At 36.1% G+C, this 144,179-nt stretch overlaps 1 protein-coding gene across 9 annotated transcripts; it reads right to left on the minus strand.

Moving 5' to 3' along the window:
* Positions 1-4,363: 4,363 nt before the first annotated feature.
* TFEC (transcription factor EC) lies at positions 4,364-99,920 on the minus strand. Of its 9 annotated transcripts, XM_086396719.1 has the most exons (9): positions 99,740-99,848; positions 94,598-94,746; positions 69,068-69,319; positions 49,724-49,810; positions 28,129-28,243; positions 25,410-25,466; positions 13,475-13,550; positions 6,266-6,413; positions 4,364-5,381 (listed from the first exon to the last, which is right to left on the minus strand). In XM_086396719.1, the coding sequence occupies exons 3-9, from the start codon at positions 69,245-69,247 to the stop codon at positions 5,004-5,006; spliced, it is 1,041 nt and encodes a 346-aa protein (XP_086252845.1). In that variant the 5' UTR covers positions 69,248-69,319; positions 94,598-94,746; positions 99,740-99,848; the 3' UTR covers positions 4,364-5,003. The 9 variants fall into 9 exon arrangements, with proteins under 9 accessions (XP_086252845.1, XP_086252844.1, XP_086252843.1 ...); XM_086396718.1 differs by lacking the exon at positions 94,598-94,746 and having other exon boundaries at positions 99,772-99,920; XM_086396717.1 differs by lacking the exon at positions 94,598-94,746 and having other exon boundaries at positions 99,740-99,870.
* Positions 99,921-144,179: the final 44,259 nt, after the last annotated feature.

Raw genomic sequence — 144,179 nt, forward strand, 5'->3', positions numbered from 1 at the left:
TCAGGTTTTAAATACTTCATATACAAATTAGAAATCATACAAATGATAAAATATTGATGTATACAATGAATAATTATTACAGGAAGGTTGTAAGATGCATTAGATATGCAACACTCTAAATTTTGTGTTAAGTATTTATTAAGTAAATGTAATGAAATCACTGTGTATGTAATTTACACTAAATCAAATTGACATCTTGGACTTATCAATAAGCAGGGCATCAGAAAGGCGAATGATGTAATTCCATGTAATAGATATAGGATATTCCATAATCAATACTGTAGCAAAATTCAGTTCTTCAGGTATTTTCAAGAGACCAAGATGGCTGATCTAGTGTTGATAACATAGCAAAATGATTAACTAATTCCAGTTTTCATCTACATCTTAGACCTTATAAGGTAGGTAAATATCAGCCTAGAGACATTATAAAATATCAAAATTTCATAATATCATAAGAGTAAAAAATATTTTCATGATAGTGAAGTATAAGAAAATTCCAGTATGACTCAATCTATCAAAACAAAGAAAAAATAAATTATATTTTACCTTGTGAAATCTAACTCCTCCCTTGACATGAAGGTAAATGAGCATACCAAATTAAAAAACTCATTGTGTTTATTTTTTAAAGAAAGAGCTACTAAATATTTTATTTACAGTGATGTGAGTGGCAAAGAATGAGTTTAAAAAGTAGAGGAAGGCTGCTTCTCAATGTTCCCAGTCCATCTGGCTGATTATTACTTAGAACTTTTGCACTCACACATAGAAAGCCATATTCACTGACTTCACATCTGTAAACTGAGGAAATATTATCTGTATATATATTCTCCAGTTCTGGGGAAAATTCAAGAAGAAAGAACACTAAAAAGAAAAAACATACAAAAAGCTACATCTACTTGTAAGTGGTCCTTGTTATTTTAAGATAATTAGGAGTTGGAAGGGTTGTTTAATGTGAATCCAGGGAAAGGAAGCCAATACTTCAGAGAAAAAAGATTGCATGGGACCTTATCTTGAAAAATAAATAAAAGTAATTTTTAAATTGCTTTATTTCATTTTAGCAAAGCTTTTTTATTATGATAGCAATTATATAATTATTTGCATGAACAAGACTTGGTTAAATTGTGTATTAATAGTCCAGTGATAGCTGATGTTTATTGTGATAAAATTATTTTAGACAATATATCTATTTTACTGTTGTACGTGGGCTTCCCTGGTTGGCTCAGAGGGTAAAGGGTCTGCCTGCAGTGCGGGAGACCTGGGTTCAATCCCCAGGTAGGGAAGTTGCCCTGGAGAAAGAAATGGCAAACCACTCCAGTAATCTTGCCTAGAAAATTCCATGGATGGAGAAGCCTGGTAGACTACAGTCCATGGGATTGCAAAGAGGTGGCACACAACGGAGAAACTTCACTTCTCCTAAATCACATGTACTGTTGTACATCTCATTTCTGCAAAAATATTATAGGCATCGATTTTCCCAAGGATAATTCTTGATTCTTAGATAGCCAAATAATTTGCCATGAATTTATCTTATCTCTACTTTGATAAATATATACATATATATGTTTAAAATATCATTGTCAGATACTTGCAACATCTAATTATTACAGAGAAACTGAGCCATAAATCTGTAAATATATGACAGAGCCATATATATAACAGGGGTTGTTGGAAAGGGTCTATTTTATAAGTGAATTCACAACTTTTTTAGTGAAAGCAGCTAGTGTTTGGTACACTTTCACTTACCAATGCAACTTTATCATTTCTGGAGCTTGAATAATGATATTCAGATAACTAGGGCTCCGTCTTCCCTCATTACATATGACATTAACTGTATGCTTTGCTTTTGATGCGAGAATTTTTCATCTGGGATCCAAGAAGATATACAGGAAGTCCTACAAAACCCTTAGTGCATATAAATTTAGGGCTGCATATAGGAGCCTGGTAGGCTGCAGTCCATGGGGTTGCTAAGAGTTGGACACAACTGAGCGACTTCACTTTCACTTTTCACTTTCCTGCATTGGAGAAGGAAATGGCAGCCCACTCCAGTGTTCTTGTCTGGAGAATCCCAGGGACGGGGGAGCCTGGTGGGCTGCCGTCTATGGGGTTGCACAGAGTCGGACACGACTGAAGTGACTTAGCAGCAGCAGCAGCATATAAACTCTGCATTTTTCTGGAGAGAAGGTCTATAACTTTCCATAAATTCTCAAGGCCTTCAAAAGTAAGAACTAAAATTAATTTTTTTAATCTACTTCAGTTGACTGTTATAAAACACTATCTTTTACTCTGTCTTTAAAATTCCATTACCTATTTCACAATCCCCTAATAGCTATTATAATCTGCAAGTAGCAGCAAATATTACCTTTTCCAGCAAATATTTCCTCTACCAGAACTCTCTCATCCAGACTCTACCATCTTGTGTCAAGCCATTCACCAGCTGAGATTATGAGAAATGGCTTTCAGGGCTGAGTAGTAGTATTTTAGCAGAATGGAAAATGATGACAAATTAATGACATCAATAGTGTGATTTTTCTAGAATATGAAGAAATTAGAATAATGTGCAAAATTATACAGAAATTAGCCTCTGTCTAGAATGATGTGTTTTTCATTGACTCTAAGATATATTCCTTCTCTATGATTTGCAATGTTAAATTATCAATTCAGATAATAAAGTAGAATTTTGCAATAAAGTATATAATGGCATCACCAATTTAATGGACATAAGTTTGAACAAACTCCGGGAGATAGTGAAGGACAGGGGAGCCTGGCTTGCTGCAGTCCATGAGGTGACAAAAAGTTGGACATGACTTAGCAATTGAACAATATAATGTTCTCAAATTCTTGAGGAAATGTATCTTATTCTTTCTTTCACATGACCTATTTCAGATGAATTTATCTATCTGGCTTTGATGACTATTCCTATAATTAAGAGTTTTTTCATGTCAAAAAGTGAAAATTATTTCAAATCTCCAAACTCTGAATTGGTGCTATAAACCAAGCCTGAGATAATTAATACACCATAAGGATTTAGTATTTGTCCACTTTAATTAGCAATAAGTCTCAAATTTTGTGATGACGTATTTTTCATGTGAGTAAAACCTGAAGCACCCTTTCAAAAGTGTATCCCAAAGTTAATATTCATGAATGACTACATCTCAATCATAGTAATACACAGCAGGATTTTAATTTTTAGACTTATCCCTCCTGGTTAAATATATATGTATATTTCTACTACATTATTTCATCTTGGTTTTCAAAGAGACTTTCATAAGTTGTTGTCAATAGTTTTCAGGATTCCCAACAGATGTCTTCTAGATCTCTCTAATGAATGTCTCATGAAGATGCTTTCCCAACTTATTCTCATTTTATCATTTAGTTGATATTATTCTCCTGTATAGCCCCCCCTCCACCAAACGTATGCTTTTTAAAAGAAGTTTTAAATTCTGCTCTTCCCACACACTTTTGGGATTCTCCAGCCTTCAATTTTATTTTTTCTGAACTTCAGTATTTGCAGTTTATACCGCACCGTGTAGACTTTAATTTTAAAAGTCTTCCATCTTTTGTTGTGTTTCTTATGTAGTCTCGTTAACTCCCTGAGGAGTAAGACCATATCTTGCTCTTCTGTTCTATATTTTCATAAAACTTATTGCAGTTTTCAATATCTCTCCCTAAATGCTCATTGATCAGATGATTGTTCATGCAGGTCTAATAACAGAGCAATATTCCTGGTAAGTCAATTCCCAAAGCTTTGAAGAAGCTGAAGAGAAAAAAATTGAGTAAATCACCATAGGTATAAATGTTCTTAAATGCTAACAAAGATCATAAGGTACTTTAAGTACTTATAGGAATAGCAGATATCTTCTACTCAGAGCTGAATGTAATAAGAAAGCTTTCCTGTTTTACTAATTATTTCGTCAGTTGGCAATCCAATTTTCAATATTTCATGAATTCAAAGGAACACTGTATCAACTAATTAATTTAAATCCAGTTTTTGAAACAGTGATAAGTGTTATTTAACAAATTAACAAACTGTCCTTTAGGTGGACTTTCAATATTTTATTTGCTGAGACTTATTATCCAATATCTCTTCTTGATGAAGCAAAAACAATCTAATATGTAATTTCAGATGCTGATTAGAAAATCAGAAGAATGAAGGGGAATAAAGAACATATATTTTCTCCATTTTGTACCTGTTTGGGGGAGTATATTTGTGTGAAGTGATTGATACAATTCCAGACAATATTCTTGAGGAAAAGATTCAATGTGTTCCTTTTCTGGACCATGTGTGTCTTCTCTATAAATATGCAAAGAAGCTTTTAGAATTTGTGTAATTGAACTGACAAAGGGAATTTGAGTCTTTAGAATCCAGTTTTTTATACATTTTCTGTGTTTTATTGTGGAAAATTCTAGAGTTTATTATAGATTTACTCTTCAATTATAAGTGGTAGATAATCTATCTTTTATTTAGTTCCTTTACAAGACTTGAACTTTAGACAACATATCCACCAGACAATGGAGAAAGGCAATGAACCACCAGATTGTTGATCTTGATTCTTGAAAACTAATGTAGTCAGAGCTTGAATAGGAAAGAGACGGAAGTAAGTAAGAAAACGTTTGCATGTTTCAAAAGGAAAAAAACGTTTGTATGTTTCAGAAGGTTTATTCTTGCAGTCTGTTAGTTCCAATAGCATATCATTAAGTGACTACTTTTAAAACATTAGTAGAGAGCTATTTCTTATGTTGTACCTCTTTCCAGAAAAACAAAATTTAAGTAGATCTGGACTTAGTGGTCAAAGAGAAAAAAAAAACAACTTTTTTTCTGTCCATAATTCTTCAACACCGTGTTTGTCCTTCCTGTAAATTCTGCTGTTTCTAACCAATCAGTGTTTCATGACCAATATATTCCCTTCAGAAAAATTAAGCCAGAGAAATATATGAAACAAGAATGTAATTGCATAGCACCAGCACAAAATTTCTTCCTAGTTGATCAATTGAGCCTGTTTATTTTTTTATAACTCATCACCATCTTCTGAGCTAAAGCTACTTCTTCTACTGCTCTCTTTAGAAACTGCAGGAGAAATGGCAGATAGCAGAGGATCTGTTCCAAACGGAGATACTGTGTCATCCAGTAGCATGTTATCCAATCTTTGTTCCTCTTTCAAAGCTGCACTAAATGATAAATCTGTGAAGTGTGACAAAGGATCGGAGAAGGCCATAGCTTGATCACAGAGTTCAGGGCTTGTCCCCTGAGACAGAACCAATTGTTGGCAATAGTCTCCTGAATTCTGCTCTAGATGGGTCTGTTTGGTGATGTGAGCACCTAAATCAACTGTGACAAGTGAAGCCAGGGTTGGCAGACCATGAGCACGAGCCTGTATTTCTAGTTCCTGCAATATCAAACAAGAATAGTTAAATAATGACTTTGATAGTAAACTCAACTCTAGACAGTAAGTCAGAAATAGATCTAACAAGCACTCAACATGAAGAGTAGTATAAATTAGAAATACTCTTTGCAAATAACAGAGTGTGGTATGTTTCTAATGCCTGAAAAATAATCCTGAGGAAAATACTCAGATTTCTTAAAAAATTCCCCCCCCATTTGTTCCTTAAAAGAATACATGACATATAATGGTCTCACAGTGGCTCAGACTACAAGACAACTATTTGGAGATAGTAGAAATCTTTCAGTTATTCTTCCTGATTAATTTCTCAATATAAGACCATTTTATGGAAACAAGTGTTTTACCTGGCAATAAGCTTGTTCACATATATAAAGAAAAAATTATTGAGAGTTATGAAAACCTATATTTTGAGATTTTGTGTCACATAAGAAGATGAGGAGTGACTTAATATAAATTAGCACAATATGCCTTAAGGCTACAAAATCCATAGCAGTGTTACTAAACAAATAAAAGAGGGAGAGGAAAATTTAATGTCCAATATTATCGAAAGAAACAAAGATCCTATTTACTATTATTTTTTGACTGGGATAATATTTGTGTGTTTATAAAATTGGTTCTATTTTATGCATTTTGCAATTAGTTATTGTCATTCCTTATATATTTTTAAAGCCAGCTTGATCCTAGATTTCTAATCAAAACCTAATTGAATCAGTCTAATTTGTGAACTTCTAAAAGGCAATAAAAATTATCCTTGAGAAGGCAAAAAACAATTGTTAGTAAGAAAAAAAGAAACAAGACCAATGAATAGAACTGATGATGGATAAGTCATATGTAAGGTACGTGGTTCATGGCAACATTCTTATGAAAACCTGAATGCGGAGTAGAAGGCGCCTGTTAGCCTGCTCTAATTTCTTCTGTCTGTGTTCTAATTCTTGAGCTCTCTGTTGTTCTTTTTGTAGCCACTTGATGTACTCCACTGATGCTTTTAGAATGGTTCCTTTGTTCCAGCGCATATCACTGTAGAACGGAGAGATAACCTTTTCACAATTGTGCATGTCAGCAGAATTCATAAGAACTTACAAAATCTTTTACATTAATATGAAATAATGATTTACATGACTATTATTCACTCTTAGATATTATTGCTTCTGAATAGAAATTTTAATAGAATAGTTAAGAAGCCCTTATATAGTAAAATTAATCCCAGAATGAAAATAAGTGTCAAAAGAAAGTAATAAAGTGACTTTTTGTGGGAGAGCTAAATGCAATATCATGATTCTACCATTACAGTTTTTATATTTTTAGTGAAAATTGCTTTTATTATTAACTCCGAGATTAAAATCTATGTGCAGTATTTCTGCATTAATGAACTAGGAAATGTACATTACTGAAGACTTAAGCCTAAATTTTTTAAGATCATTTGATATGTACCAATCTTTTAACATACTTTCTATAAGGTTGCTTTTATGCTTCTAGGGAAAAAAAATAAGGTCCCATGTCTGTCCTGAATGGTGATCCTGAGTAATTGTGAAACAAATCATTTTGGCAACTTTATGCAATAGAGCAAAACTTTCTAGATTCATAAGGCAAATTTTCCCACACAAAAGCATCAACACATTTTTTATAAAAAGCTATATATCTATTTTTAAATAAGTTTATGATAAGTAAATACAATTAAATATTGCTGATAATCTTCAGGCTATAGCATAGAAAAATATTTTATTAAAACTTATTTTTAAATGAGAAAAATGATAAATCCAGAATTATAGAACTGGCTACTTATTTTAATGTCTAAAAACATATATCAATCAATTTAATACTATCTGACAATTGGTAATATATATGGAGAATAAGGCCAAGCTAATTGCTAAAAGTTAATCAGAACAGCTGAAAAATCTGGGTGAATTTTCAACTTAGAATAATGAGATTTGTTTTGATATAACAGAAAGTAAGCTTGTAGGGAAATTTTTAAAAGACATTTCACGGCATGTGATTTTAGTTTATGTGATCTACTTGAAATATATGCAACTTAATATGTATTTACTAAGTACTCAGAAGTAGAAAAATATAGTTTGAAAAATCTGACTGGTATATGCCTCATAATTTTGTTTCATTTCTTCTCATGGAAAGAAAAAATTAGAAGGACAGAAGGAATATGATGAAAACAATATCCTAGTCAGCTTTGAAATTTAAGGTACTGTTTATTTAGGTCTAAAATAAATATTCGAAGTTTTGGTAGAAAACACACAATGGGGACTTCTTGGTAGTGCAGTGGACAAGCAGTCACCTTCCAATGATACGGGTTCAATCTCTGGTCAAGAAACTAAGATCCCACATTCTGTGGGGCAACTAAGTTCCACACACCACAACTGAGACCTGATGCAGCCAAATCAATAAATGCGATCAGTTGCTTCAGTCGTGTTTGAATCTTTGCAACCCCATGAACTGTAGCCCGCCAGGCTCCTCTGTCCCTGGGATTCTCCAGGCAAGAATACTGGAGTGGGTTGCCATGCACTCCTCCAGGGGACTTTTCCAACCCAGATATCAAACCCACATCTTTTGTGTCTCCTTCTTTGCAGGTGGATTCTTTACCACTGAGCCATTTTGGAAGCCCAAATCAATCAATCAATATTTTTTAAAAAAGGGCAATACACAAAGGTTTTCCTACAATATCTATTTGTTGTCATTTCACTAAATTTTTAAAAGTTTACTCTATTTTAAAGCCATTTTAATGTATGAGATTTCATCCTAAAATATTTTGTTTTCCAAATATATTGAGTTCAGTTCAGTTCAGTTGCTCAGTCGTGTCTGACTCTGTGACCCCATGAATTGCAGCACGCCAGGCCTCCCTGTCCATCACTATCTCCCGGAGTTCATTCACACTCACATCCATCGACTCAGTGATGCCATCCAGCCATCTCATCCTCTGTTGTCCCCTCTTCCTCCTGCCCCCAGTCCCTCCCAGTATCAGTCTTTTCCAGTGAGTCAACTCTTCACATGAGGTGGCCAAAGTACTGGAGTTTCAGCTTTAGCATCAGTCCTTCCAAAGAACATCCAGGACTGATCTCCTTTAGAATGAACTGGTTGGATCTCCTTGCAGTCCATGGGACTCTCAAGAGTCTTCTCCAACACCACAGTTCAAAAGCATCAATTCTTCGGTGCTCAGCCTTCTTCACAGTCCAACTCTCACATCCATACATGACTATTGGAAAAACCATAGCCTTGACTAGATGGACCTTTGTTGGCAAAGTAATGTCTCTGCTTTTGAATATGCTATCTAGGTTGGTCATAACTTTCCTCCAAGGAGTAAGCGTCTTTTAATTTCATGGCTGCAGTCACCATCTGCAGTGATTTTGGAGCCCAGAAAAATAAAGTCTGACACTGTTTTCACTGTTTCCCCATCTATTTCCCATGAAGTGATGGGACCAGATGCCATGATCTTCGTTTTCTGAATGTTGAGCTTTAAGCCAACTTTTTCACTCTCCACTTTCACTTTCATCAAGAGGCTTTTGAGTTCCTCTTCACTTTCTGCCATAAGGGTGGTGTCATCTGCATATCTGAGGTGATTGATATTTCTCCCGGCAATCTTGATTCCAGCTTGTGGTTCTTCCAGTCCAGCGTTTCTCATGATGTACTCTGCATATAAGTTAAATAAGCAGGCTGACAGTGTACAGCCTTGACGTACTCCTTTTCCTATTTGGAACCAGTCTGTTGTTAAGGAGATATATTAATTATATCTCCCAAGATAATTTCAAGCAGTTAGGCCTTAAAAACATTATATATGACAGTATACTGTAAACATTGCCTAAGGAGTGAATATTCATAGTGGCTTATCATTTTCTACAAAATAATTTATTTTGAAGAACTTAAATCTTTGGGGAAGTTAAAACCTTGAATGTCTGTAGGGCTAAGGCAGGTATTAGAAATATGTAAGTTAGAGTAGGAATGCTGCCAGGCAAAACTATGCAAATGTATGATCTGTTGTCATTTTAGGAGTACACATCCACTTAAAAGTATTACAAAAAAGAAAAGAAAGCAAACATCATGAGAGGTCTGATTCTTCTTCCTTTGATCAGTATTTTATAACTTCTGATTTAGAAAGTCTTGTTAGGTCTCATTTACTAGTTCAACTGCCATTCTTACACAAAAGCAGAAGAAAGTTTTGACTGTAGAAGATAAAAAAATCAGTTTAGTAGAAAAAAAAAAAAAACCCTTAGGTTTATATCTAAAAAAGTAGAAAAAGTCATAAAAAAAGTAGACAAACTAGTTTAAAAAAAAAAGTAGAAAAAATAATAATTTGATAGCACAATGCATGCTCTGCTAGCATGTTTATATTTATAAATATGATTTTTATAAATATGATGAATAAAAAGCACATATGAAGTGATACTATCACACATCTGTAGAAATGTTTCACCTTCTTATTTGTTAGTTCTGTTTGGTTTGATTTTTCACTAATGGTTAAGATATTATCATTCCCTGGTAGTGTGTTTTTCATTTCATTTTTTCAACATATTTATCTCAACTATAACTGTTTACTATTTGTTTTCCTTCTGACCATACTATTTTGATCCAGCAAAGACGAAAGAAGTAAAAATTTCTGAAAGTTTTTGATACACAAAAATGGCAACTTCATAGAATTCAAAACGCCTTCAGGTGTTAGCTTTCATTTCCTAAAACAAGTGAAAGTGAAAGTCACTCAGTCATGTCCAACTCTTTGTGACTCCATGGACTACAGAGTCCATGGAATTCTCCAGGCCAGAATACTGGAGTGGGTAGCCTTTCCCTTCTCCAGGAGATCTTCCCAACCCAGGGATCGAACCGAGGTCTCCCCCATTGCAGGCAGATTCTTTACCAGCTGAGCCACAAGGGAAGCCCTTCCTAGACCAAATCCTAAGTTTATTCCAGTCATGAGCTGGAAAGGCATTCAGAGCCTTTTTAGAACTGCTGGCTAGTTAGAAGAGGGAAACAGGGCCCAAAACGGCAGTCCGAAATAGTGGTCAAAAACAGTTATGGGAGAACATACTGACACTCCTTTCCCTGATTCAGCACTGAGGTCATGCTTCACTTGCATAATGTCCTCTTCTTACCCCCTTCCCTGACTGGTGTCTGGTTCATGCCTCATTGGCATGAAGCACAACCAATCAAGCCCCCAGAACTACCAAAGAGGAAGTAACAAAAGATATAAAGAGGGAAACTGAGCAGGTCTAGACCACTCCTACAGGGGGTGGTCCACTCTCACGTCTGGAGAGTGTACAAGACAAGAACTGAAGAAGAACTGATCCAATAGAACCAAAGCTTCAGAGTTCTTTCTGCTTGCCCAAACGCATGTGTTTAGAAGTTGGGATCTAGGTCTCCTGCCTCTATTTAGCACTGTTTTTGCAAATTGTGGTTTTCCCACTCTTTCAAATGCATCTGCCATAAGAAATGTGTTTTCTATTGTGACCTAGTGCATACATTGTACATAAAACTGCATCAAAGTTTTCTTGAGGTATTACTATCCTCCTAATATGTATAATATATAATACTTTTATATTTCCAGTGTCTACATATGATACGATAGAATTAAAACAATTACTAATTCTCCTTTCTGAAATATACAAAGATGAGAAAACCACTTAAGAAAGCTTACAATGAAGCTTCCCCAACTATGGTCCCTTTCACATGTGATTATGGATAAACTGATTTTCCTTATTCTAGATCAGTCCACAGCCTGCTTTTGTCAATAAAGTTTCATCAGATGCAGTCATCCTCTTTCATATACATATTGTCTATGTCTGAAGGCAACGGCAACCCACTCCAGTACTCTTGCCTGGAAAATTCCATGGATGGAGGAGCCTGGTAGGCTGCAGTCTATGCGGTCGCGAAAAGCCGGACACGAATGAGCGACTTCACTTTCACTTTTCGCTTTCATGCATTGGGGAAGGAAATGGCAACCCACTCCAGTGTTCTTGCCTGGAGAATCCTAGGGACGGCAGAGCCTGGTGGGCTGCCGTCTATGGGGTCGCACAGAGTCGGACATGACTGAAGCTACTTAGCAGCAGCAGCAGCTTTCATGCTACAATGGCAGAGTTGAGTAATTGTCAGACTTTATGCTCACAAAGCTTGAAATAATTACTATCTGACCCTTTAAAGAAAAAATTTGCCATCCTTTGGTCTTAACAATGAAAATTTTGCCATCCCTTTTTCTTGACAATGAATTAGAACCAGAGAGGAGCCATTTTATAGCCATAGCTACTCTATAAAAGTATAGAGTAATAATTACCCCTCACATAAGCTTTATCATTTTTGAGGTTATACATATTATTTTATTTTATTTTTATAAAACTCCATCCATAAGTGGTGCTTTATAGGCATGGTGATATCGAAAGATGTTCAGTCAGGGTTCATAGTCTTAATCTTACAGTCTTATCGTTTGTTTTCTTCATATAACCTGGCCCTGGCACTGTAAGTTAGCTCTATCAGTTACAAGAGAAGCTCTCTTAACTGACTTTTATCTGATCACTTTCAGGATTAATTAATGTTCTCCATTCCCTTTGTGATGCTCACTGACTGTTGTCAGACAAAGTAGATAATAGAGGCCACTAGGCTACCTTCTGAGACACCCAGGTACTTCTGTTATCCTTCTGGTGACAGTGCTTACTGACAGGGTGTTAAATGAATGCCCGTTTTACTTGTTATTGTGATAGTATAATTAAATGATATATGTTAACTAATGAGATATGAATACAAAATAAGAAAAAAGCATTTATAAAAACAGCTCTTGTTTTTTAGGAAAAATATATTAAAAGCCTCAGAAAAAATAAAGTAAAATGTCAGTAAGATAGTTTGCTAAAAATATGCTGTTACAAATTAGGATGCATCATTTAAAAAATCCATCTACACTTAGGTGTTGGCACTTAGGTTTTTGTTTTATCTACAAGAAATTAAAATAGACTATACATTTTTGTGCAGTTTATGTAAGTCAGAAAATTGAAACATATATTTGAACAACAAAGTCTTGACCTTATATCAAATGTTTGGCAAATAAATGTGCATTTATGTTTTAAGTGTTAAAATTTTATCTGGAAAATGGGTGTTCTGTTCTGCTAATAGAGTTGCATGCTGAGAGACTTCAAAAGATTTGAAAAGTTAGTGGTGGATCCTAGCCAAGATTAAGCTCTTCAGACTCCCCATCCAGTGTTCTTTCTGCCATTCTACTCAAGAAGCCTTCATTATCTACTATGCCCATAAGAATAAATATATGGCATTTCCTCCATTATAAATGATTGAATCATCTGAGTGAATAGCACATTTGCATTTAGGGAAAGAGGACTTTCACTTTTCACAAAAACCACTATATTCACAAAAACCTCATCATTTCTGAGTAACGGATAATGCCAGTGTTTGGAGAGTCCAATTCTGTCCGAACAAAACATTTTTTTTTCAAGTCCTTATTAATGCTACAATGTTTTCATGGTTTTAGAGAAACATGGTAAGTTGACATTTTGATTAATCAACTATTTCTTGAAATTTACAACCTCAAACATCTAGTTCAACTGACTTTGTAACTATATGGCATCAAAACCTAGCTGAAAATTTAATTACAACAACAAATTATTGACTAATATCAATAAGCATGTTTTTACAATTCTTATTTTTTGCTTGTATATTTTTTGCTTGAATTTTGGAACCTCTGAGAATTCAACATCCAATTTTCATGTACATATAAATCTTAAATTGGAAGAACTGCTATAACTATAAATTGAAGATTCCAGTTGATATCATGAGAGTATGTTACTATCACTACATTTGAAAATATTGGTGCCATACAGAAAGATTTGTTATGTACTAAGAAGAAATAATTTACTTATTTCCTAAAGCTCAATAGGATAAGTGTTAGTAACAATTTTGATGTCTGATGTTTAATAATTATCAGCCTTGAGTAGATATTTTAAAATGACACCAGTAGTAGCCTTGTCTTTACCATAAGCTGCTTACTTTACTCAGCATTGGTTCACCCCTCCACCTCTTCCCTCCCACCTGTTTTGTGTAGTATTGAAACCATAACATAATTAAGAAATGATTATTGAACTCACGGATCATTAGACTTTGGAATAAGAGTGCCAAGCTCCTTGATTCGGTAGTTAATATTATATCTTCTTCTTCTTTCAACTATTAAAAAAGAAATATTGATTATTCTCATTAAAGCACAATTAATTTTTGGTCAACTATAAACCTCCTTAATAACCTTTGAAAAACAATGAGCAAAAAATTTCCATTTAGTTACAAGTGTACTTCTCAACAATAACATAAAAATTCAAATACATTTTATTCTAAAAGTAAAAAATAACAATATTAGAATTGTGATTCTATTATTCACAATGATTTTAAATCATTTTGAAACATTTCTCTCAAAAATAACATTTTTATCATTCTTTGAAATGCTATATTTACTCATACTGATATACATACATACATACATATATATATATATATATATATATATATATATCAGGGTGGGTGTGTATATATATATGTGTGTGTATATATATATATATATATATTTACACACATACATATATGTGTGTACATATACACTTTTTCTTCTCATATACTCCACTGAAAAGCTAACACAAAGCTTGGCTCATGGTAGATATGTGTGCCCAAATAGACTATGACCTCTTTGAGGGCAGGGACCATTTCTTACTTCATTCTGTATACCCAGAGGGCTTGGCATGCAAGAGATGTTAAATAAATGTATGTTTATTAGACCATAAATATACTTTTATAATTTAACAACTTTCAATAATACACAGAACAGTGATTCTTAAGCTTTGGCATGCATCAGATACATCTGGAAGGACTGTCAAATAAATAAAAATAAATTTGTACTCTGCACCTAGAAATTCTGATTTTATTAGGACTAAGTTGGGACCCAAGAATCTGCACTTCAAACAAATTCCCAGGTGTTGCTGATGCTGCTTGTTGAGGGCCCACACTTTGAGAATGACTGATAAAGGTTTTTATTCAGAAATTATTATTCAGAAATAATTCAGAAATTATTATTTCTCTGTTTATATTCCCATGCATCCATTGCCTATGACAATGGATATGCATCTAATAAATATTCAATAAACATCAAATATACAAAAAAGCAGAGCTTCCTATATTGACCCTTACCTAAAACCAGTCTTACAGAGCACAGAATAGTTGTATAATCTACTCTATACTTGCAGGATCAGGAACCACGACTTACATATAATCCTTTTTCAGTAGGTAACATTTTTAAAGCTTTTTAGGGAAATGAATGAAGTAAAAAGTCATGAAGAAGAAAAAACTGTATGTTGAAACATTAAACAATACATGTTTGAAAAATACAAACTGCTACTGGAAACAAAGAAAGTCCTAAAAAATATCAATTGTCTTGGTGAATCTACTCTATGAAGCAGTTTACCATGAATGAACTTGACCTTCTGGAATAATACATTGGGATTCCTCTGAAATTAGGATATAATTGATTCTTGGGAGAGATTATTTTCCTTCTTTGCCAGTTTTGTTTTCTCTGTGCAAGTAATTGAAAAAACTGACACCATATAAAAAACTGAAAAGAAAATAAACAAAGGCAAAGCTGATAGAAATACATTTATATTTTATACTGAGAATTTATTAATAATTCTATGTTCACACATACTCTCATATTATAAAACAGACTCAAATATAAGATGAAGATCAGCTATGAAGGATGTTCACATTTCTATCTCAAAATAGGAGACTCGTGTAGTCCTATAATGTTTTTTCAAAGTCTATTATTTAAATGTACCTTATGTAAAATATCAGAAATTCCTAGTCTAACCTTATGAGATTGTGCTCATAAAATTTTAATGGTTAATTATAATGAGAAGTTTGTTTTCCCACTGTTTTCATATCCAGTACTAGTTATTTGTAAAGGAGTCAAGCTTTAAGAAATTAATTACTAAATCACTTCATGTTATATGTGATTTCACTTTTTACAAAGTTTTTGATATGTTCATTCATTCCTGTCCTTAGAAACAGGCAACAGGTGCCTCTTTCCCAGACTCCATACTTGAGGACCCCCTTTGCCTTCTCTTACCACATCCATCCTCACTGAGCAAGGCAGCCACAAGGCAAAGGGATCTCCCTTCTAAACTACACTCCAGGTAATTTACACCAGGAATATTCTCCCAAATGCCCTGATCCTGTGCCGGCTGTGTCTGAGGTTCATCCTCCTGAAGGAAGATCATGACACCAAGGTGCTCTCCCCAGGCCCAAGATGCAGACAAGGGTCAACTGTTTGCAGATATGTATGGAACTTGAATATACAAGATGAGGGGTTCACACTCCTGTTTGAGGTCATGTGCACCATAGAATGTAATAGGGTATAGAAAGAGAAGTGAAAGGGGCCATTGAGTCAGGGCTGACATTGCCCCACCATGACTTCCCACTCAAAATTCCATCAAGTGGAGATCCATTAGTTGTCCAATCTGTTAGTGGCACAGTACTTTTACAAAATTCTGAGGATCTGAGAACTCATATTTCAAACCTGGCCTTCCTATCTTTAGGAAGGATAGAACATAATTTAGTATTTCTAGCTTGAGTTATAGCTTTTAAGTATTTAGACATCTGTTAAGTGGCCATGATCCTCTCAAATGTTAGAGGATATTTAGATTCATACTTAAAATGTGATATTAGTTTTTGGTAACATTGATAGCTTCAAAAAGTAAGATCACCAAGTAATCCAGATTATTAGTAGAAAATACTTTTATACTTGTATAATGTGCATGTGTGCACTCAGTCACTCTGTGTCTGACTCTTTGCAACCCTATAGACTGCAGTCTACCAGACTCCTCTGCCCATGATATTTTCCAGGCAAGAATACTGGAGTGGGGTGCCATCTCCTCTTCCAGGGGAAATTCCCAACCCAGGGATTGAACCCATGTCTTCTGTGCCTCCTGTAATGAGGGTGGATTCTTTACCACTGAGCCATCTATAATGATCATACCAAGCACCTATCATACTTAACATTAAACGACCTGTTATTTAAAGTGCAAACATAGGGGAGAGAAGAAAGGAGAAAGGAAGGTAATAGCGGCCTTAAAACTAAGAGAGAAGGCTTTAGTTCCTTGATGTGTAACTTCTTTCTGTTAATAATTAGTCCTGTCTTTCAGGTTCTTATCTCACAAAATGCACCAATGCTAGTCTGCTCTACCACTATGTGATCAAAAGCAAATCATTTCCCTTTCCACAACTACTCTAAGGACTGTTATAACCAGGGGTTAGCCTTCTCCTCCTTCATATAGTCAGCCTACCCTCTGAATAAGACGGGTGCTTTATGAAAAGATAGATGCAGGTTTCACAGGTACAGTTCAGTTCAGTTCAGTGGCTCAGTCATGTCCAACTGTTTGCGACCCCATGGACTGCAGCATGCCAGGCATCCCTGTCCATCGCCAAATCCCTGAGTTTACTCAAACTCATGTCCACTGAGTCTGTGATGCCATCCAACCATCTCATTCTGTCGTCCCCTTCTTCTCCTGCCTTCAATCTTTCCCAGTATCAAGGTCTTTTCTAATGAGTCAGTTCTTCACATCAGGTGGCCAAAGTATTGGAGTTTCAACTTCAGCACCAGTCCTGGACTGGCTGGATCTCCTTGCAATCCAAAAGACTCTCAAGAGTTCAAAAGCATCAATTCTTTGGCGCTCAGCTTTCTTTATAGTCCAACTCTCACATCCATGCATGACTACTGGAAAACCATAGCTTTGACTAGACGAACCTTTGTTGGTAAAGTAATGTCTCTGCTTTTTAATATGCTGTCTAGGTTGGTCAAAACTTTTACTACAAGCAGTAAGCATCTTTTAATTTGATGGCTGCAGTCACCATCTGCAGTGATTTTGGAGCCCCCCAAACTAAAGTCTGCCACTATTTCCATTGTTTCCTCATCTATTTGCCATGAAGTGATGGGACCAGATGCCATGATCTTAGTTTTCTGAATGTTGAGCTTTAAGCCAACTTTTTCACTCTTCTCTTTCACTTTCTTCAAGAGGCTCTTTAGTTCTTCTTCGCTTTCGGCTCTAAGGGTGGTGTCATCTGCATATCTGAGGTTATTGATATGTCTCCCGGAAATCTTGATTCCAGTTTATGCTTCATTTAGCCCAGAGTTTCTCATATTGTACTCTACATATAAGTTAAATAAGCTGGGTGACAATATACAACCTTGATGTACTCTTTTCCCTATTTGGAACCAGTCTGTTTAATGTCCAGTTCTAACTGTTGCTTCCTGACCTGCATACAGATGTCTCAGGAGACAGGTCAGGTGGTCTGGTATTCCCATCTCTTTAAGAATTTTCCACAGTTTGTTGTGGTCCACACAGTCAAAGGCTTCGGCATAGTCAATAAAGCAGAAGTAGATGTTTTCTGGAACTCTCTTGCTTTTTCGATGATCCAACGGATATTGGCAATTTGATCTCTGGTTCCTCTGCCTTTTCTAAATCCAGCTTGAACATCTGGAAGTTCATGGTTCACGTACTGTTGAAGCCTGGCTCAGAGAATTTTGAGCATTACTTTGCTAGCGTGTGAGATGAGGGCTATTGTGTGATAGTTTGAGAATTCTTTGGCATTGCGTTTCTTTGGGATTGAAATGAAAACTGATCTTTTCCAGTGCTGTGAGTTTTCCAAATTTGCTGGTACATCTAGCATCAGTTTAAGCTAACCACATGTAAGGAAATTCCTGGTTTTAGAGCTTTAAAGATTTTATTTATTTTCATTGCATTCTTTTCTCATTTTTTATTTGGTTCTCAGAACAAAAATGCTTCATACTCAACTAGTCAAGCTGACTTAAAATAGTTAAGCACTATCTTAAGAGACATGAAAAAGCACTTTAAAGCTCACCTTGCCCCTAAACAACTTCCCTTGAATGCATTTACTCACCTCATGTAATCATTATTGAAGGCAAATGGACCCCCAGGAAGGCATCAGAGCGCCTCCCCCCAAACTTTTTTTGCGACAGTCATAGAATTCAGCAGTACAACATAAGCAGTATTTTAAAATAACTTATCATTAGGAAAGGAAGAGTAGATTGACACAGAAAGATAAGAACCTGGTGTTACATTTCTAGCTATTTAAATAGTGTACATTTTCTTTTTTTTAATTAATTAATTTATTTTAATCGGAGGCTAATTACTTTAAAATATTGTAGTGGTTTTTGCCGTACATTGACATGAATCAGCCATGGGTGTACATGTGTTCCTCATCCTGAACTCCCCTCCCACCTCCCTCCCCATCCCATCCCTCAGGGTCATCCCAGTGCACCAGCCCTGAGCACCCTGTCTCACGCATTGAACCTGGACTGGCGATCTATTTCACATATAGTAATATACATGTTTCATTGCTATTCTCTCAAATCATCCCACCCTTGCCTTCTCCCACAGAGTACAAAACTCTGTTCTTTACATCTGTGTCTCTTTTGCTGTCTCACATATAGGGTCATCGTTACCATCTTTATAAATTCCATATATGTGCATTAATAAACTGTCTTGGTGGTTTTTTCTGACTTACTTCACTCTGTATAATAGGCTCCAGTTTCATCCACCTAATTAGAATTGATTCAAATGCAATAGCTGAGTAATATTCCATTGTCTATATGTGCCACTGCTTTCTTATCCATTACTCTGCCAATGGGCCTCTAAGTTACTTCCATGTACTAGCTATTGTAAATAGTGCTGCAATGAATATTGGGGTACACGTGTCTCTTTCAATTCTGGTTTCCTCGGTGTATATGCCCTGCAGTTGGATTGCTGGGTCATATGGCAGTTCTATTTCCAGTTTTTTAAGGAATCTCCACACTGTTCTCCATAGTGGCTGTACTAGTTTGCATTCCCACCTACGGTGTAAAAATGTTTCCTTTATCTGCACCGTCTTCAGCATTTATTGTTTGTATATTTTTTGATAGCAGCCATTCTGACTGACATGAGATGGTACCTCACTGTGGTTTTGATTTGCATTTCTCTGATAATGAGTGATGTTGAGCATCTTTTCATGTGTTTGTTAGCCATCTGTATGTCTTCTTTGGAGAAATGTCTGTTTAGTTCTTTGGCTCATTTTTTTTGATTGTGTCATTTATTTTTCTGGAATTGAGCTGCATGAGCTGCTTGTATATTTTTGAGATTAATTCTTTATCAGTTGCTTCACTTGCTATTACTTTCTCCCATTCTGAAGGGTGTCTTTTTTCATCTTGCTTTTCACCTTGTGCAAAAGCTTTTAAGTTTAATTAGGTCTCAATTGTTTATTTTTGCTTTTATTTCCATTACTCTGGGAGGTGGGTCATAGAGGATCCTGCTGTGATTTATGTCAGAGAGTGTTTTGCCTATGTTTTCCTCTAGGATTTTTATAGTTTCTGGTGTTACATTTAGATCTTTAATCCATTTTGAGTTTATGTTTGTGTATGGTGTTAGAAAGTGTTCTAGTTTCATTCTTTTACAAGTGGTTGACCAGTTTACCCAGCACCACTTGTTAAGGAGATTATCTTTTCTCCACTGTATTTTCTTGACTACTTTGTCAAAAATAAGGTGTCCAAAGGTGTGTGGATTTATCTCTGGGCTTTCTATTTTGTTCCATTGCTCTGTATTTCTGTCTTTGTGCCAGTACCATACTGTCTTGATGACTGTAGCTTTGTAGGATAGCCTGAAGTCAAGAAGGTTGATTCCTCCAGTTCCATTCTTCTTTCTCAAGATTGCTTTGGCTATTCGAGGTTTTTTGTATTTCCATACAAATTGTGAAATTATTTGTTCTGATTCTCTGAAAAATACTGTTGGTAGCTTGATAGGAATTGCATTGGATCTATAGATTGCTTTGGGTAATATACTCATTTTCACTATACTGATTCTTCTGATCCATGAACATGGTATATTTATCCATCTATTTGATTTCTTTCATCAGTGTTTTATAATTTTCTATATAGAGGTCTTTTGTTTCTTTACTGCTACTGCTATTGCTAAGTCACTTCAGTCGTGTCCGACTCTGTGTGACTCCATAGACCACAACCTACCACGCTCCCGTCCCTGGGATTCTCCAGGTAAGAACACTGGAGTGGGTTGCTATTTCCTTCTCCAATGCATGAAAGTGAAAAGTGAAAGTGAAGTCACTCAGTTGTATCTGACTCTTAGCAACCCCATGGACTGCAGCCCACCAGGCTCCTCCGTCCATGGGATTTTCCAGGCAAGAGTACTGGAGTAGGGTGCCATTGCCTAGGTAGATTTATTCCTAAGTATTTTATTATTTTCACTGCAATGGTGAATGGAATTGTTTCCTTAATTTCCTTTTCTGTTTTCTGATTGTTGGTATATAGGAATGCAAGGGATTCCTGTGTGTTAATTTTATATCCTGCAGCTTTACTATATTCATTGATTAGCTCTAGTAATTTTCTGGTGGTGTCTTTAGGGTTTTCTATGTAGAGGATCATGTCATCTGCAAACAGTGAGAGTTTTACTTCTTTTTTTCCAGTCTGGATTAATTTTATTTCTTTTTCTTCTCTGATTTCTGTGGCTAAAACTTCCAAAACTATGTTGAATAGTAGAGGTGAGAGTGGGCACCCTTGTCTTGTTCCTGATTTTAGGGGAAATGCTTTCAATTTTTCACCATTGAGAATAACGTTTGCTATGGTTTATCATATATGGCTTTATTATGTTGAGGTATGTTCCTTCTATGCCTACTTTCTGGAGGGTTTTTATCATAAATGGATGTTGAATTTTGTCAAAGGCTTTCTTTGCATCTATTGAGATAATCATATGGTTTGTATTTTTTAATTTATTAATGTGGTGTATCACATTGATTGATTTGTGAATATTGAAGAATCCTTGCATCCCTGGGATAAAACCCACTTGGTCATGATGTATGATCTTTTTAATATGTTGTTGGATTCTGTTTGCTAGGATTTTGTTAAGGATTTTTGGATCTATATTCATCAGTGATATTGGCCTGTAGTTTTCTTTCTTTGTGGCATCTTTGTCTGGTTTTGGTATTAGGGTGATGGTAGTGTCATAGAATGAGTTTGGAAGTTTATCTTCCTCTGCAATTTTCTGGAAGAGTTTGAGTAGGATAGATGTTAGCTCTTCTCTAAATTTTTGGTAGAATTCAGCTGTGAAGCTATCTGGTCCTGGGCTTCTGTTTGTTGGAAGAATTTTCACTACATTTTCAATTTCCATGCTTGTGATGGGTCTGTTAAGATTTTCTATTTCTTTCTGGTGCAGTTTTGGAAGGTTATATTTTTCTAAGAATTTGTACATTTCTTCCAGGTTGTCCATTTTATTAGCATATAGTTACTGGTAGTAGTTTCTTATGATCCTTTGTATTTCTGTGTTGTCTGTTGTGATTTCTCCATTTTCATTTCTAATTTTGTTAATTTGATTCTTCTCCTTTTTTTGTTTTCTTGATAAGTCTGGCTAATGGTTTGTCTATTTTATTTATCTTCTCGAAGAATCAGCTTTTAGTTTTGTTGATTTTTGCTATAGTCTCCTTTGTTTCTTTTTCACTTATTTCTGCCCTAATTTTTATGATTTCTTTCCTTCTATTAACCCTGGGGTTCTTCATTTCTTCTTTTTCTAGTTGCTTTAGGTGTAAAGTTAGGTTATTTGATTTTTCTCTCGTTTCTTGACATAAGTTTGTATTGCTATGAACCTTTCCCTTAGCACTGATTTTACTGAATCTCCTAGGTTTTGGGTTGTTGTGTTTTCATTTTCTTTCATTTCTATGCCTATTTTGATTTCTTTTTTGATTTCTTCTGTGATTTGTCGGTTCAGAAGCGTGTTGTTTAGCCTCCATATGTTTGTGTTTTTAATAGTTTTTTCCCCATTAGTTCAGTTCAGTTCAGTCGCTCAGTCGTGTCCAACTCTGCGACCCCGTAAATTGCAGCATGCCAGGCCTCCCTGTCCATCACCAACTCCCGGAGTTCACTCAAACTCACGTCCATCGAGTCAGTGATGCCATCCAGCCATCTCATCTTCTGTCATCCCCTTCTCTTCCTGCTCCCAATCCCTCCCAGCATCAGAGTCTTTTCCAATGAGTCAACTCTTCGCATGAGGTGGCCAAAGTACTGGAGTTTCAGCTTTAGCATCATTCCTTCCAGAGAAATCCCAGGGCTGATCTCCTTCAGAATGGACTGGTTGGGTCTCCTTGCAGTCCAAGGGACTCTCAAGAGTCTTCTCCAACACTACAGTCCAAAAGCATCAATTCTTTGGCGCTCAGCCTTCTTCACAGTCCAACTCTCACATCCATACATGACCACAGGAAAAACCATAGCCTTGACTAGACGGACCTTTGTTGGCAAAGTAATGTCCCTGCTTTTGAATATGTTATCTAGGTTGGTCATAACTTTCCTTCCAAGGAGTAAGCATCTTTTAATTTCACGGCTGCAGTCACCATCTGCAGTGATTTTGGAGCCCCCAAAAATAAAGTCTGACACTCTTTCCACTGTTTCCCCATCTATTTCCCATGAAGTGATGGGACCGGATGCCATGATCTTCGTTTTCTGAATGTTGAGCTTTAAGCCAACTTTTTCATTCTCCACTTTTACTTTCAGATCAGATCAGATCAGTTGCTCAGTCGTGTCCGACTCTTTGTGACCCCATGAATCGCAGCACGCCAGGCCTCCCTGTCCATCACCAACTCCTGGAGTTCACTGAGACTCATGTCCATCGAGTCAGTGATGCCATCCAGCCATCTCATCCTCTGTCGTCCCCTTCTCCTTCTGCCCCCAATCCCTCCCAGCATCTAATCTTACTGCATTGAAATTATTTCAATTTTTTTGAATTTACCAAACCTAGATTTATGGCCCAGGATGTGATCTATCCTGGAGAAAGTTCTGTGTGCACTTGAGAAAAAGGTGAAATTCATTGTTTTGGGGTGAAATGTCCTATAGATATCAATTAGGTCTAATTGGTCCATTGTATCATTTAGAGCTTGTCCTTCCTTGCTAATTTTCTGTGTAGTTGATCTATCCATAGGTGTGAATGGAGTATTAAAGTCTCCCACTATTATTGTGTTACTGTTAATTTCCCCTTTCATACTTGCTAGCTTTTGCCTTACATACTGTGGTGCTCTATGTTGGGTACATATATATTTATAATTGTTATATCTTCTTCTTGGAGTGATCCTTTGATCATTAGGTAGTGTCCTTCTTTGTCTCTTTTCATGGCCTTTATTTAAAAGTCTATTTTATCTGATATGAGTATTGCTAGTCCTGCTTTCTTTTGGTCTCCATTTGCGTGAAATATCTTTTTCTAGCCCTTCACTTTCAGTCTGTATGTGTACCTTGTTTTGAGGCGGGTCTCTTGTAGACAGCATATATAGGGGTATTGTTTTTGTATCCATTCAGCCAGTCTTTGTCTTTTGGTTGGGAATTCAACCCATTTACACTTAAGGTAATTATTGATAAGTATGATCCCATTGCCATTTACTTTGTTGTTTTGGGTTCAAGTTTATAAAACTTTTCTGTGTTTCTTGTCTAAAGAAGATCCTTTAGCATTTGTTGAAGAGCTGGTTTGGTCATGCTGAATTCTCTCAGCTTTTGCTTTTCTGTAAAACTTTTGATTTCTCCTTCATATTTGAATGAGATGCCTGCTGGGTATAGTAATCTGGGTTGTAGGTTTTTCTCTTTCATCACTTCAAGTATATCTTGCCATTCCCTTCTGGCCTGAAGAGTTTCTGTTGAAAGATCAGTTATTATCCTTATGGGAATCCCCTTGTGTGTTATTTGTTGCTTTTCCCTTGCTGCTTTTAATATTTGCTTTTTGTGTTTGATCTTCATTAATTTGATTAATATGTGTCTTGGGGTGTTTTGCCTTGGGTTTATCATGTTTGGGACTCTCTGGGTTTCTTGGACTTGGGTGGCTATTTCCTCCCCCATTTTAGAGAAGTTTTCAACTATTTTCTCCTCAAGTATTTTCTCATGGCCTTTCTTTTTGTCTTATTCTTCTGGGACTCCTATGATTCAAATGTTGGGGCACTTTATATTGTCCCAGAGGTCTCTGAGGTTATCCTCATTTCTTTTAATTCTTTTTTCTTTTATCCTCTCTGCTTCATTTGTTTCCACCATTCTATCTTCCACCTCACTTATCAGCTACCTCAATTATTCTACTGTTGGTTCTCTCCAAAGTGCTTTTGATCTCAATTATTGCATTATTCACTATTGACTGACTTTTATTTTCTTGTTAAAAGGAAAGGTCCTTGTTAAACCTTTCTTGAATCTTCTTAATCCTTATCTCCAGTCTATTTATCTGTAACTCCGTTTTGTTTTCAAGATTTTGAATCATCTTTACTATCACTATTCTGAATTCTTTTTCAGGTAGACTCCATATCTCCTCCTCTTTTGTTTGGTTTGGTGGGCATTTATCATGCTTCTTTACCTGCTGAATATTTCTCTGCCTTTTCATTTTGTTTAGATTGCTGTGTTTGGGGTGGCCTTATTTTATGCTGGAAGTTTGTGGTTCCTCTTTGTTGTGGAGGTTGCTCCCTGTGGGTGGGGTTGGACTAGTGACTTGTCAAGGTTTCCCAATTAGGGAAGCATGTGTCGCTGTTCTTGGGGGGTGGAGCTGGATCTCTTCTCTCTGGAGTGCAATGAAGTGTCCAGTAGTGAGTTTTGAGGTGTCTATGGGTTTGGTGTGACTTTTGGCTGAATGGCGTCCTTTTTCTAAAGTCACTTTTATCTCTTTAAATTTTGGAGTCAATTGAGTTCAAATGTAACTCAGTGCACTCATCTCCCTTATTAGTATTCTTCTTCAGAGAGAGAAAATGATCAAGGAGAGAACTTGAGATGTTTCACTTCATAAAAATGTCTAGCTTTTCTGAGAGTTTGCATTGTCTAAATTGCCCCAAAATAGCTCTACTAGTGAGCGTGTACACTTAATTTTGGTCATCTGACTTCAAAATATATACAGGTGACAATAAAACACCACATATTTTAACCTCCTTCCATTTCCTCTTGCATTGATTCATTTTGCTTAGAAAAAAGGAAAATATACTCACTGAGGTTGTGGTTGTCCTTTTTTTGTCTCTCCTTGGCCAAAGCTCGAGTATCTGTTTCTGATCAAAAGGAAAATAATTGAAACAGTACTTATTTCTACCTTACAATCTTTCCAGTCAACAAAATTCAGAAATACAAGTGAAAATATAATATTACTTACTCCAAGTGGTGTAACAAAAATTTTTACAAATATTTAGAAATTTGAAACAACATATTAGTAAGAAGGCAGTGGCAAAACCTATGGGATTTAAATAGTAAAATCTGAATTTGTATTCTGACCCTCCATTTAGTAGCCTTGGGGTCTCAGGTTACCTAAGTTCTCATCTGTGAAGTTGGTATGATACCTACTAAATACCATTATTGTGATTAAAAGAATTAGAGCATACAGTAAATATTAACCTGCTTAATCATTTTTATTAGAATTTTCTCAGAACTTTAAGATTATTCAAAATTATTTCAATCTAAATTTTCACAACCTACATTTTTTTATAAATATTATGATTTCTAAATTCAAAGAATTGGAACTAACGACATTTCTCATATACCTATCAAACAAATCCATACTTTAAGTAACAGACACTTTATGTGCTATGTGGTTGTTAGCACTTGTGATAGTCAGACTCCAAAATGGCCCACCATGATTCTCATTCATGACAGTCATACTTTTGATGGTTCCCTTCCATACTGAATAGGATCAATCTGTGAAACTGATATAATATTGTGGAAATGATTAGTGTGGCTTTCAAGACTAGGTCATAAAAGACATTTTCAGCTTCCCCTTTGGGTGTTCCTTGAATCACTACTTGTCAGATCATGAGGACACTTGAGCAGCCCTGTGGAGAGTTCTACATGGTAAAGAACCAAGCAGCACTGACTAGGAAGATGTGTGAGTGAACCATCCTGGGAGTGCATCCTCCAGGCAAATATCTGTATCTCTGGCCAACATCTTGACTGCAACCTTACGCAAGGCTCTGAGCTAGAAGCAATTTTATAAATCACTCCTGGATTTCTGAAATATAGGGATTGTGTGAGATAATTAACATTTATTATTTCAATCTGTTAAGTTTGGGGTACTTTGTTATATAGCAATGGATAATTAATACAATGTTCTTTGAATTATTCTAGTTTTAAAATAGAAATATATAAATATATTTATTAAATTTTGATTATTTAAGATTAAATTAATTAATTTTACTCTAAATAATTTGAATGCATAGATATTTTTGAGTCATTTGTTAGATTCCAAGAATAGAAATATTGTATTTATTAAAAATGCTGATATTAACTAAAGAAAAATACTAAAAGATCAATGTTTGAATGCCGAACTAAAAACATGTTACAGAAATTTCTATTAAATTTTATTTTATTTTATGGAGAAACTAACACTAGACTTGTAAGTCAGGAGATCCTTATTTTGATCAACTTCTGCTTCTAATCAGAATACCATTGGGAAATAACTCCTCTGACTACTTCCTCATCTACCTATTGAAGGAACTTGAAAGTGCCTCTGTAATTCCTTCAAGTTGTAACAATTTTGAAATTTATTATTGAAAACAGAGGGGTTTTTACACACTTGAGAAAGTTAAATGTGAATCATGGTATCTGTGAAACAAGTTGAAAAGAGGAAAATCTATTTTTTCCTAATCTATTAATCTGTTATTTTGCAAACATGTTAATAAATTGAATATTTGCAATATCAAAATTAACCTATATTAAGTGAAAGTTAGCTAAGTTAAGTCGTTCAGTCATATCCAACTCTTTGCAATCCCATGGACTGTAGTCGCCAGGCTCATCCATCCGTGGGATTTTCCAGGCAAGAATACTGAAGTGGGTTGCCATTTCATTCTCCAGGGGATCTTCCTGACCCAGCAATCGAACCTGAGTTTCCCACACTGCAGGTAGACTCTTTACCATCTGATTCACCAGGGAAGCCCAAAGTGAAAGCGGAACTTAGTCAAACTGTCGTATACATATGACTAGAGGTTATGTGTGTATATTCGTATTTGTCCAATTCCTAAAATCACTGAGTTGAACTGTAAGTTATACTAACTTGTTGCTTGGTTGTTATAAAGGAAAAGAAGGTGGATTTACTCTTGAAATGTTTCCCATTTTAACTACAGTAAGTCTCCTACCTATGAATGAGTTCCTTTCCAAGTAAAAGTCCAATTTGTTTTTTTAGCCTAGGTACCCAACTAACACAATCAGCCCATAGAGTACTGTACTGTAATAGTTTAATAATACTTTTCACACAAATAATACACAAAAAACACAAAAATAAAGAAAACATTTTTAATCTCATAGTACAGCACCTTGGAAAATAAAGTAGTACAGTACAATAACTGGCAATTCTTAGCAGTACCAGCTAAATCACATTGCTTCTACACTTGCTTTCAGACATCCTGGACTTGAAATAAAGATACTGTACTACTGTCCTCTATACAGTACTGTACAGTAAAGTACACAAAAGCACAGCCACTTGAAGAGGATGTACACTGTGACAATGTATGCCAGACAAGTGAACTAACTTACATGATTGAACATGCAAACACAAGTTCACATCTTTGATAGTTTGCAATTTGAAGGTTCATATGTAGAAGACTTACTATAACTATTTTGATAATGTTTCAAAAATTGTCTTTAGATTGGAATTATATGTCACTCATGTCTTACAAAAGTGTTGTTTTTTTTTTTTTTTAAAGAAAACTATAAAAGCAGCATTACCTGTAATTTCTCTTTTCATTGGTAGACTACTTGGACAAGAAGCACTTGTAAGGCCCATATTAACTGGCGAAATTTCTTGCTCACCACTATACACATCCAAAATACTTCCAGATACCTTTAAAGGAAAAAATGTAGAAAAGAGCAATTAAGTCTTTGGTGAATATTGATATATTTAGTTGTATTACCTTAAATTGACCAATTGTTAATAGAAACTTGCAATATATAGCATTTTTAATTTTAAACAAAAATGAATATGCATTAACTTTGTAAAATCTTTGGGGAATGCTTGTGGATAAGATATGTTGAAAAAAGCTATTTGTACTTAAGAAAAAGGAAAATTTAGTTCACTCATGAAGAAAAATTTTTATTAATATTTACAAAGTTATGGGCATTTGATCCAGCACAGTACCTGGTTATAAATGAATAAGATTAAAAATATCACTTTAGACAAAAATCAATATACATATTAGTAAAGCTTGAAAATTTATTACATATCATGAATTAGGCATAATAGTTGAATATTTTGGAAACCTTAATACTATCAGTGCTACCAGCAATTCACAGTCAAGAGGTGTTTTATACTGTTAATTAAGTGAGAAACTTTCCTTCCTGGAAGGCATACTTTTTCTCATTGTACACTTAATGTTCTAGATTATTATAAATATCCAGCTGGTAACCAAAAGTAGTCTAAAACTGCTTTGCCTCAAGTGGATATAGGGTATATCTAATTACAGCAACACTGCAATTCTTAAAGTGCTCCTTGGGAGCAATTTTTCAGAAAGCTAAGATGCTTTATACACAATTCAAAATTTTATTGAAAATGTGCTTATTGATTGATCTCCTAAGAAAATTAAATTTAAATAATATTCACAACTCAAGTTAATATTTATTATTCCAGAACAACCTATATTTAAAATACAAGATTTGAACATTTAAAATATTTCCATTCTAGTTATCTTTATTTCATTTCTGGGAAGTCAATCAAGAGCCGAATAAGCAGTACCTGTTTTCTTTCCTTTAAGAAATTATCAAACAAAGCTATATTCAGATTATTATGGAAACTTGAACTCTTTATTCCCATTTTTTGTAGAACTCCAAGCCGAAGGAAATTTTTTTAATACTTATAAAATCAGACTGAAAATAATCGAAGAAAGGACACATGAAGACAAAAATTAGTTTCTGAAATAATAATCTATTAAATTATGTGATTAATATTGTATATTTCCGAGGGAAAAATACTTGGAAAATACAGTGGAAATCAGGCTAATATACAAGTGTATATGCATATCAACAAGAACATTATAGATTGCATATGGTATTATGATGCATGTTTTCATATATTGGTTCTCTTCATTATTTACTCTGTGAGGACTCCTCATCTTTATTTTATATAAATTCATTGATTATATAACAATGAAGGACAGGGAAGTCTGGTATGCTGCATTCCATAGAGTCGCAAACAGTTGGATATGACTAAGTGACTGAACAACAACAACATTGTTTTAAAATGTGTTTTTGCATCTTGGATATTAGAAGTGAGCTACTGAGATATTTATTCCCTCTCAATTTTCTTATCTGAAAAGTAGGGACAAGAAAACCTATCAAATTGGATAAATGATGAGTGTAAGTATCAAAATAATACAATTAGAAAGAAATTCTAGAAGCACACATTTCCCTAACATGCGAGTCATTTAGCTATATATGTAGAATTTTAAAGCTTCCAGGTCTTTTTTGAAAACCCTGTTGGTTATAAGTGGAGGCATCACCAACCTGAATTGTACATTTGCACTGTGCCTTTGAGAAACACAATGACATGCTGAACAAAAAGACAAGGAGGGAGACAGAAGGGGGAAAGAACTAGGAAAAGGGCATTTTTCTCTAAAGAGCTTGAAATCAGATAGATTCAATGCAGCGGTAGCAAACAGTAGAAATGTTTAAGAGGAGCCATATTACATTTGCACTGCAACAATAAAGTGATAGGTTCCTAGCTAAAACATTACACTGGGTTATTATTACTTGGTCAGAGCGTACCCAATGTATTTTTCTGTAGAAATGGGGCTGGAGTTCTGATAATGAATTCAATCCTGCTTAACTGTGGGTCTATTACATCTTCTCCTGATCTTCGGTTGTTCTTCAGTTGCTCCAGTAGTGTCTGACTCTGAAACCCTGTAGACTGCAGCATGCCAGGCTTCTCTGCCCTTCACCATGTCTCAAAGTTGATCAGACTCATGTCCATTGAGTCAGTGATGCCATCCAAACATCTCATCCTCTGTCATCCTCTTCTCCTCATGCCTTCTATCTTTCCCAGCATCAGGATATTTTTCAGTGAGTCACCTCTTTGAATCAGGTGACCAAAGCATTGGAGCTTCAGGTTCACCATCAGTCCTTCTGATAAACATTCAGGATTGATTTCCTTTAGGAGTGACTGGTTTAGTTTCTTGCAGTCCAAGGAACTCTCAAGAGTCTTCTCCAACACCACAGTTCAAAAGCATAATTCTTTGGTGCTCAGCCTTCTTCACGGTCCGACTCTCACATCAACACACGACTACTGGAAAAACCATAGCTTTGACTAGATGGACCTTAGTCAGCAAAGTAATGTCTCTGCTTTTTAATACACTGTCCAGGTTGGTCATAACTTTCCTTCCAAGAAGCAAGTGTCTTCTAATTTCATGGCTTCAGTCACCATCTGCAGTGATTTTACAACCCAAGAAAATAAAGTCTCTCACTGTTTCCATTTATTCTCCATTTGCCATGAAAAGATGAGACTGGATGCCATGATCTTAGTTTTTTGAATGTTGAGTTTTAAGCCAACTTTTTCATTCTCCTCTTTCACTTTCATCAAGAGGCACTTAGTTCCTCTTCACTTCCTGCCATAAAGGTGGTGTCATCTGGATATATGAGGTTATTGATATTTCTCCCTGCAATCTTGATTCCAGCTTGTGTTTCATCCAGCCTGGCATTTTGCATGATGTATTCTGCATATAAGTTCAATAAGCCAAGTGACAGTATACAGCCATGATATATTCCTTTCCCAATTTTGAGCCAGTCCATTGTTCCGTGTCCAGTTCTAACTGCTACTTCTGAACCTGCATACAGGTTTCTTAGGAGGCAGATAAGGTGGTCTGGTATTCCCATCTCCTTAATTTTCCACAATTTGTTGTGATCCACACGGTCAAAGGCTTTAGCGTAGTCAATGAAGCAGAAGTAGATGTTTTCTGGAATTCTCTTGCTTTTTCTATGATCCAATGTTGGCAATTTGATCGCTGGTTCCTCTACCTTTTTGAAATTCAGCTTGAACATCTGTAAGTTCTCAGTTCACTTAGTGTTGAAAGCCTAGCTTGGAGAAGTTTGAGCATTACTTTGCTAGTGTATGAAATAAGTACAATTGTGCAGTAGTTTGAGCATTCTTTGACATTGTCCTTCTTTGGGATTGAAATGAAAACTGACCTTTTCCAGTCCTATGGCCACTGCTGAGTTTTCCCAATTTGTTGGCATATTGAGTGTAGCACTTTCATAGCATCATCTTTCAGGATTTGAAATAGCTCAGCTGGAATTCCATCACCTCACTAGCTTTGTTCATAGTGATGCTTCCTAAGGCCCACTTGACTTCCCACTCCAGGATGTCTGGCTCTAGGTGAGTGATCACACCATCATGGTTATCTAGATCATTAATATCTCTTTTGTATAGTTCTGTGTATTCTTGCTACGTCTTCTTAATATCTTCTGCTTATGTTAGGTCCATATCATTTCTTTATTCTTTATTTCTTTATTACCATATCTTTATTATACCTTTATTGTGCCCATCTTGGCATGAAATGTTCCCTTGATATCTCTAATTTTCTTGAAGAGATCTCTAGTCTTTCCCATTCTATGTTTTCCTCTATTTCTTTTCATTGATCCCTGAGGAAGGCTTTCTTGTCTCTCCTTGCTGTTCTTTGAAACTCTGCATTCAGATGGGTATATCTTTCTTTTTCTCCTTTGCCTTTCACTTGTCTTCTTTTCCCAGCTATTTGTAAGGCCTTATCAGACAACCATTTTGCCATTTTGCATTTCTTTATCTTGGGGATGGTTTTAATCACTGTCTCCTATACAATGTTACAAACCTCTGTCCATAGTCCTTCAGGCACTCTGTTCTATCAGATGTAATCCCTTGAAATTATTGGTCACTTCCACTGTATAATTGTAAGGGATTTGATTTAGGTCATACCTGAATGGCTTAGTGGTTTTCCCTACTTTCTTCAATTTCAGGCTGAATTTTGCAATATTCATGATTTGAGCCACAGTCAGCTCCCAGTTTGTTTTTACTAACTGTATAGAGCTTCTCTATCTTCCACTGCAAAGAATATAATCAATCTAATTTCGGTACTGACCATCTGGTGATGTCCACGTTAGAGTCATCTCATGTGTTGTTGAAAAAGAGTGTTTGCTATAACCTTGGTTGTTGTCTAATTTATGCCCTGAAGCATAATGATTAATATCCTATTTAATTTTATGTTGTAGGTACTACTCTATTTCATGTGAATGGCTAATTACTTTTTAAATATCATTAGACAATTGGTTTCAATTTCAAAATATGTAATATATTTCACATAATCTAAAGAGCCTTTTCTCCATTCAAAGATATGAGTAAAATGTTAGTGAAAATTTAAAGATTACATGCATATCAGAAAAGGCTTACAAACCAAAGTTATAATCTACTTAGGTATTAAAGTCTAAGTCTTGGCTTTATCTTACAGACTAGTAGGCAACTGGATAGATATTTTATAAAGAAATATTTATTATTCTGGTTAAAAATTATTACTTTTTTCAGTAAAGCAAAATCATTGACATAGCAATAGGGAAATATAAGTATTAGAAACAAACTCACAAATTTTAAAAACACCTAGTAAATAATTTATTATAAAATATTTTCAGCAAGGTAGAACATATCTTGTCTTTTCTTAAGACAATTCTTTCTTGTAGACAAAAGTGAATGCTTGATCTAAGAAATTGTTTTGAAGTGAGAAGTGACCAAAAGTGATTCCTGGTGTCGAAAATTCTCTACCCTAGATTTTTCACATCTCCCTACTAAGTTCATAGAGACTGAAATGGACTGAGAACTGGTCTTCCTGTACAAACACTACCTTTCACAGTAGCCAAAATTCCCTAAAGAAAATGAGCTTACAGGTCAAAATATCAAAGCATTCAAGAAAAATGATTATTTTAAAAGTTAAGCAACATGTAATGTTAGAAATAACATCAAAAGCAAAAATTTTAGAAATAAAAAAAAATTACATGAAACCAAGTTTTAAAAATTGATCTAATACATACTTTAATGAAATAAAGGATGATGTTTGCAATAATTTATAATCTAAATTGGAGCTTCCCTGGTGGCTTTGTGGTAAAGCATCTGCCTCCTAATTCAAGAGATGTGGGTTTGATCCCCGAATTGGGAAGATTCCCTGGAGAAGGAAATGGCAACCCACTCCAGTACTCTTGCCTAGGAAATCCCATGGACATCTAAACCTGGTGGGCCACAGTCCATGGGGTCACAAAAGTGTCAAACACTGCTGAGTGACTAAATAACAACAGTAATAATCAAAAATAAGAACAAATAAATATAAAAATGGCCAAAGTGATCATGAAGAAACAGGAGACATGAAAACATAATACCTGAAAAAAGAAGAAAACCATAAAATGGAAAAATAGCATAATACATAAGCTGAGAAAGAAATAAAGGAATTAGTAAATTATAAAAACCAAATTAATCTCTCAGAAGGATGAAGGACCAAGAAACCAAACATATAAAATAAAATCTAATTAGTATGAAGGACAGAATTATTAGAACTAAAATATAGATAGGTATTAAGAGAGTCAGGGAGAAAAAAATAAAAATTGGAAGGAAGAAAATACTTTAAGAAAGAATAGATATGCATTCCAGAATTAACACTAAGTCAAAGATGAAACTATTGTCTTTAATCTCATCTTATTTTGTTGTTTCATTTTGACTTAAAAATCAAAGGGCCTATAGAATATCAAAGAAGAAAAACCTACATCCTGTAGGTTTAAACTTAGGAATGTACAATGACAGAAAATGTATGAGCATAATAGTAAGAAGAGATTATGTTCAAAGGAATAAGAATCTTATTAACATAAACATTTTAAATAGCAAAATGAATGAAACAAGAAAGTAAATGAAAAGATCTTAAAGCACAGTTTTATATCCAGCCCAATATCATCTACATCTGAGGTCATGATTAAAAATATGCTGAGAAATATAAAATGCTTAAGAATGCTTACCCACAAATACAAACACTGAAGACAGTTTGGGAAGAAGTAAATATGATATAAATAAATAAAACATGTTATAAATAGAATATTAAACATCTTGGTAAAGTGGCTGCAGTCTAAAAGAAAATAGGAGAATCAAGATAATAAAATAAACTATATAACCACCTGAACTGCCTCTTGAGAAATCTATATGTAGGTCAGGAAGCAATAGTTAGAACTGGACATGGAACAACAGACGGGTTCCAAATAGGGAAAGGAGTACTTCAAGGCTGTATATTGTCACCCTGCTTATTTAACTTATATGCAGAGTACATCATGAGAAACGCTGGGCTAGATGAAGCACAAGCTGGAATCAAGATTGCCGGGAGACATATCAATAACCTCAGATATGCAGCTGACACCACCCTTATGGCAGAAAGCAAAGAAGAACTAAAGAGCTTCTTGATGAAAGTGAAAGAGGAGAGTAAAAAAGTTGGCTTAAAGCTCAACATTCAGAAAAGTAAGATCATGGCATCTAGTCCTATCACTTCATGACAAATAGATGAGGAAACAATGGAAAAAGTGACAGACGTTACTTTTGGGGGCTCCAAAATCACTGCAGATGGTGACTGCAGCCATCAAATTAAAAGACCTTTGCTCCTTGGAAGAAAAGTTAGGACCAATCTAGACAGCATATTAAAAAGCAGAGACATTACCAACAAAGGTCCATCTAGTCAAAGCTATGGTTTTTCCAGTAGTTATGTATGGATGTGAGAGTTGGACTATAAAGAGAGCAGAGCACCAAAGAATTGATGCTTTTGAACTATGTTGTTTGTAGAACTCTTGAGAGTCCCTTGGACTGGAAGGAGATCCAACCAGTCCATCCTAAAGGAAATCAGTCCTGAATATTCATTGGAAGGACTGACGCTGGAGCTGAAACTCCAATACTTTGGCCACCTGATGCAAAGAACTGACTCATTAGAAAAGACCCTGATGCTGGGAAAGATTGAAGGCAGGAGGAGAAGGGGATAATAGAGAACGAGATGGTTGGATGGCATCACGGACTCAATGCACATGAGTTTGAGTAAACTCAGGGATCTGGCGATGGACAGTGAGGCCTGGCGTTGTGCATTCCATGATGTCGCAAAAAGTCGGACATGACTGAGCACCTGAACTGAACTGATATAACCATATAACTCCATATTAAATCTAGATAGTATCAGTATGATAGGGTTGGAGTAGTAAGGAAGTGAATGAATGTAAAAGTGGTAAAAAGGAAAAAAGTACTAAAAAAAAATATTAAAATATGTGTCACACATAATAAAAAAAATGAGAAATACAGGTGAAAAATATCAATAGTGATAATAAATGTAAATAGATCAAATTCTTCAGCTAAAAGTTTGATGGTTCAGTTAAAAAGATAGTGTTTAGATCTATGTAGCTTACAAGAGACACAGCTGCATTACAAAAGGACACACAAGATTGAAAATTAAAAGATGGGAAAATATATGCCCAGCAAATTATAAACATAGGAAGCTGATGCAGCTATATTAATATCAGAAAAAATAGACTAAAATTAGAAAAATTATTAGGGCTAGAGATAGTCACTATCTAAAAATAAAGAATTCAATTCTCCAAAAAGGCACAGCAATTATAAGCAGATGTGTACCTAATAAAATAGAGAAGACTATAACATTTTCAGGAAACACACCATCTGCATTTTGTACAAATATTTCCAGACAGTAGAGACAATAGGGAAACATAGTATTGGAAGCAAATATGAAGCAGAATGTTTAAATTACAAGGAAAAATGAATAAAGCCATTAAAGTAGTGAGAGATTTCAAGATATTTCTTCCTGTTTTTGAAAGGTCAAGTAGACAAAAATAATCAGTAATGTTCTAGTTGTGAACAATAAAAGTGAAATCTTGTCCTAGTAGACATGTATATAGTTCTGTATCTAAAAAGTAGAGAAAACACATATTTTCCAAGTACATACAGAACATATATAAATATTGATCACCAAAAACATCACCAAAAACAAAAACAAAAAAAAATGAAAAACTTCAAAAATTTCATTGAGTCCTTGATTACCTAATTAGAAAAATTTTAATGATTCAAGAGTAAAGACAAATCACACTGGAATTCAAAAATAAATGAAAGATACAGAAAACACATGTAAGGAAACTTTTGGAATTTGGCAAACTAATATTTTGAAGGAAATTTATACCCTTAAATATGAGAAAAAATAGATAAAATTTTGATATTTAATAGACTTAGTGTATTTCTCAAGAAGTCAGAAAAATCACCAAAAAAACCCAAAGCAAGTAAAACAGATAGTAATATAAGATCATAAATCAGTGAAAAACAAAACAATGCAAAAGACAAAATTTTGTTTTGTTTTTTCAGTTAGCAAACTTGACAGGCCTCTTGTAAGACTAAAGGAATAAAGACTAAACAAATGATATTTTAAATCAAAGAGGGATATAACCATAGTACAACTTAGATTTATGTTTTTTCCTCAAGGATCAGGAACAAACAAGACCAGGATACCTGCTTTCACCACTTCTTTTTAACACAGTATTGGAAGTCCTAGCCACAACAATTAGTCAAGGAAAAGAAAGTCATCCAAACTGAAAAGGCATAAGTAAAAATATCTTTGTTCACAGATGACATGATCTTACATTTAGAAAATCATGAGATTCATACATACACATACACACACACAACAGTATGAAAGCTAATACATGAATTCAGCAAAGTGGCAGAATAAAAAATCAACATGCAAAAATATGTTGCATCTTTATACACTAACAATGAACAATCTGGAAAGGATATTAAGAAATCAATTTCATGTACAATAACATCAAAAAGAATAAAATACTTGGGAATAAATTTAACCAAGGAGGAAAAGACTTAGATACCAAAAACTAAAAAATACATTGCTTAAAGAAATTAAAGAAGACATAAATAAATGGAAAGCTATCCCATGTTTTTTGATGAGAAGACTTAGTATCAGTAAGAGGGCAGTACTATCCAGAACAATCAACAAATGCCTCCAATCCATATTAAAATCCTAACAGTGGTTTTTGCAAAAATATAAAAACCCACACTAAAATTCATATGAAGTCTCATGGGACCCTGAATAGTAAAAATTACCTTGAAAAGAACTAAGTTGGAGGGCTTAAATTTCCATATTTCAAAACAAAATGTTTGTTTATTACAAACATTTTGTTATAAACCAAAAAACATTTTGTTATAAACAAAATGTTTATTACAAAACAATTGTAATCAAGAGTGTGGCACTGACATAAAGACAGACATGTAGAGAGTGGGGTAGAGAGTCCATAAATTATTACTCAAATATATGGTCAAATGATTTTTGGTAAGGTACCAAGGCTATTCAATAAGGAAAGGACAAATTCTTCAACAAATAATCTTGAAAAAACTAGAGAGCCATATGCAGAAGGAAGTTGGACTCTTAGACCATAAACAAAATTTACTCAAAATGGATCAACAACTTTATATGAGTTAAGGGTATAACTTTCCTAGAAAAGATAAGGGAGAATCTTCATAAAAAATTTGGTTTGGTGATGATTTTATAGGTATAATATCAAAATCACAGGCAACAGCAACAACCAAAACAGATAAACTGGATTTCATAAAATTTAAAACTTTTGTACATTAAAGGACACTATCAAGTCAAATTTATACAGATAGAAAGGAGAATAAAGGCTATTAAAGTCTGGAGATAAGGAAAATAGGGAGTTATTATTTAATTGGTGACACTGTTTTCTGTTTGGAAGAATGAAAAATCTCTGTGAGTGTATAGTGATAATGGTTGTACAACATTGTGAATCTATGTTATGGCACTGAACTGTACACTTTAAAATGTTTAGGATGGCAAATTTTATGCTAAACATATTTTACCATAATAAAAAAGAGAAGAGAGATTACCTATAATAATTTTCTAATAACTGAATGCTTAGGTGAAATACATAAATTTCTAGAAAAACATTATTTAGTAGAACTGACTACAAATAATTAATAGCTTGAATAGTCTTATGATTACTGAAGAAATAAAAAATACTTTAAACGTATTACACAAGAAAATATCTGGATTAGACAGTTTTATGGGCAAGACTGCCACATTTTCAGGAAACATGCCACCTCAATTTTGTACAAACATTTCCAGACAATAGAGACAAGACAGAATATGTTCCAATTCATTGAGACTGAAACCATATAAAAACATTATAAGAAAAAATATTACACACCCATTTTAATCATGACTATAAATCTTAAGCAAAATATTATTACGTATTTAAATTCAAGAGAATATAAACAAGGTAACTTGTCATAATCAAATTGGGTTTCCCATAAATATATTTTATGATGTTAAGAAAGAAAAAGAAACCATATGATCATCTCAGTAGATTTAAAAAACTATCTGATAAAATTCAACCCCATTTATTAAAAAATATTAGTTTGTGAGAAGGCAACAATTTTCAATAATAGAAAAATATTTCTTTGCCTGTTTAAAATCAGTACTTCCCTATGAGAATTAATTGTTCATATATCCATTTACTCTCATCAGGCCAAATACAATAAAGGACATCATAAATGATCTGACCTAAATTCCACACGTGTTTTTTTTCTGTTTGGCTTCTTCCCTCTCCATATATTAGATCCAATCTATTACCCAGTTATGATATTTTTTTCTTTTAAGTTATTTTGTTCATTGTTGTTCAGTCACTAAGTTGTGTCTGACTCTTTGCGACCCCATGGACTGCAGCACACCAGGCTTCTCTGTCCTACACTAACTCCTGAAAAGTGAAAGTGAAAGTCGCTCAGTTGTGTCCCAATCTGCAACCCCATGGACTACAGTCCATGGAATTCTCCAGGCCAGAATACTGGAGTGGGTAGCCTTTCCCTTCTCCAAGGGATCTTCCCAACCCAGGGATCAAACCCAGGTCTCCTGCATTGCAGGCGGATTCTTTACCAGATGAGCCACAAGGGAAGCCCAAGAACACTGGAGTGGGTAGCTCCCTTCTTCTGTGGATCTTCCTGACCCAGGAATTGAACCAGGGTCTTCTGCATTCTAGGTGGATTCTTTACCAACCGAGCTTTGAGAGACACTAACTCCTGGAGTTTGCTCAAATTTATTGAGTGGGTGATGCTACCTAATCATCTCATCCTCTGCCACCCCCTGCTCCTTTTGCCTTCAATCTTTCCCGTCATCAGGGTCTTTTCCAATGAGTTGGCTCTTCATATCAGGCCTGTCAAAGTATTGGAGATTCAGCATCAGTCCTTCCAACAAATATTCAAAGTTGATTTTCTTTAGTACTGACTGATTAAAACATTGGTCAGTTTAAATTTTCTTCCATACTCTCACATCTCAAGATCCTCAAGGCCTTCAGCCTAAATTATGTCCTTCCTTCCAGCATCCCTCCATCCCTCTCAATTAGTTCCCAAATGCTCCTCTCACACAAACATGTTTTGAAATACAACTTTCTTCTGATCTCTCCTAGCTCAAAAACATGAAATCTAAGTCTTTCCCCTCATATAGCTCATATATTACGCTCATACATTAAGCTCAAACGCTCATGTCTAGTTTTCAAAAGCTTCATTCAATGGTCCCACATTATCTAGCCAATATTATTTACTACTACTAACAAGTTCTGAAAGATTTCTCATCACCACATACAAATATGTAGACTATGTCCAAAAATAGATTTTCCACTCCAGTGGGAGGGAGGAAGAAAGAGGATAGAATGTTGTCAAATGGAACCTATGAATCCACATATGAAGAATTTTTTAAACATAATAAAATACAAGCATTATCATAACATATATATGCAAAGTCATAGACAGTTGAGTTTTTATTATATGCCCGATATTCAGCTAAGCATGTCTCATAGTAATAACAAATAGCAGAATTTCAAGTAATCTTTATAACAACTTTATGAGTGAAGTTTCATAGTTCCCATGTTAAATATAAATAATTAAAAGTCTGAAAAAATAAGTAATTATCTCAAGATCATACACTTGTAATAAATAGAAGACTTAGGGTTAAAATTTAGGTCTAACACAGAGGCTAGATTCTTTACTACCTATCTTATCGTGGAAGGGATCCTGCCTTAACATTTTTAATTGTAAAAAGTATTTTGAAAACTCAAAATGTTGGAAGCCATTGGAGAATATTTATCTCAGTGTTATTCTTTGCCACTGCTATTTTCTGCACCTCAAATGTCCTCATACCTTCTTTAAATATCAAAATACAATCTATAGGCTCAACTTAAGATTCAAACCATCTCCAACACTCTCCCTAATGGCATCCTGGTTTAATATTTTTCTTCACCAAAACACTATAGTACTGGAAAACCGACCACAAATTTAATAATTTAATTTGTTTTTATTGTTGCACCCCTCTTCATTTATAATCACTCATCAAGGGAGAGGGTACCATAGTATATACTCATCATGTTTCTGAAAATTGATTATCTAAAACCGATAATTTTCTGGAGATATATCTGTGCTCATTTGTATGTGTATAGATACATATATATACACACATACACAATATGCATATATATTACATATGTGTGTGCATGTCGTGTGTATGATGTATCTGTCTCCCAGATAATCTCATTATAAATACGGAAAAAGAAATAAAATCATCTATATACTTACATATTATATTTCCAGATAATTTTTCAGAATAAATACAAAAAGAAAAAAACTTATAAATCCATACATAGATGTGCATATGTGATATCTATATTTCTATATCTATACCAGATATTTAGTGGGAGTCTCATGGGAAAATGAGGGGAAATTTTAAGTTGTTTGGATTCCCTATTTTGCTTTTCTCTGAAGACATTTATTGTGAATGCAAAATGGCAAAACTGAACATTAAACTATTCGATAGAATAACTGGCGGCATAGAAAGAAGATAAACTTCAGGAATAAAGAGTGAGCACTGTAGGACTGCATATATCACACAATGTAAGCACACACAAAAACTGGCACTTAAAAGATTATTTTATTTCCTTTTGTGTGTTTATTCATTTAAACATGGTAAACTAGATTTTTCCAGTTTTAGGACACTCACAATTGATCTTTCTCTGACTTTATTTTCTTTGTTGAAGCAGGGCTATGAGGTTTGAATGATAAACATTGAAAAGAGAAGTCCCACTGAGTTATTATTTTTTTGTTCTATTATAAGTGAATAAAAATAATCTGTTGGGCGGGAGTGGGAGATTCCTTTCCTTGACCAGCTGGCTCAAAACACAAATAGAAAAGATAAAATACAAAACAGAGAATAGTAACATAGAAACTGCTTTTGCATCATATATTTCTTATGTATAAGAAATCTATTTTTTGTATATATACATAATCTACTTAGTACTAAATTAATGAGAATAGTAATTTAACGTAAACACTACAACAAATAATTAATGGAACCCTCACTTTTTGAAAACAAGTTCAAATAAAAGAGCATTTTAAACAATTTTTAACTAGACTACAAAAATATTTTTACTATAGCCAGAGCATTAAAAAACTATCTTGTAAGAAAACAAGCTTGTCAATACAGCAGATTATAAATTACACTTTCAAAGCTCAACTTCTACATACCTTATTTTATTGACTATTAGTTTATAAACTTTAAATTCAGTATTTAAGGTGGTTTCATCTCCAAACATTGAAAGAATTCCAAAATGCACTTGCTCACCAGTTTTAACTTTGAAGTGTCTATAACCTTCACAATAGCAATGTTTTTCTCTTTCTCCTTCATCATTTTCTTTTCCTTACACTTGCAAACAATAACTGGGAGAGCTGTGCAGAAACTTCTAAGGTGAACTTTGGTTCTTCCTTGGACTTTAAGTCTAATCTGGTCTAGACTGTGATTGACAAAAGCTTGCTTGCTGGTGTTACGCAGTCCTTTCAAGTTCCAACCAAGCACAGGGGGTTGTTAATATTTACTCAATCTCTGTCTCTGAAATAGTCTTGAACTATAATAGTTTACTGAGCTTTCCAAGTGCCACCAGCATTTACAAAGCTATGATTGAAAAATACCCATCTATGATAAAATAAATAAGTTACTATGCACAACCATCTTTGAAAGGAAGAGGTGAAATGAAGACCAAAGGGTAGAAGTTATAGAGAGACAGGTTTAAACTCAGAAGCTAACAATTCTTTGGCTGGAATGTGGCAGAGGGTCAGATCAGGCTAAGGTCCCTTCAGATCCTAAGATTTTTACAGTTCTATGAAATGACTTCCTTCTGAAGCTGCTAGTGCCGCAGAGTGGGTAAGATTATTGCATCTGGTATCATACAGGATTGGATTCAAACCCCTACCCTGACATTCACTAACTGTATGAGCTTGAGTGAGTTACTGAACTTCTCTAAGCCTCTTTTCTTATTTGTAAAATGCTAATAGGTAATAGTTTCTATCTCACATGATTGTTGTAGTAATTAAATTTTCATGAAAAGTGTTTTACACAATTCTTGTCCCACAGCAAGTACCCAAGACATAGTAGCTATCACTACTGTTATCCTTATTGCTGCTTATGGCCATTTAAAAAATTTCTAAATTGTAATGCATAATGGAAACAACTTTTAAAAATATTATGTGTGAATTTTAAAATATTTATTTCATGTGTATTTGCTGAGCACCTATCATTTGTTAGGCATTGTACTGGGTGCTGAGAATAAACTGATGAACAGGTCACTCGCTCAGCTTTAGGGACACAGCAATGAAAAGGCAGACAAAATCACCAACTTCAAGGAGTTCACATTCTAGGGGTGGGAACAGACAATAAATGGGTAAATAATACAATAAACCAAATAATTTTTGCAACTCTAATCCTAACCATCAGAGGGAATTAAATAAGATACAGATGTAGGATGTGTGGGATGGGGTCTTTCTGCTAGGGTTATTGCGGAAGGCCTCTCTGACAAGTTGATATTGACTAAAGATCTGAAGCGTAAAAAGACAGTCATGCAAAGATCTGGGACAAAACTATTCCAAGCCTAAAAAAGGAAGTTAAGTAGTCTTAAAATGATAACATGCATGTCACATTCAGTGAGCAGGAAGAAGGCTATCAAGACCAGAGCCTAAAGTTAAAGGGAAGTGCTGACTATGAAGTGTCTTGGTTATACTCTGAGGATTTCAGGAAGTTAGCAGAATGTTAGGCAAGGAGAAATAGGATCTGATTTTTGCTGTGTGAAGATCATTCTGGCTGCTGTGTGATCCACAGCTGTACAGGGGACAGAAGTAGCAGAGAAATTAGGCTGGAGTCAGTTTCTGACATTCAAGTAAGAGACGATGATGGCCTGGAAAAGGGTTTCAGTAGAGCAGCTGCTAAGTTGTGGAAATCAGGAAATCTTGGATCCTGATTAGAACAGCATACTGATAAATGTGGGGATGTTGGAGTAAGAGAATGAAGAAGAATGACTTTTTTGAGGGAGGTTAGTTCTAGATAGGTAGGGAGGGGAACAAAAACTTCTTTTCAGTAATATTAAGTCTGAGATCTCTGTTGGAAAAACAAAAGATGTTAGAGTAGTAGTAAGACATGTGAATCTAGCATTAGGGGAGAGAGCTAGGCCAGAGAAATGTTGAGATTACTGACGGAACATACAGGTACATGAGAAAAGAAAATTAAATTCTGAGCCTAAGAGCACTTTAGCATCTAGAAGTCTATTAGAAGAGAAAGAACCAGAAAGGTGGATGAAAAGGCAAAAAATACGGTGCCACAGAATCCCAATTAATACTTCAAGAAGGAGAGAGTGGTCGACCATGGCAAAGGCCACAAAGAAATCAAGTGTGGTGAGGGTGGAGAATTTACTATTGGCTTCAGTATTGGTTGGTTTTAAGAGCTCTTTTGGAATCATAAGGGACATAGCTGTACTGGACAGTAGAGAAGGGGAGGTGAGGAAATGGAACCAGGGTGAAAATGGAAGCAGAGACATTTGGGAGGGAGGTAGCAGAGTCATGAAATGGTATGGTAGCCAGAGAGGAACTGTATCCAAAGGCAATCCTTTGATTTGGTTTGTTTTTGAGGAATCTTAATAAAGGCAAGTGTAATGCTGGTATTTGTAATCCAATACATCATAATAGACTAATGATATAGGAGGAGCTGCTATTCAAAGAGGGAAGTATTTGCGAAGGTAAGAATTAGTGGGATCTTAGGACACAAGTAGTTGGACTAGTTTTAGATTATGAGCTGGGCCAATTCGATTCAAATAGAAGTGATGGCAGAGAAAATCAAAACAGATACTGGTGGTTTTGTAGAATTTGTGATACAAAGCTAACAAGTGAGTCCTGATCTGATTGCATATATTTTCTCTCTGAAATATGTTGTGATAGAGAAATCAGCTAGAACATGGAGAATGGTGGAGATTTGAGAAGAGAAAGTAGATTAATGTTGTCTCATTTAATGAGAATTTTAACCAAGGAATAGCTGTAGTATTGTCTGGTAGTAATGAAAGCCCCTGTGAAATTTTGGTGATGTATTGGAGGTGAGTACTATGAGCAATGTAGTGAAATTTTATCCATTCAGCTGCTCAGGTAAAGATGTGGAATAAGATGAAAAATAAGTTTAGTCAGGGTTGGGCTTTTGTCAGGAAAAGAAAATGAAGAAAAATGGGGATATGTTAAGAGTGTTTGCAAAAGAAATGGTTATAGTGCTTAACCAAGAATAGGTTAAGGAAGAAATTTTCAAAATGTCATGAGTGGGAAATAATAGCTATTGAAAAGAGTGATAGAGTCAATTAACTTGGAGTCTCCACAAGCTTGAGCAATTGTTGAAGTAAGAAATTAGACTAGGTGCACTGAAAAAAAAAAAGGAACATAATGGTTAAAAAATATGAAAGAAAAATGCTATAGAATAGAAATATACATAATGAGATCTGGAACATCATCATGTGAAGGATGGCTGGATAGTGAGGAGAGAAATACCATTGACCCCAAGAAGACTGAGAAACTGAGAGGTTTGTTGTTGATGAAAGCACAGCTGATTTGGCTGAATGTTTCTTGCACTTTGGGTCTTTTCAGTCCAATTTACACAATTGTTGTAGTAAGAACTAATTGGCAAGTAGCTAGATCTCTTGTTTAAATAGAAATTAAGAGGTAACTTCTCCTTAACTATTCTGAGTCTAGTCACTAATCGCACACTATTCATTTCTGTGTCAGAAATACTTGCACTAAGTTGAACTATGAAAACCCTGAACTATTCCCTTCAATCTGGGGGAATCTGAAGGACCCCACAAGTGGCCCAAGCTAGCCCAGAGCAGCTTCCAAGCTTTCCACCAACAGAAATTAGAATATGAGTTAACTCATGTTAACTCATTTTAGTTACTCTTACTCTATGCGGTGGTCCTGGGATAAATCTTGGCTAAGTGACACTCAAGATTTTCTGTTTAAGTCACAGAAAAGAACTCCAAAGTGACTAATAGCACAGTCATTAGAGTGCCCCAGTTGTTGTTTAGTCACTAAGACTAAACCATGGGGTTTCGAGACCCCGTGGACTGCAGCCCACCAGGTTCCTCTGTCCTTGGAATTTCTCATGCAAGAATACTGGAGGGAGTTGCCATTTCCTTCTCTAGGGGATCTGACTGATCCAGGGATTGAACCCCAGTCTCCTGCCTTGCAAGCGGATTCTTTACCATCTGAGCTACCAGGGAATCCTTGATTGGCCCTTGGACTTTGCAGTCTGTATGACAACTAGAGATTATATGTAAAATAATTGGCAATGTGCCTGTGGTATAGTAGGTGAGACATTAAGAATAATTATTTTAAAATAATAATAATTATTATTGAATTGTGGTAACAATTCCTATACTCCTAGTTTTCAGTATTAATCTAGATAATCTATTTTGGCTGCTGCTGCTGCTGCTAAGTCACTCTAGGGTGGGCCCAAGACCCAGAAAAATTGTCTGAGAGATAGAACTGTGACAAAAATTGCTCCAAAAAGAATTATCTCAGAGATTTAACTAGAACTAAAGAAAAAAGGAGCTCTCCTCTTAAGTTTTTAAGTCTGACTGAATGTATCTATCAGTGTACATTTGGTTATGACAATCATAAAATCCTGATACAATTAGCTTACAAAATAAAGGAAAAAAATCTTACATGATGTGTGCAATCCATAGGTAAAGAATTCTCCAGGGGCATATAAGCAGGATTTATTTGCATTCCTCTTGGATTTTCCTCTCTGTACCTTTTGTTTTTCCTCAGTTTATTTATCTTCTGGGCAATCAAATGACCACATAAGTCGCATTGTCTTACAACATCATAGAGAAACAAAACCTTCTCTTTGGTGGGTCTCCTTTAAAGACTGAGTAAATTCCTAGAAGACTCCAGTAACCTGCTAAACCTCCAGAACTGCAACACAAGCTCGTTCTTAAAACAATCTCTGGCTAAGGAAACGGGGCCACCAGGGTTGGCTTAAATTAATCAGAAACTTCCTCTTCCTTGTCAAAGAGTGGATGTCTAAAAAAAACCGCTGGGTTAGCAAGGACAAGCTGTGTGCATGGCTGGGAATAAGCTGTGAGACTGTCTGTTCAATAGCTGAGAATAAAGCCAGCAGAGAACAAAGGCAAACTTATGGAGGGATGTTCACATGCAATATTACTTAGGAATTTATGGATGAGATGAGCCAACAAATTCCTTTCATACTTACACCCCATTATAAGCTAGGCTCTATCATCTAAAACCAAAAGTTCACTGGCTAAAATGCTTACTCAAAGCATTCCTCTGAATCTAACAGGTCTTTATTTTTACCCACATGAACTATAAAAATCCTTCAGCATTTCCTATCTCTGTTCTACCAGCTATTCTTATACATTCTCTTTTTTCTCACTTCTTGCCTTTTCTTATGCTGTCCTCTTCTTGCTACTTTGCTGCCTTCATGTCTACCTCTTAAAATCTTAACTTTCCTTCATAACTGTATTTCAAATGTCATCTTTTCCTAAAGTATTTCAGAAATGTCTCAATTTAGCAAGGTTTCTGCTTTACTCAAACTCCAGGGAGACTCTCTGACTAGCATTAAATATACATATATATGTGTGTGTGTGTGTGTGTGTGTATCTACTAAGATTTACTATAAAAACAGTATTGGCAATAAATATTTTTAATTATTCTCATAACACAGAAGAAAGTAAACAAAAGTTAAGTGACTTATACAATATCTAGATGACAACTTGGGTTAATATTGAGATCCATATCCTTTCCCTCACTGTCTCTCGGATGTGCCTCACCTCACTGACTCACCATCATGTGGTCTCTTAAATAGTGTCTCACTTGACTTTTAGTTTCCTATGGCACATGTATGATTCTTTGCATACAACAAGTATCGAATAATTTTTTGGTTAATTGAACTGCTTGGTTTTATATCTTGTTTCTTGATTTATCAATAATTGTTGGTTGGCCAACAGAAGATACTTCTTTATATGAATACACATGGGCCAGTAGTGTCTACCTTTTTAGAAGTACATTCTGTACGCTGTGCTGTGCTGTGCTAAGTCACCTCAGTCATGTCCAACTCTTTGCAACGTTATGGACTATAGCCCACCAGGCTCCTTCTGCCCATGGAATTCTCCAGGCCAGAGTACTGGAGTGGGTTGTTGTGCCCTCCCCCAGGGGGTCTTTCCAACCCAGGGATCAAACACGTGTCTCCTGAATTAGTAGGTGGATTCTTTACCACTATGCCACCTGGGAAACCCACATTCTGTTTACAAAAAACAAATTCCCAATCATCATTGTCACCAGTTTGCACTGAATAAGCAATCTATGCAACCACTACAAAACAAGTAAGCTAATTTGATAAAGAGAATGTTTCAGCATACAATTTCAATGAAATAAGTACCACATACAAGGGAGAGAAGATTGAAAGAAATTAGTATCAAGGGAGGAGGGAGGAGGGTTTAGGATGGGGAACACATGTATACCTGTGGCGGATTCATTTTGATATTTGGCAAAACTAATACAATTATGTAAAGTTTAAAAATAAAATAAAATTAAAAAAATAATAAAATGACAAAACAGAAATGTGAAAAAAAGAAAAAAAAAAAGAAATTAGTATCATTTCCTCAAACCCAAAAGTTGAATAATGATTAACAAAATAGTAACCTTATGCTGTGGGATTAGACAGAGAAAATTAGTATAAATAACATATTTATGTAGAGAATTAGTCAAATTTGTTGTAAATATACTTCTTGAAATCTGAAAACAGACGAGGTAAAAAGAATTGTCACATCATTCAAACAACAAACAAAAAACTCACAAAAAAATAAACTTTCAATTAAAAAGCTAGATTTTTAACCTCATGTGATCTTTGTCTGATAATACTGGTGTTAGTGACTTGTTATAAAGTGGAAGTCCTTTGTACCAGAGAAAAGGAGGAAAGATATAATTCTCCTTTTTTGTAGTCTATTTGGGAATTAATAAATAGAAAAGGGATGCTTTCTCCAAACTTTTCTTAAAGTTTTAGGTTTAAAATGTCCGTTATTAACATTAACACAACTCAGCCCACTGATTTACTGATGAACAGTATCTACACTACAGAATAGTCAGAATTCACTTTCTTTAGATGAAATGTTTAAAGTAACAATCAAAATCTTTCATAATTTTTCTCATTTCCTAAAAGCTCTAAAACCATAAACAAACCAACAACAGCCCCTTCAAAATGTGTAGAAAGGGCTTGTACACGCTTTACAGATTCTAGAGATTAATAAATGAACAATGAGAAGGCAATAGCAATCAAAGAGATATTATCTTATCTCTTCCCTGCTTATTATTCCAGGAATTTGTGATTTCAACACAGAAGTCTGTCTAAATGCCTTAGAGTAGTGTGAGGCCTCTTCTATCCTTCTTCACTTCATCTTTAACCTTTGATTTTTGGCTCAAAAGTAAAGTTATATTGTGTTATAATTTTTTCCTTTTTCTATAAGGTATAGAGCCTCTGAATCTGGTAGCTGTTAGTAATGCTAAAATAGTTAAAATTTAGCCATGAACTCATGAGAGTATTATGATATGTTGTGCTTCAAATGGGAAATCTGAAGATTTCACAGAAAATGCTATAGCAGATAAGATATGTAATTAGATGGATGTTTATAGAGATTAGGTAGATAAGTAGGTACGTAGATAGATAGAATAGTATAAGCCCTATAAAATTATGCATTTTTTCCTGCACCAATAAATAGTTTTTAAATGTTTATCTATTCTGTACCAGCTTCAAAAGGGCAGAAGAAAACACCATTTACTAGTCAAATAAAATTTCTTTTTTTGTCATCAGGTGCTATTATTGATTTTAATCTCACTGACCTCCTCAGATCTGGAAACACTTACTGTTCTTTGCATTAGCAGAGGAGAATCTGTTCCTTCCTCTTTAAAACTTGGGTCCATACCGATTATATCCTCAATAATGTCCTCCATCTAGCAAAATATAATGCATTTAGAATATTGTGCATAATGATAAAAGTTGCTCTTCAGTCTGAATTCAGAGAGAAAGATTTTAGCAATCTTTAAAAGTAAATTTTAGAATATTTCAATTAAGGTTATATGTGTATCAAAACGCAGAATATTTTAGAATTTGAAGTAATCCTAACACTGTGATCTGTGTTGCTTTTCCTTACATTCGCTTCTGCCTACCGGCTGCTGATGGCTAAACAAATCACCCTTGGCTACTCCAGTGTCTGCATAAACAGAGTAGTTATCATGAATACCTTGAGCCAGAGCTTATATACTTCATTTGCAGACAGATGACTGCCTACAAATTTTATTTTTCTTTTAAAATATTTTGATAGCATCTTATAGGTGGATATTCAAACTTCATCCAATTAGTCCACATGAATAGAAACTACATGGAAATGTATTATCCAACTTTCTCTAATGATCACTAATAATAATAACTATAATACTATCAACAACAATACTAATTGTAGACACCATAAATAGTAACTAACACATATGATGCAGCAGGAGCTGTTCTAAATGCTTTGCACACATCAGCTCATTTATCTTCACAATGACAACATCATTGTCTTCACTGTATACATGAAGAAAGAAATTCAGTAACCTGTTTCAGATTATATAGCTAAAGAGTGACAAAGGCAGAATTGAAATCTAGAAATCTGATTCTACAGTCCTAACTTAAATCAGTTTTTCACTTCCTTTCTCAATTCCTTTCTAAAACAACCTTCCTTTTCTTCTGTACTTCAGCTGGAGGGAATATTAAAGCTTATATTTTTAAAAATACCATCACTTTCTCTCTCACTGTCTCTATCCCCCTACAGCTCTAGTTCTCCTCTTGGCCATTATATTTATTATCTTTAGTGAAATTTTAAAATATAATGTAGGTGCAGAGATAGTAAGAATGTGGAATTTATGTAACTGTAATACTCTAAATTTCCCATGACATGTGCAGAAACAACTAGGAATAAACAACTCTGGGAGATATAAAAAATATTTTATGATTTTGTTAATGTTATCCTCTAAGCAAGATTTCTGAGGACCTTAGAGAATCAAATGTTCACAAACATCTACTAAGATACTCCCAAAGGTGATATGCCAAAAAATTGGACTATTATTTATATATTTATTTAATAAATATTTATTAAACAATATTTACTTCAAGACCTTGGTTTAGTACATGCTATAAAAGCAAAGAGCACAAAGTATCTGCCTTCATAGAACTCAAACTACTGAAGAAACAGACAAGAAACAGCTTAATAACAAACAGTGGTATGAAGATATTAAAGCAGGTTAGGAATAGAGCTTGATAAGAGTGAATGTTATTATATGAATGAGCCAAGGATTTACTGATATTTGAACAAAGACAAGAATAACATGAGGAAATGGTTGTGCTTTGAAAGAAAGCATAAAAGAAGACCTAAAGGTAGAAACAAGCTCATGTCTTTGAGGAAGAGTGAGGGGCCAAGGGGAATAGAAAAGAGTGAGCAAGAGGAAGAAAGAGTTGAGATAAAGATGAAACGTAGGTAAGGAATTTACATTGTAGAATCCTATGGACCAGTAGAGTCCAGCATAAATTTCCGCAACAGTGGGAATGTCCTATATCTGCACTGTCCGATACAATAGCAAATACATATGGCTATGAGCACTCAAAATGTGGCCAATGTTACTAAGGAACTGAAGTTTTAATTTTATTCAATTTTTAAAGATTACATTGAATTTGGATTAACTTTAAAAACAAACAAACAAACAAAAACACGTGTCATTGGGTACCATACCAGAGTGCAGCTCTAGGCCCTATTTGGAACTTTAGATGTTCGTGTGCACTGAGTGATCTTTAAAGCATCTAGGAAAATAAATATGCATACTTTGTTTCCTTTGGTCTGTCTACTCTCTGAAAGTTTTCAAGTATATTATTGATTGTTACCTACCTCAAGTTTCAGTTTTATGATATTTTTCTTATTAATATTCCACCATTGAATGGACAACAAATTTGTATTGAATAGATGTGGAAAAGACCTGAGGAAAGAAGGATGCTAAACACAATTCATGGTATATGGTTTAACTTTGGAGTACTTATAGTTTCCCTAAAAATTTCTCAAATAATTTATCCCTTTCTTTCTGTAAGATTACAATATAAATGATCCAGTCTCTTACATTAGTGGGGGTTTCCCAGGTGGCTCTCGTGGTTAAAAAAAAAAAGAAAACCCTGCTATCAATGCAGGAGACATAAGAGATGTGGGTTCAATCCCTGGATCAGGAAGGTCCCCTGGAGGAGGGCATGGCAACCTTGCCTCCATGGCAATTCCTGCCTGGAGAATCCCATGGACAGAGGAGCCTGGTGGGCTACAGTCCATAGGGTCACAAAGAGTTGGATACAACTGAAGTGACTTAGCACACATGCATGCTTACATCTATAATTTTTCCCTCTTGTCTATAAACATGATCATTTATTCTATTCTAGATAGAAACCCTGCTTTTGTACATGTCAAATTTCATCTTTCTTGGAGACTCTGCTTTTGCCTTTAATAACACCTCTATTCCTCATTTCTGTCATCCACCAACATGACTATTATTTCACCTAATGATGCTGGCTTATTGGAGATGCTGGCTCTTCTATTATCCTAAATTGACTTTAAAGTCTAATCCAAAGCATTGTTTCACAGCTTCCAGGAATCTTCACAACTAATCACCTTGGAATCCAATTGTTATTTTAAGAAAGGCAACATACATAACATTTTTTTTTTTTTACCAGATGAAACAGAGTTAACCGATTAGATATAAGAAATCAGCAAAATAAGCATCATAAAAGTAATAAATGAAGATGATAAAATACAAAGGAACCACAAAATATTTTGACTAAAGTAAAAATGGTGATAATAGGCATGGAAAAATGAGACTCAAGGACAAAGGAAGAGATTTGTAAGATTTGAAAGATTAAAAGTAAAGGTCTACTTTTAAAAGACCAAGAATTAAGCTTTTCAACAATTCTGGGAGCAAGAAGACAGCAGGATAACATTTGAAGTGTTAAAGATAAAGACTTTTGAACCTAGACATTTATAACCAATAAAATATTCTTTAAATATGTGCATAAGATAAAATTTTTCTTAGACATGAAAACTCAGAACTTTTAGAGCAAAAAAAACCTTTGGAAAACACTTTTAGAAAATACACTAATCATATAATAAACTATGAAATGACTATAAAATATAAGAATGAGTGCTCATCATGTCCAACTCTTTGTTACCCCATGGACTGTAGTCCACCCGGCTCCTGTCCATGGGATTATCCAGACAAGAATATTGGAGTGGGTGGCCATTTCCTCCTCCAGGGATTTTCCCAAGCCAGGATCCCACATCTCTTGTGTCTCCTGCATTGGCAGACAGATCCTTTATGACTGAGCCACCTGGGAAGCCCAAGTGACAGTAAAACATTTTTGATCTAAATAAGAAAAATGTGTGTATGTGTATACATATTAATATTTGAATATATAAATTTATTCTAAAAATATCAATTCAGAAAGATAGGTGAGAAGAAGGAGATAAGATCAAACTCAGGGAGCTGTTTACCTATAGATATAACACAGATATTGCTAAACAGTGATACAGATAAAGAAAAAAATATAACTATGTGTCTTAAGTTAGGAGTAACAAAAAAAGAAAACCTTAGCCAATGGAGGATAGAAAAAAAGATTGCAAATAAGGAAACAGAAAGCATAGTAAATAAAAATGTGAAAAAGATAACAATTAAATACTAATGGTAAAGTAACTATAAGAATGTAAATGACAGCATGAAAAGGCAAAAAGATATGACACCAGAAGATGAGTCCCCCAGGTAGGAATGTGTCCAGTAAAGTACTGGGGAAGAGCAGAGGACAATAACACCTCTATTAAGCAGAAACAATGCTCAGTTGTGTCTGTTGATGAAAGTAAAGTCTGATGCAGTAAAGAACAATATTGCACAAGAACTTGGCATGCTAGGTCCATGAATCAAGGTAAATTGGACATAGTTAAGTAGAAGATGGCAAGAGTGAACATCAACATCCAGGAACTGGTGAACTAAAATGGATGGGAATGGGCAAATTTGATTCAGATGACCGTTACATCTACTATCACAGGCAAGAATCCCTTAGAAAAAATGGAGTAGTCCTCATAGACAACAAAAAAGCCCAAAATGTCGTACTTTGGGCAACCTCAAAAACAACAGAGTGATCTTGGTTTCTTTCCAAGGCAAACCATTCAGTATCACAGTAATCCAAGTCTATGCCTCAATCATTGATGCCAAAGAAGCTGAAGTTGACCAGTTCTATAAAGCCCGACAACATCTTCTAGAACTAAGACCAAAAAAAAAGATGTCATTTTCATCATAGGGGATTGGAATGCAACAGGAGGAAGTTGAGAGATACCAGGAATACCAGGCAAATTTGGACTTGGAGTACAAAATGCAGCAGGGCAAAAGATAACAGAGTTTTGTCAAGAGAACATGCTTGTCATAGCAAACACCCTTTTCCAACATCACAGATAGTCAATACCAAAATTAGATTGATTATGAAATTTGCAGCCAAACATGCAGAAGCTCTATAAGAAAGTCAGCTAAAGCAAGACATAGAGCTGACTGTGGTTCAGATAATGAACTTTTTAATACAAACGTCAGTCTTAAATTGAAGAAAGTAGGGAAAACCACTAGGCCATTCAGGTATGACCTAAATCATTTCCTTTATTATTATACAATGGAGGTGACAAATAGATTCAAGGGATTAGATATGGTAGAAAGAGTGCCTGAAGAACTATGGACGGAAGTTTGTAACATTATACAAAAGCAGTGACCAAAAGTAACCAAAAGAAAAAGAAATGCAAGAAGGAAAAATGGTTGTCTTAGGAGGATTACAAATAACTGAGGAAAGAAAAGAATTGAAAAGCAAGGGAGAAAGGGAAAGATATGCTCAAGTGAATTAATTCCAGAAAATAACAAGGAGAGATAAGAAGGCTTTCTTAATGAACAATGCAAAGAAATAGAGGAAAACAATAGAAGGGGAAAGACTAGAAATTCTTCAAGAAACTTGGAGATATCAAGGAAACATTTCTTTCAAGGATATTTCAAGGATAAACATTTCATTCAATAAAGAACACAAATGGTAAAGACCTAACAGAAGCTGAAGATATTAAGAAGAGGTGGCAAGAATACACACAAGAACTATACAAAAAAAGGCCTTAATTACCCAGATAACCATGATGCTGTCGTCATTCACCTAAGCCACACATCCTGGAGTGTAAGTAAAGTGGGCCTTAGGAAGCATTATTATGAACAAAGCTAGTGGAGGTGACAGAATGCTAGTTGAACTATTTCAAATCTTAAAAGATGATGCTGTTAAAGTGCTGCACTCAATGTGTCAGCAAATTTGGAAAACTCAGCAATGGTCATAAGACTGGAAAATGTCAGTTTTCATTACAGTTACAAAGAAGGCCAATGTTAAAAAATGCTCAAACTACCATACAATTGCACTCATTTCACATGCTAGCAAAGTTATGCTCAAAATTCTTCAAGCTAGGCTTCAGCAGTACATGAACCAATAACTTCCAGATGTACAAGTTGGGTTTTGAAGAGGCAGAGGAGCCAGAGATCAAATGGCCACCATTCATTGGATCACGGAGAAAGCAAGGGAATTTCTGAGAAACATCTGCTTTTCCTTTATTGACTACACTAAAGCTTTTGACTGTGTGGATCATAACAAATTGTGGGAAATTCTTAAAGAGATGGAAGTACCAGACCACCTTACCTGTCTCCTGAGAAACTGAGACATCTATAAACGGGTCAAGAAGCAGCAGTTAGAACCAGACATGGAAGACTGGTTCAAAATTGAAAAAGGAGTACAACAAGGCTTTATATTGTCACTCTGCTTATTTAACTTATATGAAAAATGCCAGACTGGATGAATCATAAGCTGGAATCAAGATTGCTGGGAGAATTATCAACAATCTCAGATATGTAGATTATACCACTTAATGGCAAGAAGTGAAGAGGAACTAAAGAGCCTCTTGATGAGGGTGAAAGAGAAGACTGAAAAAGCTGGCTTACAACTCAACATTCAAAAAAGCTAAGATCATTGCATCAGGACTCATCACTTCATGGCAAATTGATGGGGGAAAAGTGGAAACAGTGACAGATTCTATTTTTGGGGGCAGGGTTCCAAAACCACTGCGGATGGTGACTGCAACTATGAAATTAAAAGACACTTGTTCCTTGGAAGGAAAGCTATGACAAACCTAGACAGCATATTAAAAAGCAAAGACATCACATTGCTGATAAAGTGATAGTCAAAGCTATGGTTTTTCTAGTAGTCATGTACAAATGTAAGAGTTAGACGATAAAGAAGGCAAAACACTGAAGAATTGATGCTTTCAAATTGTAAGTGCTGGAGAAGACTCAAGAGTCCCTTGGACTGCAAAGAGATCAAACCAGTCAAAATTAAAGGTAATCAACCCTGAACATTCATTGGAAGGACTGATGCTGAGCTGAAGATCCAATACTTTGGTCATCTGATGTGAAGAGCCAGTCATTGGGAAAGACCCTGATGATGAGAAAGACTGAAGGCAAAAGGAAAAGGGAGCAGCAGAGGATGAGACAGTTAGATAGCATCACTGATTCAATGGACATGGATTTGAGTGAACTCCGGGAGATGGTGGAGGACAGAGGAGCCTGGCATGCTGCAGTTCATGGGGTCAAAAAGAGTTGGAGACCACTTAAGGACTGAACAACAAAAACAACAAAGTAGTTAACATACTGCTGGAGAAATTATTATTCAAACTGGATTTTTTCAAAGGTATTTTAATGTTTTGTCTATAAGGGACACATTTAAAATAAAACAATGGGGAAAGCTGAAATTAAAGTGCAAAGGTGTACTACAACGATGACCAAAGGGAAGTAACAGTAGGAATGTTAATATTAGACTATATGAAATTCAAGATACATTGAAGGAAAAATAATACCAAGTGACCATGAATACATATGTACCTAAAATAAAAAATCTATAGCAACATCTGTCAGAAATCTATGAAAAAAATCAGTAATTGTAGTTGAATACTTTAGTTCACCCCTCTTCAAATCATAAACCTGAATTAAACTTTCTCTTCACCTATTCTATAGGCCATATCTGGTTCCTGTCATGCTCTATATCACATCACTTCTGAAATCTTAAATTCCATTATCTTACTCATCAAATGCAGTATTCCAGTTAGTCCAGTCTAGACTCTCTATGACTGATCAGCTGAAATTTTTTATTTTATGACTCTCTATGCCTTTACCCTATTAACTTTTTGCCCAATCATCATCAATATCCCAGGAGTTCAATCTTTCCACTTCGGTTAACTCTGAATTCAAAGTAGAATGGCTCTTGCCCACCATCTTACTGAAATGTCTTTTGTTGCTATTTTCTTTGACTACTTGGCTGATCAATTCAGTAGACATTTATCAGTCCTATTTTTTCCACCACATTTGAGTGTGGGGGTCATTTCCTCCTTCTTTAAATCAGCTCCTTCAGTGGCACCGCACTAGCTATCCTTTTAGTTTATCTTTACAGACCTTTTCCTCTCACCACTCCTTAAATGTTGGCGATTCCCTCATTCCCAACCTTGGTTTACCACTCTTATTGTATTCATGTTCTCCAGGAGCTTTCTTTCTCATCCAAATTTTCAAGTACTAGCTAGAGGCTGAAGACTCTTAAATCTCTTTCTCCCTCTTGATTATTCCTCCTCAAGGCAAACTTGTATATCTAGCACTCACTATCATTTCTGCTTGATGGTCTCACAGATACACAGTTCTAACATGTTCTAATATAAGGCCTCCTGAGAAATCTGTATGCAGGTCAAAAAGCAACAGTTAGAACCATATGTGGAACAACAAACAGACTGGTTCCAAATCAGGAAAGGAGTACGTCAAGGCTATATATTGTTACCCTGCTTATTTTACTTATATGCAGAGTACATCATGAGAAATGCTGGGCTGGATGAAGCACGAGCTGGAATCAAGACTGCTGGGAGAAATATCAATAACCTCAGATATGGAGATATACCATACTTATGGCAGAAAGTGAAGAAGAACTAAAGAGCCTCTTGATGAAAGTGAAAGAGGAGAGTGAAAAAGTTAGCTTAAAACTCCACATTCAGAAAACTAAGATTATGGCATCTAGTCCCATAGTTTATGATAAATAGATGGGGAAACAGTGGAAACAGTGGCAGACTTTACTTTGCCAGACTCCAAATTGGCAGACTCCAAAATCACTGCAGATGGTGACTGCAGCCATCAAATTAAAAGACACTTACTCCTTGGAAGAAAAGTTATGACCAACCACGACAGCATATTAAAAAGCAGAGACATCACTTTGCCAACAAAGGTCCATCTAGTCAAAGCTACAGTTTTTCCAATAGTCATGTATCGAAGTGAGAGTTGGACTATAAAGAAAGCTAAGCACCAAAGAATTGATGCTTTTGAACTGTGTTGTTGTAGAAGACTCTTGAGAGTCCATTGGACTGCAAGGAGATCCAACCAGTCCATCCTAAAGGAAATCAGTTCTGACTATTTATTGGAATGACTGATGTTGAAGCTGAAACTCCAATACTTTGGCCACCTGATGCGAAGAATTGACTCATTTGAAAAGACCTTGATGCTGGGAAAGATTGAGGGCAGAAAGAGAAGGGGACGACAGAGGATGAGATAGTTAGATGATATCACCGACTTGATGGACAAGAGTTTGAGAAAACTCCCAGAGTTGGTGATGATAGGGAAGCTTGGTGTGCTGCAGTCCATGGGGTCACAAAGAGTCAGACAAGACTGAGTGACTGAAATGAACTGAACTGAATATAAGGCCTCATTTCTCACTGTGCTATGGAAATAACCTCCCCACTGATCCCTCTCTCACTCCAGGCTTCTTCTCCTACTAGCTGATAGAGTGATATTAAAGTCAAATCCAATTATGTCACCATAGTCCCCACATTTGAGCATTTCAAGTATTTGGAATTACTTAACATGGAGTACCAGCCTTTCTGTGATTTGTCTATTGCCCAGTTCTCTGGTGTCACCTTCTGTCAATTTTGCCTCTCATTTTCTCCTCACTTCATGTTTCTTTGCTCATGCAATCTTACTTAGATAAATTGCCCCACTAGTCATCTTTGTCTAAGTCTACTTGACAGACCCCCAAATCAGCATGGTACTTCTACACTCCTACGTATACCATTGTCCTTTCTACATAATAGTATATTTGTTTCATTTTTTTTTCTCTTCCCTTCAACTTAGAACTCTTAGAAAGTATAGAGGATAAGAAAAACAAGACAAGGAATAATAAATGGCAACCCACTCCAATACTCTTGCTTAGAAAATTCCATGGATGGAGGAGCCTGGTGGGCTACAGTCCATGGGGTCACAAAGAGTAGGACAGGACTGAGTGACTTCACTTTCACTTTTCACTTTCAGCATAAAGATGCTATAAAGATGCTATGATAAAAGCAATTTTTATTCATATGACATAGCTGTTACTATAAAGATGCTATGATAAGAGCAATTTTTATTCATATGACATAGCTGTTACTATGAAAACTCAGAGAATTAGGCACCTAATCCACATAGAGTATCCCCAGGGAAAGAAGAAACCTGAAATGAATTCCAAAGAGTCAGTTGGAATTATAAGTGGAGACTGAATGAGTAGTTGGTAAAGAAAGGTTATAAGGAAGAAGAACCTGTCCACTGTGAAAGTCACACATGGACCATATAGTTGAAGAACAGAGCTCCATGCAAATGTGAAATGATAAGTTTGGGTCAGGTGGCAAGGATTAAGTGGGAAAGAGTCCTGTGTACCCATGAGTTCAAATTTGAATTTTATCCTGGAAAGACCCAGGCTATAAAATGCTTATTTGACTTTATACTTGATTGTCTTACCTTTAATCACCAAGTTACTCTTAATTCCAACTCCTAAATCCTGAATCTATGGAGGCTGTTACAGATTTATTCTGTGGTAGCTTTGATTTCTGGGGTCTTATTTGAATTAATGATGTGTTGGCGTGCTGCGATTCATGGGGTCGCAAAGAGTCGGACACGACTGAGCAACTGATCTGATCTGATCTGATCTGATCTCTGATGTCACAGGAGGATAAGCATAGAAGAAAGAAATACCCAAAAATTGGCAACCACCATCTCCTGAGCATTCACACTGCCCTTGTGTTAGAAACTTTTAAAATGTAAGTGACATCACTAAGTGACATCACTAAGATGGAAACACAGGTAGTTCCTGAATTCAATCCACCTCCTGAGAAGAACAATTAATGTCTATTCAAAAACAAAACACCACTAAGAGAATCCTAGAGCATGGGGGTGAGGCTGAAATACCCCCTGAAACTCAGAGATCAAGGCAGACTGCATCAGAAGGTGAGAGAAGCAGCTGCACGTTGATCTCATTGACCCTCCCCTAGTGATAGGGACAGAACGAAGGGACAAAATAGGTGATTAAATACTTAATCCCACTAGGGGAATATAGGTAGAAAAAGATGGAAAGCTCCTGTAAATTAAGCATTACTAAAGAAAGCAGGTTTGCTAAACCAAAAACCAAGCAGGTTTGCTTAGCAACAAAACCATACAACAGAAACACGAGACATGCCCCCAAACAATAAAGCAATGGTGGCATGAGACCCGCATCCTCCCCAATAAGCTCAATAAGTTAGTGACCCTCCCAAACAGGCTCTGTGAACACAACAAACAATTATTTATGGGAAGGTGACTTTTCAAAATGAAAGACCCTCATTGTACTGAGACTTGAAAATATTTTTCCAAAGTGCTATGACAGTCCCGCCCTAACCATACAGGAAGGGACAAGTAAAGTCCACTGCCCTGTGTGAGGGAAGAACTAATGATGGAAACAAGGTGTCTACTCAAGAAAGACAGAGAAGGTCTTCTCCCACTCCCCACTTTTCCTTTGGTTATAACTATAGCCCACTAAGTTCTCAGGGTGCAGCATTTCTTGCTCACCAACTTGTAAGTCTCAAAAGCATCCTATTCTAGTAAATCTCTTCTCACCTACCACTTTGCTTTTGCTGGACTCTTTGCATTGAGACATGAAGTACTGTGGTTCCAGAACTCTTTGGAGCCCTGGAAACGACACCTATTGGTTTCACTAAGACAGTACAACGCTATGCAGAGAGGTCTCTGACCCCTGGTTGCTCCAGTGGGAAAAGAGAACCCAGCAGGGACAATCAGTCACCTTCAACATTGTGAAGTTGCTTTGTGGGAGCCCCTACTTTGATTTCTTACCATGGGAATTGAGAGGAATCTATGGGATCCAGTTGTTGAGAATCTATGATAGAGAAGCAGGGAGGGCTTGTAACACCAACACACAGATCTTGGCAGATAGTCCTTTAATGCCTGAGGAGCAAGCCCAACCAGCAGCTTCACTTGTCAGCAGAACCAAATCAGGGGTACACTCTGACCAGATAATTGGTTGGGGGGGGTTCAGATTTGACTGATTCAGATCCTCAAAGGAGTTTTATCAGTTGTAGAGCCCATTTGCCCATACTCAGGCAAGATGATGAGTCAGAGGCCCCTGGCAGCCTCATCTGACCAGAAGAGCTAGGGACAACTCCTGAAAGCTGTGTGGTACGGTGGTGCTCAAGCCAAGAGGCAGGTGGATAAGCCGAGCAGATCACCCCCAGAGCAAAGCCAATACCAGTCATGGATCTTCCCATGCAGGCACAGACAAAAAGATTAATTCATAGCCAAGGCTGAGGGTAGCTCCTGGCCTCTCTCTAACCTGAAAACATCTTTGGAAAATTGAAAATAGCCTGGAGAGGCCCAATCCCTTCCCTCCCAGGCATAGGGGCTGAAAATAGCTTCACCCACTGTGAATAGTGTCCTCTGACTCCAACTGATCAGAAAGGTTAGCAAAATTACCTGAAAGCTGTACAGCACAGCCACACTCAAGCTGAGCAAAAAGCAAACAGAACTGGAGAGCAAAGCCAGTGGCGCTGTTCAGCCAAGGAACTTGGGTGTGGATCAGATTGAGTTAAGATCACAAAGAGCTTTACTGGTTTTAGAGCAGCTTCTCTTACTATCTGGGCAGGGAATCTAATTAATAGTCTTGCTCATCATTGAATACAGCCTTCAATCTATCCTTCCAGGGAGCTTAACCAGAGCACAAGGAAAGATACATGGCCCATTCAATAGCCCCACATACAGTGGCACTTGAACAGAAAACACAACCCATGATTTCCTCTCTAGGGTAAAATCAGTGGCCTCACCCTACCAAGGGATTCAGTGCATATTCAGGCCTTAGTCAGGCCCCCAGACAATGAACTGCATAGGCCCAGGGCCCTGGCCTGCTTCTCTGCCAGGAGAGGGAAGCTAATTCATAGCTCCATCTGCTATATCTGCTACATTCAATCCCAACTATCTACTTCAGTTCAGTTCAGTTCAGTTGCTCAGTCATTTCCGACTCTTTGTGACCCCATGAACCCCAGCACGCCAGGCCTCTCTGTCCATCACCAACTCCTGGAGTCCACCCAAACCCATGTCCATTGAGTCGGTGATGCCACCCAACCTTCTCATCCTCTGTCGTCCCCTTCTCCTCCTGCCCTCAATCTTTCCCAGCATCAGGGTCTTTTCAAATGAGTCAGTTCTTCACATCAGGTCACCAAAGTATTGGAGTTTCAGCTTCAACATCAGTCCTTCCAATGAACACCCAGGACTGATCTCCTTTAGAATGGACTGGTTGGATCTCCTTGCAGTCCAAGGGACTCTCAAGAGTCTTCTCCAACACCACAGTTCAAAAGCATCAATTCTTTGGTGCTCAGCTTTCTTTATAGTCCAACTCTCACATCCATACATGACCACTGAAAAACCATAGCCTTGACTAGACAGACTTTTGTTGTAAGCCTTATCAGAGAATTCAAGCAACTACGAAGTCCATTCAACAGCCTCACTTGTGTAAGGAACAAAGTCAGCAGTCCTATCCAGCTGCTCTCAGCTGGTGGCACAACCCCCAATCCATGTCTGGCACAAATAGATCATAATAACAGGAATTACCTGCACAAAGACTTTAGTGGCAGACTCACCCAGAAACCAAAACTGAGCAGCCTTGTGAAGAACTGTCATTGACAAAGCAAGCCTGTAAAGTCTGCAAGGGCAGCCCTATTAATCAGATGCACAGAAACCAACACAAGGCATTAAGGATCACAAAAAGTCAGATAAATATGGTACCACCAAAGTAAACTAATAAAACTCAGATAACTAACTCTAAATAAATGGAGATCTTTGAACTGTCTGATAAATCAATAAAGAATTCAAAATAATCCTTTTAAGGAAGTTTAGTAACCTACATGAAAAAAAAATGATGTCCTTTTTATTATAGAGCACTGGGATCCAAAAGTAGGAAGTCGAGATACCTGGAGTAACAGGCAAATTTGGCCTTGGAGTACAAAACAAGCAGGTCAAAGGCTAACAGAGTTTTGCCAAGAAAATGCACTGATCACAGCAAACACCCTCTTCCAACAACACCAGAGAAGACTCTACACATGGACATCACCAGATGGTCAATACTGAAACAAAATTAAGAAATATAATAATCTATTATTAATAATTCAATACAAAAACATATAAATTTTAACAGCAATAATCGAGGAGAAGTACAAAGAATACAAATTCTACTGAAGTTACTTGCTATCAATTTAAAATAAGGTGTTACTAGCTGGATTTAGAAAAGACAGAGGACCCAGAGATCAAAATGCCAACATCTGTTGGATAATAGAAAAAGAAAGAGAATTGCAGAAGAACATCTACTTCTGATTCACTGACTACGCTAAAGCCTTTGACTGTGTGGATCAAACAAACTGGAAAATTCTTAAACAGATGGGAATACCAGACCACCTTAACCTGCTTCCTGAGAAACCTGTATGCAGGTCAAGAAGCAACCATTAAAATCTGACATGGAACGATGGACTGGTTCAAAATTTGAAAAGGAATATGTCAAGGCTTTATGTTGTCACCCTGCTTATTTAACTTCTATGCAGAGTACATCACACAAAATGCCCAGCTGGATGAAGCACAAACAGGAATCAAGATTGCAGGGAGAAATATCAATAACTTCAGATATGCAGATGACACAACCATTATGGCAGAAAGTGAAGAGGAACTAAAAAGCCTCTTGATGGAAATAAAACAGGAGAGTGGAAAAGTTGGCTTAAAACTCAACATTCAGAAAATGAAGATCGTGGCCAGTTCCATCACTTCATGGCAAATAGATGGGGAAACAATGGAAACTGACAGACTTTATTTTCTTGGGGTCCAAAATCACTGCAGGTGGTGATTTCAGCCATGAAATCAAAAGACCCTTGCTCCTTGGAAGAAAAGTTATGACACAGCTAGATAGATACCTCTAGTGGTGCTAGAGGTAAAGAACCCATCTGCCAACACAGAAGACATAAGAGACAGGGGTTCAGTCTGTGAATTGGGAAGATCCCCTGGAGAAGGGCATAGCATCCTCACTCCAGCATCCTGCCTGAAGAATCCCGTACCTGGATCACTACAGTTGATTGTTGCAAGAGACTGAAGCAACTGAGCACGTGGAAAACACAGGGAAAATCTTATACTAATTACACAAAAGAACTTGATAAAGAAGTCAAAGTATGTTGATTCCAAAAGACAAAACAAAACAAAACAAAACAAAAAGATAGCAGGATAAGAAACAGAGACTGTTGAAGCTACCAAACAACCAGAACGCAACTAATAACATTTTGTTGTAGTAAGCCCTTACAGCTTCCTAGGTGGTGCCTGCCAAGGCAGTAGATGCAAGAGACACAGGTTTGATCCCTGGGTCAGAAAGATCCCTTAGAGTAGAAAATGGCAATTCACTCCAGTATTCTTGCCTGGAAAATTCCACGAACAGAGGAACCTGGTGGGCTACAGTCCAGGAGGTTGTCAGACATGACTGAGCGCAAGCACACACAAGCCCTTACCTATTAGTAATTGTTTTAAATATAAACAGATTAAATTATCCAATTCAAAGACATAGTGTGAATGAGTGGATTAAAAAAAAAAAGATTCAACAACCACTGTCTCTAGGAGACTCACTTTCACTGTAAGGACAAACAGGGATTGAGAGTGAAGGGATGGAAAAAGACATTTCAAACAATGGCAACTAAAAGAAAGTAGGAATCGTTTACATTGATTACATCAGACAAAACAGACAAAACTAAAAATGGCAAAAAAAAAAAAAAAAAAAAGAGAGAGAGAAACAAGGGAAGTCATTATATAAAGGTAAAGCGGTCAATACAACAAACTGATATAACAATTTATGAGCCCAACATCAGAGCATATAAATATATAAAGCAACAACTAAGAGAGCTAATGAGAAAAATAAACAGTATAATAATTATAAACAATAATATCTGAAGACTTTTTACCACTCTCAACAATGGACAGATTATCCACACAGAGAATCAATAAAGAAACAGTAGATTTGAACAAATTCAAAGGATCATAAAGGGCAACACAGAACAACTATATTTTTCAAAAAATTGTGAAACCTAGAAGAAATGGAAAAGTTCTTAGAAGCATAAAACTTATTAAGACTGAATCAAGAAGAAGTAGAAAATCTGAATATACCAATTACTAGTGGAGATTGAATTAAATTAGTAATAAAAAATCCCCCAATGAGAAAAACCCAGGACCAGATGGCTTCACTGGTGAATTTTACCAAACATTTCAAGAAGAATAAACACCAATCCTTCTCAAAGTCTTCCCAAAAAATCAAAGAGGAAGGAACACTCTCTAACTGATTTTATGAGGCCAGCATTATCCTGATACTAAAATCAGAAAATGAGATTACTAAAAAAGAAAGCTACAGGCCAATATCCCTGATGAATATAGATGCAAAAGTTTTCAATAAGATACTAGCAAACTAAACTCAGTGCATATTAAAAGCATAATTCACCAGTGATCAACCTATGGAAAGGGGAAAAAAATGTTTGCAAACCATACATCTGATAAGGAATTAATAACCAAGACCTATAGAAAAGCTCCTAAAACAACAGTAAAAATGCAATTTAAAAAATGAGAGAAGGAGCTGAATACATATTTCTCCAAAGAAAAATAAACAAAAGGGCAACAGGTACATGAAAAGATGCTTAACGTCATTAGTTATTAGGGGAATGCAAATTCAGACCACAATGAGATATCACCTTATACCTGTGAGAATACCAATCACAAAAAGATAAGATAATAATGCTGGCAAGAATGTGGGGAAAAGGTTACCCTTTTATGATATTGGTGAGATTGTAAATTGATACAGCTACTATAGAAAACAGTATTCAGGATCCTCAAAAAAATTAAAACTAGAACTACCATATGATAACGAAATTCCACTCCTGGGAATATACCCAAAGCTAATAAAAACAATACCTTGAAAAGATATCTGCAGCCCCATGTTCATAGTATTTACAAAACCAAGATATGAAAGCAACCTGTGTCCTTCCATCAGTGAATGGCTAAAGAAACTGTGAAATAAACAAGAATGCCATTTAGGCATGAAAAAAACAAGGAAATCCTATCATTGGCAACAACATGAATAGGCCTTGAGGGCATTATGCCAAGTGAAATAAGTCAGACAGAGAAAGACAAATAGTGTGTGATCTCACTTATATATGGATTATGAAACAAAAACAAAAAAACCTCATAGAAAAAGAGATCAGACTTGTAGCTACCAGAAGTGGGGTGGCGGAATGTGGTATGGAATTGGAGAAAGGTGGTCACAAGATCCAAACTAAAATTATAAGATAAATAACTACTAGGGGTATAATGCACACAATGCGACAACTGTATTTAACAATGTTATATGATATACAGGAAAGTTTTCAAGAGGACTTTTTTTTTCTTCTTTTCTCTTCTTTTTCTTTTATTGTGTCTACATGACAAGATGGATGTTAACTGAATTTATTGTGGTTAATCACTTCACAATATATGCATATTAAATCATCATGCTATATGCCTCAAACGTATACAGTTATTATGTCAAATATTCCTCAATAAAAAATAATTTAATCATAAAAGTAAAAGATCACAGAAGTTCCCTACAACCCACCCAGAAAATGTAAGTATCAAAAGAACTCTTCAAGCTGTAGAAATGTTAGTAAGAGAGGTTAAGGATTGAGACCCCACAACTAGTAAGTGGTGGTTTTAACCTCATGCTGTCTGACTCTAAAGACTGCACACTTTCTGCTTTGTGACAAGGACTCCTAGAACTAATCAAAGAATATCAGGAAATGGCAAAAAAGTAGGATGTATCTTAGCTACTAAAGGCAGCAAAACTGGAATTGATGGCAGTATGTGAAAATGTGTCTATGATAAATTCAAAAACACATTAAAACTATAACAGATGAAATAAAACTATGATTAACTGGACATTAATGACAGAAGAGCCTTTTAATACACAGTTTAAAGAAAAATGGTTAAAAATTTTAAAAATGTTTATCTGCAGCCAGCGTGCATGTTGTCCCTAGACCACGGCACATATTGGAGCTTTCTACCCTTCCCAGCCACACAACTCCTTTTGACTGACACCACCTAAAGGACCCCTAAGATCAGGTAAATTTCTCATATAATGTACAACCTTATTATAAAATAAAAGGAAAGCTGTGTTCCTAAGAAATAAAACTGCTTACTAAGAAAATTAACATATGTTACTCATCCTTTCTCATTTTTTAGAAAACATATTTCACAACACAGAGTACTAACCACTGTACGATCACAGCATCATATTTCATAAGATACATACTCTGATCATTTTCTGGGTTTTGCCTAGAATTGACAGGCATATGCATATCTTTTGGAATTTGTTTTTTCCTTTGTAAATCAACCTTCCACACAAGGGAAAAACTTTGAAAACTTTGAAAGAAGAAAATTATAAGACAATTGTATTGGGTGAGTTCTAATATTTACTATACAGATGAACAGATGATTCTCATCTTACATATATTTTTATGACCTTCATAGAGTGAACAGAGAATCTAGTTCTACATTTTTTTTGGAAAAATTTTTATATACTTGTTACTAAAAAGTTTAAGTAAATATACATGTAGAGATTTATATTCAGTTTTGGATTTTAACTAGTCATGTTTTGTGATTGCTTTATATTTTATTAAACAATCTACTAGATCTTTCCTCTTTTCTCTTTTCTAGATTAACATAAAATTTGCAAAAGAAAAATTTCCTCTATCATTTGGAATTTAAATACTTAGATATTGAGTATTATTCTTTTGCACCTGGAGACTATAGATTTCCCTTGGCCTGAAGAAGCTATGTTGTAAACGCTTTGATTCCTTTGATTGTGTACTTTAAATTTCCCCCCCCCCCCGTTTCTTAATAAATTCCTTTGAAAAATGTGAAAAAAAAAAAAAAGCAGTGACCTGAATTCAGTAAAAATCACCAGGAATGTAGATTGGTAGATTAAATCTAGGAGCAAATAGGACCACGGCTTCATCTAACTAATCAAATGGAAAAAAAGAAAAGAATAGAAAACTCAGTTATTGATATAGGTTTTCTACATTGAAATATTATTTCTTTCCCACTTCTACTGATTTTTCAGGATTTTTTTAAGGTCCATTTACAAGCAAGTCACAGTAATTCTGAACGCCACAAAGCTAAACATTCATTCATTTTATATCTTCAGCACCTCAAATTTTCTCTTACTTAGTAAATGGAAAGCAAGTATTTGTTGAAAATAGAAAGGAATGAATAATCAGTAATTAAAAACTCAGATACAATACTATAAAATATTAAGTGCAAGAAGACTATTAGTCTCATTCTGATAAACATTTCTAGAGTAAATTTTTACTACTATTTAAATTCCACTTATTTTGTCTTAATGGGTACTTCAGAAAATGTAACTGTTGATAAATGTTTTAACTAAAGCTATCAGAAAACCAGTACAATTCAAGCTAAATTTTCTTAACCAATTTTGACTCACATTGATACAAACTGAAATAAAAATTTTAAAGTGAATTGTTATATTTTATGCATAACAATTCTTATGGGAATAACTAATTATTAAAAATTAATAAGATATCCTTTTGTTAAAGGAATTTGCATATAGAATGTTTACTATAAAAATATTGACTTCAATTTCTTGAAGTGTTTTTTTTTTTTTTTTTTTCAAAAAACTATATATTTTCTTAAGTTAGTCATTAGACATACATGCCATTCTGTATTGTCATCTTCTTTGCCAAGAGTTAGCAACTTGGTGAGTGGATTTCCAGTGAGACCAGTGTCACTCTCGGGAGACGGGTGTCCATGCTGCACCAGAAGTTCACTGCTTGGAGTGGGAGGATGTGACCTTTTAAAACTTCGGTTGAGAATCTGGTGGTCAAGGGTCATGAAGGGTTTTACTTGCTGTCGCTGAACCTTCTGTAGCTGAGTCCTTGCAGGACTTTCAAAGTGTGCTGGGACCTACCAAATAGAAAACAAACATATGCAATGTGTAGCATCATCTGGTAAAGGAGTTCCACTTTTGACAACTGAATCATGACAGCAAACACTATAATGTCCAGTTTCTTTCTTATTTATTATCTATACATCTGTCATAATTTACATATTAATGGATTATAGTTTTAAGGAATAATTTACAGTTTACTAAAATATTTTAGTAAATATTTAAGGGATTAGATCTGATAGACAGGGATTAGATTCAAGGGATTAGATCTGATAGACGAGTGCCTGATGAACTATGGATGGAGGTTTGTGACACTGTACAGGAGGCAGGGATCAAGACCATCCCCAAGGAAAAGAAATGCAAAAAGGCAAAATGGTTGTCTGAAGAGGCCTTACAAATAGCTATGAAGTGAAGAGAAGTGAAAAGATAGAAGAGAAGAGAAATAGAAGAGAAGTGAAAAGCAAAGGAGAAAAGGAAAGATATACTCATTTGAATGTAGAGTTCCAAAGAATAGCAAGGAGAGATAAGAAAGACTTTCTCAGCAATCAATGCAAAGAAACATAGGAAAACAATAGAATGGAAAAGTCTAAAGATCTCTTCAAGAAAATTAGAGATACCAAGGGAACATTTCATGCAAAGATGGGCTCAATAAAGGACAGAAATGGTATGGACCTAACAGAAACAGAAGATATTAAGAAGATGTGGCAATAATACACAGAAGATCATTTTTGATCTTCACAACCCAGAAAATCATGATGGTGTGATCAGACATCCTTGAATTCGAAGTCAAGTGGGCCTTAGGAAGCATCACTACAAATAAAGCTAGGGAGGTGATGGAATTCCAGTTATTTCAAATCCTAAAAGATGATGCTGTGAAAGTGCTGCACTCAATATGCCAGCAAATCTGGAAAGCTCAGCAGTGGCCACAGGACTGGAAAAGGTCAGTTTTCATTCCAATCCCAAAGAAAGGCAATGCCAAAGAATGTTCAAACTACCACACAGTTGCACTCATCTCACACACTAGCAAAGTAATGCTCAAAATTCTCCAAGCCAGGCTTCAGCAGTACGTGAACCATGAACTTCCAGATGTTCAAGCTGGATTTAGAAAAGCCAGAGGAACCAGAGATCAAATTGGCAACATCTGTTGGATCATTGAAAAAGTGAGAGAGTTCCAAAAAAAAACATCTACTTCTGCTTCATTGACTATGCAGAAGCCTTTGACTGTGTGGATCACCACAAAATGTGGAATTTTCTTCAAGAGATGGGAATACCAGACCACCTGACCTGCCTCCTGAGAAATCTGCATGCAAGTCAAGAAGCAACAGTTAGAACCAGACATGGAACAACATCCTAGTTTCAAATTGGGAAAGGAGTATGTCAAGGCTACATATTGTCACCCTGCTTATTTAACTTATATGCAAAGTACATCATGAGAAATGCTGGACTGCATGAAGCACAAGCTGGAATTGAGATTTCCAGGAGAAATATCAACAACCTCAGATATGCAGATGACACCACCTTATGGCAGAAAGCAAAGAAGAACTAAAGAGCCTCTTGATGAAGGTGAAAGAGGAGAGTGAAAAAGTTGGCTTAAAATTCAACATTCAAAAACAAAGGTCATGGTATCCGGTCCCATCACTTCATGGCAAACAGATGGGGAAACAATGGAAACAGTGAGAGACTATTTGGGGGGCTCCAAAATCACTGCAGATGGTGACTGCAGCCATGAATTTCAAAGACACTTGCTCCTTGGAAGAAAAACTGTGACCAACCTAGACAGCATATTAAAAAGCAGAGACATCACTTTGCCAACAAATGTTCGCCTAGTCAAAGCTTTGGTTTTTCCAGTAGTTATGTATGGATGTGAGAGTTGGACTATAAATAAAGCTGTACACTGAAGAATTGATGCTTTTGAACTGTCGTGTTGGAAAAGACTCTTGAGAGTCCCTTGGACCTCAAGATCAAGCCAGTCAATCCTAAAAGAAATCAGTCCTGACTATTCATAGGAAGGACTGATGCTGACACTGAAACTCCAATACTTTGGCCACCTGATGCGAAGAACTGACTCACTGGAAAAGACCCTGATGATGGGAAAGATTGAAGGTGGGAGAAGAGGACAACAGAGGATGAGATCATTGGATGGCATCACCAACTTGATGGACATGAGTTTGAGTAAACTCTGGGAGTTGATGGACAGGGAGGCCTGGCATGATGCAGTCCATGGGGTCACAAAGAGTCGGACATGACTAAGCGACTGAGCTGAACTGAAAATATTTTAAATGTTAACTAACTGTTTAAGAACAGCCATTAAAATAACATGCAACTGGTACCAAACCTGGAATAAATATATAGGCATCAAAACTTTTTGAGGATCTGATAAGAATGACTAAAATAATATAAGGAATATACAGCTAATTCACTATTATTAAGGATTTTTATATATCTCCTAGATTCCTTTGTATTACATATAAATATTATATTGAATATAATTATAATTATTTTTAATTAAAAGTTTAAAAAATTATCCATGAAGGAACAGAGACTAGAAATAAATATACTAAACGTTGTCTGATACTTTACAGGTGATGAAAACCTAGGTGATTTTTTTTCAATTTTCTATATTTTCAATGTTTGATACTGAGTTCATTTTCAGCTTTAAAAAATCTTAATTTTAAACCCTTCTGTATTCTCACTTTATAATAACAATACTTTACTAAAGTCATTATGAATTGACAGAAAGAAAAGCATTCAGAGAAAAATCTAACTAGTGTCATGTGCCAACTAAGCAACTATCCAGTATTTTGAAATTCCTCTTTCAAAACATAGACTTAAAATTCTGGGCATCTTCAGTCTAATTATCATACTTAATGATATACCATTATTTGTATAAGGACAACTTTAAGTATTCTAAGCTTTCCCTTTAAAAGCCTCTGAAAATAGGATTGCCCACCAGTCCCCGTTATATTTACTATGCTGCAATATGGCTTCTAATACATTTTCCTCAAGTGGCCTATATATAACCCTATTTAATATTTCCCTCATGTTAAACAATAGCAAAGATTGCTGTACAGTGCTTATTTTTCCTTTTATTTCAGTTTCATAATCTACTCCTTAAATCCCTTAACATGCATTAGCTCAGATAAATAGCCTTTACAAAGGATTTTGCATTTAAATTAGCTGGTTTGGGTTACAATATTGTAGTAGTTACTTCAGTTTAATTCTGTTATGCTGACATTTTTAGCATTATTTTAATTGTACTACCATAAAATAATTTTTCAGTCATATAAAAAAGATTAAGATTGGTAATAAAGATTACACATATTACTAATTATATTGCTATGAGCTTTAAGTTGTAAAATAACATTTCATTAAAATGCCAGTGGTAATTTTTTAGGGTAGCTATTTAGATTATTCTACAGTTTTAAATTAATCCTTCTTAATCCACATACATCTACAAAATATACATTATAAATAACATTTTCAGATTCACAAATCTGATTGATTTTCACACAATGCAAATGAATGCTAAAGAACACTGTATATTTTTCTAAGAAAAGTATGTTGAATCAGAATATACAACTTTCATTAACTAATTTTTCACCATTCATTGATGCTAAAAGCATCATTAGAGTACTTATTTCAGTTTGTGTTACATCAAGTGTCCATGGGAAGTCATAGCTGTGACCCTAGGGCTCTAGAAATTTACAATATACTTGGGCAATATTAATATCAACTACAGCAAAAATGACAATAATGATAAATGTAGAAATATGCAACAAGTATCAAGCACTCTGCTAAGCATTTTATACATATTATTTCATTTACTTTTTGTTACAGTCTTAGGATATAGATATCAATAATATCTACATTATAATTGAAGACACTAGGACTTAGAAAGGTTAAATGGCGTGGCTGTCATCATTCCACTGGCAAGGGGGAGTCGGAATACAGGGCCTGGCTCCCTAAGCACTACAGGATATTGGTTCCTGATTGAAATTACTGGAACACAAAGCAAAAAGCTCAGTAATGTAAAGTCAGTAAGCCTGACTCTTTTGTGACCCCATGGACTGTAGCCTCCCGGGTTCCTCAGTCCATGGGATTTCCCAGGCAAAAATACTGAAGTAGGTTGCCATTTTCTTCTTCAGGGGATCTTCCAGGCCCAAAGTTGAACCCATGCCTCCCACTTGGCAGGTGGATTCTTTACCACTGAGCCACCTGGGAGGTAAACCATAATCAGAGTTTCAAAGCCTTCACCTGTAAGGCCAGAGCAGTTGCAGATTGTGAATTGGTTCTTTAGATTATCAAAGAGATTAAGACCACTAAGATGTAAGGAAGTTTTGCTATTAAAAATAATAAGTAAAACACATCTCTTGAACTCTGAATTACTCAAATAATAATAATTATTATTATTGTTTTCATAATCTCTGAATTATGTCTCAACATTATCTCTCTGGAATGCTGTTACTGCAAACTAAAAATAATGATCAGCTTAAGTTCAAGACTGTCTATGTGCAGAAATCGTTTTATTTCATTTAAAAGGATTTATTTACTTTATTCTATTTTCCAAAATATTATAAATAACTATGAGCTGTAAATGTAGTGTGGAGTAGGGAAAGGCAACCCACTCCAGTAGTCTTGTCTGGAAAATTCTATGGCCAGGGGAGCCTGGTGGACTACAGTCCATGGGGTCACAAAGAGTTGGACATGACTGAGCAACTGAGCACACACACATGTAAATGTGGTGAAAGGTATTTACACAATTAGATGTAGGCTGAAGATTAATATTGCAGCTGAGTACCAGATTTACCCATGAGCATCCTGACAACAAAGGAAAAGGGAAAATTATTAAAACATATTAGGTGGAACCTTCTGGAATCACAGATACTTGACCATTTTGATCTACAAAATGTCTGTTCCATATTGTTATTCAGTCACTCAGTTGTTTCCAACTCTTTGCAATCCCATGGGCTGCAGCACACCAGGCTTCCCTGTCCTTCACCATCTCCCAGAGCTTGATCAAACTCATGTCCATTGAGTTGGTGATGCCATCCAACCATCTTATCCTCTGTCATCCCCTTCTCCTCCTGCCTTCAATCTTTCAGGCATCAGGACCTCTTCCAAGGAGTCAGTTCTTTGCCTCAGGTGGCCAAAGTATTGGAGTTTCAGTTTTAGCACTAGTCCCTGTAATGATATTCAGGATTGATTTCCTTTAGGATTGACTGGTTTGATCTCCTTGCAGTCCAAGGGACTCTCAAGAGTCTTCTCCAACACCACGGTTCAAAAGCATCAATTCTTCAGCACTCAGCCTTTTTTATTGTCCAGCTCTCACATCCATACATGACTACTGGAAAAACCATAGCTTTGATTACACAGACTTTTGTGGGCAAAGTAATGTCTCTGCTTTTTAATATGTTGTCTAGCTTTGTCATAGCTTTTCTACCAAGGAACAAGCATCTTAATTTCATGGCTGCAGTCACCACCTGCAGTGATTTTGGAGCCCAAGAAAATAAAGTCTGACACTGTTTCCATCGTTTCCCCATCTATTTGCCATGAAGTGATGGGACCAGATGCCACGATTTTTGTTTTCTGAGTGTTGAGTTTTAAGCCAACTTTTTCACTCTCATCTTTCACTTTCATCAAGAGGCTCCTTAGTTCCTCTTGCTTTCTGCCATAAAGGTGGTGTAATTTGCATATCTGAGGTTATTGATATTTCTCCCATCATTCTTGATTCTAGCTTGTGCTTCATCCAGCTGGGAATTTCACATGATGTACTCTTCATATAAGTTAAATAAGCAGGGTGACAATATACAGCCTTGACATACTCCTTTCCCAATTTTGAACCAGTCCGTTGTTCCATGTCTGGTTCTAACTGTGGCTTCTTGACCTGTGTACAGGTTTCTGAGGAGGCAGGTAAGGTGGTGTGGTATTCCTATCTCTTAAAGAATTTTCCACAGTTATAATTCAACCTAATGTATATTTCTTAAAAGTAATTAAATCATGCCAGCTCTTAGGGAAGACATATATTTTTCAGAAAAATATCCAAGAATTTATAAACTAGATTTTTTCATAAAAGACATAATTGATAAAATTCTAGTAGCAGATTTGTAATATGTGCAGTGAAATTCTTTACATGCTCAGATTTAAATATATATATATATATTTATTTATTATCTAAAAAAGAGTCATCCAGGAACAATCTGAAACTTGACTATGGGAGGTTTATTGGGGGCTGCTCTCAAAACCAGTTCGACAACAGAATGAGGGAAGCAGGATCAGATGGAAGCAAGTGTAATTCAGTCATGAAGGGGATAATGTTGGCCAAGCACCATAACTTCCACCACATTTATTCTTGATCAAAAGCCCAAAGCATAATATGAATCATCTCAAGTGAAAGCCCAAACATAAAACTTTATACTAATGTGACTTGACCCTTAGATACCAGAGATCACACTTAGAGCAGGTGGAACAATGTTTTCCAAACCAATTTATACAGCAGACTCCATATTTAAGCTCACTAACCTAGATGATCAGCTGGTTAGATCATAAACCCAATATCAGTTTTCTCAAGCTAGGCTTTTGATAGAAATTATGTTTTTTTCAGAAGTTCCATTATTTGGAGTTACAAAAATGAAACAGCTTAAAACATCCAATTATTTTTTTAATGTGTTTCAAATGTAGTTAAGCTCTCATAATCTAATAGAGAGCTGTGGATCTTTTTAAAAACTAGAAATGCATGTGTTGATATGCTATAAAAATGCTTACATTCATTAATAAGATAACCGAGGGAATGTACTTAATGGGTCAATTGAAGAATTTTTTTTAATTAGAAATACACAAATTCCTACAAGTACAAGAGGCTAAAGAAGTTGGTCAAGAAGAGGAAAAAAGCATTATTCTGGTTGTAGAAAATATAATCACTGGAGAATCACAAATGCAAAATATATGTGTTTATGTTTTTTTTAATTTCTATTCCTATTTTTAGACTAGAATAGATGCAGGAAAATTCTGATTATTGAGAGAATGATGGAAATCCATGAGCAAGCCGGCCAATACTACAGACAAAAAGTCAGATATTCTCTGACACAGCAGAAGATGATTAAGAATATCTGATATCTGAGGTTTATTTTAAATTCCAGAGTTTAGATCAATCTTGGATGGTTTCACCTATATAAATCAGTAAATATTGTTAGAAATTAAAACTAACAAAGTGTTATGTGGCCCTATTTGTGTTTGTATTTAAAATCTCCTGGTAGGTAGTAGAGCTGTGGAGTAATACAGGCCAGGCAAGCAGTTCTGGCTAGAAGAGCTCTCTATGTTCACATGTGGAGGCATTCTTATTCTCACGTGAAGTGAAGTGAAGCCGCTCAGTCGTGTCCGACTCTTTGTGACCCCATGGATTGTAGCCTACAAGGCTCCTCTGTCCATGGAATTTTCCAGGCAAGAGTACTGGAGTGGGTTGCCACATGAATTATCCCAATTTACATTTCATTGTTCCACACTATAGCCTTTTGACTTAGTCCTCAGATGAGTTTCAGATCCTATCTAGTGGATAGCAACAGGAAGGGTATTTTGTGGGAGGAAATTTTAGAAACAATTCGATGGGTGGCTGTACAAAAAAACAAAAACTGCAAAGGACTTCATCAACCCTGTGATTCTCTGTCTATGATATTGTCTACTGTTATCATATATTCTTAAGTATTGGTACAAATCATATAAAAACTTTTAAACATAATTCATATTTATGCAAATATATATAAGATAGCCTCTTTAAAAAGTTATCTTTTTACAGAGAAATCATAAGATAATTATAAAAGCCATCAGCTAATTCTTTCAACATTCACTCAGCAGTGAGAATGTGCTCTTTGTTAAAGCTAGTCCCAAGGGAAAATCATTCCTTTCCAGAAAGCAGGTCTGTGACCCATGTGTCACCATCCACCTGGAGACCGCTTATCTTAACTGAGGGCACAGAACCTGGGAGGAGATGAAACACCTTCTGGGTACTGGCCTTTTGAAATTCAAAACTAAAAAGTGGTGGCAAACATCACACAAGCAATTGTCTCAATAACATTTTATCATCATTAATTTGACTCGCAAAAAAAAAAAAAAAACAGTCAGGCATGACTACTTGCAAAAACAGAAACAGAAACATATTCAGCAAGAAATACATTTATTTTATACATATTTACTATTTGGTCATAGTAAACAAAAACACATGTACTACCACCACACAAGCATGTATGCTGCTGCTGCTGCTGCATCACTTCAGTCGTGTCCAACTCTGTGTGATCCCATAGACGGCAGCCCACCAGGCTCCCCCATCCCTGGGATTCTCCAGACAAGAACACTGGAGTGGGTTGCCATTTCCTTCTCCAGTGCAGGAAAGTGAAAAGTGAAAGTGAAGTCGCTCAGTCATGTCTGACTATTCGTGACCCCATGGACTGCAGCCCACCAGGCTCCCCTGCCCATGGGATTTTCCAGGCAAGAGTACTGGAGTGGGGAGCCATCGCCTTCTCCGACAAGCATGTATATACACATAAAAAAGCAAGACAGACAATCTCATTCACTACAACATGACAGTACTTATTTAATTTTGCTAATTTTGTACTAAGGTTGAATTTAATAAATGAAGTAAAAGCTTGGATTTCATGAGTAATAGGTAACTATTAATTATGTTCCCAGTAGCAGAGGTACATAAGAAGAAATCTATTTTGGGGAGCTTATGAATCTACTACCTCCTAGATACCTACTCATAAAAGCCACATGACATTGTTAATATTCTGTAGCAAAGATTAATAACTCATTTCTTCAAATCATACTTTCTTCACAGCAGTCTTTGGATATGATATACCCATAAATCTCATCTTGACTAAACCTAAAATTATACAGTCGAGCTTGTCTGATTGAGATATAACTACTGAACAAAGTAGGCTGGGTTCATCAAAAGTTTTACTTAGATTTCTAAATAGCTGTCAGCATACTTCAGCTGAACATTATATAATCCAAAGCTATTTAATGGATAATAATATAAAATGTGATTGTAACATATTCTTTCACTCCCAATCATTTGAATTTGGATAATTCCAATGGTGTGTCTTTAGAAGAGGCCCACACTTAAGAGACTTTAAAGAAGCATGAATATTATTAAGCAGAGTGTTCCTAATTCAATAGTATTCTAGCAGGAAAAATGCTTGCACTCCACAGGCCCTCATATTTTTACTGTAAAGTGTTAGTTTCCCTAACAACTCCATCTAGCTCCACCTATACTTGCTTTGATTTACTTAGAGTCCGACACGACTGAAGTGACTTAGCAGCAGCAGCATCTCAGGAAAATTACATTTTGTATCCCAGCTGGCACTAGTGGTAAAGAATCCTTCTGCCAATGCAAGAGACATAAGAGACTCAGGTTCGACCCTTGAGTACAGAAGATCCCCTGGAGGAGGGAATGGCAACCCACTTCAGTATTCTTGCCTGGAGAATACAAATGGACAGAGAAGCCTGGCGAGCTAAGTGCATAGGGTTGCAATGAGCTGGAAACGACTGAAGCGACTTAGCAAGCACACATGCATACCTCTACCTCTTTAAAAGAATTAGAACAAATGCCAGAAATGACTGAAGTTTATCTGCTTTTTAAGAATATGTGTATTTAGAAATTGAGACCAATAAGTATCAACTAAGAATCACATCAGACACTAACCACTTCCTACTGACTTCAAAATGACACAATAGCCACACACACACACATTAAAGTCACGTTGCAATATCACCACTAACTGAAATAAGTTAATATGAAAAATGCAGATAACTTAAGTGATAATGTTTTAAAATATATATGACACTGCATTTATAGGCTTAGCATTCATTAATTCTACAAATATTTGAGTGCCTACTACACATCAGGTTTTACACTACTGTGATAAGCTCTGGGGATGTAATTATGAACAAAATAGGTACAACCCAGTATTCAGAGTTCACAGTCTACTAGAAGAGATAGATAATTAAAATATAATTATAACACAATATGATAAACCCTATGAAAGTAAAAGGTGTCACAAAATCAAGCAGAAAGGCCTCAATAAAATGGGAATAAATCATTCAAATGATAGTTTCTGCTATTAATTTCACTGATTCATTCACTTAATAAATATGTATATGCCTATATAGAGAGCCAGTTGTGTGGGAAAAATGGTGAGCAAATTGAAACATGGTCCCACTCCTCATGAAGTTTACGAACAGGTGGAAGAGACAGACTTTAATCTATACTTTCAAGTATTACAAGTGAGGGACAAGCGAGATGCACATGCCTATGATCTTGTAGAAAAAGATCATCTGGACAGAAGTTAGGGACAATTTCCCTAAAGAAGGAATGGTATGGTTAGATCGGAGGGTGAGTAAGAAGGAAGGAGAGGCAGAGTATAGGGAAAAAAAACATTCCATGGAGATAAAGAAGCATGTGGGAAGACCCTGGTGGGAAGAAATGAGATGAGAAAAATGCACTGAAAGGAGATGACATGACTAGACCAGAGTGTGATATAAGGCTGAGAAGATCAGCAGGGCCAATTCATGAATTCATGCAATATTTTCAGTATATAAAGATATCTTATTTTCTTTATCACAAGAATGATGGCAGTAACAGTTAAGTGGATGAATTTTAGAGGGGCAAAATATGAGAATCTAGGAGAGAAAAAAGGGCTGCTTGAATTAGGGTCATGTGATAAGGGTTGTCAGTCACATGGAAACAAATATATGGAGTCAAGAGATGTTTAGAAATGGATTAAAAAATGACATCTGAGGTTCTGGCTTAAGTGACTGAATAGATAGTGATGCTCTTCACAGAGAAGACTGGGTTTTTTTAGGGCAACAAAGAATCATAAGTTTAGTTTTGAACACACTGAGTTTGTGATGTTTTGAAGGTACCCAAGAAGGTATGTGAAGTACACGGCTGCATACACGGGTCTGGAATTCAGAGGTAAGGTATGAGTTGTGAATAAAGTTTACAAAACATTTATGCTTAAGTGATAACCAAGATGATCTTTGGAGGATGTACAGAAGAGAAGATAAAAGACAGCCTAGTGTCAAAGATGGTGAACTCACAAGTTCTAATTACACATAGGGAAATCTATTCTGATTCTAAACTTTTATTTTTCCCCTGGGTTCCAGTAATTTCTCCCTCACATTTTGCAAAATGCTTATTTGAAGTTTGTGTGTGTTACATTGTCAGGTAAATCCTCTTTAACAAAATAGTTATTAGTTTGCCCTATTTCCAAAATTATGCATTCAATCTCTTAATGTAAATACAGAGCTATTTTCCTAGTCCAATAACACTACAATTCTAATATTCTCAGTTTCCCACCTCTTAGCTACAATTCCAAAATCCAAAAAGTTTTAGAAGTAGGAGTTTTTTTTAACTTTGGCACAAACTCATTTGGTGGTAAAATCAAACCTGAAATGAGACAACCCTATAACCCTTCTTTAGCCCTCTAACAGTAGATATTCATATGCACAGCTGAAGGTACAATAGTGTTTGATCATGGGATGCTGTTTTGGATACTGGAGGCTGTGGTGGAATATAGTATCATAAATACTCAGTTGGTCCTCTGCAATTATTTTCTAAAACTTCAGTACAATATTTAACTATTTTATTTTCAGAAATTACAGCATATCATAAATTAAAATTAAGCATTTTCTCTCTTGGAGAAATAATAGATGAGCAAATGTTCTTTCCAATTCAATAAACCAACTGAATACATGAAAGATGTATTCTTCCCTTAATAGGAAAGAATTGGTCAGTTATAAAATTTTATTTTGATACTGTTAGCAATATGTGAACCGTGAACTTCCAGATGTTCAAGCTAGTTTTAGGAAAGGCAGAGGAAACAGAGATCAAATTGCCAACATTCGCTGGATCATCGAAAAATCAAGAGAGTTCCAGAAAAACATCTATTTCTGCTTTATTGACTATGCCAAAGCCTTTGACTGTGTGGATCACAACAAACTATGGAAAATTCTTAAAGAGATGGGAATACCAGACCACCTGACCTGCCTCTTGAGAAACCTATATGCAGGTCAGGAAGCAACAGTTAGAACTGGACATGGAACAACAGACTGGTTCCAAACAGGAAAAGGAGTTCGTCAAGGCTTTATGTTGTCACCCTGCCTATTTAACTTCTATGCAGAGTACATCATGAGAAACGCTGGGCTGGAAGAAGCACATGCTGGAATCAAGATTGCCGGGAGAAATATCAATAAACTCAGATATGCAGATGACACCACCCTTATGGCAGAAAGTGAAGAGGAACTAAAAAGCCTCTTGATGAAAGCAAAAGTGGAGAGTGAAAAGTTGGCTTAAAACTCAACATTCAGAAGATGAAGATCATGGCATCTGGTCCCATTACTTCAAGGGAAATAGATGGGGAAACAGTGGAAACAGTGTCAGACTTTATTTTTTTGGACTCCAAAATCACTGCAGATGGTGATTGCAGCCATGAAATTAAAAGACACTTACTCCTTGGAAGGAAACCAACCTAGATAGCATATTGAAAAGCAGAGACATTACTTTGCCAACAAAGATCCGTCTAGTCAAGGCGGTTTTCTAGTGGTCATGTATGGATGTGAGAGTTGGACTGTGAAGAAAGCTGAGCGCCGAAGAATTGATGCTTTTGAATTGTGGTGTTGGAGAAGACTCTTGAGAGTCCCTTGGACTGCAAGGAGATCCAACCAGTCCATTCTGAAGGAGATCATCAGCCCTGGGTGTTCTTTGGAAGGAATGATGCTAAAGCTGAAACTCCAGTACTTTGGCCACCTCATGTGAAGAGTTGACTCATTGGAAAAGACTCTGATGCTGGGTGGGATTGGGGGCAGGAGGAGAAGGGGACGACAGAGGATGAGATGGCTGGATGGCATCACTGACTCGATGGACATGAGTCTGAGTGAACTCCGGGATTTGGTGATGGACAGGGAGGCCTGGCGTGCTGCGATTCTTGGGATCGCAAAGAGTCCGACACGACTGAGCGACTGAACTGAACTGAACTGTGACATTTAAGTTTAGTGTTTATGGCTATATTTAAGTAAGTCAGTACTCCAGTTTATATTCTTTTTAGAAGTTTATCATGCGATTAAATTTTTTTCATGTAAATGTGAAAATATACAAGTTAATTATTTAAGCTAGATTCAGTAAAATAAGTTTTAAATTCTAAAAAAAAGACACGTTTATCTAAATTCATTAAGGCCTAAACATATATTAATGAAACTATTATAAAACAAAAGACATTTTTCTTCAGAAATCAACCGTTGTATTTAGATGAAGCTTTATACTTCAGTTACTTTCAACTTAAAACAAAGCTCTCATGTAATGCTTAAATGTACTATTTTTCTTCCTCTGTATAGTGACATTTTGATATCATTTTTATTATGAAATTGTGAATGTTCTTTCAAGGATGCAGAAAATAAAGCAGAAACAAGACTGATTTCTTTAAAAGGTCATATTTCAAATATCTTGGAAAGTCATCAATGCATTTTTTAAAAAACATTTTACATGTTCTAAAATAGAGCCAAAGTCATAAATAGGAATATCTGGAACAAAAATCCAAACTTTCCTATAATACTTGTTATCTCTTGTATCATTCTGCTACAAATGCATTATATTTTTTTTATTTTTTAGTATATGTTAATGGTACAATTTGGGATAACATCAATATATTGCCAACTTATGCAGACCTTACAAAAGAAATTCACAGGCCACTTAGTTTTTAAGATTAATTTACAATAAATAAACATGTATTTTTGTAAGAATAAAAGGACCATAAATGCTTATTTCTAAAAAGAAATTCTAAATAATTCAGACTGGTTTATATTGTCTTAGGCTTGAAAACTTTTTATATCCCTTATCTACTTTATGAGTTGATATATGGTCATCAATTAATAAAGTCATTTTTATCATAATAAAATGTCATCATTAGAACTGCAGTATTCCAGCCTAACCATTTTCTAAAGAATATGATTGGGGCATTTTAGGTTGTTAAATATTAAAATAATCTAATTGAAAATGAGACTTTAAAATTATTCATTATGATTGACAAATGGCAGAAAATAGCTCTGTTTCATAAGTACATTTCATCATTCAACTTTTGTAGATACTACTAGTATTTCTGGAGGGGAAAAAAAAGTAAAATTTATCTTGTCTTTGTTTTACATAACTAGTACATAGAATTATTTTTGGCTCTCTGGTCTAAAGGCACCTGTTACTACATTATTTACATAAAACAAATTCCCCAAGTAAATGTGTTCTCATGTATGAAAGACCTTCAAACAAAGTTGTAATTTTACTTTCTCTTTATCACTGAAGAACGGTTCTTGTTTAGAATCAAAAAAATATAATTCCAACTTAAATTGTTTATGTTATAGTAAGTATATAGCCACAAAATACTAATTTGTTGAGAAGACTGATCACAGGACCTCATGGACTAGCTGAAAGCCCCAGAATGCAAAATAATAGTAGCCACAGTCACAAGTTGAATCAAACCAATAATTTGATTAAACACCTTTATCTTGATGAAAGTGAAAGAGTAGAGTGAAAAAGTTGGCTTAAAACTCAACATTGAGAAAACTAAGATCATGGCATCTGGTCCCATCACTTCATGGCACGTAGATGGGGAAACAATGGAAACAGTGAGAAACTGTATTTTCTTGGGCTCCAAAACCACTGCAGATGGTGACTGTAGCCATCAAATTAAAAGACGCTTGCTCCTTGGAAGAAAAGCTATGACAAACCTAGACAGCATATTAAAAAGCAGAGACATTACTGTGCCTACAAAGGTCCCTCTAGCTATAGTTTTTCCAGTAGTAATGTACATATGTGAGAGTTGTACTATAAAGAAAGCTAAGCAGGGAAGAATTGATGCTTTCAAAATGTGGTGCTGGAGAAGACTCTTGAGAGTTCTTTGGACTGCAAGAAGATCCAACCAGTCCATCCTAAAGGAGATCAGTCCTGAATATTCATTGGAAGGACTGATGCTGAAGCTGAAATTCCAATACTTTGGCCACCTGATGCAAAGAACTGACTCACTGGAAAAGACCCTAATGCTGAGAAAGATTGAAGGTGGGAGGAAAAAGGGACGACAGAGGATAAGATGGTTGGATGGCATCACAGACTCAATGGACAAAAGTTTGAGTAATCTCTGGGAGTTGGTGATGGACAGGGAAGCCTGGCATGCTGCAGTCCTTGGGGTTACAAAGAGTTGGACACAACTGAGCAACTGAAGTGATCCTCATTTTATGGATAAAGAAACTGAAGCTCAAACAGGTTATCAGACTCACTCACAATCACAAGGCAGAAAAGTGAATTTGATTTCACATCTTTTGATTACAAGGAGAGTATTTTCTCAATTACATGTTTTTTTATTATCAGCATACAAAGATAGTAAAACTCCACCCCCAGCATTAGAAAAAATGTTTCCCACATTTGTATATGAATCAGTTGATTCTACTCTCTAATGAAAGAACTGTTGGAGTTGCTTCCCCACTATTAGTTGACTTAGCTTGATTCACTTTTCAGTTCAGTTCAGTCACTCAATCGTGTTCGACTCTTTGCGACCTCATGAATTGCAACACGCCAGGCCTCCCTGTCCATCACCAACTCCCAGAGTTCACTCAGACTCACGTCCATTGAGTCAATGATGCCATCCAGCCATCTCGTCCTCTGTCGTCCCCTTCTCCTCCTGCTCCCAATCCCTCCCAGCATCAGAGTCTTTTCCAGTGAGTCAACTCTTCGCATGAGGTGGCCAAAGTACTGGAGTTTCAGCTTTAGCATCATTCCTTCCAAAGAACACCCAGGACTGATCTCCTTTAGAATGGACTGGTTGGATCTCCTTGCAGTCCAAGGGACTCTCAAGAGTCCTCTCCAACACCACAGTTCAAAAGCATCAATTCTTCGGTACTCAGCTTTCTTCACAGTCTAACTCACATCCATACATCACCACTAGAAAAACCATAGCCTTGACTAGACGGATCTTTGTTGGCAAAGTAATGTCTCTGCTTTTCAATATGCTATCTAGGTTGGTCATAACTTTCCTTCCAAGGAGTAAGCGTCTTTTAATTTCATGGCTGCAATCACCATCTGCAGTGATTTTGGAGCCCCCAAAAATAAAGTCTCTCACTGTTTTCACTGTTTCCCCATCTATTTCCCATGAAGTGATGGGACCAGATGCCATGATCTTCATCTTCTGAATGTTGAGCTTTAAGCCAACTTTTTCACTCTCCTCTTTCTCTTACATCAAGAGGCTTTTTAGTTCCTCCTCACTTTCTGCCATAAGGGTGGAGTCATCTGCATATCTGAGGTTATTGATATTTCTCCTGGCAATCTTGATTCCAGCTTGTGCTTCTTCCAGCCCAGCATTTCTCATGATGTACTCTGCATAGAAGTTAAATAAGCAGGGTGACAATATACAGCCTTGACGAACTCCTTTTCCTATTTGAAACCAGTCTGTTGTTCCATATCCACTTCTAACTGTTGCTTCCTGACCTGCATATAGGTTTCTCAAGAGGCAGGTCAGGTGGTCTGGTATTCCCATCTCTTTAAGAATTTTCCACAGTTTATTGTGATCCACACAAAGGCTTTGGCATAGTCAATAAAGCAGAAATAGATGTTTTTCTGGAACTCTCTTGATTTTTCGATGATCCAGCGGATGTTGGCAATTTGATCTTTGGTTCCTCTGCCTTTTTAAAAACCAGATTGAACATCTGGAAATTCATGGTTCATGTATTGCTGAAGCCTGGCTTGGAGAATTTTGAGCATTACTTTGCTAGTGTGTGAGATGAGTGCAATTGTGCAGTAGTGAGCATTTTTTGGCATTGCCTTTCTTTGGGATTAGAATGAAAACTGACCTTTTCCAGTCCTGTGGCCACTGCTGAGTTTTCCAAACTTGCTGGCATATTGAGTGCAGCATTTTCACAGCATCATCTTTCAGGATTTGAAATAGCTCAACTGGAATTCCATTACCTCCACTAGCTTTGTTCATAGTGATGCTTTCTAAGGCCCACTTGACCTTGTACTGTAAGATGTCTGGCTCTAGGTGAGTGATCATTATGGTTATCTAGGTCATTAAGAGCTCTTCTGTATAGTTCTTCTGTGTATTCTTTCCACCTCTTCTTAATATCTTCTGCTGTTAGGTCCATACCATTTCTGTCCTTTATTGTGCCCATCTTTGCATGAAATGTTCCCTTAGTATCTCTAATTTTCTTGAAGATATCTCTAGTCCTTCCTATTCTATTGTTTTCCTCTATTTCTTTGCACTGATCACTGAGGAAACTTTCTTATCTCTCCTTGCTATTTTTTGGAACTCTGCACTCAAATGGGTATATCTTTCCTTTTCTCCTTTGCTTTTCACTTCTCTTCTTTACACAGCTATTTGTAAGGCCTCCTCAGACATCCATTTTGCTTTTTTCATTTCTTTTTCTTGCAGATGGTCTTGATCCCTGTCTCCTGTACAATGTCACGAACCTCCGTCCATAGTTCCTCAGGCACTCTGTCTATCAGATCTAGTCCCTTAAATCTATTTACCCTTATGGCAGAAAGTGAAGAACTAAAGAACCTCTTGATGAAAATGAAATAGGAGGGTGAAAAAGTTCACTTAAACCTCAACATTCAGAAAACTAAGATCACGGCATCCAATCCCATCACTTCATGGCAAATAATTGGGAAAACAGTGGAAACAGTGGCTGACCATTTTTTTGAGCTCCAAAATGGTGATTGCAGCCATGAAATTAAAAGACTCTTACTCCTTGGAAGGAAAGTTATGACCAACCTAGACAGAATATTAAAAAGCAGAGACATTTCTTTGCCAACAAAGGTCTGTCTAGTCAAGGCTATGGTTTTTCCAGTAGTCATGTATGGATGTGAGAGTTGGACTATAAAGAAAGCTGAGCGCCGAAGAACTGATGCTTTTGAACCGTGGTGTTGGAGAAGACTCTTGACAGTCCCTTGGACTGCAAGGAGATCCAACCAATCCATCCTAAAGGAAATTAGTCCTGGGTGTTCACTGGAAGGACTGATGTTGAAGCTGAAGCTGCAATATTTTGGCCACCTAATGTGAAGAGCTGACTCATTTGAAAAGACCCTGATGTTGGGAAAGATTGAAGGCAGGAGGAGAAGGGGACGACAGAGGACGAGACGGTTAGATGGCATCACCGATATGAGTTTGAGTGAATCCCGGGAGTTGGTGATGAACAGCAAGGCCTGGCCTGCTGCGGTTCATGGGATCACAAAGAGTGGGACATGACTGAGCAACTGAACTGAAATAAACTGATCAGAGGGCAGCAGGTTGAAAACCACAATCACAGGAAACTAACCAATCTAATCACATGGACCACAACCTTGTCTAACTCAATGAAACTATAAGCCATGCTGTGTAGGGCCACCCAAGACGGACAGGTCATGGTGGAGAGTTCTGACAAAATATGGCCCACTGGAGAAGGGAATGGCAAACCACTTCAGTATTCTTGCCCTGAGAACCCCATGAACAGTATGAAAAGGCAAAAAGATAGGACGCTGAAAGATGAACTTCCCAGGTTGGTAGGTGCCCAATATGCTGCTGGCGATCAGTGGAGAAATAACTCCAGAAAGAATGAAGAGATGGAGCCAAGGCAAAAACAACACCCACTTATGGATGTGACTGGTGATGGAAGCAAGGTCCAATGCTGTAAAGAGCAATATTGCATACGAACCTGGAATGTTAGGTCCATGAATCAAGGCAAATTGGAAGTGGTCAAACAGGAGATGGCAAGAGTGAACATCGACATTTTAGGAATCAGTGAACTAAAATGGACTGGAATGGGTGAATTTAACTCAGATGACCATTATATCTACTACTGTAGGCAAGAATCCCTTAGAAGAAATAGAGTTGCCCTCAGAGTCAACAAAAGAGTTCGAAATGCAATACTTGGATGCAATCTCAAAAACGACAAAATGATCTCTCTTCATTTCCAAGGCAAATCATTCAATATCAAGTTAATCCAAGTCTATGCCCCAACCAATAATGCTGAAGAAGCTGAAGTTGAAGGATTCTATGAAGACCTACAAGACCTTTTAGGACTAACACCCAAAAAAGATGTCCTTTTCATTACAGGGGACTGGAATGCAAAAGTAGGAAGTCAAGAAACACCTGGAGTAACAGGCAAATTTGGCCTTGGAGTACAGAATGAAGCAGGGCAAAAGCTAATAGAGTTTTGCCAAGAAAATGCACTGGTCATAGCAAACACCCTCTTCCAACAACACAAGAGAAGACTCCACACATGGACATCACCAGATGGACAACACCAAAATCAGATTGATTATATTCTTTGTAGCCAAAGATGGAGAAACTCTATACAGTCAGCATAAACAAGACCGGGAGCTGACTGTGGCTCAGATCATGAACTCCCCAAATCTAATATGTTTAATTAACCTATCAATGTCATTAAAATGCTCCAATAGCAGAAGTTATAAAAGCAAAATGTTGCTTTCCTACCCCCTTCCTCCCTTCCTTTCTTTATTCCTCAATGTGATCTGAATATAGTATGTGTGCATGATAAGTTGCTTTAGTATAGGTGAGAACAGATGAAAATAGAAAACTGGGCAGAAGTCACTTCATAAAAATGAACAAACACCACCCTGAGCTTTGTACTGACAGCCCCAGTGTGCCATACTGGACTTTTAGCAGGCTAGTAAGATGATCAATTAGTATTTCATAAAAATCCCTTAGGCAAAAATACGGAGACTGGATTATTGAAAGATGAGGACACAGGAGAACAATTGGGAGTTTTTAGTAATATTCCAGGAGAGGAGACTAGAGGGCCCAAGTTATGGCAATAGAATTTGATGTTTTAAAGGTAGGTCAAATACTATCCATAATACAGAGGATAAATTTTGAAAAATATGTACAGGATTTCTTATTGATTTATACATGTGGTGAAGGAGAAGGAAGATTCACCTTGATGCTTCACCTATAATGCTTCCATCTGAAATGAGAAATTGTGGAGAAGATGGCACTTAATCTAAATAAAGAATAAAAATGGAGGTAAACAATTAGAAGGAAAGATGATAACTTCAGTGTTAGACATAATGAAATCAGAGTGACTGTAAAGTGTCCAAGAGGAAGGCCTAGTTAATAGCTAGATGTGTGCGCTTACAGAAACAGACTTGGTGGCCATCTCAGAATAAATCGCTGAATCAGGGTTTTACTTAAAATCACACCAAACAAAGAGTTAGAGTTAAAAAGACAGAAGCCAGGTAAAGGACCCTGAGGAACGTGTAATGGGCAAGGAAGACTAGAGAAATCTCAAGAAAGTATAATGAAAATTAGGGTAGAATGATATAACAAAGCCAAAGTAGGATAGAATTTCAAGGAAAATAACTGGTTAACAGAGTCAAATGCTACAGGGATGAGCGAACAGAGAGAGCATGAGACATTGCTATTTTACCACTGATCTTATTTAATAAAGGCATGTGAGATCGCACCTAAGTCCAGAACATTCACAAAACATTTCCATGAGAAAAAGTAGATCTTTTTTAGGAGTGCTGAAGAGAAGCACGTGAATGTATTTCAAACAATAACAGGATATTTCAAATTCTCAAAAAAAAATGTATTAGGGTGTTCAACCAATGTAAACCGGACTTCAAAAAATTTTGCTTACAGTAGACAATAACCTCATTATGTTCTCCCATAAAATCCCACATGATAATGTGAAAATCAATCATTATTTCCATCCAGGTTTTTGTCTTGCCCAAACCTGGGAGCTAATTTCCAAGTAAATTTCCTAAAGGAACATAAGATAGATAAAAGGGGGCTTGCTTTTAAAAAGCAGCTCAGATAATGTTAATCAGATTCTCTTGCCTCTCATCAAAGGTTTGTTTGGTGTTTTGTTTTTTTCTGTCTCTCATAAATTCTTAGAAGGGCTACTATTAGTGGCAAGGTCAACTTTGCCTTACCACAAGTCACTAATGACTGAATTGGTAACTTGATACCTGAGAAGTCTTTTGCTGTCATACGTCTATCACCAACTCTTCAGAGGAGTAAGAGAATATGATGCCTTACTAGGATTTGGCCAAGTTAGGGGAGAGTTTTAAGCTTATTGAATTCTATATTGCATAGGGGAAATGTGATTGTTTTGTAGCCTATAAATATATTGCCAGGCTGTGCAAGCAGTAAGACATCTCACTCTAGAAAGTCAAATGCTGCAATGTGTCACTTTCAAACTTCTCTCACTGGTCCCAGGAAAATATGTACAGATTTCAAATAAAGTTATTTAAAGTAGATTCTGGTATACAGACACCCACGTACTCCAAAGTTAAATTTTCCAGTTAGACTGTCTCCAGTCAATCTGACCACTTCAAAATGACAGGCAAGCCAGTCAAATAAGCAGTCATAGTGGGCCAAAAATCTGTCAAAATAAACCATTAACTGGTGATTACTTTTTGACTGACTTGAGCAGTCAAGTTAATCAAAACAGTCAAACCAGCTTTCCCCTGTGAACACGGTCTTAGCTCTTCCTGTGTTAGTAGGTGTGCCCTGTGTGTATATTTGAAGAGTTTTATTAAGCTACACTGTTTAAGAGAAACAAGTCAAAAAAGTTGTGAGTAACCAGTTTGACAATTAGGGCTCTCCTCAGAGTTGGACCCCAACATCAGCACTGGGGAAGCAGGCTCACGGGGCCTGCTGAGGGCTCCAGAGGGCGGCAAGGGCAGGGGCAGACAAAGGGAAAGCACCATGGGAGCAGGAAGAAGCCATACGCCCAGCTCCTGACATTTCTTGATTAGAGGACTGAGATGTATTCTGACAGGGGAATGGGCTGGTTGTGCCTTTTGAAATTAAATAAAAACACTTAGAAAGAATCCAAGGCAGGGTTTGGTGACATAGGTATCACTATTGACAGCAGTTTTTGATTCTTGGTGTAAGTAGTCATTTCTGTCAGATGAAAGATAGGCTTTAAGAATCTCCTAAAGAATCTGCCTACAATGCAGGAGACTTGGGTTCATTCCCTGGGCTGGGAAGATCTCCTGGAGAAGGGAATGGCAACCCACTTCAGTATTCTTTCCTGGAGAATTCCATGGGCAGAGAAGCCTAGAGAGCTATAGTCCATGGGGTTGCAAAGGGTCGGACATGACTGAGCGACTAACATACACACACAAGAATCTCCTTAATTTAAAAATGAGGGTTATTTACTTTTTCATCTTGCACAAATGACAACCTTGAACTACAGTCTGATGTCTCCAAAGCAGTGTTAGAGGAGCTGTTAGAATTATAAGTTTTAGAATCAGCCTACCTAATTTCAAAACTGTGCTGATAAGTTGTATGGCTTAGAGGAGCTACTCTTATCTGAACACTGGGCACAGTGTGTGTGCTGTGCTTAGTCACTCAGTTGTGTCCAACTCTTTGCAACCCCATGGACTGTAGCCCACCAGGCTTCTCTGTCCATGGGGATTTTCCAGGCAAGAATACTGGAGTGGGTTGCCATGTCCTCCTCCGGGGGATCTTCCCAACCCAGGGATCGAACCCAGGTCTCCTGCATTGCAGGCAGATTCTTTACCTTCTGAGTCACCAGGGAAGTTCAATTAATTTCCAGAATCATTCTGATTACTAAATGACTTAATGTGAGTAAAGCCCTTTCAATGGGGGAAGGTAAGGAGAATTTGTTGTAGAGAAGCATCTGATCAGAAGATGGTCCAGCTCAAGTTCACCATAACTGTGAAAGCATCTTATTCAAATAAAAGATTTTTATAAAGTCTAGACTTCTTTTAGTACTTTAATGGGCTTCCCAGTTAGTTCAGCTGGTAAAGAATCTATCTGCAGTTCAGGAGACCCTGGTTCGATTCCTGGGTCAGGAAGATACCCTGGAGAAGGGATAGGCTACCCACTTCAGTATTCTTGGGCTTCCCTGGTGGCTCAGCTGGCAAAGAATCCGTCTGCAACGTGAGAGACCTGGGTTCAATCCCTGGGTTGGGAAGATCCCCTGGAGGAGGACATAGCAACCTACTCCAGTATTCTTATCTAGAGAATCCCCATGGATAGAAGAGCCTGGAGACCTATAGTCCATGGGGTCGTAAAGAGTCAGACATGACTGAGTGACTAAGTACACAGCAGACTTCTTCTATTCTAGGGCTTTACTTTTTTAAAAGTCATTTCCCAATTAATAGTTTTATCATTTAAAATAATTATAATTTCTAATAACAATGTTAATAAGTATATGGCTAAAGTCTCTAGGTCCGCATTCTATGTGGGCATTGAGCTGGGTGATTTACCTTTACTTTCTCACTTAATAATCCTGAAACACAATGTGGTGTATCAGGTTTACACATGAAGAAATTGAATTTCAGTCAAATTACATGACCTCTCTGAGATCACACAGCTAGTTATGACAAAGCTGGCTTTCAAACCTAGTCATTTTGCTTTAAAACCTATGCTCATTCTAATAGACCATGTTTCTAAGAACCTACAGTATAATAAATATCTCATTAGTAATTATATATTTCTGGTTCTTCCAGAAAAGAAGAGTAGCTGATACTGTGGGATTGGGACTTCCTAGAGAGAAACATTTGTCTCTTGAACCTCTGAAGTAAACCAGAAATCAAACCAGTCAATCCTGAATGAAGTCAACCCTGAATGTTCATTGGAAGTACTGATACTGAAGCCAAAGCTCCAGTACTTTGGCCACCTGATGTGAAGAGCTGACTCATTGGAAAAGACACTGATCTTGGGTAAGATTGAAGGCAAAAGGAGAAGAGGGCAGCAGAAGATGAGATGGTTAGACAGCATCACTGACTAAGTGGACATGAATTTGAGTAAACTCTGGGAAATGGTGGAGGACAGGGAAGCCTGTATGCTACAGTCCATGAGGTTGTGAAGAGTTGGACACAACTTAGCGCTGAACAACAATAGAGGAATCAGGATGATTGAACACTGACCTGGCATGTCCAGATCCCATGTTCCTCCAACTTTTTACACTGTTACTTTGAGTTCCAAAAATTAAAAAAAAAAAAAATTTAAAGCTGTCTGGAAGACAAAACCCAGATTCCAAAAGAGTTAGAGCTAGAAAGGATTTTAAAGATTAAGTAAGAAAATAAGAGGTAGAAGATCTCATTAATTGAAGATGGCTCAAGAATCAATTAATTGCCTGAAAACTAAGCAAGTCTATGCAATCAAAACTATTTCATGGCATATTCTTGGGTAATTTTTCTGTCATTGATAGAAGTAGTAACCTCAGAGAATAATGTACAAAAAATCTAAACTCTGAAGGAGCATGAATGAATGATATGTCTGGGGAAAGCCCAGCCTTTCAGCTAAAACTCAACATACAGATTGTAATCCAACATACAGGATTAACATCTCAGGAGACTTGCCCTGGGTCATTTCAACTCTCTGTGATGCCTTATTCTCTAGATGGAAATAAAAACAGTGAACCCTCTTAAATGTGCCCTATGGTCTGATTAAAGATTGAAAAGGTCTCTAAAAATCCACAGCACTCCCAGGGAAAAATGCTAAATATCATTATAGTTATTACACCAAATGCCATAATTTGGTCTCCTCAGATTCCCTTTTTATGTAGATTCCATCAAACTCTGACTTTTGACTTTTTGCCTCTCTGACCAAATCTCCAATGACAAAGCAAAGGGAAATGTTGAGGCAATTAGTGGGAAATGGAAGCAATTAATTCCCTTTTTTAGTGGAAACCTGGCCTCTGTGAACCAGTTTAACCAAAAATAATCAATGACCTTTCTCTGACCAAACTGAAGCATATCTACGTGATATTTGTCACTGGTTATCCATCTACTGCTTCAACATTAATGAGTCTCTTCACTTTGCCCCTTTCTTTTATGAAATAGAGCCATCTATTCTGGTCCCTTGTTACCTCTACAACTGGTATTTTTGCAAATTTAATGCAGTCCAAGACCTCATTATCCATGTTTAAGCCTAGAAACCACTTCTTAAATAGCTGTGATTTCTGATTTCCCCCAATCCTTGTCCTTTGAACTGTTTCCCCTTCTCTGCTTTAAAGATCGGATCTTGTTCAAAATGAGTAAAGTAGAACAACAAATATAAAGTTTAAATTTAAAAGTTCCCCAGAAAACACTATAGAATTTACTTAGGGAAGATCCCCTGGAGAAGAGAATGGCTACCCACTCCAGTAGTCTTGCCTGGAGAATCCCATGGACAAAGGAGCCTGGTGGACTACAGTCCATGGGGTTGCAAAGAGTCAGACATCACTGAGCAACTAACACACACAAAGCCTATAAAGAATTAGATTCAGGTCGCTGCCCCATCACTTACCCACTGGTCACCTTGGGAAAGTCACCTATCCTTCAGAAGCCTCACTTTTCTCAGCAATGTAAAGAGTGGGACTTGCCTTAAGACCATGTCAGGCTCAAATAAGGTGATAAAGTCTTTAGTATATGATGAAAGCTCAGTGGATGATAACTCTAGGGAAGAGAAGAGATGATTTCATGTACAATATCTGATTTTGATACTCACTAAAACTCCTACAATGACTGAACTCAAGCAGAAGTATTATAGTTAATATTCTACTGTCTTTCTTTTATCCCTCAGAAGAGGTCTTAATGTTTGAGCTTGTGCATTTACTTTATAAATTCTTTCCTTCTTCTAGCATATTATGGGATATTTTACTTGTTATTTTGTCCTTACTGTTTGTTTTGTCTTTGGACAAATATATCTTAAGTAATTGGTTAAAAGTTGTGTTATATATTTCACTGGGTATGTTCAGTGGGGCTGAATCTAAATGAATTTAGATACTACCTAGTGAAAGGTCTCCTTCTGAAACAAATAGAAATGAGAATGAACTGACAATATATTTTTGGAAAATATGGAAAAGTAGATATGACCTATGACGAAAAGCCAAGTTATGCAGAGTTGCTTTTTTCTCTACTTTGTTTTGCTCTGAGAGCTCTGTCCTAAAGCAGAGTCCTCGAAGGCTATTTTCGTAGGAGAGGATATATGAGATAGTAACCCCTGATTATGTTTTGTGCTCTATAAATCTGTCATAAATGTGAGATTACGGATCACATAGGGAGAAGCAGACAAGTCCTCCCTTTGGGTTGTGACCTAGATTTCCAATCTTAGAGCTCTCATGACCAATCTAAGTTTGATATCCCTGGAATAAATTTAGAACTACCCCTCAAGCATGGGAGATTTAAACCTTAACACCACCAGACCCCTCTTCCTTCACACTCAAGCTCAGCCTCAGCCCTTCATTCACTCTCCACGCTATGTGTTAATTCAATTTAAAACATTCAGTAAACACTCCCCCCTCCCAAACACACAGACTTATTCAAAGTCACATGGCAAGTTAGTAGCAAGCTAAAAATGCTGAACTTCTGACTTCCTATTTTACAGTGTGTTCTATCAGCTCTAAACCAAGCAACCACAAAGAAATCACTGAATCATTTGCAAATATTTGCTTGGCCCACTGTTTGGGAGCTAATTTGTGTTCAGTTTAAGTGGTTACTTCTACAGTGAAAAAGGACAGTTCATCACCTTTGATTTTCTTATGATGTTCTATCATATTTTTAGCAAAGATCTTGTCTTCTGTTCTTGCCAGAGGTACAAACAATCACTTTACAAAGTATTACCTACATACTTGTCCTTGCTGGCTTAATATACAGGAGGACTCTATAAACAAAATCTAAAACATGACTTTGGTCTTTCGTCCCACCAATCCATGTTCCAAATGGCCAGGGATAACCTTGATTAAAACACAATCAGATCAAGTTACTCTTGTTAAAATCATATAACCCTTAAAAGCATAGCTCTTATGATCTGCCCCTACCTTAATTCTCCAGCTCTTCTTTATGTTATTCCCCACAATGATTCCAAGCTCTAATCAAAGACCCCTGAATATGCCATGCTTTTCACACATCTGCTCTGATGGAAAGAGCAAATCATCCATCATGTGAAAAGTACCTTACATACGTGCAGGACAATCAGAAGCTTTAGAAGAGGACAAGTGATTGACAAAATGGAGCAAAACATTTGAGAGAATGACTAGAGGATCAGATGTTTCCTAGCCTAAGACTAACTAAGGAGAAGGCTAAAAGTTTATCAGACCTTAAAATCTAATGGTAAAAATTCTACTAACAAAACTTCTGTTGCAGACCTCAGTAGTTCAGTTCAAATCTATTTGAATTTACACAAGATCAAAGGTAGCAGAGAATGTCAAAATCCTAACTGTTGAGGAATTCCCTGCAAGCACTAGCTGAGAGCATTACCTGTCTATAGACAGATTTTCAAGACAAATAGACAGTGCTGTAGATTTTTTAAGCGTATGGAAAGATGTTTGATAGAACCAGTTTTCCCCAGTGGAGGTAAAAAGAGATACAGTCAAATGCCTGATTGAACAGATAACCCTAGCTCAAATTCTTACTTGGAAATACATCTAAGGAAGCTAAATATCTTTCAGAAATTAGTTGTTCATGAATGTACAAACTTCTGTATTAGAAACATGTTTGCAAAAGAAAGAATAAAGAAAGGGAGGAACAGAAGGATTTGTGGCTCAGTGGAAGAAGCTAGAAAGTGAATTACAATCTGTTCCAGTACATTGGCTAAGGAGGAGTGTTTCAGGAACGACAAGAAATGATTTGGAAATAGTCTTCCATGGTAACTCTTGGGAATGAAGTAAGGAGACATGGGAATTCGAATTAAAACTCAATCTCTTTCCCAGATTCATTCCCTTCAACTGTCTTTTTAGTTCTATTTTTGAAACCCACATGTTCTTTCAAACTTAAAGTGATAAAAAGAAAAACAGCATCCTAATAGGCTTTAAGGTCATTAAGCTCAACCTCTAGCTGTATCCTAAGAACAATAACAAAATTAGAACCTAGGACTTACTTTTTTTAACCAATCTGTTCTTAAAACTGGTCATCTAAAGAAATTCTACAATCTATCGTACTATCTCACTTTTCAATAACACAGATCCCTCAATTTTCCTAATGTTTAGCAGATGTACTAAGTTGCTTCAGTCTTGTATGACTCTTTGTGACCCTATGGACTGTAGCCTGCCAGGCTCCTCTGTCCATGAGATTTTCCAGGCAAGAATACTGGAGCATATTGTCATATCCTCCTTCAGGGGATCTTCCCGACCCAGGGATCGAACCCACGTCTCTCATGTCTCCTGCATTGGCTGGCATGTTCTAGCTCCACCTACAATACATTCGCATACCGTTCTTATTTGCTGATAAGCAATGGGACAAGATTTAAATTATCTATCATCAGCTAAGTTCTCACAAGCAAAATGTCTGCCAATTTTGGTATATCGCCAGACACCTACACACTGATTTACAGATTCCTTAACAGGCTGGAAATTAATATCTAACCAAAATTAAGAATATTTTTGTATATTATTAATATTCATTTTTCTACAAAACTATTGTTAAAGTCTCCCTTCACAAGTTATGTTTTCAAAAACACTTGTGATTCTTACACTTCCTCATACATCTTCGGCTATCTATGCTTCACTGACTCTTCTTCCTGATCTTGGTAAATATAATCAATAAAACCTGAGCAACTATTTTGCATTATTCATTTCACTATTCACTTGTTTTGTTTTAGCCAACAGTGTAAATTTTGCAATCTGCTATTTGTAGACATGACTTCTGTGGATCTGCTATCACTCCATTGCTTAATCTAACATTTTTTACTATAAAGAATTAATCAGATTTGCCTCTGTGAAGAATCTGGCATGTTGAATGAATTTCATTTTGTACACTTATTTTTAGAAAAATAAAATTGAATTTTATTTATACATTGATTAATAAAGAATACATTATATTTCCACATGTATGTTTACTACTTTATTAGTATCCATAGTTATTCTTTAGAATCATATTTCATTAGTTTATTTGAAACTATTGTATAAGAATATTTTATTTCTTTCAGTTTCTCCTTTTCTTATTTCTCCTTTCTAACTATTCAAACCATTGTTTTAAAAATTATTTCCACTTTCAAAATTACTACAATTTCTGAAAATGTCACTAATGCTAGGATATTCTTGTCTGTAATATTCCATGGACTGAAGAGAAATTTCCATCAGATTTAAATATCTCATATTATTTTGGTTGTCTAAAACATAATAAATCCTTGTGTCACAGTCTTTAAAATTAAGCTGATTTTGAATGAACTTTTTTCAGTTTGTCTCATTTTTGACATCAGCTGCAACTTCCAGTTCAACAAAATTACACATACATTGAAATACTCTACTCCTTTGTAATGAAACAGAAATCTTTTAAGAAAAGTAATGGTAATCAAACCAAAGACATATACAACATGAAAATTATCTCTATTCCATCTGGTTTATAGCTAAAATAAAGTTTTTATTCTCAAGCTGGAGATTACAAAGTTTGGCCTATTTAAGGTAGCTTCTACCAAAAAAGTAAAAGATTTAGTATTAATTCAAAATTTACTTCAAAGTGTAAAGCTAGACTCAGATTCACCTAAAATAGGAGTGAAGCGGAATTGTCTAAATAATCTTGATAATGAACTCCATATTCTGCTTCACTTTGTTTTGTTGACACAGCCTGAATAGGGAAGAACTGTGAAGGTTATTTTAAAGTCTCTTAACTTTAAATGAATTTCTAGTAAATAAGTTACTAAAAAGTTATTGAAAATGAATTAAAGATTATCTCAGGTTTATTTTCTTCTCAAAATGTCTATTCCCAATTAAACATTTTAAGATGTTGCTAAAAGCATGGGTTATAATTCATATAAACAAATATATACAAAATATATGTGTATTTATGTGCATATATATACAAATATATATATAATCTTCCAGTCCCTACTACAACTCTGCTAATTATTACAATTAAAAACTATGACTAATAAAGTAATTGAAAACTATTATAATAAAAAGTTATTGCTTTGGGATATTTGACATCCCCTATACAAATTTTTCAGATTCAAATTTTCATAAAAAACAGAATAACTTTGATGCTTGAAAAATAGCATATGCTAAAGTACTATCTGATATTATTTCTGCTCTGAAGAGTACTCATATTTTCTTACATTTAAAAGCCAATAAAATATATATTGCTAAAATGTAAACAGAAATTAACATTTACTCATAAAATAACATATAAGATGCAATAAAATGTCAAATCATGTTCCAATTTAGTAAATACTCTAGAATATTAAACTGAAAGAAGAAATTGCTTTGGTTATGAAATAAAACAGTGATTTCTACATCTTGATTAAAATAAGGCATTAATAGAGTTTTAGATATATTTTACCCAAATTACAGAAAATCACAGCTCAACTACTATAACATCCTGATACCCAGTGATCATGCAAGATAAAACTATAATTATCAGTAAGCCACAAATATCAAAGTAAAGCAGATATTGATTAGACTCCGCTTTCACAGTTTAAAGTACAGAAAATTAACTTGTCAGTTTGGTTACCTACCAGCAATGATTGGATTCTATCAGTGTTATTACCTTTACAAACAGCAACAAATTATAATCACTCTTCCCATAATATAAGCACCATGCTAAAAGAGACAACCAAAGTAAACGACACAATCATGAATAATGAATAGTTTGGGCTGGTTGGAATCCACTTAGTTGAGGAAAGAGAAAAGAGAAGTGGCTCATTAGGGCATTTCCTGAACTTTGGTTGGAATTTCAGTTAAGGAAGAAGAAATGACACAGCAGTTTCACACTGGGGACTTCCTTTCTTTATCTGAAATATGCTACCAACTTGAGAAACAGCACTCCAACAAAAGTCTCCCCAGTAATGTGGTCAGAATAAAAGCTCTCATTGATCCCATTGCCCATAATCAACATTTCTTCCCAGAATATGCACAAGCAGTAAATGGTTGTTATCAAAGTAGACTAAGATCCCATCTTTATTGCATCATATTAAGTCTCACATTTAATATTTCTTCAACAAACTGACCTGCACTGATTTCCAGTTTTTAAGAATTGCACTTTTGTTGAGAGTATTAATAGATTTTGAGTTTCTGCTTTAGGCCATCAATTTTCCCATATTTCATATAATCACATTTTCCTTACATATGATTTTGCCCTCAAATTCTAGGATAACTTTAATCTTGTACAGCAATATTTTATCTCCCTGTGTGGATGGAAGATATTTAATTCAGCTTACAAGATTTCTAATTTATTATTATTAACATCCCAATGTGATCTATATTTTTAAGAGACATGAGTACCGGTTACTCACTCGCTGCCTTTTATAAAAGAAACATCTAAAGAAGTCTCATTTCCTTTATCAGTTACCTACATGAAAGTAAAAATCTAAAGATACATCTTTGTTCCTACACTACAATTTGTGCTATGAAACTTTGCATTTATTTTATAATAGTTACATCATTACATATAGTATAATTACTGAAGTTTCATGCAAAGATTACATTCAAATTCTTCCTACCCTTGTGTTTTATAAAAATCATGCAATTAAATTGACATTTATGTTTGTCAAACAGTGAAGGCTATATAACAATGTCTCAACACTGTGTCTTCCATGAAGAACTGCAAAACTATTGAGCAAAAATTTTTAAAGTTCTCTCATCAGCAATAATTTTTGAGCCATTTTACAATTTCTGATGGTGTTCTGATACATTTAAATCTCTTAAGGTGATGGGAAGGAGTAAATACTTATTTCAGAGTAAAATTAATTTTGGAAATTAAGAAACACTTTTAAGAAAGAGAAACACTGAGATTTTGACTTTAGATTGAAATATAGTTTAAAACACATTTGTGGGATTCATAAGTGCTGAAGCTCTATTACTATAAAGGCATACATTTTGGTTTCTGAAAAGTTAGAAATGTATGGATACACACTCCTGAAGCAAAAGCCACCAATGTGTTAATGGTGCTTATATGCTAATGGTGTTCCAGTGGAACACTTAAGATATTTAAAAAATTTTTGTTTACCTATAGCTTCTACTACTAAGTCACTTCAGTCGTGTCCAACTCTGTGCAACCCCATAGACGGCAGCCCACCAGGCTCCCCTGTCCCTGGGATTCTCCAGGCAAGAACACTGGAGTGGGTTGCCATTTCCTTCTCCAATGCATGAAAGTGAAAAGTGAAAGTGAAGTCGCTCAGTCGTGTCTGACCCTCAGCGACCCCATGGACTGCAGCCTTCCAGGCTCCTCCGTCCATGGGATTTTCCAGGCAAGAGTACTGGAGTGGGGTGCCATTGCCTTCTCCAATAATAAATATATTTGTTACTTATATTAAAATATAGTTTTAGTTTTAAAAATAATTTGTGCACCAAAATGTTTAGGGATAGTTTGCTACTGTGTATGATACTGTGATAAAATAAGAAATAAATATTTGGACTTCATTCATGGTTCCTGGTTCACGGTTCCTAACAGGGATGAGAGAAGCACCTTTTGTTAATCATGCTGCTAATTTGCTAAGTCACTTCAGTCATGTCCGACTCTGTGCGACCCCATAGACAGCAGCCCACCAGGCTCCCCCGTCCCTGGGATTCTCCAGGCAAGAACATTGGAGTGGGTTGCCATTTCCTTCTCCAATGCATGAAAAGTGAAAAGTGAAAGTGAAGTCGCTCAGTCGTGTCCGACTCTTAGCGACCCCATGGACTGCAGCCTACCAGGCTCCTCCATCCATGGGATTTTCCAGGCAAGAGTACTGGAGTGGGGTGCCATTGCCTTCTCCATGTTAATCATAAAAGCCCCTTTCAACCATACATGAATTTATGTTGAAGAAGTGATTTCATGGTCCCCAAAATAGCTTCTGCATGAGGACTGGTTTTCAGTGGAACCAACCACATGATTGTGCTTAGTTGCTCTGTCATGTCCAACTCTTTGTGATACCATGAACTGTAGCCAGATGCCTCTGTCAGTGGGGATTCTCCAGAATACTGGAATGGGTTGCCATGCCCTCCTCCAGGGGATCTTTCCAACCCAGGGGTTGAATCCAGGTCTCCTGCATTGCAGGTGGATTCTTTACCCTCTGAGCCATCGGGGGAGCCCAACCACATGATTAGTCTTTCTAAATCACAGATTTGATCAGTTTATTCTCCTTAGTGGTAAACATCAGAAACTTCCTACTGCCTAAACGATTCCCATTCCTCTAGAATAGCATATAAAAGTCCTCACAACCAAATCTAAATCTGGATTTCAAGCTTCATCATAAACTTCCTTCCTTCCTTCTACTTGAAAGTAAAAGTGAAAGTCACTCTGTTGGACTCTTTGCAACCCCATGGACTATACAGTCCATGGAATGTTTCAGGCCAGAATACTGGAGTGGGTAGCCTTTTCCTTCTCCAGGGGATTTTCCAAACCCCAGGATCAAACCCAGGTCTCCTGCATTGCAGGCAGATTCTTTACCAGCTGAGCCAAGAGGAAAACCCAAGAATACTGGAATGGGTAGCCTATCCCTTCTCCAGTGTCTCTTCCCAATCCAGGAATGGAACCAGGGTCTCCTGCATTGCAGGCCATTCTTTACCAACTGAGCTACCAGGGAAGCCCTACTACTAAGAATTCTATGAATTTATTCTACTTAGAATGTCCTAATGCAAGACTCTCCTTTTTTTCAAACTGTAAATTGTATCTGACCTCCTGTCTATAAGCTTCCTTTGAAACATAAGAGTTAAATGCTCTTGAGTGGGTGAAAAGATGGAACTTAACACATCTAAATATAATAAGTATTAAAGTCAGTATATTTTAATTCCAAATAAGTTTATAAATTCAATATAATATCAATCAAAATTCTAGTTATATTCTATTGGTATTTCTATTATTATTTACTAAAAAAAATGAAAAACATAGCCAAAATATTTTGAAAATAAAAAATAATGTGAAGAAGGACTTGACCAATGAGATACTGAACATACTGTAAAACTACACTAATTAAAACAGTTTGCTGCTAACATATAGTAGATAGAAAACTCAAACCTAAATTTTTAGAAATTTAGTATATATTGAAGATTGCATTTCACATCAGTAGGAAACATATTTCTCAATAAATATTTTAAGGGTAAACAGCTAAAATGGGTAGACAGAGACCCATACTTCTACTACACCAAAAATTTAATTTCAAAATCTTAAAGATACAAATATAAAATTTTAAAAATCACCCTCCAAAATGTGACTATTTTGTAATCCATAAAGTAGAGAAAAATATCAAGAAATTCTAACATATTTGAGCACATAGAGATTAAAACCTCTTTTAATAAAGAAATATTTTTAATGACTAACAAAAAAACCTGAGGAAATGATTTTTTCCATAGTTTTTAATCATATAATATGTAGGTAATTGTTACACTGTATTATCAAGATTTGATTGTTTATCTTCTTACCTGAAAATATATTGCTGAACTGGATCATAACATTCTCTTCTTTGTATTAGTAATTCTTAGTTTCATGACACTGAAAATTATGTAAAACGCTTAGACTTATTCCAGGCAGGGAGAAAAAGACCTGGGATATTTAGACCCCTAAAGCCATTAGTCATTGGTTTTAGGCTGCCTTCATGGGAACATTAAATCCCAAGCATACCCTGCCCAAGTTACACCTTAGCAAAGTGGAATCTGTCATGCTGAGGGCAGCCTTCTGACAAACTTCCCTTGCAGATGGTTGGAAGACTGAGATGATAAGTAGTATATGAGAGTATAGACAGAACATGGACAGCATATGCTCTAAGTACTTAGAATTAGTCCTGTCACACAGTCCTATAGACAATATATGTTAGGTACTAAGAATATTGTGTTCTTCACAATAGCTTCTCCATCAAAATCAGTACTTTATATATTTATTTATTAGTCACTAATAAGCTTCTACTGGCTGTCTACCTGCAGAAGGAAATGACAACCCACTCCAGTATTCTTGCCTGGAGAATCCCGTGGACAGAGGAACCTGTTGGGCTGCTGTCCATTGGGTCACACAGAGTCAGACACGACTGAAGCGATGTAGCATGCGTGCATGCATTGGAGAAGGAAATGGCAACCCACTCCAGTATTCTTGCCTGGAGAATCCCAGGGACAGAGGATCCTGGTGGTCTGCCATCTATGGGGTCACACAAAGTCAGACATGACTGAAGCAACTTAGCAGCAGCAGCAGCAGCAGACTGTCTACCATGTATCAGGCAGTATACTATCCAGACAAGCTGCTGTGATCCTTATCCTCAAGGAAACTAAAAATCAAATAGAATTTGGAAGATAAATTTTCCACTATTTAAATTAGTTAAAGGCAGAAAAACAGCAATATATGAAATAGCAAACAAAAATGATGTAAAGAATAAATGGGTTGTTTTCTTATACCTGATTTTGTGAAGGAACAGGATATTGAAATGAGAAATGCCACAAAAGTAGAGAATACTTGGTTTCTAAAATCAAACATATTTGGGGGCACTAGGGTAACAATAAGTAATAGGTAATATCTAAAATAAATAATATTTAAGTTAAAAACATATAAATAGACCATAGAGGGGAAAAGTGCTGTTTGCCACATGGCAGCTAATGTACTTTTTGGAAATGGACTCAGAAAATAGTTCTACAAGTAAGCAGAAAGCAGACAAGAAGTTAGCATACTAGCTCTTCAAACAGGAAAAGGAAAAAGAAAAATGCATTCATTGTAACTTCAGCTTGCTTTCATAGAAGTCTCAAAGGTAAAAGATTATTGGTAAAAAACTATTTTCAATGGCAACTGATTTTATTCATATACACCATTATGCCCACAAGTGTCTTTTATCTTACCAACAAGTACCCTAGTTTAAGACAACTATTAATTTTTGAAAAACTTCAGCCTGATAAACCCTGAAGATATCTAACTTCTCCTTTAAAAAGCTAAATTCAAAGAAAAGATATAACTCTTCTAAGAAGTTTGGAGAAAATTTTCAGAATCAATATTACCATAGAAAATAAATGAACAAAATCAGATATGAGTATATAAACCTGGGATTTATATGTCAAATGGCAACCCACTCCAGTGTTCTTGCCTGGAGAATCCCAGGGACGGGGGAGCCTGGTGGGCTGCCATTTATGGGGTCACACAGCATGAGACACAACCGAAGTGACTTAGCAGCAGCAGCCACACCAGCATGAATAGAAAATTTCCTTTTACAGAGACTAATATTATCATTAAGCCCTTTGCCAAATAATATTGATTATTTGAAAGTCAGATTTCATTACCAGTTTGGAGAAGTACATAAATTAGAAAGTGAACTGTCCCTGGTTTTATGTAATTACTCCAAACTTTGCCTTTATAGCACTTTAAGATAAACACTAAATATCAAATCTGATCTTAAATTCCAATATCATATAAGATTTACAGACTACCTAACAAATAGGCATTTATCCCACTAAAATATAACATTGAAATGTATCTAGATTTCTATTGCTTCACTAGCACACTAGCAAGTGTAGTATATGTAAATTTTTAATATATCTTTTAAAACTGCATTTAAGTTTTATTCGATGAAAGTTATGATGTCCTTAATAAGAAACACACCAGACACATGGGTTGTGAAACATTGTAAAATCAGTATAAATATACAACTGTAATAGTAGTGCTGTTTCAGTTCTAAAATGCTCTTCATCTACTTCAATGAACTTTAGAAACATTAACTCATCATTCCACAGTGTCAACAGAAGTGCATGATTAACATTGCTCCATGAGAAATGGAGAATCAAATGCCTTTCACAAGTTTTTCTGTCCCCAACAAATCAGTTTTCAAGAACAAGGAGTCTCTACAAACTTTTAAGGCAGTAATATAATTTAATTCTTCTATGATGCCAAGGGCTTTAAGATTTCTCTAGAGCTTATATTTAATCTTGGCATACACTAGAGCATTAAACAAGAGCCAGTTCTTCTAAAAATTATGAAATAGGCAAAATTTGTCTTAAACATGCAATCTCTTTTCTCCCGTTTTCCAGATAGGTGCCATGATCCCTTATCATCTCCCTACTTTGCCACCATCTAAAACTATTTTTAGGAAACTCTCTTCTTATTTCATTATGTACTTTATCCACCAAGGTGTAAATGACTAATAAGACTTAAAATATTCTCTTTCTCCAAAGATTTGCATTTAGAAGGTAATAAATCCTTAAGGTGAAGAGGGAAGATAAATTCAAAATTGGGAAGGGAAGAATATATATAAAATTCCAGAAATCAAAAATATTCCATGGAGGCTACCATCTAATCTATACTCAGACAAGACAATGTATTTATTATCCATGAAATAAGTAAAAGTATAAAGCTTGTTCCTTTGTAATGTTGCTGCTGCTGCTGCTAAGTCACTTTAGTCGTGTCCGACTCTGTGTGACCCCATAGACGGCAGCCCACCAGGCTCTCCTGCCCCTGGGATTCTCCAGGCAAGAACACTGGAATGGGTTGCCATTTCCTTCTCCAATGCATGAAAGTGAAAAAGTGAAAGAAAAATCGCTCAGTTGTGTCCGACCCTTAGCGACCCCGTGGACGGCAGCCCACCAGGCTCCTCCATCCATGGGATTTTCCAGGCAAGAGTACTGGAGTGGGGAGCCATTGCGGGGAGTTCCAAATGAGATGGTATTTCCCATGATTGACATTGCAGCTCCCTAGAGACAAGAGAAACGACAATTCTTTTACAGTCTGCAAAAACTGTACAGTTGCTCTCTGCTAGACAAGGGAGGTGGAGAAGGCAACAGCAACCCACTCCAGTACTCTTGCCTGGAAAATCCCATGGACAGAGGAGCCTGGTAGGCTGCATCCATGGGGTCGCTAAGAGTCAGACATGACTGAGAGACTTCACTCTCACTTTTCACTTTCCTGCATTGGAGAAGGAAATGGCAACCCACTCCAGTGTTCTTGCCTGGAGAATCCCAGGGACGGGGGCCCCTGGTGGGCTGCCGTCTATGGGGTCACACAGAGTCGGACACGACTGAAGCAACTTAACAGCAACAGACAAGGGAGGTGGAGAAGGCAATGGCACCCCACTCCAGAACTCTTGCCTGGAAAATCCCATGGACGGAGGAGCCTGGTAGGCTGCATCCATGGGGTCGCTAAGAGTCGGACACGACTGAGCGACTTCACTTTCACTTTTCACTTTCATGCATTGGAGAAGGAAATGGCAACCCATTCCAGTGTTCTTGCCTGGAGAATCCCAGGGACGGGGGGAGCCTGGTGGGCTGCCGTCTATGGGGTCGCACAGAGTTGGACACGACTGAAGTGACTTAGCAGCAGCAGCAGCAGACAAGGAGGAAAGATATGCTGTGGTAACAAATAACTCCAGAGTGTTAAAAACAAAACATTATTTTATACTCTGTGGATTGAGGCTGTAGTGGGTATGGCAACCCACTCTGGTAATCTTGCCTGAAGAATCCCATGGACAGAGAAGCCTGATAGGCTACAGTCCATGGGATCGCAAAGACTAGGACACAACTGAAGCAACTTAGCAGGCACATGGACTTAGGAAAGAGGAGGGGTGAAGAAGGAGGACTCTGTTACATACAGTTACTTAGGAACCCAGGATAATAGAAGGGGCTTCCCTGGTAGCTCAGTTGATAAAGAGTCCGCCTGCTATGCAGGAGACTGCGGTTCGATTCCTGGGTGGGGAAGATCCACCGGAGAAGAGATAGGCTACCCACTTCACTATTCTTGGGCTTCCCTTATAGCTCAGCTGGTAAAGAATCCGCCTGCAATGTGGGAGACCTGGGTTCAATCCCTGGGTAATAGGGGTAAAAGAATAATTGAGGTTCCATCTCCATATGTGCCTTCAAAACCACTGAGGCAGGCAAACTGCAGTGAACCATATGCATGTTCTTCAAGCTTCTACAGGAAGTGAGACCCATCACTTCTGTTTATCATTCATTGACCAAAGCTGTCAATGATCATATCTATTTCAAAGGAAATTAACTTGCAATCCTTCCATATATTGAGAGAACTGGAATATTTGTCATTAGGACCAGTGACTATAAAACTCTTCTAATAGACTAACTTATCAACATTTTTTTTCCCCCAGGAAATCACTCTTTAGTAAAATTTAGTCCTTCTATAATATCACTAAGAACTAAATCCAGTCCTTCAAACAAAAGCTATGAGCTATATTCTGAAACTCATTATAAATACAAATAAGAAAAGAGAGCAGTTACAGGAATAAGGAATAAGGAGGAAGTGGATCGGCAGAAAGATGGAGATGATAATTTTGATTATCATGATTTGGGGAGATAAAAACTAAAATAAAACTCTCTGAATGAATATATGTGTGTTTATCAGTATTATTATTATATTTTTTAAGATCTATGTCAAAAACACCTTCCAGAATCTACCCTCAAGGAAAGAACTGTCATCTTTCAAAGGAGTGTAAAAATATGAGACACTGCAACTTTATATTTTGCTATAAAAAAACATAAAGTTTTCCTGAGGAAACTATAATACTTATAACAACATTATAAATTTTAAAAGAATAGAATCTGGAAACATAATAAGCTCAGAAATAAAGTATATATATATAAATGTTTTTCTTATTTTCATTTGGAAGGTTTTTAAAATTCCTTTAGAGATTTGAAAAAAATACCCATGCATACCAAAAAAAAAAATCATCAAAGCATACTTCTTATTTTAATTTATAATTTTTGGTTGACATTTTTAACTATGATAAAACTACACCCTGTCAAAGTAAAAGAAAAAGAAATAGAAGTGGGAAAGGGGAAGTAAGATTGTTTTGTTCCTCAAGTAAGACAGGAATTGTCAAATAATCTACAAAATCTAGATGTGACCTAGACAAAGAGAATAGATTGAAGCCAGGTATAAATGTTCTCTTGGGGTTAATTCATACTCATGGGGACAAGAAGTGCCAGTGGTCAGTGGTATTTAACTTTGGTCAGTAGGTGCATCATGATGTGGGAATAAGACAAAAGAAAATGAGACTCATGGGACTTCCATAAAGGTGTCAACAAATGCCAAGAAAATGATGACACTGGCAGGAATAGGCTTTTTGAATGGATATTAAGCAATAGTCTTGTTTAATGGATAACGTTTTAGGAATTAGCCATATAATTTGTTTTTATTTAAAGCTTTTTTAAAAAATGTATACAGATGGTTCCGAACTTACAATGGTTAAACTTATGATTTTTCAACTTTACCATGGTGCAAAAGTAACACAAATTCAGTAGAAACTGTGCTTCAAATTTTGAGATCAGGTCTTTGCCAGGGCTAGCTATGTGTGGTAAGCTGCTCTCTCCAAATGCTTGCAGCATCAGTTAGTCAGAGAGTTCAGTCAGCCACATGATCACAAGGATAAACACTGATACACTTGAAACCATTCTGGTTTTCACTTTTAGTTCAGCATTCAATAGAAAACATGAGATATCTGACACTTTATTATGAAATAGGCTTTGAGTTAGGTGATCTTGCCCGAAAGTAGGCTAATGTAATTGTTCTGAACATGTTTAAGGTAGGCTAGGCAAGGCCATGATGTTCAGTAAGTTAGGTTATTAAATGAATTTTTGATTTATAATTCTTTCAACATACAATGGGTTTACTGGGACATAACCCCATCATAAGTTGAGAAAGACATGCACATTTGAAGAAAGAGAAAGAGGATTAATATTCTTTATTAACAAGATTTTTTAATCTCATTTGGGCTCAGAAGAGAAACAGCAAATTAAATTCACAAGTCAGCATTGGAAATATCCTTTCCTTTCAAATTTTACAGAGCACATAAAATAGAAATTATAAATAGAAAGACCTGATATTTTAATACTATTTTTGTCTTAGAAATGCATTTTAAGTACTTCAATTTTATTTATTTTCTCTTCCCAGGTTATGCTTAAATTGCACAGTATTGTGGTGGTCAGCTCTGAGTTCCTCAGCTGATGACATTGAACCTGGCAAGCACAAATGTGCAGTCATACGTTCATAACACAGAACCACTAACATCATGACCAGTGAAAACCAGCATACACTTTCCATGCCACATTCCCATCCCCACCTTTGCCATTAGGGACATATCTAAACTAACCCAGATTTGCTAGAATCCATGCGTGGCTTCTGCACTTGTAGGAATTGTGATTTTTACACTTGCCAGGTGGCTCAGTGGTAAAGAATGTGCCTGCCAATGCAGGAACCACAGGAGACATGGGTTTGATCCCTGGGTTGGGAAGATCTCCTGGAGGAGGAAATGGCAATCCACTCCAGTATTCTTGTTGGGACAATCCCGTGGACAGAGGAGTCTGCTGGGCTAAGTCCATGGGATTGCAAAGAGTCGGACATGACTGAGCATGTGATTTTTATGCCAAATGTTAAAGAATTAACATTGAACTGTTCACTTTTTATTTTGTCAGAGTTCAAATGTTAGGATAAATTAAATATACTACCATGCTTAGGAAATTTAAAATGGAATATATTTTTTTAAGTAGAGGTTTCCCTCAAGGGAATGTTAATACTTAATTTCCCAGGATCCTTGAGTATCTCTCTTCTGTTGTAACACTGAAATGAGAAGGATCTGTTAAATATAATGAAACATTTGCTGAAACATAAATAACTGGGTGTATCTAGACTAGCATGAAAGCATACTAATTACACTAGGTGTAAGCTATATGAGCTGCCTTCTCTTTCAATATAACATTCGTATTTATTACATTTCCCATATAGTAATGCTTCCTGTAATTTTGCTATCAACTAATGAGGAAAAAGTAGAAAATTATATATATATATATATATATACATATATACACACATACACACACACATACACACACACATACACACACACATACATACATATGGTTTTTCCAGTAGTCATGTGTGGATGTGAAAGTGGGACCATAAAGAAAGTTGGGCACTAAGGAACTGATGCTTTCAAATTGTGGTGCTGGAGAAGACTCTCAAGAGTCTTGGACAGCAAGGAGATCAAACCAGTTAATTCTAAAGGAAATCAACCCTGAATATCCATTGAAGGACTGATGCTAAAACTGAAGCTCCAATACTTTGGCCACCTGATGTGAAGAGCTGACTCATCAGAAAAATCCTGATGCTGGGAAAGATTTAGGGCAGGAAGAGAAAGGGGAAACAGAGAATGAGATGGTTGGATGGCATCATTGACTCAATGGACATGAGTTTGAGAACACTCTGGGAGATAGTGAAGGACAGGGAAGCCTGGTGTGCTGCAGTCCACTGGTTTGCAAAGAGTCAAACATGACTGAGCGACAGAACAACAAATCCAACTGAAATGCTACAGAAGGTTGGCCAAGTATTACAACATATAAAAACAACTCTATTCAGATATTCGTTCTAGATTCAAGTAATTTGGGTCACATGTGTTATGTGCTAGGTTCTTTTACTTGAATATGGAATACAGTGACTTAAAAATTTTTTTAAAGGTCACATACTTCAGAAATTTTAAAGTTAGAAGATTGGAACATTCACCCCCTTGAAAACCTCCTACATTAAATAAGAGAAAAAGATAGCTAATAAGTGGCAGTAACCATGCTTGTATCAATATTTCTGAAAATCTATGACAACTAATAGTATGCTGAGAAGTGTTTTTTTTCCTCCTGTGTATGCTGCTGCTGCTACGTCACTTCAGTCATGCCTGACTCTGTGCGACCCCGTAGACAGCAGCCCAGCAGGCTCCTCTGTCCCTGGGATTCTCCAGGCAAGAATACTGGAGTGGGTTGCCATTTCCTTCTCCAATGCATGCATGCATGCTACATCATTTCAGTCGTGTCCGACTCTGTGCAACCCCATGGATAGCAGCCCACCAGGCTCCTGTGTCCAAGGGATTCTCTAGGCAAGAATAGTGGAGTGGGTTGCCATTTCCTTCTCCACCTCTTGTGTATGGATCTTGCTAATCATGTAGAAAACTGTACTTCATTTTCTGGTTTCAACTCAAAGCAGGAAGGGCCAAGTTTAGTAAAACCCAGGGATTTCACAGGTTCTAGGCTTCCCTGATGGCTCAGTCATAAAATATACCCCTGCAATGCTGGGACCTGGGTTTGATCCCTGGTTCAGGCAGATCCCCTGGAGAAGGAATGGCAACACAGTTCAATATTCTTTCCTAGAAAATTCCATGGACAAAGGAGCCTGGCAAGCTACAGTCCAAGGGGTTGCAAAGAGTCAGATACAACTGAGCAAGTAGCACTTTCACGCATATACTCCCTGTGTTGGATGGCAGTTCTGAAACAAAGAACACACAATAACATGGCTGTTGGTGACTCTTACTCAGACAAAGCTTCATAATCAGTCAGTTCCTTAAGCAAAGGGCAAGAGATGTATCTCTCAAACCATATGCAGACTCTACAACTTCATCTTTTGTTGACAAGTGCATATAAAGCAACAGATGAGGTATTAGAGAAATATAACAGGTGTGACAAGGAAAACACAATAGTTAAAGTGGTGCCTAGTAAATGTCACTTTAAAGAAAAGAAAATACAAGTAAACGTATCAGATGCAAAAGTTAGATTTTAGATGTTTATACTGTCAAGTCACAGAATATAGGGGGCAAAATGAAAAAAATGGCATCTTAGCACAATGAGATGAATAAAAATTCACAGGTACCACTGAGAGCTGGTAGAATGGCATTTTTTTTATAGAAGAGAGTCACACAAGATGACACTTGGCTTTTAAAAATGCATATGATATACATATACATTATGGAATGATCACCATGATCAAAACAATTAACATATCCAATTGCTTCTGACAGTTAACTCTTTTTTTAAATGCAGAGAACACTTACCCACTCTCAGCAAATTTCAAGTATACAATACCTTGTTATTAACTATAGTCTAGTTGAAAGCAGCAGAGAAGGCAATGGCACCCCACTCCAGTACTTTTGCCTGGAAAATCCCATGGACGGAGGAGCTTGGTAGGCTGCAGTCCACGGGGTCGCTAAAGTCAGACACGATTGATCGACTTCACTTTGACTTTTCACTTTCATGCATTGGAGAAGGAAATCGCAACTCACTCCAGTGTTCTTGCCTGGACAATCCCAGGGACAGGGGAGCCTGGTGGGCTGCCATCTATGGGGTCGCACAGAGTTGGACACGACTGAAGCGACTTAGCAGCAGCAGTTGAAAGCAGAACTTTGTTGTTCAAATGGACAAACAAATTGATTATTAATTTGTTAATATTTAATCCATACAGGAGTATTAAACCTAATTATGGATATAATAAGTAATCTAACAAAAATGGCATTTTATTAAATGTAATTGTTACAAAATGATTTGGAAGCTAGAACTAAACATTAAAAACAAATTCATCCATCTCTGAATCCAACAGAATGCAGGACTCCAGGAGTGAGGCAGGCGTGACGGGGAAAACAACTGTGTCAATATCTAGGTCAATATACCTCTTCCCCCTCTAATTCCATTAATAAATCTCATTAATTCAATGGGGAAATAGCTGAATAAAGCTCAAAGTTATAAACTTGAATAACATATTGGGGTTTCTCTTAGACCTAAAGGTTCATATTTTCTAGAAATAGAAAATAAACTTCTCTTATGTTGAGAAAGAGGGCTCTAAGTACAAATATATGTACTTTTGTTGCAAAAACTTGAATTTTTTACTCGTTAACTCAAACTGCCTTGACTTCTCATGTTTATGCAAAACAGATTTTTTGGAGAAAAAAAAGAAAGGTACTGTAACATCAGAGGAAATCATCAAAGAACTAGTGGCAACATCTTAAGGCTTTTATCAAAGTAGTGAGGGAATGCATTAAAGCAACAATATCTGAAGCTTACATGTGATGGGACTACTAAATTTAATAGTGTGTCTTATGAACATATGTGGATATAATGATTTTTTTGTAAGAATACCTCATTCTGAAGGACTTTTTTCTGAGTAAGAGAACATCATCTCTCAAGACAATTCAGAAAAAAAAAATCTACCAATATTTCATTAATAATAGATGCCTCACACTCTACAAACAGAGGACCAAAGTTTTTGAAAAACTATATGCACTATAAGTGAAGGTTATACAAAGGGGAATAAGCTTATGAATGGAAAAAAATCACTTAAAAATTCTTCATTAAATTCTTACGAGAAGATGGCAGCCTAAAAAACATAAATTGTTAAAACTGAGTCATAGTACATATGGGTTTAAATAAAAATAAGGGTCTCTCACCTAGAAAATCTTGCTAAACAAGCTATGATTAAATTTGAGGTTTATTTTTACATTTATCAAAATGTGTTAAATATAAACAATTTATTTTTCAAAGAAAAAGTATTAAAAACAGGATAGTTTTACCTACAAGTAATAGTTAAGAACACAAAGGAAAAGAAACCCATATGAAAATGATTTAACAGAGTATGACTATTTGAGATGTTGTACTTTAAAAATGTCATGAGAGGTCACCAGTGGGTTTACTCGTGCCCTGACAAATCAAAGGTCAACTTCTAATGCATATTCGGTCTACTGAGGCTCATAAAACAAACTAAACATTACTGAGTTCTTTGAATTATAATATATAGGTGGGAATCATGACACAATGAAAGAAAACTCTTTTGAGTGCTATTTGGGGCCTTCTTATGAACATGAACTATAAAACCACTAGCATCCAATTTCAGGACCCTCAGGTGCCACATAATGCTTGATTCTTTTCTCAAAAATAAAACTGTAATCTACAATTTCTAAAAGTATATAGTCTAAATTTATGGCAGAATTAGAATCTATGTCTTCCAATGTGAATGATGTTAAACTTTACTCAGAAGTTATAAAACTTGGGCCTCTGAACATTAAACAAAGAAGTGACTTGCCCCAACGAAGAGAGGAGTGAGATTCATTAAATATTCTAAACTCCTTCTATGCATATTCTCCATCATGATTAGAACAAGGCTTATGTGCTATCATACAGTATAATAATGTTACTGCCTTCTAACTGATTCTTTAAGGTATTGGACACAATTTAATGAGAATAGGCATTTACTCTTAATTGGTACTAAGTGTACAGCTCCTTAAATTCAAAATAGGAGATTTATTACATGCTCTGTACATAAAATTTAAATATTTGGAATATTCTTTCCCTTTTACAGTGTTATGATTATCAGCTGGAATAGATAAACTGACCTACACTTTTTTTTTAATAAAATCTTATTAGAATGCAAGTTTATTTTCATCTGGCTATATATCAGTTGAATATCATCCAAATCTTTTAGTGTTAGTTTTTCAGTTATGCTTTTTTTTTTAATTTTGAGCAACAACCACTGGGAAGCATATTTAAGGGTCTAGAAGTTAGGTAATAAAATGAACCACTCAGTTCAGTTCAGTTCAGTCACTCAGTTGTGTCCCACTCTTTGCGACCCCATGAATCGCGGCACGCCAGGCATCCCTGTCCATCACCAACTCCCGGAGTTTACCCAAACTCATGTCCATCGAGTCGGTGATGCCATCCAGCATCTCATCCTCTGTTGTCCCCTTCTCCTTCTGCCCCCAATCCCTCCCAGCATCAGGGTCTTTTCCAATGAGTCAACTCTTCACATGAGGTGGCCAAAGTATTGGAGTTTCAGTTTCAGCATCAGTCCTTCCAAAAAACACCCAGGACTGATCTCCTTTAGGATGGACTGGTTGGATCTCCTTGCAGTCCAAGGGACTCTCAAGAGTCTTATCCAATGCCACAGTTCAAAAGCATCAATTCTTCAGCTCTCAGCTTTCTTCACAGTCCAACTCTCACATCCATACATGACCACTGGAAAAACCATAGGCTTGACTAGACGGACCTTTGTTGGCAAAGTAATGTCTCTGCTTTTGAATATGCTATCTAGGTTGGTCATAACTTTCCTTCCAAGGAGTAAGCGTCTTTTAATTTCATGGCTGCAGTCACCATCTGCAGTGATTTTGGAGCCCCAAAAAATAAAGTCTGACACTGTTTCCACTGTTTCCCCATCTATTTCCCATGAAGTGGTGGGACCGGATGCCATGATCTTCATTTTCTGAATGTTGAGCTTTAAGCCAATTTTTTCACTCTCCTCTTTCAGTTTCATCAAGAGGCTTTTTAGTTTCTCTTCACTTTCTGCCATAAGGGTGGTGTCATCTGCTAGTTCCTGGTAAATAGCCGGATGCTGAGTGTTATTTTCTTCAATATTTTAACTATCTACATCTGCTGACTTCAGGCAACTGACAGCTTCCCAGTCTCAGGCTTGGAGGTATGATCTATAGTTCTACTTGGAACCTGCCTGTGTAAGATGCAAAATATTCAGCAGGGACAAGAAGCACCCATGGAGAGGTTTCTCTTTTCCAAATTTGTTTCCACTGAGCAGTACTGTCCACTTCAGTGGAAGGGAGACCAAATTCTATTTTGCCAGTGACATAAGGAATTACATGGGCAAAATATGAGCAAACTAGCACCCTGAATCCAAAATACCCCAGTGTTGTTACAATGCTGCCTAAAAATTGGCACAGTGTGATGCTACTTAAATCGACCAGATACTCAGTCCAACACAACTATTAAAAAGAGAAGAAACTGTCTTATAGTTATTTATATGAAAAATATTTTTCTTTGTTTCATACCATAAGTTAAAAGAGGGAAAAAGCTTTTTCAGTTTAATTTTACCATTGTACCCACTTACAAATCTTTGTCTAAAATATATATACTATCACTTAATAGCTCTCTGTGGAATGAATGGAACTGACAAATATTTCATACCCTCCATATTTTAAATGCAGCCTAAGTCATACATTTTTGTTTCAGAAACAGGTATGTCAAAAAATGGCAAAGCATCTGGGGCAAAATCACACTGTAATTTTACATTGCTGAAGTTGTAAAAAACAATGCTCATAGACATAGACTATAACATCTATAATACAATCCTTTGAATTTATGCCTTGGACTCTTATGAAGAAGATCTTTTATTATAATAGAAACAAAAGTAGTGACCACTTACAAAGCACTTATACTGTCTCAGTAACCATACTAAAACTGCACAAATATGAAAAACTTGGAACAATCCTATTAGGAGGTCTATTATAATCCCCATACTACAGATGAGAAAAACTGAGGTATAGAGTCCAAGAAAGTGACCAAAGTCATACTAGAGGCAAAATTCAAGATCAGGAAGTCTAGCTAAAGTTGAATTTTTGTATTACATAACATTATTACCAAGTGATGAGATTTTTTGCATATCTCAAACTATATTCATATAAGCAGTCTGAAAGGAAATACTTTTCTACAAAACTGGAACAAACAGCCTATTTTGTATTAATACATATCTAATGACATTTAAGCTCATGGCATGTGTTTGTATATTTATTTACATTAGCATAGACTGGAGAAGGAGAAACAAGCAAAAGAAGCAGTATTAATAATACCAAAAACAGAGGCAAACCTTTATTAAATATTTACTACACCAGACACAATAAACTGTGGGATTTCTGAAAGAAATGGGAATACCAGACCACCTGACCTGCTTCTTGAGAAATCTGTATGCAGGTCAGGAAGCAACGGTTAGAACTGGACATGGAACAACAGACTCCTTTTCCAAATAGGAAAAGGAGTACGTGAAGGCTGTATATTGTCACCCTGCTTATTTAACTTGTATGCAGAGTACATCATGAGAAATGCTGGACTGGAGGAACCACAAACTGGAATCAAGATTGCCAGGAGAAATATCAATAACCTCAGATATGCAGATGATACTACCCTTATGGCAGAAAGTGAAGAGGAACTACAAAGCCTCTTGATGAAACTGAAAGTGGAGAGTGAAAAAGTTGGCTTAAAGCTCAGCATTCAGAAAATGAAGATCATGGCATCCGGTCCCATCATTTCATGGGAAATAGATGGGGAAACAGTGGAAACAGTGTCAGACTTTATTTTTTGGGTTCCAAAATCACTGCAGATGGTGATTGCAGCCATGAAATTAAAAGGCGCTTACTCCTTGGAAGGAAAGTTATGTCCAATGTAGATAGCATATTCAAAAGCAGAGACATTACTTTGCCAAAAAATGTCCGTCTAGTCAAGGCTATGGTTTTTCCTGTGGTCATGTATGGATGTGAGAGTTGGACTGTGAAGAAGGCTGAGTGCTGAAGAATTGATGCTTTTGAACTGTGGTGTTGGAGAAGACTCTTGAGAGTCCCTTGGACTACAAGGAGATCCAACCAGTCCATTCTAAAGGAGATCAGCCCTGGGATTTCTTTGGAAGGAATGATGTTGAAGCTGAAACTCCAGTACTTTGGCCACCTCATGTGAAGAGTTGACTCACTGGAAAAGACTCTGATGCTGGGAGGGATTGGGGGCAGGAGGAGAAGGGGACAACAGGGGATGAGATGGCTGGATGGCATCAGTGACTCGATGGACGTGAGTCTCAGTGAACTCCGGGAGTTGGTGATGGACAGGGAGGCCTGGCGTGCTGTGATTCATGGGGTCACAAAGAGTCGGACATGACTGAGCGACTGAACTGAACTGAACTGACACCAGACACAGTGGTCAGAAATTTTCAGAGATTATTGGTTTAATTATCTTCCAACATTTTAATAGATGTCAATTTTTGTTTCATCTACTTTTCCCAAATTATAAAACTAAAGATTGAATAAAATAACTTTTTAGTACATCAGGTGCTCTTTGGAGCCTCATGCAAAGGATGTGAAGTGTGAGAGGAAGGGATGAGCCAAGTACTTTGTCTTAAGGAACTGTAAGGCTGGGGTTGCCATTTCCTGAGATGGGATAATCTTCTGAGAAATTAGAAGTGTGGTTGTGGATGTATTAACTTTGAGGTGCTTATTACGTATCTAAATGCACACATCCAAGAGAGGAAGAGATGCAGTGCACAAATCGGGGGACTGGTCAAGGCAGGGGCACAGAGAATCCCTTTAGAGTGAAAGGAGGGAAGTCAGAGGACAGACTCAAAGAGGATGGGAACATGTAGTGAGAGTTTTTGGAAGTTCTTGACTGGTGGCTCACATTTCCTCAGTGAAGAGTGACGAGAGCGATTCAGGGTTGGTGAAAATGAGAGGTGTGAAACAGACATGGAATGAATCTTGGACATATAATTGGATTTCTGGGCAGTAGTAAGGGACAATTTGAAGTTCACAATTATTAATTTAAAGTGCAATCAGACAGCCTGTTTTTGGATTTTTCCCTTGACTATCTATGTTCATGCACAAAGTACAGTTGGATTTGAAAAAGATTGAGGTTTCGCCAGGCAAGAAAAGTGAAGGAACAGATAGATGGACAAAGGATTTCAGAGTGTAAATAAGGGCATTTTCATGTTGCCAAAATTGCCAAACTGTTGGGTCATAGAAAAAGCAAGAGAGTTCCAGAAAAACATCTAGTTCTGCTTTATTGACTATGCAAAAGCCTTTGACTATGTGGATCACAACAAACTGTGGAAAATTCTTAAAGAGATGAGTGTATCAGACCACCTTACCTGCCTCCTGAGAAATCTGTATGCAAGTCAAGAAGCAACAGTTAAAATCAGACATGGAACAACGGACTGGTTCAAAATTGGGAAAGAATTATGTCAAGGCTGTATATTGTCACTCTGCAGATGGTGACTGCAGCCATAAAATTAAAAGACACTTGCTCCTTGGAAGAAAAGCTATGGCCAACTCAGACAGCATATTAAAAAGCAGAGATATTACTTTGCCACAAAAGTCCATCTAGTCAAAGCTATGGTTTTCCAGTAGTCATATATGGATGTGAGAGTTGTACCATAAAGAGAACTGAGAGCCAAAGAATTGATACTTTTGAACTGTGGTGTTGGAGAAAACTCTCAAGAGTCCCTTGGACTGCAAGGAGACCAAACCAGTCCATCCTAAAGGAAATCAGTCCTGAATATTCATTGGAAGGACTGAGGCTGACGCTAAAGCTATAATACTTTTGCCACCTGATGCGAAAACTGACTCATTTGAAAATACTCTGATGCTGGAAAAGATTGAAGGCAGCAGAAGAAGGGGAAGACAGAGGATGAGATGGTTAGATGGCATCACCGACTCGTTGGACATGAGTTTGAGCAAGCTCCAGGAGTTGGACAGGGAAGCCTGGCATGCTGCAAACCAAGGGGTCACAGAGTCAGACACGACTGAGCGACTGAACTCATAGGTATAATGTTAATGATGATAATGATAACATAATGCAAACTTTGTTCTAGGAGGGAACTGTTCTAAACACACATTATATAAATTATTTATTCTTCACAATAGCCTTATGTAGAATGCTTAACTACTAGTATTGTGATTTTATAGATGAGTAAACTATGACCAACCTAGATAGCATATTCAAAAGCTGAGACATTACTTTGCCAATAAAGGTTTGTCTAGTCAAGGCTATGGTTTTTCCTGTGGTCATGTATGGATGTGAGAGTTGGACTGTGAAGAAGGCTGAGCGCCGAAGAAGTGATGCTTTTGAACTGTGGTGTTGGAGAAGACTCTTGAGAGTCCCTTGGACTGCAAGGAGATCCAAGCAGTCCATTCTGAAGGAGATCAGCCCTGGGATTGCTTTGGAAGGAATGATGCTAAAGCTGAAACTCCAGTACTTTGGCCACCTCATGCTAAGAGTTGATTCTTTGGAAAAGACCCTGATGCTGAGAGGGATTGGGGGCAGGAGGAGAAGGGGATGACAGAGGATGAGATGGCTGGATGGCACCACTGACTCGATGGACGTGAGTCTGAGTGAACTCCGGGAGTTGGTGATGGACAGGGAGGCCGGCGTGCTGTGATTCATGGGGTCACAGAGAGTCAGACACGACTGAGCGACTGATCTGATCTGATCTGATCTGAAACTGAGGTGAAAAGATTAAGCAGATAAGTAAGTTATAGATAGTAAATGGCAAAGGCAAGATTTAGTCCTTTAACTCCAGGTAGTCTGGCTCGATATACTAATACTTCCATACTGCCATGAACAACTGTGGAATCGATGAAATAAGGAGAGAGTTAAGAACATGAAAAAGGATTGTGGAAGGATCAGTGGATTGTAGTTTCCAGTGGAGTGAAAAAGAACAAATGCTAGAGCTGTGAGTCTTCAATAATGTTCAATAAAAAAAATTGGAAGTGTTAGTTTGAGAGTGGAATTCTTGGAATTAAAAATTATGAAGGAAGTGCATATATTTGAAATGATGAAGTCTAAAATATAATTATCCAGAAGGGTTGTTAACATAATAGAATCACATCACTGGAGGACAAGAGATTAAGGACACAAGAGACCAAAGTATTGGAGATATTATTTACAGAAAAATTGAAATAATGAAGACAGAGCAATTTGAAGGGAAACTAACACAGATTCAGGGGCTCAAATGTTCAAGAATAAAGGGGGCTGACATTCTAATGGTGACTGATTGATCAAGTTGCCAGATTTAGCAAATGAAAATATAATATGCACAGATACAATCTAATTTCAGATAAGAAAAGTAATTTTTCTTTCAGTTCAGTTCAGTCGCTCAGTCATGTCCAACACTTTGCGACGCCATGAACGGCAGCACGCCAGGTGTCCCTGTCCATCACCAACTCCCGGAGTTTACTCAAACTCAAGTCCATTGAGTCGGTGATGCCATCTAACCATCTCATCCTCTGTCGTCCCCTTTTCCTCCTGCCTTCAATCTTTCCCAACATCAGGGTCTTTTCAAATGAGTCAGCTCTTCGCATCAGGTGGCCAAAATATTGGAGTTTCAGCTTCAACATCAGTCCTTCCAATGAACACCCAAGACTGATTTCCTTTAGGATGGACTGGTTGGATCTCCTTGCAGTCCAAGGGACTCTCAAGAGTCTTCTCCAACACCACAGTTCAAAAGCATCAATTTTTCTGCACTCAGCTTTCTTTATATTTTTAAATTTTCTTTATGTATGTACAAATATTGTATGGACATACATATACCAAAAAATAACGTGTCATTTACCTGAAACTCATATGTATAGCTGAGCATCCTGTATTTTATCTGGCAATCCTACTAACAGTCAGCATCTGAATTCAGATTTTTGCAACCACAAATTTAGTTCCTAAACCCAATAATATATTTTATTGTTAGTATTAATTCAATCAAATAAAGTAATGAAAAAATCTTATCAAATCAAATTTATACTCCTAGTTGCTAAATTAGAGCAAATGTATTTCATGATCTTAAGTATGATACTCATATATTAATATATAAGTGAACGTGGCATTTTATGAAAGTAAATGCATTTTGAAAACACGAACTGTGATCTAAAAGTTTTATCACTAGTTATGTGTGTAGTAAGATATCAGTGGATAGGCCCCCTGATGATCCCTGTTGTTAATACAGTTTAGAGAATAAGTTCAATTATGATGACAGGAAAATAGCTATGCATTATCACAAATTATCTTTCATCTTTGACATAAATGGAAAAAGAGTTCTCTTGGTAATTCCATAGTTATATTTAAAACAATTTTGCATTGTGTTTGAAGTCATGCTTTTAAAAGCAGTAGGTACCACAGTTTGGAATCAATCAGTGCTATAGTATTATCTGTCATTTAAATGTGGTTTTTGTGGCTTTTTTTCCTTTTTCCGTGCTATTTCATGCTATCTCATATTTAATTTAAATTATTTTTGAATGATGTAGACAAAATCAGGAAAGTAAAACATGTGTACAAAACAAGAATAGAAATCTAAATTCAAAATAAATTCAATATACAAACATGTTCTGATATTACTTACATAATGATTTTATACTCTATTAGGAGTTTAAGTGTTTTCATACTGTGTGTTTTTCCTGAAAAATATGTAAGTAATATAGGAATTACACATGGATTATATACTGCAAAAATATTTCTAACAAATTTTTATAAAATTAATATTGACAATATTTAAAGAGGTTTGTGTAAATAAAATTTTATTTTTCAAAGAAAATTTACATGAAACATCCCAATGATTTCACAAGTCTTGGAAGAAGATACTATAGATGTAATAATCTCTTTGTTGCAAATAAGACAATCAAGAATAAACATAAAGCTTTAAAATGTGACACACCAATCAATAGGAAGTTTCATTCAAGGATAGATACTTTTATTGCTTCTGTGATCTTTCTATTCCAATAACCTACATCCTTAGATGTTCCTATTTGATGCATACTTTGCCACATTGTTTCTGTTTTATTGATATTATAATTAGCAGCTGTTAAAGATCAATTTATAATTATTCAAGCACACTAGTGAAATCTCAGCAAAATCTTAATGAAAATATTAAGAAAGCATATTCTTGATATTACTACATCTAACCAAAAAAGAGTAACTGGGACCAAATTTAACCTCCTAATGAAAACAACCAAAAACAGAATACTTGAAACATACCAACTTTCAAGAGACTGGGTACCAGTCAATAAAAGAAAATGATCCCTGTGAGACAGGAAACACTCCAGACAAAAAGTGAGCTCAATGATTTTCCTTACTTACTGCCATGAGAGAGTTTGAGGCTGTGGTACACAGTAAGTTAACCCAGGTAGAAGCTGGCAGACTCTATGAGTGAAAATATAGCAAGATCAAGTGAATGGTGGTGTTGGAGAAGACTCTTGAGAGTCCCTTGGACTGCAAGGAGATCCAATCAGTCCATACTAAAGGAAATCAGTCCTGAATATTCATTGGAAGGACTGATGCTGAAGCTGAAGCTCCAATACTTTGGCCACCTGATGCGAAGAACTGACTCATTGGAAAAGACCCTGATGCTGGGAAAGATTGAAGGCCGGAGGAGAAGGGGACGACAGAGGATGAAACCTTTGGATGGCATCACCGACTCAATGGACATGAGTTTGCACAAGCTCCAGGAGTTGGTGATCGACAGGGAGGCCTGGCATGCTGCAGTCCATGGGGTCACAAAGAGTCAGACACTTTGAGCAACTGAACTGAACTGAAGGTGGCCAGAGTTCCCAATATACTGGAGAAGAAATAGCTGCTCAGAGAGAGAACTTCAGATATCTGTAGGCAGCTCTCTCAAGGCAGTCAGCTAAGTACTGATTAGTGCATTCATGTAGGAAAATACCCCACACCAGAAAAAGAACCACTTGAAATGATTAACAGTAAATGATGAGAACCATAGTGAAAAGCATATGACTCATAGGTATGGGGTAAGAGAACACAGAAGGATCTTGCTTCAATTATGAGAATAATTACAGGCTTAGATCTAGCACTGCTCTGCTCCCATTTAAAAGAAATCTTAAAAATAAAACTGTCAAAAGTCAAACTCTTTCCAAGTAACTAAATTGTGTTCCAAAACAAAGTTGAAAATACTTATAATAATACAAAAATATCAAGCATCTAGTAAAATTCACAACATCTGACATCCAATACAAATCTGTCAAATATGCAAAGAAACAAGGAAACACAACCCATATTGAGGATAAAAATCAATCAATCAAACAATACAAACTGACAAAGATGTTAAAATTAGAACAAAATGGCATTAAAACATTTTAACTGTATTGCGTGTTTGAAAAATTATGTAAAGACAGATAAGATATAAAAAGGACTCTAGGGATAAAACTTGAACTTCCAGGGATAAAAACTACAATGTGTGAGATACAAAGTGTACCAGATGGGAATGACAGCAGATAAGATACTGCTGCAAAAATAGGAGAAAAAAAAATAGTACACTTAAAAGTCAAAATAAAATAACAATCTAAAATGAAACTGAATAAAATAAGAATAATAAGAACAAAAATGAGTAGAGTACCAGCTAGCTGTGGACAATGTTATGTAGCCTAAAATACATGAAATTGCAGTTCCTAGAGTTAGGAAAGAGAGAGATAAGAGAAAAAAAATGAAATAATAGTTAAAAACTCTATAAATATGGCAAAAACTATAAACCCATATATCCAAGAAGATCAATTAACTCCAAGCCCTAAACATTGTGGCATATGATTGCTAAATTGCTCAAAGCCAGTGATAAAGACAAAATCTTAAAAATAGCCAGAGAAGAAAAAACAGAGGAACAAAGATAAGGATGACAGCAGATTCCTGTCACTAAAGACAGTGAAACAGATTCATTAAGATGATGAAAGATAAAAATGGCAAACCTAGATTTCCAAATTCAATAAAAACATCCTTTTTTGAACTAAAGGTGAAATACTTTTCTAGACACACAAAATCTGAAAGCATTCCACTCTAATAGACCCATGCTAACAGAAATGTTAAATGGCTAGAAGTCATAATTTATGAGTACATATTTAATATTTTTCCTTATTATTTAAATCTCTTTAAAAGATAATTGACTAAGCAAAATTAATAATAATGCAGGGCTAGGTTTATAATATAAAAATAAAATTAACAAAAAATATCACAAAAGTTGGGAGAAAAGAGATGGAATTATACTATGGTGAAGTTCTTCACTATACATAAAGAGGTATTATATCAGTTGAGGGAAAACTGTGTGAGATCAAAGACAAAACTATAAACCCTAAAGTAGTCAGTGAAATAACAAAGATTTATAGAGAATAAGCTAACAAAGGAGATAAGGTACAATCATGAGCAATATTTGTTTAATTTGACTAATCTAAAAAAATTAGTCAAATGGAAATTGACTAATGGAAAAAATAGGAAACAAATAATAATAGTTTTAAACCACTCAAATTACTAATCACATTGAACTTAAATGGTCTTAACACCCTAATTAAAAGTCAAAGATTGTAAGATTGAATTTTTTCTAAAGCAAGACCCAACTGTATGATTCCTGCAAGAAATGCCCACATGGAAAAAGAGGTCATTTCATAATAATGAAACTGTCAATTCATTTAAACCAATATAATTATTTTAAACAGTGACACACTTAACAACAAAGCTTCAAAATATGTGAAGCAAAAACTGATGGAACTACAATGAGAAATAAATATTTTACAATTTTAGTCAGAAATTTTAAGAACCTTGTTTTAATAACAGAAGACAGATAATCAGTAAAAATATAAAAGATGTGAACAACATTATCAACCAACTTATCCTAATTGATATTTATAGAACACTCCATTTACCATCTGAGCCACTAGGGAAGCCCTAGGGGCAATAAACAAATATTAATATTTATAACAGAAATCATGTCATACAAAGTATGGTTCTCTACATAATATAGTTAAATTGGAAATCAAAACAGGAAGATTTCTGGAAAATCACCAAATATTTGGAACAAAATAATATGCTTCTAACTAACAAATGATCAAAAAGAAATCACAAGGGAAATTAGAAAGTATTTTGAACTGAACGAAAATAAAAACACAAATATGTAAGCTAACTAAATGGGATACTGGTAAAGTAGTACTTAAGGATGCATTTTTAGCACTAAATCACTATATTTAAAGAAGAAAGTTCTCATATCCAAACCTCAGCTTCTACCTTAAAAAACTAGATAAAGGAAACAAGTTATAAATTCCTTTTTAAAAAGGAAATTATAGAGATCAGGATGAAAGTTAATAAAATAAAAAATTAAGAAATCAATGAAACCAGAAGCTATTCTTTGAGAAAATCAATAAAATTGATAAAACTCTAGCCATATTGATGAAAAAAGAGAATAACAGAGAACACGAATCACTCAATAAGGAATGAAAGAGATAATATCACTACAGATACTAAAGCTTTTAGAAAAGAAGATCAATGTATATTGCAAATAACTCCATGCCAAAGAACCCTCACAACTTTTAAAAAATTAAATGGATAGATTTCTTAAAAAGCATAAGCAAAGTCTCAAGAAGAAATGGATAATCTCAATAACCTATGTCTATTTAAAAAAAAATAGAATATGAAGTTAACATTGAGTGCACTTACCCAGCAATTAGGATGGCTAAAATGTAAAAGACTGGCCATACTGAGTGTCAGGTTGTGACGGAATGGGAACCCTGCTGGTATGTATGTAAAATAGTATAACCTGTAGAGAAAGTTTGACTTACTCATAAAAAAGATAAACACTTACTCTATGACCTAGCTATTTCATTCTTGGGTATTTATTCAAGAGATATGAAACCATATGTCCATGCAAAGACTTGTACAAAAATATTCATCATGGCTTTATTCATAAAATCCAAAAGCTGGGACAATGCAAATATCCATCAAGATGTATCTGTGCAAAAAAGCACTACTCAGCAGTAAAACAGGAATGTACTACAACATGCATGGATCTCAAAATTATTATACTGAGTGAAAGAAGCCAGAAAAAAATTATAGTACATACTGTTTGATTCTATTTATATAGTATTCTAGAAAATACAAACTAATGCATAGTAAGAGAAGGCAGATCAGAGGTTGCCTGGAAATGGCAGTGGGAGAAAGCAGCCCACAGAGATAATTCATGAAAATATGCCCACCCCAACTAAGAACTGTGGTACCAAAAAAGACCTTATAAGTGTCCAGCGAGAAGGGCAGAAAGAACATATACAAAAGATTAAGTATCAGATTAAGTGTTCTGCTCAATAAACCACCATTGAGAATTGGTTCATAAAAATTCTGAAGAAAATTATTTCCAAGCAAAAGATATTTGTAGCATACAAAAATCGATATGCTGGTTTATATACATGAGAAAAGATTAAACCTACAAGGAAGGCACGGGGTAGGACATAGTAGATCCAACATGGTGAAAAAGATGGACATACACAGGGCCGGGAGAAATATCAATAACCTCAGATATGCAGATGACACCACCCTTATGGCAGAAAGTGAAGAAGAACTAAAAAGCCTCTTGATGAAAGTGAAAGAGGAGAGTGAAAAAGTTGGCTTAAAGCTCAACATTCAAAAAACAAAGATCATGACATCTGGTCCCATCACTTCACGGCAAATAGATGGCAAAAGAATGGAAACAGTGATAGACTTTATTATCTTGGTCTCCAAAGTCACTGCAGATGGTGACTGCAGCCATGAAGTTAAAGGATGTTTGCTCCTTGGAAGAAAAGCTATGACCAATGTAGACAGCATATTAAAAAGCAGAGATGTTACTTTGCCAACAAAGGTCCTTCTAGTCAAAGCTATCGTTTTTCCAGTAGTCATGTATGGATGTGAGAGTTGGACTATAAAGAAAGCTGAATGGTGAAGAATTGATGCTTTTGAACTGTGGTGTTGGAGAAGACTCTTGAGAGTCCCTTGGACTGCAGGGAGATCAAACTAGTCAATCCTAAAGGAAATCAGTCCTGAATATTCATTGGAAGGACTGATGCTCAAGCTGAAACTCCTTTGGCCACATGATACGAAGAACTGACTCATTTAAAATGACCCTGATGCTGGGAAAGATTGAAGGAGGGATGAGAAGGGAATGACAAAGGATGAGATGGTTGGATGGCATCACTGACTCAATGAACATGAATTTGAGTAAACTCTGGGAGTTGGTGATGGACAGGAGGCGTGCTGCAGTCCATGGAACTGCAAAGAGTCAGACACAACTGAGCGACTGAACTAAACTGAACACAGGACAATGGTGAAGGAGATTCCACATGACTGTTATGCATCAGGTATAAAATACTACTAGACTGTACCGGAGAATATCAGGCTTCTCCAAAAAAAGATGAAATTGAAATGGCAACCCACTCCAGTAATCTTGCCTGGAAAATCCCATGGTTGGAGGAGTCTGGCAGGTACAGTCCATGGGGTCGCAAAGAGTTGGGCACAACTGAGCGACTTCACTTTCGCTTTATGTACGTGAACATCTTGAAGGAAGATACAACACTGAGAAGTTTGGGCACTAAATTAGTTACAAATGCATAAAATCATTTAAGGAGGAATGAAAGAGATAAGTCTAGGAAGAACAGAACATTGACCAGGAAAAGAAATTAATCATGATTTACCATACTGCTCAATTCTGAATAGCATTTACCATGGTCATAAGAATGCAAACACATAATATTGACCTAACCTAAATAATAACATAATCATTTAGGGAAATGAGCAATGGGAGGCTGGGAAGACTTTATATGCATTATCCATTACAGACTTTATTATAACACATTCACTCACTACAGCATGAATTATAAATTGATTCTTAAACCATAGGATATGTCACCATTTGAAATCGCCACAGCCTTCTTCACCTACTGTATGATAGTGGCTAATACAAAAGTGTCTGTACATATGTGCACACTTACACATGATTTTGATGTGGTTGATGTTCCACTAGGATCATAAGATTATCATCTGTAGGATAAGTGAGACGTGACGGACCACACCAAGTTATAGTGTCATCTTAAAGAGAGAAAGTGTCTTCCCAGCTAGCTAGAGAAAATTCAATGCGACCTTATTGAGGCTATTATCTTACCTAAAGAAAGCGTACATTTCAAGCTGAAGGAGCCCTCTCAGCAAAGGAAGCCAAGTAAAATTAGAATCTTCCTGGTGACTGTTGGCAACATCTATTCAAGGACTATCCAAGGAAGATGTCCCATTTACACAGCACAGCCTGAGGGCCCTGGTGGCTCTTCTGTCCCTTTTGAGGAAATTAATTTACCCATCTTTCATTACCTGCTGCCGTTAGACATTTGAATCATTTAACCAATCCCCCTTTATTCTGATAGGCCTATCACAAAAGCTATAAAAATCATAGGCAACTCATTAGAGGACACAAATATATTTTATACCCTTGGTAGTTGCATTTCTTATTGAAAATAACTACAATGTTTCTTTAGATCTAAGTTAAAGTATATTCCTCCCTAAGAGATTAGTCAGTATTTCAGTTCAGTTCAGTTCAGTCGCTCAGTCACGTCCGACTCTTTGCGACCCCATGAATCACAGCACGCCAGGCCTCCCTGTTCATCACCAACTCCCAGAGTTCATCCAAACCCATGTCCATCGAGTCGGTGATGCCATCCAGCCATGTCATCCTCTGTTGTCCCCTTCTCCTCCTGCCCCCAATCCCTCCCAGCATCAGAGTCTTTTCCAATAAGTCAATATTTAATATGCTAGAAAATAAGACTTTTTTTTTAGTTTGTAATTCTGGTTTAGAGGGAATGAAATAGATCATGTTTTTATAAGTGTCAGGGAGTATGTATATGAGATAAATCTTAAAAGCTACACATATTCTACTTTTAAAATATTGAATTACATTTGAGAATAATTTTTTTCTCTGAATTGTAATGATTCTGGGAAAAGTCTAAAATGCTTGAGAGCTTTGAACTTAGCTAGGGAAGTGTTAAATAGTTCAGATAAAGCAATTTAACCAAGTTGTAATTATTTTGTGTGGTGTTTAAAAAAATGCACTTACATTTTTTTTAAACATATGAAACTGAATATATAACATTGGTTATGTCTACTGTGTAAGCCTCTTCAGGAAGCTGAGTGGTAGCCTAGTAGTAATGAGACAGTAATGCAATTTACAATTTACTAAATTGTTCCTTAGGCATAGTTTAAACAGTAGGTATATATGATCCATTAAAGTCAACGTACGATTTATGTAAAGACCACAATTTATCTTCACTAAGAGGTGATTTCAAGTGAAATATTGAGAGTTTACCTTGCCCTCATCTAAGAATCATTTGTACTTATGGGGAAAAAAATAACTGATATAATTATTTTTATATAAATAATTATAATCAATGATATAATTATATATTTATAATTATAACTGAACTTTGTAATCAGTTTATGTAAATAAAATGTAAAATATTGATTTCTCTATAAACACTTCTTAGATTCTAATATTATTCTAATACAGAGTTTCATAAAAGGAAGAGTTAGAAGGATTTTTGGTACAGTCCCTCTAGTGCAGAAAGATAAAGTTGTAAAACAAGAGGCAGGACCTGGGAAAGCTGTTTATCTTTCATTGCTTTTACTACTCAGGATTCCCTGATTGTCTACAAACTTTGATTTACTTGTTTTAGATGATTAGGCAAGACCTATTTTTCATGGATGTTTCTATGTATAATGAAGAGATGAGCCAATGATTTTCAAGTACTAATTGGAGAATGTCCATAAAGTCTCTAATTTCAGCAAAAACACAATGGCACATTGAGTGAGATGTTGAACATTCTTAGCTCTGGGTTATGGAAGAGAAGGTAAAACAAGAAATGAGGACAACAAGAGAAATATGTAGAAACCTGCAGTCAGTCCACCAAAAACGTCAGATCCCCATGACTACAAGCATTCCCCTTGACTGATTTTCACATTGTATTTCTTAAAGTGGGTGCACAAGGCAATTAATGATGCATTGTTCTATCTCAATTGCTTTGAATGTTGATATTTGCTTCTACTTTTTTGATTATGAATTTGTTAACTAAGCAAATATTTATTAAGGTTTACTATGTACTAATTGTAGCTATTATTCCCAAACTCACTCTTAGATAACCTATCTTTAGTGAAAATGGACAGTGTCCTTAACTAAAATCCTTCTTCCACTAATACCACTTCCCTCCTCCACCTAATAATGTGTTTGGTCATTAACCTGCAACATTCAGTGCTGTCAAGCAGCTCTTTGGTAAATTAAACTCCCTGAGAGAGGAGGAAAGGGAGGAGCTCTCCTCTTGTGTGTAAACTAGAATGCATTATTAATATCACCTAAGCCCTTCCTTCACTGAAAATCTTGACCTAGGATTTTCTCCTCTCAAAAATTCTTTCCAATTTATCTAAGATTCTTAAAAAAAAGAATCAATCCACATAAATGTCCACTATTTGAGAATTTTTTTCCTCTTTGTTTTGAAAGGAAGTACTTAGTATCTCAAATGAACGTTTAGTTGGCAGAATTTCAAGGAGTGTTGCCAAATGAAATGAAGATATCAAGCAAGACAGAAGTAATTACTTTGTATTTTTGAAGGAGGTGGGGAAACAAAGTTCTCTGCTTCTCTTACATTCCATACCAGGATGATTAGCTCTTTTCCCTATAAGCCCAGCCTAAACCATGGGTATCCCTAAATATCCCTAAACCAAGGTAAATAACTATTTCAATGTTGCTAAGCCTGGAAATACTTTATTACCAAGTGCAACCTAAAAACTAGGATTCAGACAATCTGACTCTAACAATATAAAAGGGTAGGAAAGTAATTTATGGGTGTATAATGTGGATGTATAAATAAATGGGAAGGCAAAAAGCTGGAAAACATACCATTTATGTCAAAGAAATAATTAAACTGAGTCCACTGGGCTTCCTTAGTGGCTCAGCGGTAAAGAATCTTTCTGCCAATGCAAGAGATGTAGCTTCGATCCCTGGGTCAGGAAGATCCCCTAGAAAAGGAAACGGCAACCCACTCCAGTATTCTTGCCTGGGAAATCCCATGGACAGAGGTGCCTGATGGGTTATAGTCCATAGGGTCACAAAGAGTTGGACAGCAAAAAAACACCAACAACAAAATGACAAAGAAAAGTCCTAATATTCCAAATAATATGTACAATATATAGTTACAGTTTTTTGAATAATTTGACTGGAAATTTTTGGAATAACTGTGAGAGGAAAGTTGACATATATGAACAGATCTGAAATGAAATTTTAATGATTATTTTAACACTACCAGAAAAGAATACTTTACTTTCACAAGACTTAAAAATAAATAATAAATCTAAAAGGCAAAGGCAAAAAATACATCCTAAAGTCATAAAACAACTGCAGAAAATCTATTAGATATATCTTGTTCTCTAATCTATATTCAGACTATTTAACAAAACTCCACTTTCTCATTTTTAAAGACATTTATATTTTCTAAGGATGTTTCTAAGAATAGGATATATTACATTGAACATAGTAAAATAATATATGAATACAAACACAACATGAAGAAATAACAGAAATAAGAGCTCAGCTTATAGACAATAGGAAAGATAGATACAAATAATTCATTAATATTTGTTAAATTGGGGACTTGCAAATATATTTTTTTATACTTGATTCTTGGCTACCATGTTGAACTCTCAGAAAGAGTGGTAATTTTAAAAATTCTATGAAATAGTACTTTGGTGTACTCTAGAGAAGATCAATAAAGCTGAAGTTGGTTGTTTCAATAAATTAAAAGCCTAACCACCCATACAAATCTCTAGCAAAATTGATCAAAAGAATAGAGTAAAAGTAAACTGTATAATACATTGAAAGAGTGACATAACGACAGATAAAGAAGAGACTAGAAAAGTAATGAGAGAATGTTATAGAATATTATATGACTCTCATTTTGAAAACAAAATTTATAAATTCCGAAAAATATTTCTCATCAGAATTGACTCAATAAGAAATGAAGAGGTCGAGTAATCCTATGCACATATTTGATACACATTTCCTCTTTATGTTGATGACAAAAAATTTTGAAGAGGAAAAGTTCAAAGACTATATTCTATAAGATGCTGCCAGAGCCTTACTGCCAGGTTGGTAAAACACTATTAATCAACAATGTAATAGCCTGCTGTCATGATTCTTAAGTATAATTTTAGATTGGTATGATTTATTAATGTAGGTTTTTAGTGAGCACTGCTTCTTTTTTCAGGGACATCATAATTAATGTTTAATCCTATACCATTATGTGTTAATCAGTAGTTTAAAAATCTTCCCACTTTTCTCCTTTTACAGTTCCTTCTTTAGATGATGGATTCATGGATTTTTGTCTGAGAAATTATGAAAGCTAGCTAAATGGTCTTTTTCTACTAAACAAATTTAATTTTTAGAAATTTACCTCAAATTACCCATCTGGGGCAATTTTAATCTATCAAGATATTTAACCATTTTTAGCTCCAGTGATGAGGTATACTCTCCTTCTTCCAGATATACTTCTTTAACAGTATAAATATATGTAAACATATATATGATAAATACACATACATATTTTTCTTATATATACATTAGTATATACATGTACAAAGCAATATAAATGTTTGCATGTAAGTACACAGTCATTTTCCAAATTTCAAAAGAAATTCAACTTTGTTAATTCTTAGTAAAATGTATAAAATTCAATATGCTTTCTTGTATTAAAATGTCAAGTATATTCATTTATTAATTCTTTGTGGCCAGACAAAACAAGATCCATAAAGCAAACAAATGGATCATTTTTGTTGAGTTATACAAAAATGTCCTAACATGTATTTATTTGGAAAATTATTATTTATGAGTGAAATATTTATGAACAAATATTAAACAAATAAATTCCTTCAGATCACCTATAACAAAGTTGTAGTGATAGGTAGCTTAGTGTACTTTTGGTACTTAATAACCTAGTATTATACTCAGAAATGAGTATCATTAGGTTATGAGATAAATCTGAAGAAAACATAAATATGAACACATAGGAAATAAAAAGAAACACATTCAACATATATGTTCTATTTGGCAGTTGGTTAGAAACATCATCTTTTAATATAAACATGAGTGTCTATTAGATCTAAATTGAATTTCAATGACAAAATTTTGTTTTAAAGTAATACTGTTCTTTTATGATCAAATTATGGTACATTGTTAAATATTTCTATCATGTAGTTAAAATAAAACCTAACAATGTGACTATCCATGTTACTATTATCAGTGAAGCATGAAAAAAATACTTCTTCAACAATATATTTGAAGAAATAATCCCCTAAGAAGAGCAAGACAGAACAAAATGTAAGGGCATAAACTCAGAAGTAACACAGAGACACACACACACTCACTCAAGTAATATACAATGAAATCGACTTAAAACATTCCTCTAAATTATAAATCTGAACATGATCTGTATTCTCCAAACATAATGATTAAAGGGAAAGGGGAAAAAATTCAAACAATAAAGTATATGTACATATAAACTTTAAGCTAGTTTATTTGGTTATTGTGTAAGAAGGGGAATTCCTAAAATATCCTGATGCTCCAACAAGTTAATATTTTTACTATATTAGGTGATGCTAAAATACACACTTTAATGAAAAGAGAAAGTATGCCAAACACAAACAAGTTTAAAATATTAAAGTTTAGAGAGTCTCTGGAATTTAAGCTTACCCCAACAGCTATGACATAATGATATTCTATATATCAAATGAAATTAATACAAGATGAGATGACTCTTTCATCCCAGCAGGCAGACTAAAGTTAAAAAAAAAATCCTGAATATGAATCAAAGTATTAGACATTTAAAGGGAAACTCAGGTATGTAGCAATACAGAAATATTTATCTTTAAGATTTTAATAGACTATATAATCAAAGGTACTTTTAAGAAATGACTTAGTATTTTAAGAATAACTACTAAATTTCAAAAATATTCCTTCTTCCTTTTCTTAAAAAAATGTAGTTTAAAAGATATAAAGTGATTTCTTTAGTCTATTTATATTTCTCTCACCATATCCTTTACATAATTATATATGTAATGATATGTAATGGTATGTAAAGGATATGGTGAGAGAAATTCTGCAAATGCCGCATAATACACAAATCTCATTTTAAATAATTCTCCTATAAATGCTAATAACTTCATATTCTGACCTAAACATCTGTTTATAATGTCTCACTGTCTATGATAATGTGCTTGATTTTCTCAAGTTTAAATACCATGTATCAAAGCAGAAACTCACTTTTAGTAATGTATGACACCAATTTTAGCAAAATACATAGTATTACCTAAACAAGAAAATGCCTATTTGTCATAACTGAAATACAAATAAGACTCTATGAAGTAAATTTATTCCTTGTTCATTACTTTCCCAAAGATTAGCCATTATTTTGTCTCTATTAAAAATGCATAAATGCAAGAAATATAGCTGCAGCTTCATACTTGTATCTGTAAAATTGGTTAATTTTTATTTTACATACAAAAAGAATGTATTTTAAATTTTATACAAAGATATATTCAATACAAGATCCAGAAGTATGGGATACACAGATTATGCTTTTGTAGTTGGGCCCAAATTTTTTTTAAATACATATTATTAAAAATAAAAAGTTTGTTATAAAAATGTTTAAGTAACTTTAAAATGTTGTGTTTATGTGTCTCCATGAACTGCTAATTTTTTAAAAACATTTTCATTCCATCCCATCAAAACCACACAAACATCTCAGTATATGCAGAGAAAGCATCTGAAAACATTCAACATATTTTCATGACAATAACAAAACCCCAACAAATTAAGAATAGAGGGGCACTTCCTCAACTTGATAAAGGGTATCTTTGAAAAAAAAGCACAGGCTTCCCTGATAGCTCAGCTGATAAAGAATCTGCTTGCAATGCAGGAGATCCTGGTTCAATTCCTGGGTTAAGATCCGCTGGAGAAGGGATAGGCTACCCACCCCAGTATTCTTGGGCTTCCCTGGTGGCTCATCTGGTAAAGAATCTGTGTGCAATGTGGGAGACCTGGGTTTGATCCCTGGGTTGGGAAGAGACTGTGGAGAAGGGCATCGAGACCCACTCCAGTATTCTTGCCTGGAGAATCCCCATGGACAGAGGAGCCTGAAGGGCTACAGTCCATGGGGTCACAAAGAGTCAGGTCACAAAGAGTTTCACACAAGCTCTTAATGGTGAAAAGACTAAATGCTTAATGGTGAAAGACTAAAAGCTATCCCTTCAAGACCAGGAACAACACAAGGATGTTGTACCACTTCTATTCAACACTGTACTAGAAAGTCTAGTCAGAGCAATTAGGCTAAAAATATAAGTGAAAGGCGTGCAGATTGGAAAGGAAAAAAAGTTATCTCCATTTGCAAATGACATGACCTTGTACATGCATGCATGCTAAGTTGCTTCAGTCATGATCTTGTACATAGATAATCCTAAAGAATCCACTGAAAAACCATTAAAACAAATTCAGCAAGGTTGAAGGATACAAGATTAATAAACAACAATTATATTTTCATAAACCAAAATGAGAATACAAACAATTAAACTGAGAAAACAATATCATTTACAAAGCATCAAGAAAGCAGCCTACTGGGATTTTAATAGGGATTTTTTTGAATCTTAGATCTATTTGGTACACATTACAGTTTTAACAGAGTTAAATATTCCTATCCATAACCAAGCTATCACATGGTTATGGATAGGAATATTTAACTCTGTTAAAACTGTAATGTGTACCAAATAGATCTAAGATTCAAAAAAATCCCTATTAAAATCCCAGTAGGCTGCTTTGCAGAAATTGACAAGCTGATCCTAAAATTCATGTTGAAATTTAATGGACCCAGAATAATCGAAACAAGTATTAAAAAAGAACAACAAAGAATTAAGTTGGAAGACTTATTATCCCCAATTGCAAACTTACAACAAGGCTACAGTAATCAATACAGTGTGGTACTAGTCAAGGATAGACATAAATTAAGGGACTAGAATTGAAAGTCCAGAAATAAACTCTTACCTTTATAGTCAATTGATTTTCACCTGGGTGCTCAGGCAATAAAATGGGGAAGAATAATCTCTTCAACAAATGGTACTGAGACAACAGGATATCCACACACTAAAGAATAAAGCTGAATACCTCACTCACACTAAAACCAAAATTGACTTAAAAGGGACCTTAGACTTTCTAAAAGCTAAAACCATAATATTCTCAGGAAAATTATAGAAATCTTTGGGTGGGCTTGTCTGGTAGTTCAGTTGGTAAATAATCCACCTGCAATGCAGGAAACCCTGGTTTGATTCCTGGGTAGAGAAGATCCACTAGAGAAGGGATAGGCTACCCACTCCAGTATTTTTGGGCTCCCCTGGTGGCTGAGCTGGTAAAGAATCTGCCTGCAATGCAGGAGACCTGGGTTTGATCCCTGGGTTGGGAAGATCCCCTGGAGGAGAGGAGGGAATGGCTACCCACTCTTCTGGCCCAGAGAATTCCATGGACTATATAAGCCATGGGGTCAAAAAGAGTTGGACACAGCTGCACGATTTTCACTTTCACTTGTGTCCTTGGGTTAGGCAATGCTTTCTTAGAAGTGACATTCAAAGCACAAGTAATGGAATAAAAAATATATAAACTGGAATTCCAAAGTTAAAAATACTTGTCCTTCAAAAGATGCTATCAAGAAAGTGAAAAGTCCACCTACATAATATGAGAAAACATTTGCAAATCATATAGCTCACAAGGGGCTTTTACCTAAAATATGTAAAGAATTCTTACAACTAAAAAAATTAAAAGTATAAGAACCCAATTAAAAATGGGCAAAGAATCTGATTAGGCATTTTTCCAAAAAATAGCCAATTAGCACAAGGAAAGATGATAAATATCATTATTCATTCAGTTCAGTTCAGTCGCTCAGTCATGTCCGACTCTTTGCGACCCCATGAATCGCAGCACACCAGGCCTCCCTGTCCATCACCAACTCCCAGAGTTCACTCAGACTCACGTCCATCAAGTCAGTGATGCCATCCAGCCATCTTATCCTCTGTCGTCCCCTTCTCCTCCTGCCCCCAATCTCTCCCAGCATCAGAGAGTCTTTTCCAATGAGTCAACTCTTCGCATGAGGTGGCCAAAGTACTGGAGTTTCAGCTTTAGCATCATTCCTTCCAAAGAAATCCCAGGGCTGATCTCCTTCAGAATGGACTGGTTGGATCTCCTTGCAGTCCAAGGGACTCTTAAGAGTCTTCTCCAACACCACAGTTCAAAAGCATCAATTCTTCAGCGCTCAGCCTTCTTCATAGTCCAACTCTCACATCCATACATGACCACAGGAAAAACCATAGCCTTGGCTAGACAAACCATTGTTGGCAAAGTAATGTCTCTGCTTTTGAATATGCTATCTAGGTTGGTCATAACTTTCCCTCCAAGGAGTAAGCATCTTTTAATTTCATGGCTGCAGTCACCATCTGCAGTGATTTTGGAGCCCATAAAAATAAAGTCTGACACTGTTTCCACTGTTTCCCCATCTATTTCCCATGAAGTGATAGGACCAGATGCCATTATCTTCATTTTCTGAATGTTGAGCTTTAAGCCAACTTTTTCACTCTCCACTTTCACTTTCATCAAGAGGCCTTTGAGTTCCTCTTCTCTTTCTGCCATAAGGGTGGTGTCATCTGCATATCTGAGGTTATTGATATTTCTCCTGGCAATCTTGATTCCAGCTTGTGTTTCTTCCAGTCCAGCATTTCTCATGATGTACTCTGCATATAAGTTAAATAAACAGGGTGACAATATACAACCTTGACGAACTCCTTTTCCTATTTGGAACCAGTCTGTTGTTCCATGTCCAGTTCTAACTGTTGCTTCTTGACCTGCATACAGATTTCTCAAGAAGCAGATCAGGTGGTCTGGTATTACCATCTCTTTCAGAATTTTCTACAGTTTATTGTGATCCACACAGTAAGTTAAACAAGCAGAGTGATAATATACAACCTTGACGAACTCCTTTTCCTATTTGGAACCAGTCTGTTGTTCCATGTCCAGTTCTAACTGTTGCTTCCTGACCTGCATACGGATTTCTCAAGAGGCAGGTCAGGTGGTCTGGTATTCCCATCTCTTTCAGAATTTTCCACAGTTTATTGTTATCCACACAGTTAAAGGTTTTGGCATAGTCAATAAAGCAGAAATAGATGTTTTTCTGGAACTCTCTTGCTTTTTCCATGATCCAGCGGATGTTGGCAATTTGATCTCTGGTTCCTCTGCCTTTTCTAAAACCAGCTTGAACATCAGGAAGTTCACAGTTCATGTATTGCTAAAGCCTGACTTGGAGAATTTTGAGCATTACTTTACTAGCATGTGAGATGAGTGCAATTGTGCCATAGTTTGAGCATTCTTTGGCATTGCCTTTCTTTGGGATTGGAATGAAAACTGACCTTTTCCAGTCCTGTGGCCACTGCTGAGTTTTCCAAATTTGCTGGCATCTTGAATGCAGCACTTTCACAGCATCATCTTTCAGGATTTGAAGTAGCTCAAATGGAATTCCATCACCTCCACTAGCTTTGTTCGTAGTGGTGCTTTCTAAGGCCCACTTGACTTCTCATTCCAGGATGTCTGGCTCTAGGTCAGTGATCACATCATCGTGATTATCTGGGTCGTGAAGATCTTTTTTGTACAGTTCTTCTGTGGAGAGTGAAAAAGTTGGCTTAAAGCTCAACATTCATAAAACGAAGATCATGGCATCTGGTCCCACCACTTCATGGGAAATAGATGGGGAAACAGTGGAAACAGTGTCAGACTTTATTTTTTTGGGCTCCAAAATCACTACAGATGGTGACTGCAGCCATGAAATTAAAAGACACTTACTCCTTGGAAGGAAAGTTATGACCAACCTAGATAGCATATTCAAAAGCAGAGACATTACTTTGCCAACAGCGGTTCGTCTAGTCAAGGCTATGGTTTTTCCTGTGGTCATGTATGGATGTGAGAGTTGGACTGTGAAGAAGGCTGAACGCCAAAGAATTGATGCTTTTGAACTGTGGTGTTGGAGAAGACTCTTAAGAGTCCCTTGGACTGCAAGGAGATCCAACCAGTCCATTCTGAAGGAGATCAGCCCTGGGATTTCTTTGGAAGGAATGATGCTAAAGCTGAAACTCCAGTACTTTGATCACCTCATGCAAAGAGTTGACTCATTGGAAAAGACTCTGATGCTGGGAGGGATTGTGGGCAGGAGGAGAAGGGGACGACAGAGGATGAGATGGCTGGATGGCATCACTGACTTGATGGACGTGAGTCTGAGTGAACTCTGGGAGTTGGTGATGGACAGGGAGGCCTGGCGTGCTGCGATTCATGGGGTCGCAAAGAGTCGGACATGACTGAGCCACTGATCCGATCTGATCTGATCTGTGTATTCTTGCCACCTCTTCTTAATATCTCTGCTTCTGTTAGGTCCATACCATTTCTGTCCTTTATCGAACCCATCTTTACACAAAGTGTTCCCTTGGTATCTCTAATTTTCCTGAAGAGATCTCTAGTCTTTCCCATTCTGTTGTTTTCCTCTATTTCTTTGCATTGATCGCTGAGGAAGGCTTTCTTATCTCTTCTTGCTCTTCTTTGGAACTCTGCATTCAGATGCTTATATCTTTCCTTTTCTCCTTTGCTTTTCGCTTCTCTTCTTTTCACAGCTGTTTGTAAGGGCTCCCCAGACAGCCATTTTGCTTTTTTGCATTTCTTTTTCTTGGGGATGGTCTTGATCCCTGTCTCCTGTACAATGTCACGGACCTCATTCCATAGTTCATCAGGCACTCTATCTATCAGATCTAGGCCCTTAAATCTAATTCTCACTTCCACTGTATAATCATAAGGGATTTGATTTAGGTCTTACCTGAAAGGTCTAGTGGTTTTCCCTACTTTCTTCAATTTAAGTCTGAATTTGGTAATAAGGAGTTCATGATCTGAGCCACAGTCAGCTACCGGTCTTGTTTTTGTTGACTGTGTGGAGCTTCTCCATCTTTGGCTGCAAAGAACATAATCAGTCTGATTTTGGTGTTGACCATCTGGTGATGTCCGTGTGTACAGTCTTCTCTTGTGTTGTTGGAAGAGGGTGTTTGCTATGACCAGTGCATTTTCTTGGCAAAACTCTTAGGGAAATGTAAAACCAAATCATGATATCACATACGCCAGGATGATTACAACAAAAAGATAGTAACAAGTGTTGATAAGGATATGGAGAAATTGGAACCTTCATGCATTTTTAGTAGGAATGCAAATTTGTGCAGTCATTTTGGAGAACAATTTGGCAGTTCTTTAAATGTTAAATATAGAGTTACTATAAGACATAGTTAACACCTTGGTGAATTGAAAATGAAGGAATACCTCCACATAAAAACTTATACATTATAGCAGCAGCATTACTCAAAATAGCCAAAAAGTAGAAGCAACCCAAATGTTCATAAACCAATTAAGGGATGAATAAAGTGAAATATGTTTATACAATAAAATATTATTTTCCAATAAAAGAGAATGAAGAACAAAGTTCTCATGCATGCTACAATATGGCTGAACCCTGAAAACATTATGGTAAGTCAAAGAAGCCAGGGACAAGAGACTACATACTGTGTGTTCATGTATATGAAATGATGAGAATAGATCAAAAACAGAAAGCATAGTAGTAGTTCCCCAGAGCTGGGAAAATGGGGGTAATGAGTGACTGTTAATGGCTATGGTGTTTTGTGGGGAAGATGATGAAAATATTCTAAAATTAGATTGTGGTGATGTTTATATAACTCTGTGACTATGCTCTAGAAAAAAATATTAAATGGCACATTTTAAGTGGGTGAACTGAATGGTATATTATATGAATTATATCTCAAAGATGCTTTTTATTAAAACATAATGTCTATCTCATTATTTTCCCACAAGAAACACTATACCTACAATATCTCAAACACACACACACACACACAAAAATCTTGGAGCTTTCTCTCAGCTATACCAGCTTCTTTACATTGCAGTATCTAAATCCTGTGCAACTCATTCAGTAGTCTTTAAATCTGCCCTACTCTTTTCCAGACTTATTGCCCTTGCCTCAGTTAAGGAGGTCATAGTTTACTATCTGAACAATCACAGTAGACTCCCAGAAGTCCTTGCTGTCAGCCACCAGTCTCTGCTCTCTCCAGACCAGCTATTCACTGCCTATACACTTGTCTTTCTAAACGTGTTCTTAGAAATATTCCAGAGTTACTCTATAGCTCCCAGAATTAAGTCCAAAATTTTTAGCATAGATTCAAGGTACTTTTCAACCTGACCCCATACAACAAACTAGCCTAATGTCCCTACAACTTTCCAACCAGTACTCAGTACTCAAAGTAATCTTTCAAACAATTCGCTACTATTTGAATTTGTGCTGTGCTAAGTCACTTCACCCATGTCCAACTCTTTGAAATCCTATGGACTGTAGCCTGCCAGGCTCCTCTGTCCATGGAATTCTCCAGGCAAGAATAGTGGAGTGGGTAGCCATTCCCTTCTCCAGGATATATTCTCAACCCAGGGATCGAACATAGGTCTCCCACGTTGTAGGCAGATTCTTTACCATCTGAGCCAGCAGTGCTCTTTATGACTTAATAACTTTGTATAATACATTGTCTCCACTCTCACCTTTTCTGTCTGATTAGACTAAGGGTTATTTATCAATCAAGATGCAAGTTTAAAGGCCACCTTCTTAATGAAGTCTTACAGGAGACTCCTCAGTCATATTTAGTGGCTCCTTTCTTCTGATTGGAAAGAATCTTTTCATATCTTCATTATAGTACTGAATACTGGTGTATTGTTATTATTTGTTTATATATCTGTCTCCCCCAGTAGACTGTGAGCTTAATGATGACACTTTTATTCATCTTTGATTTTCCAATCCATCAACTAGAATGCTTGTTATATCAGGAAATGCTTAGTTAATACTTAACTATGAAATGTATACAGAAGTAATGAATGTGTATGCATACACATTTGCTTCAGGGTAAGTGGAGAATTTAAAACTGGGAGATAAATCCTCCAAAAGCTTCAGTCCTAAATTTACTACTTCACCCAGATTTAGCACAGTACATCAGAGCTAGGAGGATCTTTGCTAGATTAGCTTGATAACCTAAAGTCAAAAGACACTCTCTAGAATCTTTAAAACTCTTAAATTTTAAGTCCAAGAAAATTTTAATTCACTACAGGAAATATTTGGCCAATATTATTTATTAGTGAACTATTTACTAACCAAAATGAAAGATGCTTTCTGTTAACTGACAAAAAACTTCTGTTACATTCCTCATTTAAAACCGAATGTACCATTATGACTGAAAACAAAAGAAAATACATTGTTAAACACTGTCCACCAGAAAATATGCAAGCTAAATTTGTAAGTTCATGGATTTATTAGAGTGAATCATAATGATCATAGGCACTATGATTTCCAACAGTATGTTCATATGAATTAGTGATAATGTCATACAGTTTTTATTGGCACAAATTATATTCTCAGTAGATACATGCTAGGTAATTGGTACTGATTTCATTACTATGAGATAATGATATATATATATATATATATATATAAATGATTGATGGAGATAAAATTGACCAAAAACATATATATATGAAATACATATAATGTATACAATACATATATGTATATAATACATATATAATATATATAATGCATACAATAATGAAATACATATATATATATGCACACACATGTATATATATGTTTTTGGTCAATTTTATCTCCATCAAGCATTTTCAATACATTTTAATGGATGTTTAATTAATGGGAATCCCAGAGCTAAATGTCTAACTCAATCAATCACATATTC

The sequence above is a fragment of the Bos grunniens genome, chromosome 4, assembly GCF_055505025.1.
Source record: "Bos grunniens cultivar Pamir isolate PY7600 chromosome 4, Bosgru_T2T1.0, whole genome shotgun sequence".
In the NCBI taxonomy this organism is placed as follows: domain Eukaryota; kingdom Metazoa; phylum Chordata; class Mammalia; order Artiodactyla; family Bovidae; genus Bos; species Bos grunniens.

Bases quoted from the DNA above. Each gene is read 5' to 3' on its own strand.
- TFEC (XM_086396718.1), bottom strand. From the start codon at position 69,247: ATGACCCTTGACCACCAGATTCTCAACCGAAGTTTTAAAAGGTCACAT. The intron at 49,811-69,067 runs GTATGTCTAATG...ATATTTTGCTAG, and splicing joins ATGACAATACAGAATGGCAT to ATGGAGGACATTATTGAGGA. The intron at 25,467-28,128 runs GTAATGCTGCTT...CCTTTTGATCAG, and splicing joins AATGAAAAGAGAAATTACAG to AAACAGATACTCGAGCTTTG.